Source organism: Carcharhinus amblyrhynchos, chromosome 9 (genome assembly GCF_965287045.1).
Source record: "Carcharhinus amblyrhynchos chromosome 9, sCarAmb.v2.hapA, whole genome shotgun sequence".
NCBI classification, from domain to species: Eukaryota; Metazoa; Chordata; class Chondrichthyes; order Carcharhiniformes; family Carcharhinidae; genus Carcharhinus; species Carcharhinus amblyrhynchos.
This window is the reverse complement of record NC_137332.1, coordinates 60,563,584-60,707,762: the sequence shown is the minus strand read 5'-3', so window position 1 is coordinate 60,707,762 and position 144,179 is coordinate 60,563,584. Positions and strand designations below refer to the sequence as shown.

The 144,179-nt window shown below is 40.7% G+C and overlaps 3 protein-coding genes across 7 annotated transcripts; 2 read left to right on the top strand and 1 right to left on the bottom strand.

Annotated features, from left to right (window-relative positions):
- The first annotated feature begins 5,916 nt into the window (after nt 1–5,916).
- On the top strand, nt 5,917–12,464 carry vcam1b (vascular cell adhesion molecule 1b). The gene is made up of 9 exons (XM_080195805.1): nt 5,917–6,023; nt 6,878–7,156; nt 7,431–7,727; nt 7,826–8,092; nt 8,189–8,452; nt 9,597–9,860; nt 10,503–10,766; nt 11,284–11,538; nt 11,627–12,464. Exons 1-9 carry the CDS (start codon nt 5,966–5,968, stop codon nt 11,773–11,775), a joined length of 2,097 nt encoding a protein of 698 aa, XP_080051931.1. The 5' UTR covers nt 5,917–5,965; the 3' UTR covers nt 11,776–12,464.
- On the bottom strand, nt 11,297–60,934 carry extl2 (exostosin-like glycosyltransferase 2). Of its 4 annotated transcripts, none has more exons than XR_013887864.1 (5): nt 60,881–60,934; nt 53,016–53,428; nt 52,135–52,205; nt 43,535–45,049; nt 11,297–11,380 (listed from the first exon to the last, which is right to left on the bottom strand). XR_013887864.1 is itself a non-coding variant. In XM_080195806.1 (4 exons), the coding sequence occupies exons 1-4, from the start codon at nt 60,883–60,885 to the stop codon at nt 44,558–44,560; spliced, it is 981 nt and encodes a 326-aa protein (XP_080051932.1). In that variant the 5' UTR covers nt 60,886–60,934; the 3' UTR covers nt 40,148–44,557. The 4 variants fall into 4 exon arrangements, 1 of the variants encoding a protein (XP_080051932.1); XR_013887867.1 differs by having other exon boundaries at nt 11,302–11,380; nt 44,291–45,049; XR_013887866.1 differs by lacking the exon at nt 11,297–11,380 and adding an exon at nt 23,142–23,164.
- Nucleotides 60,935–70,376: 9,442 nt separating this feature from the next.
- slc30a7 (solute carrier family 30 member 7) lies at nt 70,377–130,423 on the top strand. Of its 2 annotated transcripts, XM_080195803.1 has the most exons (11): nt 70,377–70,530; nt 70,705–70,806; nt 83,777–83,890; nt 85,695–85,782; nt 87,726–87,852; nt 93,967–94,119; nt 96,694–96,750; nt 96,954–97,089; nt 122,245–122,335; nt 122,442–122,591; nt 127,699–130,423. In XM_080195803.1, exons 1-11 carry the CDS (start codon nt 70,451–70,453, stop codon nt 127,744–127,746), a joined length of 1,146 nt encoding a protein of 381 aa, XP_080051929.1. In that variant the 5' UTR covers nt 70,377–70,450; the 3' UTR covers nt 127,747–130,423. The 2 variants fall into 2 exon arrangements, with proteins under 2 accessions (XP_080051929.1, XP_080051930.1); XM_080195804.1 differs by lacking the exon at nt 70,377–70,530 and having other exon boundaries at nt 70,721–70,806; nt 83,782–83,890.
- The last annotated feature ends 13,756 nt before the right edge of the window (nt 130,424–144,179 follow it).

Genomic DNA, 144,179 nt, shown 5'->3' with positions numbered 1-144,179 from the left:
CCTCCACAATCTTTCCTTCATGAAGATGCAGTCATTGTCACCGGAAACACAGGGGCCACCTTGGAGAAGGAGGAGGAGGAGGATGATGAACAGGAGACAGTAAGAAAGCATCTGTGACTCCTCCTTTCTCTACTGGTTGCCTGGGAGTGCCTACTGCAACTCCAGTTCCCTTTGATTGTGATATCTTCACCACCGTAGCTCCACAATTTCTCACCTTCTCAGCAATCCTCAATGTCCCATCACTTGGGCCAAAATCCTGCAATAAAAACCATGTATGAAAACCTATGCATAAAAACTTATACAACACACCCTGTAATACATGGAAAAATGAACTATTCACCAATGTGCATTCTTTTAATGTCTGTCTTGCAGGTTCCTTTGTCTGGCCTAATGTTTGTATGCGGTGTTATCCCAAAGGCTGCAGTGTGGGTGGTGAATTACACTGGGAAGATTGCAAAAGGCCTTGCATGGTAACTTCAAGCTGCTGTGGGCCCAGAGAGCTTGGCTTCAGACAGTACAACCTCAGCAGGTACAATCACAGTTTGAGCTGGCTGGCTGATGGGCGACAGCAAGGACATTGGTGAAATGACAGTGGTGGAGTACGAAGGCTGTCATCTTGAGAGAGGATAGCAAGTCGGTGCTTCACACTGTCATTGCCACTCTCTCAGGGCAATGTCTCAGCAATCCTAGTGATCTGTTGGAGGATACATTGCTGGACTGTTGTGAGGGTCTGCATTCCCATCTAAGCACTAAGATCCACAGCCACAATAGCAACTATCTGAACTTAGATGGCAGCAAGCATGACCTTCGTCTGAGCTTCCCTTGCAGCACTGTCATAATGAATTGCTTCTATCTGTGATACTGTGAAAGCCAAGACAGTAGCCACCAGATGGTGCATTACCGCAGAGTCCACAGTTTGTGTCATGGAGTTGATTGCTGTTTGGACAATGGGAAAAAAAGGCAGGAATTCAACGGTCACGCAGCCTGCACTTTTCCGAATGAGGGTGTTGTCTTTGAATGAGAACATAAACTGAGCTCCAGTCTGTTCTCTCAAGCAAAAAGAACCCCTGGTACTCTTCCAAAAACAGCAGAGGCATTCTGCCAAATGACCTGGTGAACAATTAGCACACACAGAACAGTATTAAAACCAATTATGCTATCATTATTCAATTGCTATTCAAAGTAAAAATAAAGTTTATTTATTAGTCACAAGTAAGGCTTACATTAACACTGCAATGAAGTTACTGTGAAATTCCCCTAGTTGCCACAGTCTAGCACCTGTTCAGGTCAATGCACTTAACCAGCATATCTTTCAGAATGTGAGAAGAAACTGGAGCACCCGGAGGAAACACATGCATCACGGGGAGAATGTGCAAACTCCACACAGACAGTGACCCAAGCCGGGAATCAAACCCGGGTCCCTGGCGCTGTGAAGCACCAGTGCTAACCACTGTGCTACCATGCCACTGTCCTACTGTGCTGCCATTCATGCACAAATTAACTGCTGCATTTCTATGCATTACAACATTGATGGCATCTCAAAAATACTTAACTGGACCATCTTAAAGTCATGGAAGGTGCTTAAACAATAGAAATTACTTATTTTTCTTTGACTACAAACTATAGAATAGATTGCTAGTTCATTGTGATTGTGATGAGTCATAGGCAACTACGGCCTGTGAATATTTTTAGAGTAAAAGGGGAATACCTCAAGTTTTACTTGTATCAGCCAAGGGTTGTTTTCTATATCTTCCACCTCTTTCAGACAGAAGAGATTGCATTTAAATAATGCCAACAATTATAGAGTGTCACAAAGTGCTTAACAGCCAATTAAATATTTTTGAACTGTAGTTTCTTTTATTTGCTGAAGGGATGTGGGATTCACTGGCTGGGCCATCATTTATTTGTCCATCCATGCCCTCCATTTCAGAGGGCATTTGAGAGTCAACCACATTACTGTGGATCTGCTGTCACAAGTAGGCCAATGTTGTGGTTCAGGTCAGAAACTCTAAAGTGTTCTATGGAGCCCATCTGGATCATACGTTTTGCCTCTCGAATTTGATAAGGATAAGCATGAGATGTTTCAGTGATTGAGATGTATCATTTAAGTGACCCACTAGGGAGCTTTTATCAAACAAAGTTTATTTAGGAATTTAGTTAACACATATAGTGTGAAAATTAACAAAAACTCTTATCAATTACAAACAAGAGACAAACAATAATGATAATGCATAACCCTTAATAAAGATATCTATAATGTTCCAATCAAACCAATCTCATGGACAAAAGACTCTTTTAACAGGTTTAACACAGCACAGACTAATGCTCACATGATACTGGAAATTGAGTCCTTTGGTTGGAGAATTGAAAACTCGCAGTCTTGATTCACTCAGAACAGGTTAAAGTCAGAACAGCTACCCAGAACATCAGGGACTTTAGGCAAACTACTAATAACAAATTCTTTCCTTCAGGAAGGCAAAACCTTGCTTTAAGATCACCAGCAGAATTTCAAAATAAAACAGGAAGAGAGCGACTTTGGTTCAGCTTGCTATCCCTGTTAAAGCCCAACTGCAGCTCAGATCTAAAAATGAAACCTTAAACTCGCTGGGAAAAAATTTGTCCAAAAACATATGACTGTCCTCCTAATAATGCAGGATCGTAAAACTAATCCCAGAAACAACCCCATTTAAACTATTTACATAGCAATAAAAGGACTCATCATAGTCAACCCAGCAACATAATGACATCAGCTAAGACTGTGAGCTGAGAAACACTGACTGTGAGAGCCACAGAGATCACCATTTAAAAAAAAATCTCTTAAAGGTACACTAGGACCAGGTAAGGACAGTAGAATTCTTTCCCTAAATGACATTAGTGAACCAGATGGGTTTTTATGACAATCAGCAATGCTTTCATGGTCATCATTAGACTTTTAATTCCAGATTGTTTTAATTGAATTCAAATTTCACCATCTGCCATGGTGGGATTTGAACTCTGGTGCTCCGATTTTGTGTAAGAAGCATGGCAGCCAGTTTGCACCCATCAGGCTCCCACAGTGACCAGATAATCTGCTTTGTGATATTCATTGAGGCACAAATATTGCTCAGGTCACAGAGAATAAGTGTGCTGCTTGTCTTCAAATAGTGCCATGGGATTTTTTACATCCACACCAGAGGGCTGATGGGACCTCAGCTAACTGAAATTGTATAGCTCTTACAAAAAGCTGACACAGGCATAATGGGTCTCCTTTGGTGCTGTAGAACCCCAAAGACAAAAGCCTTAAATTATTGGATTCAAATCCTGGGAGTAGGACATGAACCCTGAAACTTCTAACTGAAAATGAAGTCTGCTACCAATGGAATCACAGCCAATATTAGCAACATAGCATATAGTATGGTGTAAAGTGTGGTATTGCTTAAGGTAATTGGGTGAATGGATAGGGTGAGTTTGATGGGCCCAATAGCCTTGCTCATCCTCCTTTTTGTAGGCTTGTATTATTGTAACCATCATTTTCGACCTACCAGCTCACAATTTTAGCATGTGACATTACTTATTTGTTTTTGTTATTATTATAAGTTGGAAACTATTGATGTATTTAATTCAGAAATTATAGCAAGCTTGTGTGCTGGGCTTAGAATGTTGTAATTTATAGAGTTATAGAGGTTTACAGCATAGAAACAGGCCCTTCAGTCCAACTTATCCATGCCACCCTTTTTTTTTAAACCCTAAGCTAATCCCAATTGCCTGCATCTGGCCCATATCCCTCTGTACCCATCGTAAGCATGTCACTATCTAAATGCTTTTTAAAAGATAAAATTATACCCGCCTCTACTACTACGTCTGGCACTTGTTCCAGACACTCACCACCCTCTGTGTGAAAAAATTGCCCCTCTGGACACTTTTGTATCTCTCCCCCTCACCTTAAAACTATGCCCTCTAGTTTTAGACTCCTGTACCTTTGGGAAAAGATATTGATTATCTACTTTGTCTATGCCCCCCATTATTTTATAGACCTCTGTAAGGTCACCCCTCAGCCTCCCACGCTCCAGAGAAAAAAGTCCCAGTCTATTCAGCCTCTCCTTATAATTCAATCAATTAAGTCCTGGTAGCATCCTAGTAAATCTTTTCTGCATTCTTTCTAGCTTAATAATACCCTTTCTATAATAGGGTGATCAGAATTGCACACAGTATTCCAAGTGTGGCCTTACCAATATCTTGTACAACTTCAACAAGACGTCCAAACTCCTGTATTCAATGTTCTGACTGATGAAACCAAGCATGCCGAATGCCTTTTTCACCACTCTGTCCACCTGTGACTCCACTTTCAAGGAGCCATCAACATGTACACCAAGATTTCTTTGTTCTGTAACTCTCCCCAATGCCCTACCATTAACTAAGTCTTGCCCTGGTTCAATCTACCAAAATGCATTACCTCGCATTTGTCTAAATTAAACTCCATCTGCCATTCGTCAGTCCACTGGCCCAATTGATCAAGATCCCACTGCAATTGGAGATAACCTTCCTCACTATCCACCACGCCACCAATCTTGGTATCATCTGCAAACTTACTAACCATGTCCCCTATATTCTCATACAAATCATTAATATAAATGACAAATAACAGTGGGCCCAGCACTGATCCCTAAGGCACACCACTGGTCACAGGCCTCCAGTTTGAAAAACAACTCTCTATAACCACCGTCTGGCTTCTGTGAAGAAGCCAATTTTGTATCCATTTAAATACCTCACCCTGGATCCCAATCTATTGCCTGGAAATATGAGTCTAACATCCTACCAAATACTTCGGTAATCAGATTGAACCTACTGTTCATGTGATCTTTTTTCTATATTAAAGTGGAATAAATTTTTACTGAGTATTTATTTCTTACTAAGTAATTAAATAAGCATTACCTAATCATCTCCAAAAACATTGTATTGACGGAAGCCGGGCATTTTGTTCTAAGTTTAAGTACTTGCGTGCGCTTCATTTAAGTCAAACATTCAGCACAATCCATTGTTAGCCAGAAGATACGCAGCAGGAATACATCAATCACCTTCATCACTTTCCTCTCCTCAACTTTGCTGCCAATGGCTTTCCCCTCCTCTTTGGTTGATGCCTTTTAGCTTCTTGCTGGGATAAGGAATGCCAAATAGCCATTATTTGTATGAAACAATTGTGGACGGCAAGAAGTCAGCTATTCACCCACAGCAGGATCACACCCAAACCAAAAATCGTAGAGTATATGAGAAATTCCGATTGAATAGGAAGTCTGCATTATTTTCTCCAGTAAAAAGTCTGACAACACTCATTATTTTCTCCAGCCCAGTGCCCTGAGTCAATTTTAGCACTCTTAACCAAGAACATATTCTCTAAACAAACTGTAAAACACATTGATTAAGCTGATTTATCTGAGGTGGAGGAATAGGCTTCATTTTCTATCTGATGTTTTCTGGGTTGTAGTGACGCAGACGGTGCATTAGCGCAGATTCGAGATAAACGTACACCGCGATCTTTCTGCACTTTAATAACTCGCTTAATTGTGGAATTTAATTACACTTGAATCCTGCTTCCTCAGCAAACTGTACGCTTAAATTACATTCCGAGGCTACTCCACACCAGATAACTGACATTTTAGAGTTTAGGTCACATCAGGTCCCTGGATTGCACGGACTTTTTCCATGTGTTTTTTTCGTGTCTGTTTTTCTTTTGTTTGGTGTTCTTGGCTCCGCTCATTTGAACGGGAAGTTCCCAAAACTTTTCTTCTAGGAAAGAAAAGTGAAGGTACTGAGACACGTGGTTGGGAATTTCTTTTCATTGTGGGAGGCGGGGCGGGGGGGGGATTCCCAAATCAGGCAAACAGCTCTTATAAAAAGGAGAGCACAGCCCAGAGATCCGCTAACGAATAAGCTTCCTCTGCTCAGGGGTGAACTTCACATCAGCTGCTTGTTCTGTGGGCACTGCATTATGGCGAGTGGAAGATATCTGTACCTTGTACTGGCTCTCGTATTCCGGCACACAGACGGTAATATTTGACATCTTCATTTTTTTTAACTGCACTTTTTTTTATCACCTACATGTCATTATAATTAGTTCATAATCAAAAACGAATTTAAAAGATTCATTCTGGCTTTCTGTTCATTTAAAGACGCATTTGCGAAATTAAAACACTAAGAACATAAGAAATAGGAGCAGGAGTAGGCCATTTAGCCCTTCGAGCCTGCCCCGCCATTCAATAAGATCACAGCTGACCTGAAGTGGATCAGGTCCGCTTTGCCCCTTTCTCCCCATAACCCTTAATTCCCCTGAATATCAAAAACCTATCTACCCGTGACTTAAATATATTTAGCGAGGTAGCCTCCACCACTTCAACGGGCAGAGAATTCCAGAGATTCACCACTCTTTGAGTGAAGAAGTTCCTCCTCAACTCTGATCTAACTGCTCCCCCCCCCCACTTATCTTTCTAAGTGGGAAGAATCTCTCTATCTCCACCCTATCCGTCCCCTTCATTATCTTATACGTCTCTATAAGATCCCCCCTCATCCTTCTAAACTCCGACGAGTACAGACCCAGTCTATTTAGTCTCCCTTCATAGTTCAACCCCCTCATCACTACATTTTCAACATCAAACCAAGATCAAAAACTTTTTATACCTTTGTAACCTTTTCTAAAGTCTAAATTGTAGGTTTGTTTTATAAATCCCTACATGTTTTATTACATATTTTAGTGAATTTTCTGTAAATTTTTAAACATTTGTAAACTCTAAAATATATGTTTGTTTTAAACGTTGCGAATGCGATAAATGTTTAAACATTGAGTTATAATTGAATTATATTTCGACACGTTTTTAAAATTAAATTGTCAAATTCCCCTACACAGGATCTACATTTGACTTGAAACTGCTGCCAAAGTCAGAAATATGGGCCCGGATGGGAAAGCCACTGGTGCTGAGTTGCCAAAGCACGGGCTGCTCTCATATTCCTCGCTTCAATTGGGCAACTCTAAACGATCAGCCTCTTGCGGGGAATATCAGCACCCAGGGCTCGGTGTCCAACCTCACCATCTCCTCCTTGCAAAATGAGCAAATGTACCGCTGTGATGCAAAATGCGATAGCCCGGCCGAATTACTGAGAAGATCCTGCATGGTGAACGTTTATTGTGAGTATTAACTCATCACTGACTTTTTTTAAAAATATACTTTCTGGATGATTTGTTTTAAAATAGTAGAAAATGCAAGTATTTCTAATTCTCTCAAAAGTGACTGGTCGGTCTTGGTGTTCACTCGTCAGCGGTTTCAGAACTGTTTTCTGAATCTATTCGTGAATGACTGGAGAACCTGCGTTTGTAGTGGATCTGGAATGAATGGGTTAATGGTCAGGAGAGGTAGTAGCATCACTAAACTCGCTTTCCCTGTTTGATTCTGCGGCTGCAGCTTTCCCAGATGAGCTAGTCCTGGAGACAGTCGGTGCGCTGGAACTGGGCAAGAGTAACTCCTTGATCTGCACAGTTCCTGATGTTGATTCGGTTGCGGTGGAGGTGGAGCTGCTGAAAGGAGGGACGCTTCTAAATAAACACACGTTTCGCCAAGCGCCCGTAACCATCAGCAGTGAACTGGTGCCTGAGCTTGCAGACTCGGGAGAAGAGGTCAGCTGCCGTGCCCGGGTTTTCCACAGGGATAACAATAAACTAATCCAGACTTTAGAGAGCAAGTTAACGTTACAGGTTCTGTGTAAGTATCGACTCAATGATTTGACCTCAGCTGTTCAGTAAAAATTTACAACTCGCTCGCATTGTGCTTACCAAAATCTCTCCCCCCACCCGCGGTAGATGCTCCCAGAATGACCAACATTTCTGTAACGCCATCTCACACTGTGAGGGAAGGACAGGACATCCTGCTGAAGTGTGTTACCAACAGCAACCCTCCTGCCAGGATTGTGTGGAGCAGAGAATCGGCCGATGGCTGGTCGGTGATGCCAGAGGAGAAACCAACTCTTCGTCTGCCAGCAGCCCGGATTGGAGATTCAGGAACCTACCGCTGTGAAGTCAGCAATGAGCTGGGGAGAGAGAGCAGAAAGCTGGAGATTCACATTCAGGGTAAGTGAACCTCTCTCCGGCTCGATTCCGTGGCGATGCTGATTTGAAACAGCTTCTTGTTGCTTACTCATTTCACTCCGCCTCTCTCGTTTACAGGTGGCCCCAGAGACACCCATCTCTCTATCACTCCCTCCATTGTGAAGGAAGAAAGCCCTGTCAATGTTACCTGCACCAGCCATTCGAAACCGTCTGCTCGGATTATACTGAGGAAGAAGTCAGAAAGTGGACAGATGGAGCAGGTCTCAGAAACTGGAACATTTACAATTGATGCAGCTAAATTTGGTGATGCAGGGCTGTATGAATGTGAGGCCATTAATGATCTGGGAGCAGAAAACACAATGGCAGAACTGACTGTTCTAGGTTTGTACCCTATCTTTGAAATACTTTAATTGCTTATTATACAGTTTAAGTGAGAAAAACCTTAGAGGTACTAACTGCCCCTAATAACACTAGTCTGTGAAGGAAAACTGGGTTTCTCCAGGGAGAGCAGCCTCTATAGGAAGGACTGAACCCATGCTAACTATTATCTGTTGACAATTGGATGAGCTCACAGAATGAAGGCTGCTAACACTGCCAGTTAGAACACATTCCTATCTGAATAAGTATCGACTCAGAGATTTGACCTCAGCTATTCAGTAAAAATTTATAACTCGCTTGTATTGTGCTTACCAAAATTTTTCTTGCCCCACCCCCTCCCCCCAGCATCACATCCACATTAGTTACAACCTGGGCTAGGTACAATAATGTCCTGAAAATAATCTACTGATCATCAGTCACTGGAGTGCTCCCTACTTTCACATTTCCTCATGGTCTGTGTAAAAGTCAGGCAAGTCTGTGATATTGTTTGCATCCTTTAGACAAATTCTTACAAGCTCTGATATGAATGAGGGAGGAACTCAGTTCCATCCACTGGCCTCAGGACCTTCTCTCAATTTAACAGCGGGCACATGGCCACCAACACAGGGCTGGATTTTGAGGGTGTTGGAGCCTACAGTAGAGGAAAGGGGTGAACCATTTTCATGCTCTGCAGAACTCGAGGCAGCATCTTGTCAGCGGCAACCAATTAAGTGACAAGTGGTGGCCATTTAGTGGGATGTTGTTTCTGCTGAGTGTCCCTTCCTGGGTCAAGGAGTTCCAAAATAGGAAACTCTTCTGTCCTTATTGCCCATCAGAAAACCCCCTGATGGCCTCCCAATGTGATGAAGGGTCCTCCAACCACTGGTAAAATACCAGCGGAGGTAGGGAGAAGCTATAATTGGCCAATTAAATGGCTCAATTAGGCTCTTGGCCAGTGGGCATGGAGCCAAAATGGGGCATGTTACATGCCATCTTCCTTGCCAGCTTTCTAACCTTCTGGCTTCCCAGTCCATCCCCTGAAATCATGCCCACCATCCTTGGCAATGACATTGCTGATTATTTCAGAATGTAACGAGTGTCGAATTGTTAAAATTGTAACCAAATCTCTCCAGATTTGAATAATAATGGAAAATATCCTTTTCTACAGGTGGCCCCAGAGACACCCATCTCTCTATCACTCCCTCCATTGTGAAGGAAGAAAGCCCTGTCAATGTTACCTGCACCAGCCATTCGAAACCGTCTGCTCAGATTATACTGAGGAAGAAGTCAGAAAGTGGACAGATGGAGCAGGTCTCGGAAACTGGAACATTTACAATTGATGCAGCTAAATTTGGTGATGCAGGGTTGTATGAATGTGAGGCCATTAATGACCTGGGAGCAGAAAACACAACGGCAAAACTGACTGTTCTAGGTTTGTACCCTATCTTTGAAATACTTTAATTGCTTTTTATATAGTTTAACAGCTCAGAGATACTAACCGCCCCTAATAACACTAGTCTGTGAAGGAAGACTGCATTTTTCCAGGGAGGGCAGCCTCTATAGGAAGGACTGAACCCTTGCTAACGATTATACTTTGATAATTGGATGAGCTCAATAGAATGGAGGGTGTTAACACTGCCAGTTAGAACACATCCCTATCATCATTATCCACTATCAGCATCACATCCGACCATATTAGTTACAATCTGGCTAGGTACAAAGTAAGATCTCCCTATTTCTGCTGATCACCAATCACAGAAATGCTTCCTTGGTTCAAGTTTCACTTACGTTAGATCTTTTGTGTCAAAGTCAGCCAGTCTGTGTTATTGTTTGCATTTTTTAGACAAGTATGGAATATTCCAAATCCATGCAGACTCTGGCAGGAATGAGGTAGGAATGCAGTTCTATACTGCTGGCCTCAGGATCTTCTCTTGTTTTAATGGACGTCATGCAGCCAGCAGCTCAAAGCCACAATATGTAACTTCTGAGCCAAACCCATCAGCCATAAACTGTTTGGTGTTGCCAAGTCTAACTGGAGTGTGGGATTGATAATGGGAAATATCTTTATTTACAGGTGCCCCCAGAGACACCCGTCTCATTGTTGCTCCTCCTATTGTGAAGGAAGGAGATCCTGTCAGTATTAGTTGCACTAGCCACTCAAACCCATCTGCACAAATCGTACTGAGAAAGAAGTCAGAAAATGGACTGTTGGAGTCAATCTCGGAAACTGGAACATTAACAATTGATGCAGCTCAGTTCAGTGATGCGGGGCTGTATGAATGTGAGGCCATTAATTATCTGGGAAGGCAAATCCAAAGCACAGAACTCCACATTCAAGGTTTGTAAAGAAATTAATGAATGTATCACAACATATCCTACTTCCTTGGAAAAATAAAAACTATTCCTGCAAACCATCACGCTAACCATCTTCCCATCCATTGACTCTGTCTACACTTCCTGCTGCCTCGGCAAAGCAACCAGCATAATTAAGAACCCCATACACCCACACATTCTCTCTTCCGCCTTCATCCGTCGGGAAAAGACACAAAAGTCTGAATCATGTATCAACTGACTCAAGAACAGCTTCTTCCCTGTTATCATCAGACTTTTGAATGGACCTACCTTGCATCAGATCATAGATCATAGAAAGGTCATTAAGTTGACCTTTCTCTACACCCTAGCTATGACTGTAACACTACATTCTGAACACTCTCGTTTCCTTCCCTATGAATGGTATACTTTGTATAGCTTGCAAGAAACAGTACTTTTCACTGAATGCTAATACATGTGACAATAAACCAAATCAAAATTTTCACACTAGTTTTAATATAAACGTCTTTCTTTTTACCTCATAGTTCTGAATCTTTGGGCACATCCTTCCAAGTTGGTCAATGAAGGTGAGAATGTCACCATAGGCTGCACTGTTCACAATAGTTCCGGAGCCAAGTTCATCTGGAAGAAATTGGTGAAAAACAGTGAAGCCGTTCTGTGTTCTACTAATGATTCTTTTACAATCATTGAAATAACTCAAAGTGATGCTGGATTTTATAAGGTTGAAGTAATCAATGAATTGGGAAATCAATCTGGACTTGTGGAATTAATGGTTATGGGTAAGTAAAATGTACTTTTAGCACTAAAGAGTATTAGTGGTTGGGATTTTACTGAAATTTATTTCTAAACCTGATTCCTTTTCTCTAGAAAAGCCCACTGATGAGAATTCTGCAGGAATCCTAATCCCAGCCTGTACTGGGACACTGACATCTGCAGGAACACTTCTGAGTGCTCTATATTATATCTACCGCAGAAGCAAGGGATCATATCATGTGCCAGGAGAACAGATTGTGTGAACAAAGAAAGGACTGGAGGAATGAACATTTCCATTACTCGTCTTTAAGCTTCAATACTCAACATCTCCTGTCAGGAGGATTGTGGATGGGGAGACAAATGAAGTACAAGACTGTCCCTGTGATATGAATATGATTCAATAACATTACCAACAGCTAGCATCCAGAATGGAAGGTGAGGGACACTTGAACTTAAGGCACTTTACTGTAAATGGTCCTCAGAATCTTGGGTACTGTGAGCGGAGCTGGGCTGAGACATCTTGGACGCTAGAATCGGTATCTGAAGCTGGGATTGGAAATCTTGCCCATGATTGCTTATATACAACATAAATCAAACTCAATTTGCAATACTTTATAATCATAAAGTATTTGTATGTGGAATTTTAATTTGAACTAAGCACCTTAATGAAAAGTGTTTACTTTTGTTCACTGAAAAAAAAATTAAATGGAGAATTCAAACTATCCAAACTTATTAGCAAGATGTGTTTTTACACAACTGCTAAACTTCATGTGAATTTCCTTGTCGGCAAAATACGAAAATAATTAGTTTCCAAAGTGGGAGATAAATGAGGTTTTATCATTTGTACATCTATGAAGGACTCATCAAATGAATTGATATTTTAATTGATTCTCAAGGTGATTGAATATTTAGAATTACTGAGTGTGAACGTTTGACAGATTATACTGACTGACTGACAATTGTGTTTTTAATAAATTGAAAATGTTTTTTTAAAGTGCTCTTACTAGTTATATTTTGTGAATACTGCTGGATGAGAAGTGAAATATAAGCTCAACAAAATTACTTATCTTTACAGGGGATGAGTCTCAGATGTGACATAAGTCTGGCTATACATTATGTGCAATTGTTAAATTTAGTACTCAAAGCAACTCTCACTTTTGAGTTTCAGCTGAAATAAACTATCCTGGTTCCTCAAATATTTCAAACTGAAATCCCAAACAAATTGTGACAGACATTATCTATTAGACAGAAATGACATCCAGGTCAACGGCCTTGGAGTATTGGGTATTACTATAGAATAAAGACTTTTTTTAAAATCAGTGAGGTTCATTGATACTAATTTTATTTTTCAAAATATCAAACTACAGGAGGCAGGCTATTCATGGGTTTAAAAAGTAGCATAAATAATCCATATAAATTTTGACAAGTATGGCTGTAGGCCACAGATGACACAAGGAAGTAAAACACGTGGGAGTTCAAAATTTAATGATTCAACCAATTTGCCTTTACACTACAATCTTTGGAGTGAAGTCTTTCATCCTTCACATCAATTGTAGTGTAAAGAGAACCACCCCCCAGGTGGTCTAGTACTGCTTGCTGAATTCAGGCTGAACTCAGGATAGTGACTTTACTGTATTTAATGTGTCAAAAGAATTCCAGTTAAACACATTTTGCTACATACCATTATTCCAATGTGTCAGGATACATTTTACTGTGAAAATTGAGACAGACACAAAAGAGGAATTTTGCCGTCCAGACATTAATGACAGAGTTCATTTAATCAGATGGATTTCCTTTCAGAGTAGTTCTGCCTCTCCAAATACAGAAAATGCTGTTCATGTTTTATTCAGAGAATTCAGAGCACCTGCAAATCTACAAGCAACAGATCCTTGACTGCACTGAAGAGAGCACTAGGTACTTAGCTGCACAATTCTTAGAGAAATCTGATTTCTGTAAGACTTGTGCAGCTAAGTGCCTAGTTCTTTCTAATCATACATATTTACTAACTAATCAGATGCTCAGAGTCCAGGAGTGAAAGAATGAATTATATTTAACGGTTGTTCTGATATCCAAAGAAATAGGGGAAAGCAAAAGTCTTAAAACACCACACTGGAATTTTACCAGCTCGCCTGCCACAGAATCAGAATGAGCGAGTGGCAGACAACAGAAATATCCATTGACCTTGGGCGGGAACGAGGCCATAAATGTGTCTTGATGGGAACTGGAGACGCAAGAAATTGCTGATGGAAAAGGGTGTCCTTGGTAGAATCTGGAGATCTCTGTAGTAATAAAGAGAGCACAAAGAAGTGTTTGGGAATAAGAGGTAAAGAAAGATGGAGAGTAATGAAAGCACAGGGCAACAGAAAGAAAAGTACAAGGCATTAAAGGAAGCGTATAAGCAAGAAATACCTCTACTTACTTTATGCAAAGTAATATCTGCATGATCAAAAGATGAAATAAGTGGAATTGAAGCTAACACAATGTTAGGTTTTATGGAAGTTGGGCTATTGTGTACAATTTTGGGATCCATGTTACCTGAAGGCAATGCAATAGAGAAGATGCAGCACAAATTCATTAAGGTGCTACCAACTATGAGGAAGGAGGAATTGAAAAGTTGTGTTGATTTTTGTTGGAACATTGGAGTTTGTGGGATAAAATGTTAGGAAACATCTGAAATTATGAAGGGTCAGATAGAATATATAGAAACTGATTGTTTCCGACGATCAAAGAGGTTGGAACAGGCGAACGTAAATATTAGATCAAATGTAAGATTCGTGTCAGAGAACGGAAGTATTTTTACATGAAGGATTTGGAATGCACACCCAGACCTGGCAATTGAAGCAGAAACCATGTCCACATTTAAAATTGAGTTAGATAGATGTGTAAAGGAAAAGGGAATAAAGGGACATGGGAACAGCCAGCACTATTGTTTTTTTTGTTCATGTGGCAGATAACACTGTTACAAAATTGTTGGGTGTGACAGTCTGCTTCTATACTGTAATTTCTAAGTAACACTTATGCAATTGGGAATGTTTGACTTTATTTGGGTTCCTAGAATTAATTAAGTAAACCAACAATGTCGAACATTCCAACACTGTACCTGCTTAGAGTTCTGATTGTAGTTGTGTGTGGGGAACAGGTACGAAAGTCAGATCAACTTCAGTCAAAAAAAATTGGACAAGCCTAATTTTCAGAGAAAAATGTCCTTCATTTGCCTTGCTCTGGAATGTGCAAAGGAGCCCAAAGTTTTCGTTTCTGTTTTGCTCAGTGGATTTTTAGCGGGTTTCAATTCTATCTCTTAGAAAAAGGGGGAATTTTGCTTTTTTTAGATCAAGGAGAAGGAATGATGTTAACATTTAATGGAATTCAAACTGAGAAGCCACAAATCATCAATAGCATGACTGCAGTTACCAGAAACCAAAAGTAAAAACAGAACATGCTGGAAATACCAAGCCAATTGGCTCCTATAAAAAGAAAATACACAATGGCGCTCAGGGCTTCAAACTGTCAAGAGCTATCATACTTCTAGCTGTCATCAGCTGGTCGGGCAGTAGTGGGGAGAGAAGGGGGCTTGGCAGCAGGGAGAAAGGGCTGATTATTGTGTGTTGGGAGATATGAGAGGCTTCATGGAGCCTCCTGTTACCAGGGGAATATGGAGAGTTTTGCTGAAACCCATATAAATACATAAAATATCAACATTTTTTAACAAAGTAATTTGAAAACACTTTCATTTTATATGTTGTATGTTAATCTGCAATACATTGACTTTATTAATAATGTACTGAATGTCAATATATTCATTTTTGCTTTTTGCCTTTGTTGACATCTGGGGCCACAATTTTTGAAGGTTAATATGGAGTCACATTGGAAAATAGTTGGGGAAGTACTGATTTTAGTTATTCACCAACACCAAATGAAAGGTAAACAATCCTACAGTTTCCTGGTTTACTGCTACCTCCTTTTACAAAAAGGGAACTCACTGCAGCACACTCCACTTCTCTGACACATGCAATATCTAAAATCCAGCTGCAACATATTATAAATGAGAAAACCAAAACACACAGGTATTCAACAAACACAGTAAAAATTTGAAAGACAATTTTACCAAGGACAATATTCCATTTAGAACATTGAGGAATCATTTAGCAATAGATCACAGTGGTTAGAACTGCTGCTTAACAGCGCCAGGGACCCAGAATCGATTCCCGGCTTGAGTCATTGTCTGTGTGGTGTTTGCATGTTCTCCCCTTGTCTGCGTGGTTTCCTCCAGGTGCTCCGAATTCCTTCCACAGTCAGAAAGATGTGCTGGTTAGGTGCATTGACCCGAACAGACATCGGAGTGCGGCAAATAGGGAAATTTCACAGTAACTTCATTGCACTGTTAATGTAAGCCTACTTGTAACTAATAAATAAACTTTAACTGTAGACAATGCTAAGAAATAAGTTGTTAACCATGAAGGAAGAGAACAGAACCTGAAGTCATGGCAGTTACAGGACACAGATTTTGGCCATAAAATCAATCAAACCAATTAATCAAGCAAGTACCTTACTTCACTCCAAACAAAAAGGATGTTTTTGGTCTAATCACACTTGCCATTGGTGAATTGTCACATCAGTATTTTCATGTCTGAAAATTCAAGTAAGAATTATTTCCACTGGGTTTTCAGCCCTGAATCGGTATACTTTAGTTTGCTATGCTTAACTAGGCACCCGTGGGATCTGTCTGCATTGTTCCTGTAGAATTATTTAAATAAAAGCCCATGGTACTGGTGTACCAAACTCTGATGTTACACATGTAATGCACCAGGAATAAGTTAGAGTTACTTAAATGATGGATTCCTCTGCAGTAACAGTGAACAGTCTAGCAAAACTAGAGTCAATGGGAATTAGGGGCAAACCACTCCACTGGCTGGAGTCATACCTAGCAGAAAGGAAGATGGTTGTGGTTATTGGAGGTCAATCATTTCAGTTCCAGCACATCAATGCAGGAGTTTCTCAGTGTAATGTCCTAGGCCTAACCATCTTCAGCTACTTCATCAACTGCCTTCCATCATAATAAAGTCAGGAGTGGGGATGTTCACTAATGATTTCAGCACCATTCACAACTCCTCAGACACTGAAGTTGTCCATGTCCAAATGCAGAAAGACCTGAACAATATCCAGGCTTGAACTGACAATTAGCAAGTAACATTTGCACCAAATAAGTGCCAGGCAACAGCCAACTTCCACAAGAGAAAATCAAACCACTGCCCACCGTCACTTAACATTCAGTGGCATTACCATTATTGAATCCCTCACTATCAACACCCTTGGGATTACCATTGACCAGAAACTGGATGAGCCATATGCTGTTGCTTCCAGAGCAGGTCAGGGGCTAGGAATCCTACAATGGTACCCACATCCTGTCTCTCCAAAGCCTGTCCATCAAGGCACAAATTAGGAGTGCAATGGAGTACTCTCCACTTGTCTGGATAAAGCAGCCCTCTTGATTGGCACCCCTTCCACAAACATTTACTCCCTCCACCACCGACATACAGTGGCAGCAGTGTGGGGTCAGAAAGCTGACTACATCAATGATTTCCACAACAATAATAATATTAGCTGTAAGAGCAATTGTGACAATGAGAATCAAGCATGCTTGGATTTTTGGTCAAGTTCTAGTCAAAAACAGATGTAGGTCACAAAGCTGCTGCAAGCTGTGACTTGATTTGTGAACTGTGACCTGATACTTCCTGTGCTGCCCAAATAAGGTTTCCAGGTATACAATTGGCTGAGTTCCAGGGAACTTTCTGAAAGAATGTGAGAAGTTTAGGATAAAGACATGTGTTTCAGCCCTTTGTCTTCAGTGATAGCTAAGACAGCCAGTAGGAGTGCCCTGAAAGAACATCTTCAGTGAAGACAAAGGGGCAGCATGGTGACACAGTGGTTAACACTGCAGCCTCACAGTGCCAAGGACCCAAGTTCGATTCCCAGCTTGGGCCACTGTCTGTGTGGGGTTTGCACGTTCTCTCCACGTCTGTGTGGGTTTCCTCCCATAGTCCAAAGATGTTAGGGTTAGGTGGATTGGCCATGCTAAATTGACCCTTATCATCAGGAAGATTGACTAAAGCAAATGTATGGGGTTATGGGGATAGGGCCTGGGTGGGACTGTGGTCGGTGCAGATTTGGTGGGCCGAATGGCCTCCTTCTGCACTGTAGAATTCTATGATTCTATGAAAAATCTAAATCTGGAACGGACTTGATCACTTCATTCAGGCCGAGTAGTATTCATTTCACTTAAAGAGTTAAAATTCAGTGTAAGAGTTGGAATTTCAGTTAAAGAATTGCAACTGTTGTGAGCTTGAATGGTAAACAAAGAAAACTGTGTTTAAACATTTAAAGTCAATTTAGCGCCTTTACTCACTTTTTAAAACACATAGGTTTATACAACAAGTATATACCAGGTACAAGATGCACAGCAGGAACTCACCAAGGCTCCTTAGGCAGCACTTTCCAAACTCAGGACCACTGCCATCTAAAAATAAAGGGCAGTGTACATCACCAGCAGGAAGTTCCCCTCCAAGCCACTCACCATCCTGTCTTGGAACTATCTCGCCATTCCTTCACCATAGCTGTGTCAAAATCCTGGAACTCTCTTTACCAGCACTGAATTGCCTACATCACATGGGCTGCAGCAGTTCAAGAAGGCAGCTCGTCACCCGCTTCTCAAAGCCAAGTAGGGATGAGCAATAAACGCTGGCCTAGCCAACAACATCTACATTCTATGAATGAAAAAAGGAAACTTTTAGTAGTATTGGACTTGGCAAATGTTCTTGATGTTTTATTTTCATCTAAACAGCAGTGGGCTTGCCTCTGACTGCCTGAACAATGATGGGACCACTGGATTATTTTGCTTTCACTGGCAGAGAGGTTTTGAGGACCACATGTGAATTCCCTCTAGATGTCTGATTAATTGCTATTGTTATTATGGAAGGGCAGCTGAAGAGAATGCAGGAAAGAAAGTGGATCAATTTTTCAAAAGGTTGAGCCTAGTGCACCCCAGTGCATTGATTCCATCGGTTGTACAGATCCTATGGAGACTTATGTGAAGAGCTTCGTAAAGTGGCATTGGACAGAGGCAGCTGCTCTTACAGCCCTGTCTGTAGGTTATGAAGGTGGGATCACATGTATTCCAATCAGCTATGGGTTTTCTGGGCAATCTCAGCCTTGATGCCATCTGAGAACGTATTCATCAGGTGACAGACAAACCACTGAGGAATTTAAAGAATTCATCTGGTTTGTCCTTACAGCAAGGTAACATCAGTTTGTTCAAATCTAGAATATTACTAACACTGCAAAACACAAAGGATAACAAATATAGCATTGTGAGGTCATAGTTAATTTTCTCAACTCTATACAAATATCGAGACTGGAGATGAGACAAGATGCAAAGGATCCTCCACATCAGTGCACAATTTTCTGGAAGTTGGGTGATGCATTGCCCTTTGAAAATTTACTGTCTCTAAATTCTGCAACACATCATCGAGTGAAGAGATAATTTGTGGGTGACAAGACACTGTCGTTCTGATATGGAAACCCCTCCCACTTAGAGCTGCAACAACAGCAGCTGAAATATGTTAAAGAAAGACACATGCTTCTACATCAAAGTGATTACTGGGAGCACCAATATGATCCTGAAGAGACTTCCTTAGGATTTGGATAGATCAGCAGAGACTTTACTATATGCTTCAGATCAGGCGGCAGACATAGAATTTTGTCATTTGAAATGAGCTGAACATGGAGATTCCTGGAGAGTTGATCTTCCCTACTTTGGAAGCAGAACAAATGGGAGTGGAACATCAGGAGGGCAGAGACTCTGAGGAGTCTTCAGTGACACCTACCAGAGTCATCACAACTTAGGTCAACAATGAAGTATTCTCATCATCTTTTATTATTCATTCGTGGGACATGGACATTGCCAGCTGGTCAGCATTTATTGCCCATCCCTAGTTACCCAAGAGCAGTTGGGTCAACCACATTGCTGTGGTTCTGGAGTCACCTGTAAGCCAGACCAGGTAAGGATGGCAGATTTTCTTCCCTAAAGGACGTTAGTGAACCAGATAGGTTTTTCCGACAACCAACAATGGCTTCATGGTCATCAGTAGATCCTTAATTCCAGATATTTTTTACTCAATTCAAATTCCACCATTTGCTATAGCAAGATTTGAACCCAGGTCCTCAGAATATGACCTGAGTTTCTGGATTAATAGTCTGGCAATAATACCACTAGAGAATTGCCTCCCCATTACAAAAAAACGATGAGGAAGTTGATGTTGCAGAAAGCCAACATCAGATTATGCAACTTCCTCTTATGATGCTACGATTCTATGATTCAAAGCTTACTTTAATTATCAGTATAATTACATTTCCTCTCCCACCTTCATAAATGCAACTCTTCTAATCCAGCCTTGCATATCACATCATATTTGGCCACTGCCCTCTCCTCTCCACATTACTGGCTGTTTAGGTTATTATCCAACAGGTGGGGGAGTGTTGGGGTGTGTGGGGGTGTTGGAAGGAAGATCTGAGCAACTGATGGTGCCTGTTTTCATTATAACTGATTTCATACATAAACTTTAGGCTTGTCATTGCCGTCAAGTCCACAACTGCAGAGAAGTGAAGATAGGAACAAGGTTAAAATCTACTTCTCTCATTGTAACTACATTGTTTAGTCTAAGACAGAATGAATAAACTTATTGCACTATCAGTAAAGAGTAAAGCTCTAGTTATTCAGTAGGTTTTGCTTTAAGTTTCTTTCACTCTTTAATGTTGTTGTCATTATCAGTTGTCCCTAATTTGACGATGACATCTATTCAGGTTCATGAGTTTCTGCCATGAGTTTTCATGTATCCGAACAAGTTATTCACTTCTTAGTCTGCATATATTTGGGCACATGGGGCAGGATTTCTCACAGGGTAGTGGGATCCAGAGTGCTTTTTATCCCCTTCGCTCTGCATCATTAAGACGTTGGGACTCAAATCATGATGCAGCTTGATGAACATGTCACCATTTTGAATGATAAGCTCTTCCTGGTTATTGTCAATGCCACCATGTTTAAGGAGAGCTTCAGAGAGCCTTTGAAGCAATTTATTTATCCTCTGGAATGTTGGTCATTTGAGAGCTGAGAGAACAGGGCCTGGCAGAGGTGGTGGTTTTTATCTGTCCAGACACAATTGCCAGCCCATCAAAGTTTGTGTACTGTTTATCCTGAATGCTTGTGGAAGAGGTGGCTTCAATGATACCAGTGTTTGTTCAGTGGTCCTTCCATTGATTAGGAGGATGGGGTGGAGGCATTGCTGATGGAATGTCTTTTGCACTCTTACATTCCCGAGTCAATTTTCACACAGCCCAGGTCTCACTGCAGTACTGGACTGTGATGATAACAACTGCTCTCTACACCAGGACTTTCGTTGATTTGTAAAGGTCTTTGTGGTCAAACACTGCATTGTTTGCAAAAGACTGAAACAGCCTAGCTGATCCAGTGTTGGATCTCCTCTTCAATAGTCACCTTTTGAGAGAAGTGATTTCCAAGGTATGGCAAGTGCCCAATATATCCCAAAGTCATCCCTTCAACATATATGGGAGGTGGAATGTTTAGCTGACAGGTCTGGGTAGATTTGGAGTTTTGCTTTGGCAACATTCAAGGACAGGCCAGGTTTCTTCAATGAAGAATTAAAGCGATCAAGAGCGACTTGCAAATCTGCTTTAGAATGGGCAACAACACTGTAGTTATCTGCAGACTGTAGATCACATATATCAACAGTGATCTGTTTAATTTTGGTACAGAGGTGGTGACCATGGTTAAAGACTTTTCACAGTATAAAGTATGTAACACTGACACCAGAGGGCAGTTGATCTTTGCTGTGATAAATAGCTACTGTCCATATTACAGAATCACTATGATGCAGAAGGAGGGCATTCGGCCCACTGACCCTGCACCAATAACAATCCCACCCAGGCCCTGTCCCTGTAACCCCATGTATTTACCCTGCTGATCATTCTGACACTAAGGGGCAATTTAGCATGGCAAATCAGCCTAACCTGCACATCTTTGGACTGTGGGAGGAAACCAGAGCATCCTGCGGAAACCCACACAGACAAGGGGAGAATGTACAAATTCCACACAGTCACCCGATGCTGGAATTGAACCAGGGTCCCTGATGCCATGAAGCAGCAGTGCTAGCCACTGTACGACCATGCTGCCCAATTTTCCTTGTATGAATTGCACTCATCTATCAGGGAGATGGTAAACAGTGGGAGTATCACACAGCCTTGTTTGATCCCAGTCTAAATTTTGAATGGGACTGTTTCAAATTTCCCACTCAATACCACTATGCCACTATGCAGTGGCATAGTGGTATTGTCACTGGACTAGTAATCCAGAAAACAAGGGTAATGCTCTGGGGACCTGGGTTCAAATCCCACACGGCAAATAGTGGAATTTAAATTCAATAAAACATCTGGAATTAAAATCTAATGGTGACCGTGAAACCATTGTAAAAATCCTGTCCCTTCGGGGAGGAAATCTACCATCCTTACCTGGTCCAGCTCACATGTGACTACGGACCCACAGTAGTGGTTGACTCTTAACTGTCCCCTTACGGGCAATTAGGGATGCCCACATCCAATGAAATAATTCTTTTAAATAATGAAATATTTGCTGTACTGTGATGAAGTTTCTTGGACTTCCAAATCTTTGGAGCACAACCCACAGAGCCTAGTGATTTACTGAGTCAAATGTTTTGATCAGGTCAATGAATTGCTGCTGCTCTCAATATTTTTCTTGGATCAGTTTAGCAACCAAGAGGTTACTCTGAAAGGTCTAAAAATCACACTGTGTCCCTAGGAAGATTTCCTTAGCCACTCAAAGTTGATGAATCAGATAATGCCTGTCAGAAATTTCCCTGCTACCTTGACAGTTTCCCACTATATGATGTAGTATAACAGCAGTATACCCAAAGTTTAACAGTTGCATGTGTACCAGCACTGCATGGACTGCAGTGATTCAAGAAGGTGGCCTAGTACCTGCTTTCTCAAGGCCAATTAGAAATGGACAACAAGAAATGGGCACCAAATGCTCAATTAGCCAACAATATGCACATCTCATGAAACATTATCTCCCTTCTTGTAGCTACAATTCTCACATTTCCAAAATTTGTAAAATGAGTGCATGGAGTCTTGATGTGAACAAAAGCCCATCAGCTTTGTAGACCTCAGCTGGAACTGCAGGTTTTGTTGCTTATCATCCATTTGGTTGCTTGTTGCAGCTCTCTCATTAATTGTAGTTCACCGATGGATTCTATCACAGGGCACTGGGGATAGCCTGGAGAATGTCATCTCTTCACTGCAGATATGCAGTTGAGGAGTTGTTCAAAATGTTCTTTCCAGCTTTGTCAGATGGCAGAGTCATTCTTAAAAAGAATGTAGAAGATTTTGGCCATTTTGCTTGGGTCCATAGACGACCTTGGTCACTTTGAAAAGGCTTTGCATACCATGTTGTTAGGATGGTGCACTGGTGCGTAGACTTAAGGGATAGTATAATGTATTACTATAGCGGAAGATTTTCAATCTTGCTACAAGTTAAACGGGAAACCTCTTTTCTGCAGTTGTTGCCTATGGAAAGAAAATGTTTAGTCAATAGTGCTTTACAGTAATTTGTTACAGCAAGTCAGGAAATGTGAAACTATGATGTACAATTCTTTCAGCTGTTCACTGGAAGTGTTAAATTTCTCTTTAAAAGTTATCTATTTCTATGGAATTCAGAAGAATGAGAGGAGCTCTTATTTGTGAGAAACGCAGCTCACAGTCAAACAATTTAGTCGAGTCAAGTTCCAAAGGAGCAAGGTATTTTATTTAACATTCTTGCAAGACCGGGTGTCCAAAAAATAGGCACACCTTACATCGAGTTTAAGCAAGTGTTTTATACTATTCTTACAAGCATACAAATCAATTACACAATACATTGTTCTCCCCTAATTGGTGGTCCCTATCCCATTTATGTGTTGTCATTCCCCTATTGGCTCAAGGTGCCCCAAGTTTAAGAACATAAGAACATAAGAAATAGGAGCAGGAGTAGGCCATCTAGCCCTTCGAGCCTGCCCCGCCATTCAATAAGATCATGGCTGATCTGTCGTGGCTCAGTTCCACTTTCCCGCCCTCTCCCCATAACCCTTAATCCCTTCTCTTATCAAAAACCCATCAACCCGCTTCTTAAAAATATTTAGCGAGGCAGCCTCCACCACTTCAACGGGCAGAGAATTCCAGAGATTCACCACCCTTTGAGTGAAGAAGTTCCTCCTCAACTCCGTTCTAAACCGCCCCCCCTTTATCTTGAGGCTGTGCCCCCTAGTCCTACTGTCTTTTTTGAGCAGGAAGAGTCTCTCCACCTCTATCCTATCCATCCCATTCATCATCTTATACGTCTCAATGAGATCTCCCCTCATTCTTCTAAACTCTAACGAGTACAAGCCTAGTTTATTCAGCCTCTCCTCATAGCTCAATCCCCTCAACTCCGGTATCAGCCTAGTAAACCTCCTCTGCACTCCCTCCAGGGCCAAAATATCCTTGCGCAAGTGCGGCGCCCAAAACTGCACACAGTACTCCAGCTGCGGCCTCACCAATGCCCTATACAGCTGCAGCAAGACCTCCCTACTTTTATATTCAATCCCCCTCGCTATGAAGGCCAGCATCCCATTCGCCTTCCTGACCACCTGCTGCACCTGCAAGCTGGGTTTTTGCGATTCATGCACAAGGACCCCGAGGTCCCTCTGCACCGTCGCCTGCTGCAGTTTTTCGCCACGTAAGTAATAGTCCTTCCTACCATTCTTCCTACCAAAGTGGACCACCTCACACTTGCCAACATTAAATTCCATTTGCCATTTCCTGGCCCATTCGCCCAGCCTATCTAGATCCTTCTGCAGACTCTCCACACCCTCCGCACAATTTGCCGTTCCCCCAATCTTGGTGTCATCAGCAAATTTCGACACCCTGCACTCGGTTCCCTCCTCCAGATCATCTATATAAATGGTAAATAGCTGAGGCCCCAGCACCGACCCCTGGGGCACCCCACTAGTCACCATCCGCCAATCCGAATAGCACCCATTGACCCCCACTCTCTGCCTCCTATTTGACAACCAATCCTCTATCCACGCTAACACCCTACCCCCAACTCCATGTCCCCTGACCTTCTGCAATAACCTCTTGTGAGGTACCTTGTCAAACGCCTTCTGAAAATCCAGAAAGACCACATCCACCGGCTCTCCTCTATCCACTGCCCTAGACACATCCTCATAGAACTCCAGTAAATTTGTCAGACACGACTTCCCTTTAATGAAACCGTGTTGCGTCCGCCCTATCAAGCAATTCCCTTCAAGATGCCTCGCAATTTCCTGCTTAATGATGGATTCTAACATTTTACCTACCACAGACGTTAAACTAACCGGCCTATAATTCCCCGCCTTTTGCCTGGCACCCTTCTTAAACAACGGCGTAACATTAGCCGTTTTCCAATCTTCCGGCACTTCCCCGGAATCCAGCGACGTCTGGAAAATAACCACCAAGGCATCCACTATCACCTCCGCCATTTCTTTCAGAACCCTCGGATGCATTCCATCCGGTCCTGGGGACTTGTCCACAATCAGCCCCTCCAGTCTGTCGAGCACCACCTCTCTAGTAACAGTAATGTCATTAAGCCCCTCCATTCCTACCACCTTTCCATCCCCTCTACTCCCCTTCTAACCATGTCTCCTGCTATCACAAGAGTGCATGTTTGATTTAATGTCCTTACTTGATTAGTCCTTATGGGTACCCATCCGTCTTATCTAAATCTGTTCACATGTCCAGTTCAGACCAGCTGTAATCAACCTTTTGCCAACTTAATCACTGCTGTCCTGACTATCTCAGTGACCTTTTTCCCCTTTAGGGAGTATGCTCAGTTGTAGAAACAACACATCTTGCATACCATTTGTTTTTACAATCTGGACCTTACACATTCCTACAGGATGTGGTGTACGCCTCACTGCACACTACACATCTGGTGTTATTCTTACACCACAGGTAGTCTCTTTATTGTCCCTGACTATTGCTCTGTTAGCATCAGCGAATTTTATGTCCTGTGTTTGTGACTAAAATCACAGTTGTTCCCATAATGTGGGTTATCAACGTGCCTGGCTATATCCAGTCTACCTGACTTTAGGCTATTTCTCTATGGTGTGCAGATATATGTGTTAACAGCATCTTTACCTGTTGTTCACATATTGAAACATAGGATTCCAGCAAGGCTTATAAAGGATATTTCTTCTTGTGAAGGAATTGTAATATAAACAGGGCCTAGTTTTAAGGCTGATAAAATTGGATATCTTAAATTAAAGAATTGGGCATATTAAAAATCAAATGCAGTCAAACCTCAGGCACGCCAATTGTACAATACACAAACCTGTCTGGGCCTGATTCATCAATCTCCCATCAAAGGTTGTTGCACCCTACTGATACTTAGCAGGAGATCATTGCACCTTATTGAAATGCCTATTGTTAGAAGCCCAGATTGGGCCAGACTTTCTGTCACCACAAGTTCCTGCAGTTGGCTTAATCTGATAGCAGGTTACATGTAAGCAGCAGCATGGAGATGGAACCTGGGGGCGGATTCTGGTGCCCTGTCAGGCAGACATCAAGAAACCCACTGGGTATTGGAACCCCCTCCTGGGACCTCATTGGCCGGAAGCCAGAGAAGTTTCTGGAAAGGCAAGCAGGCAGGGGATAAAGGAACACATTTTCAGACACCAGGAGCAAAGATGTGATGAAGGAGGTGATCCTTGACCATCCAGAAGACAGACCAGAGAAGGAAGGAAAAAGCTGCCATTGAGACTCACCTTCGTGACGATGGACCAGAGGGACTCGAGAATCGAGCCTGCAGTTTTAACCGAATCATCTTTGCGAGTAGTATATTTGAATCTGGGGTATCCTCTTGTTTTATGTGAGTCATTGTGTTATTGTAATTAAACTTGGTGAACCTTTACTTGTGTTTGTCCTTTGTCTATCTTGCAAATAAGGGAACTGAAGTGAAACACTGGAGTAAGCAAACTGGTCGAAAGTATCTGAGATTTAAAATCACAACAGAACATAGAAGGAGTATAAGGCACACTTTAAAGATAAGGGGTTATTTAGTTAGAACTCTCGGATTTTTTCTTCCCTCAAGGTAGACCATTAGATAAACTGAGAAACTCAAGTGAAAATATTAGAACTGGCTAATGCCACTGGGTCCAACAAGTTCACCCTTTTTAAATTGTAAATTCTTTACCCATATTGCCATATCACGCCTTGACAAAGGGTCACCTGGACTTAAAATGTCAGCTCTTTTCTCTCCTTACTGATACTGCCAGACCTGTTTCGAATTTCCAGCATTTTCTCTTTTGGTTTCAGATTTGAGCAAAGTAATTTGCTTTTTTCCCCACATCACCCATCCCTTTTACTCTTCCACAAGTACATCTATTTCCACTTGAGCCTCTAGAGTATTCATCGTTTTAAAAAGAAATCTTAGAGCAATTAGGGGAAGTTTTATTTTTAACTGCCCAGTGAGGAAGCTTTGAAAGTTGTGAAGACGCAAAAAAAGTTTAAATAATGAAAGTAGTCGTTTAACCTTGTATACTTTGCTGGTTTAGGGATTTGCGTGACCCTTGCTAGAGGGGTAATATAATGAGATCATCTGGCTCATAATGGTAACAAGGGACTTTTTGTTTGACAGAAGTTCCTGACCATTCAATTATTTTCTTCTCAATACAATCATGGTCTAGGAATCAGTGCCAACAACGACATCTAAAATAAACACACTTTCATATACTTCAGTACAGACAAAACATGAATATAGTTATAGAGGTAGCTATTGGGACAATTCTCTCTTTTAGTTTTTAAGATGTTTATTAATCTTAACTTCTTGACTCAGTTTTAAATCAATTCGCATGTTGCCTTCTTTGTCAATTGAGGCAGGATCCAATCTACTTTGAGTAGCAATGCAGCCCTGATGTTAACTGAGAGACAAGTTAAGGGTGCGGGAATCACATGTCTCATGGAAACACAGAAGCAATTTCACTGTTTATCTGTGGCATTTTAAGTCTTACATTTGCCTTTGGGTTTGGCATTGAATGCACAGCATCAGACACAATGTAGATTCGCATGACGGGAGCTGAAGCATAGTATTTAAAGGTGCCACATTTTAATGACACCTGCTTGATATAGTGGTGGGATCAGTGAGGAGACCCCTTGTTTTTAAACTATGCCTTCTAGTTCTATATTCCCTCCCAAGGAGAAACATCCTTTCAGCTTTCCTGGAATCTAATGTTTCAATCTCCTGTTGCAATCTCTTTAGAGATAACATTTAAAGAGAAATTCAAACTTCTAGTTAACAGCTGAAAGAATGGCACATCATAGTTTCACATTTCATAACTTTTGCTGTAACAAATTACTGTAGAAAATCCATTGCCTTAACATTACTTTATTTTCATTGGCAACTACTACAGAAAAGAGGTTCCCCATTTAACTTGCAGCAAGATCAAAAATCTTCTGCTGCAATAACACTTTAAAGAAGGGGTTTAAAGGAGTTAGGAAGTAGACACGTCATCCTCTAGGAACCAGTTTAAAATTATTCTCAGCTCCTGATGGCCTGCATTTTTTATGTTATCCAGTGGATAACTTGACTGTGAGGGTTCCACTTCTTCTGGTTCCAAGCTAGGCAAAGTTTCCAGCTTCTTTTAAACTCTCACAAACTCAGTCTTCAAATTGATTATGAGTCTCACCCATATTCTGTGTGGTCATACAGTCAGTATTTGCTCTGCTTAACGTGCAAGACTGACTGTTTCTATGTGTTGCTTCCTAACATTCGGATGGCTGCAGAACACATTAGACCAAATTACAAATTGTCTGTGATATTGATGTTTTTATAGGGAAGTTTGTAACCTGATCTCAAAATGACTTCCTCAATCTTCTTCCCCTTGGCAATGGGTAACTCATTGGCTTTGTATCTAAGTAGTTATCCTTGATCCCAACTTATTTTCATCTAATAAGTAAATGAACAAATGAACATACAAATTAGGAACAGGAATAGGTCACTTAATTCCTCAAGCCTGTTCTGCCATTTAATAAGATCATGGCTGACCTAGCTACCCTTGATAGCCATTTACCCCTTGCTAATCAAAAATCTATCTAGCTTTGCCTTAAAACTATTCAGAAACTCTGCTTCCACTGCTTTTTGAGGAAGAGAATTCCTTATTACTCTGAGAATATTTCTCCTCATCACTGTTTTAAAGAAGCAACCCCTTATTTTTAAACCGTGACCCCTTGGTTTTAGATTCTCTGAGAAAAGGAAACATAATCTCCACATCCACTCTGTCAATACTCCTCAGGATTTTAAGTTTTGATTAAGTCACCTCTTACTCTTCTCAACAGTGGATACAAACCTAACCTCCCCAACCTTTCCTCAAGACAACCTATCCCTTCTTGGCATTAGACCAGTAAAACTTCTCTGAGCTGCTTCTAATATTTCTACATCTTTTGTTCAATAAGGAAATCAATACTGTACACAATATTCCAGGTGTGGTCTCAGCAATGCCTTGTACAACTGAAGCATATATTCCCTACTTCAGTAATTAATTCTCCTCACAATAAATGATAAAATTCTATTAGCATTCATAATTACTTGCTGTACTTGTATGCCAGTGTTAGGAACCTTACTGATGTTCAATGAAAGGGCATCCCAAATCGCAGAAGGGAATGCTGGTTCTTAACTATATATTTTTGGGATTTTGAAAAAATATGAGGAAAGAGATTAAACTCAGAGGAACGGGGTCTTGTTGTAAATTTTTCAACTAACAAAACATTTATTAAACTTTAAAAAACACAGCAAGGCACCAGAACAACACTTAATTAACTACAATAATAGTTACCTAGATGGTATAAATTAACCCCAATCCAAATCTATTTACTTACCTAAACTCCGTGAATACACCTTCCCAAAAACAATATCCCATAGGTAATAATACTATGAACTAAACCCAGCAAACAATTACCACACAGAATCTGTAGATTTGTTTCGGAAAGTCTTTCTTCTAGGGCGGCACGATGGCGTAGTGGTTAACATGCCTGTCTCACAGCACAAAGACCTGGTTCAATTCCAGTCTCAGATCACTGTCTGTGTCAAGTTTTCACGTTCTCCCTGTATCTGCCTGAGTTTCCTCTGGGTGCTCCACTTTCTTCCCACACACCAAAGATGTGCAGGTTAGGTTGACAGGCAATGCTAAATTGCCCCTTAGTGTCAGGAGGAAATAGCAGGGTAAATATGTGGGGTTACAGGGATTGGGCATGGGTGGGACTGTTGTCAGTGCAGGTTCGATGGGCCAAATGGCCTCCTTCTGCACCCTATGGATTCTATGTTTCTAATTTAGAGTAGAACTCATGGGAACTGACACGGACAGACTTCTGCTGTTTACTGCACAACAAGTTGATTCCAAGATATAGCCCCGCTTTGCAATTGGGTGTGGCTATGATCTAGGTCTCTAGACTGCTAGTCTCTACTTTGCTCAACAATGTATCCATTTCACCCTGCTGCTAGGCCAATTAGCATTGCACAATTTCTCAGTGCAGCCAAAACTTTACCATTTTAAAAAATTCAATTCTTTACTTTTCATTTCATTCCAACTTCCAAATAGCTAGCTTTTTGTGATTTGTGCACCAAGACACCGATTTGGACGAGAAGCTTTTTACTCTTACTGCCAAAATGGACAATTTCACATTTGCCCACGTTAAACAGGATTTCCCTTTCGTAAAACCCATTTTGAATCTGCCCAATTGCCTTGAATGTGTGCTAGTGCCCTGACACAACATATTTAATAATAGCTTTAACATATTCCCTATAACAAATGTTAGGCTAACTGGCCTATTACTTCCTACTTTTGGTCTCTCTCCCTTTTTGCTATCTTCCAATCTAATGGAACCTTGCCCAAATCTAGCGAATTTTGGAAAATTAAAACCTATACATCAACTATCTTATTAGCCACTTCTTTCAAGATCTTAGGGTGAAATCCATCTGGACCAAGGGATTTGTCAACCCACAGACCAACAGTTTACTCAATACCAATTTCCTGCTAATTATAATTTTCCTGAGCTTGTCCTTCCATTTCCTGATTTACAGCTATCTCTACAGATAGTTTACAGCATCACTGTTTACAACTTGAAACCTCCAACACTTTCTGGGACTTTGAGAAACTGGAAAAAAGTCTACTGGTGGTATGTGCAGGGACTTCAGTCATTGACTCCAAGCATAAAAATTTTGCACTTTCTTATCTTCTATTTATCTCTAGCAATCAAACTACCCAGGCTTACAGACGGCAGACAGGTCACACATAGCCTTCTTCATTTATTCTACATTTAAAGATGCTATCCTAAAATATAATAATCTTATCAATCCATTAGTTGCAATAATTCTAATGAGTATAGGCCAACCTTCTCAATCTCTCTTCATAAAACAATCTCTTCATCCCAGGAATCAGCCTACTGAAACTTCTCTGAACTGCTTCCAATGCAAGTATATCCTTCCTTAAGTAAGGAGTTCATACTTGAACACATTACGTGCTGTCATGCCAATGTGCTTTACAGTTGCAGCAAAAATGACCTGCTTTTATACTCCATCTCCCTGTAACAAAAGCCAACTTTCCTAATTATCTCCAGTCCCTGCTTGTTTTTGGTCTGTGAATTGTGTATACATTCCATTGAAGAATCGAAACGCAACAAGGACCCATTTGTGTCTCAGGGTGTTAGTTAATTATAGTATTAGATTAAAAGAAGTGACTTACAATGTGCACAGAACACTAGCAAGTCTGAGCATTGGGGATGTTTAAGAAACTAAAGAGCAATCAAACTGATAATGTTGATTAGGAGAGTAAACTATCCAGAAATTTTATACAAGATTGTATGAGCTGTTTTAAGTATATAAAAGGAAGAGAGTAACTAAATTATATATTGGTTCCTTAGAAGCAGAGAAAGGGCAAATTATTATGGGATTAAGAAATGCCAGGGGCATGAGAGTTGATGGGCCTTCTGTACTGTAGAGATTCTACGATTGAACAAATATTGTGTGTCTGTCTTCAAAGTAGAAGACACAAGTTTCACACTAGAAATAGAGTGATCTAGGGGCTTAAAAGTAATTAAGGTAATTAATATGAGCAGAGAAAAAGTATTGGAGAAATTTAACAAACCAAGATCCAACAAATCCCTCTATTGTGATGGCCTAAGTTTCTAAAAGAGCTAGCTGCAGAGATAGTGGATCCGCTAAATGTGATTATCCAAAATTCCTCAGACTCAGGAACAGTCCCATTAGGTTACAAGTTGGCATATGTAACAACACTTTTCAAAAAAAGGAGGGAAAGAGAACTGCAGGCAAGTTAGCTTAACAGCAGAATCTGGGAAAATGCTGGAATGTATTATTACGGAAGTCTTAAATGCATTTAGAAAAGCGTAGTATTATTAGAACAAGTTAACATGATTTTACAAAAGGGAAGTCTTGTTTGTCAAATATATTAGAATTTTGGGGGGTATAACCAGTAGGATAGATAAATGGAAACTGTAGATTTAATAAACCTGAATTTCCAAAAGATATTCAATAAGGTGCCATACAAATTTTAATGGCAAGATCAGGGTAATATGTTAATATGGATTGAACACTTCTAAATGGATAAAAGTCAAAGAACTGGCATGAACAAGGAATTTTCAATTTGGCAGGCTGTGATTAGTGGAGTGTTACAATGATTGGTGCTGGGACTTCATCTATATTGGTGGCTTAGCTGAAGAGACAGAAAGTAATGTATCTAAGTTTGCTAATGATACAAAACTAGATGGAAAATTGAGCTGCGTGGAGGTCACAGAGATACTGCAGAGTTGAAAGAGTTAGGTGAAGTGAGTGGATAACAAAATTGCAGATAGAGTAAAATGTGATGAACTGCAAAATTTTTTTTAAACTCTGGTAATAATATTAGAAAATCATTTTTAAATGGTGAGAAACCTGCTGAGATTCTTGGGTGTGCCTATACAAGGAACACTGAAATTTAGCATGCAGATATAGTCAGCAATTAAGAAGGCAAATGGCATATTGGCCTTTATTGTAAGGGGTTTGGAATACAGAAATAAACAAATCTTGCTACAGTTGTCCAGATGTATTCCACATCTGGGACACTGTGCAGCTTTGGTTTCCACCTTCAGGAAAAAAAGCAATGCATTGGAGGCAATAGAATGAAGATTCATTAAATTGGTCCTTGGGATAAGAGAGCTGTTTTTTGATGAGAAGTTGAGTAAATTGGGCCTATATTTTCCAGAATTTAGACAAGAGGTAATATTTTGAAATATACAGGATTCTGAAGGGGCTTGACAGGATGGACACAGAGATAATTTCTCTGGTTAGGGAATGGCAAACAGTCTCAGGGACGGATCATTTAGGACTCAGGTGAGGAGAAATTACTTCATTCAAAGGATTGCGAATCTTTGGAATCCTCGTTATACTCCATTTGACAAATTATTCCCCATTGACCTAACTAATCAATCTATATATCTATGTAACTTGTTTGTGTCCTCACAATTTGTTTAACATCTTTGTATCGTCAGTAACATCAGTGAGGATTAATTTAGACTTGGTGATCTTTTTTCAGGGGTGGAGTGTATTATGGCAGAAAGGATTGCGTATTCTAACAGATGAGATTCAGCACCAGCAGGATTCATTGGACAGATGAAGCAAGTCAAACTGATGCACTTCCTTGCCACAGGCTCTCATCTAGACACTCTTCTATTTTCAAATCTCAGGAGGATTGGTGGGTTGGGTAGAGTTCTGGGTAGGATGATTTCTTGCAAGGAGCAGCTGTACAAAGGAGAGATTTAAAAGTCTTTACAAAGAATTACATTTTCATGTTTGGGCTTGGTTGCATTAATTTTATTCCTCAATATTTATATTTGATGAGCAGTTAGGAGAAACAACAGGACAATGTTGATTTTTTTTCCTGAAATTGTAGACAGATAGGTAAAGAGAGGATATTCCATGCCAAACATTATCCACACATATTCTCCTGTTACAGCTGTAGATGTGGCCAGTGACTGCGTGAAAATGTTGTGCTTGGATATACAATGGTAAGTTTGAATATGACATCAGATGGAGAGTTTCTATTGAGTACTATAATATTTTAAAAAGTTATAAGAAGAGAAACTATTTGTGGAATAGGAACAAAATTTTTGCTCTACTTTGTAAGTCATTCGAGGGGCGTCTACTCAGTGTGGAATGTGACTGTTCCACCCTGAATGTGAAGGGGATTGTGGAGGTGCTGGTGCGCGGGGTAGGGATTTATGAGGAAGGTCACCAGTTTACCCACAATCCTCAAAGGTATACGCATGAAAATAACACACAAAAAACTGGGCAAACCTGCATTACTCTTGAATAGCATTAGTTGCTCACTGTCTGAATCAAGGATTTCAGAAGAAGCAACCCTACCCAGAATGCAGGCAGTCCTGAATAAAAGCTTCAGAACTTTCATGTTCCCACACTAACTTGGGTATTTCCACAATGAATAGAAATTTAAAATTCATGCTAAGGTCACTTGCAGCTCCAATACAACTTGGAACATTTACAGTTCTGTGAATTGATTTCTCAGGACAGGTAACTATTGCAGGAAGTAAAATCATTTAAGTGGTAGTTTGGAACATGTTTTTGATGTAGTATTCTTAAAATTATTTAATCTGATGCAAGAATCCAAGGAAATAGCCAAATTAGCAAAAACCTGTTTGCAGATTTGGACTACTAATGAAGAATTTTATTTTCCTGGTGTATATAGGATATCTTGTATCAAGGAATCAGGATGTGTGCCTTTTGCTAACAAAATGTGCAGTGCTTTGTTAACCACTGAAAACTCTGACCCTATCTCCTGCACCTTTAAGACCTGATTACCTGTAAAGACTCACATTCCAACCATTATCTTATGAATTGAGTTTGTGTCTGCATATGTCCTGTTTGTGAACACAAGTCCTCACTCACCTGATGAAGGAGCAGCACTCCAAAAGCTTGTGCTGCCAAATAAACTTGTTGGACTTTAACCTGGTGTTGTGAGACTTCTTACTGTGCTTACCCCAGTCCAATGCCGGCATCTCCACATCATGCCCATCTCCATGGACATGTTTTGTGTTGATGAATATTCTGGAGCATTTTTACGGTGTTAATTTTAAAACAAACAACATTCAATGAAGTATGTTCGACATTTTTTTAATAAGGAAACCCTCACTAAAATTCAGACTGAACTGGACAGTACATGACACTGCGAAAGATTGTCCTTGGATTTACCTGTTGGTAATGGGGCTGGAGATGTGATACCCACTTGACTCCCTCACTAACCTATTGGCTTTTCCTGTTGGCATCCTAATTAGATATGTGGAGCTCATTGTCACTGGAACAATAATCCAGAGGCAGAGGCTGTAGGGACACCAGGTTCAGATACCAACATGATAGCTGTTATAGCTAAAGTACAATTAATGAATAATAAAATCTGGAATTGAAAGGTAGTCTCAGTAATGGCACACACAAAACAATCAATTGTTGTTAAAGCCCATCTGGTTCACTAATGTGCTCTAGGGAAGAAAATCTGCAGTCCTTAACTGATCTGGCCTCCATGTGACTCCAGGCTCTTAGTAAGGTGGTTCACTCTCAACTTTTTTTGACATTATTATTCATTCCTGGGATGTGGGTGTCATTAGCTGGCCACCATTTATTTCCCATCCCTAATCACCTCTGGGAAGTTGGTAGTGAGCTGTTTTCTGTACTACTGTTGCCCCTCTGGTATAGGTACACCGCTGTGTTACTTGGAAGAGAATTCTAGGATTTTGACCAAGCAGTAGTGAAGGAACAGCATTATAGTTCCAAGTCAAGATGATGTGTGACCTGGAGGGGAACTTGGAGTTGGTGGTGTTCCCAAACATCTGCTGCCCTTGTCCTTCAAGATTTTAGAGTTTGCAGGTTTGGAAGGTGCTGTTGCAAGAGTCTTGGTAAATTGTTGCAGTACACTTTATACATGGTACACACAGCTGCCATTATGGGTCAGTGATGGAGGGAGTGTCAATCAAGTGGGTTGCTTTGTCTTGGATGATGTCAAGCTTCCTGAGTGTTGCTGGAACTGCCCTCAATCAGCAAATGGAGAGTATTGCATTACTTGTGCCCTACTACTGAAACCATTCTTGTAAATCTTTTGTGAACATGCTTTTAAAGTTTTGCATCCTTTGTAATGTACAGTGCCCAGAATTGCACACAAAATACAGGATGCCATTCAAGTGGGTGCTGTGGAAAAGAATACAAATGTGATAGGAGACAATATTGGAAAAAGATATTGTTCTTTGCAGGCATGAATTAGAGCTCCAAAGGTTGCACTATCTGTCGTGTAAGAAGTCTCACAACACCAGGTTAAAGTCCAACTACTTTATTTGATAGTAAACTCACAAGCTTTCGGGGTTTGCCCCTTTGTCAGGTGAATGGAGAGTTCTGGCCTCAGACAGAGCATATAACAGCGCACACAGTTTACAGATTACTAATTAGAACGCGAGTCTTTACAACTAAGCTGCTATTCTAGACTCGCATTCTAATCAGTAATCTGTAAACCGTGTGTGCTGTTATATGCTCTGAGGCTAGAACTTTCCATTCACCCGACGAAGGGGCAAACCCCGAAAGCTTGTGAGTTTACTATCAAATAAATTGGTTGGGCTTTAACCTGGTGTTGTGAGACTTCTCACTGTGTTTACCCCAGTCCAACGCCAGCATCTTCACATCATAACTATCTGTCCTGTGCCAGGGTTAAGGGCATATTCTTGTGCTTAGAGAAGAACTTGGAGTAGAAGGGAAGTTGTCAAGTTCTACATTGTAATGAATAATTTAGGTAGTATGAGGCATGACATTTTGAGGAGTTAGGACTGAAAATTAATAAACAAAACCTTAAATATTTGGATAACTAACAGAGCAACGCACAATTTGATATGGTGTTAAAAAAATCAAGGCGTGTTATTCATGATTCAAGAGCAATGTTAGAGACAACGGTTTTGACTCATCAGGTATTAGCATCAGTACTAAGAACATAAGAAATAGGAGCAGGAGTAGGCCATCTAGCCCTTCGAGCCCGCCCCGCCATTCAATAAGATCATGGCTGATATGTCGTGGCTCAGTTCCACCTTCCCGCCCTCTCCCCATAACCCTTAATCCCCTCTCTTATCAAAAACCCATCAACCCGCGTCTTAAAAATATTTAGCGAGGCAGCGTCCACCACTTCAACGGGCAGAGAATTCCAGAGATTCACCACCCTTTGAGTGAAGAAGTTCCTCCTCAACTCCGTTCTAAACCGCACCCCCTTTATCTTGAGGCTGTGCCCCCTAGTCCTACTGTCTTTTTTGAGCGGGAAGAGTCTCTTCACCTCTATCCTATCCATCCCACTCATCATCTTATACGTCTCAGTGAGATCTCCCCTCATTCTTCTAAACTCCAACGAGTACAAGCCTAGTTTATTCAGCCTCTCCTCATAGCTCAACCCCCTCAACTCCGGTATCAGCCTAGTAAACCTCCTCTGCACTCCCTCCAAGGCCAAAATATCTTTGCGCAGGTGCGGCGCCCAAAACTGCACACAGTACTCCAGCTGCGGCCTCACCAATGCCCTATACAGCTGCAGCAAGACCTCCCTACTTTTATATTCAATACCCCTCGCTATGAAGGCCAGCATCCCATTCGCCTTCCTGACCACCTGCTGCACCTGCAAGCTGGGGAAAAGTACTGGGGAAAAGGGGAGCTGTGCCTGAGATTAGTCTTGTGGCAAATTGTACAACTAGGGCTTAGATTAGACTTTAAACTAAAAAGTTGGGAGCAAGGGTTCAAATAAGGAGAAATTTATGAATTTAAAGAGAAGCATAAAGCCCTCAGAGCAGTGTAGTGAGTTTGATAAAGTTAAATGTGACTGGGAGGGGGAACGTGTTTAATGAATAAGTCAAATCAGGGAAATTTGGTAAAAGGTAACAATTAAAGATGCTTTATCTGAATGCATGAGCATTCACGACAAGGTAGACAAACTAATGGCACCAACAGGAATAAATGGGTTTGATTCAAAAGCCTTAACACATATCTGTTTGGTGACCAAGATTGGAAACTAAATATTCTTCAAGTTAACTATAAAAAAATTGATGTTAAACTCGATGTCATGAAAAGAAAGACAAGATGGAAAAGGTAGGAGGGTAGGCCTGACAAAACTGGATGACATAAGGACTGTGGTGAGGAAGGATCTTGGCTTGAAAGAAAAGAAAGTAGAATCGGAAAAGAATAAGGTTCAGAAAACATTGGTGGGGGTAATTTATAGATTCCCCAATAGCAGTCATACTGTTAGAATTATCATTAGGAAATAAGAGAAACTTGCAACAAAAGCAATTTTCTTAAAGGCTGAACAAATCAAAATCAGAAAAAATAGTAGAGAGGACAAGTTCATGGGATCCATTCAAAATAGTTTTCTACAATTAATTAACCCTGTGAAGCCAGTCAAGTTTAATTAGTATTCTTACAGTAAGGGATACTCTGGGAAAGAATGATCATAACATGATAAAATCTCACACTGAGTTTGAAACTAGAGTATTTGAATGTTAATAATTACATAATTATGAGAGATGAGATGGCTAAAATAAATTATAAAATTGGATTTAAAGCTATAATGGTAGATGAGCAATGGCAAACATGTCAATAAATATTTCACAATTCTCAGTGAATCTGCATCCCAAAGAGACATAACTTGGAAGCATGATTAAAAGAAGAGGTTTATAATATTGCCAAGAAGAGTAGTAAATCTGAGGATTGGCAGGATTTTAAATACCAGCACAGGATGTTCAGAAAATAGATAAACAGGAAGAAGATAAATGAGAATAAACTGGCAATAAACATAAAGCAGTAAGAGCTTTTACAGTCATGCACAATAGAAGATAGCAATGAAGTAAACTTGGCTTTCCAAGTGGCTGAGACAGGAGAAATTGTAATGAAGAAAATAGAAATGGCAAAGTCAGTAAATGAATAACTTGCGTCTGTCTTCACAGTAGAAGACACAAAAAAGCCCCTGAAATAATGGGAAATGAATGGTCCAATGAGAGTGAAGAACTTAAATCAGTAATGAAAAAGTGCTAAAGAAATTAATGGGACTGAAAGCCAGTAAGTCCCCAGGACCTAATGGTCTGTATCCTAGAGTTATATAAGAGGTGACTATACAGAGATAGTGGATGTATTGGTTGTAAGTTTCCAAAATTATTTAGATTCAGGAATGGGTCGAGTGGATTGAAAGGGAGGGGTAGGAATGAAGGGAGAGCAGAAAGGAGTAGTGTTGAAGAAGAGAAGGGAGAAGTGGTGGTGGCAGTAAAAGAGACAGAGAAAACTGGGAAGGAGAGACAGAACTGACAAAAAGAAATTGATAGAAAGGCCTTTTTACACCCCCGCTCTACAATCTCATAACCTATAACCTGGCTACAAAAAAGTGACCTTCCAGCCCATTGGCCTAAGAACCCAAAAATTAGTAAGAGTTTATTTTATTAGTGTCACAAATAGGCTTACATTAACATTGCAATGAGGTTACTGTGAAAATCCTCTAGTTGCCACATTCTGGAGCTTGTTCGGGTACACTGAGGGAGAATTTAGCATGGCCATTGCACCTTTCAGACTGTGGGAGGAAACCCATGTAGACACAGGGAGAACATAAAATCTCCGTACAGAAAGTGACCCAAGCCAGGAATCAAACCTGGGTCCCTGTGCTGTGAGGCAGCAGTGCTAATCAGAGCAAACAGTTACAGTCTCTTGCATTTGCTTTGCCATTTAATAAGACCACGGTGGAACCGTGACCTCAACTCCACTTTCCTGCATGAACCCAATATCCTTTGATTTCCTCAAGGGTACATAAATCTATACATCTCAACTTCTACTCAACAATTGAACATCTACAACTTTTTGGGATACAGAATTCCAAAGATTTAAAACTTTCATCTTGGATCTAAATGGATCATACTCTCATCCTGGTACTATGCCCTCTGGTTCTAGACTCTCCAGATAAGAGAAATAACCTCCAAGCATCTACTGCGTTAAGCTCTCTCAGAATCTTTTGATTTTCAATGAGATCATCTCATCACCTTCTAAATTCCAGAGAGTATAGGACAACACCCTAATTCCAGGTTTCAAACAACTGAATCAGTGTTGCACCCCATCTAGGGAAAGTACATCCTTCCTTTGGTACCAAAACTACACATAATACTCCAGTTGGGGTCTCACTAAATCTCTGCACCGTTACAGCAAAACTTCCTTATTCTTCTCAATCCTTCTTACAATTAAGGTCAACATAATATTTGCTTTCCTATTGCTTGCTGTACCTAGAATCATCTTTTCTCTTAATAACAAATGCAAAGTACTTATTTAGTACCTTAGGCAAGCCCTCAGATAAATTCAATTGTCTGAGAATCTGAGAGTTGAATATAGTACGTCTTCCATTCTGCTATGATTCAAATGCAGAAGTACCCCAAGATTATATGCGTGGTTTGTGAAAGAAGCAAACTTGATCAGCCAAAAAACTTTTCCTTGTAAATTACAAATCATAGAAAAATCACACCAATTCTGTGAATGAGTAGTCACTTTATTTCATTTACATCATTCCACCCAAAAAAAAGCCAAGCATTGAAATTTAAAAGAAAATGAAACCAGTGCCTACTCCCTGAAAGAATCCTTTTTGTTTTAACTTACGTATTAATTTCCTTTCCAAAAGCTTTATGAAGTCTGTTTCAAACACTGTTTCTGATGGGGATTTCCACAAACAACGTGTAAAAATGTTTCCCCTAATCTCTCCATTTTAAATTTCTCTCTTCCAATTCCTAACTCATCCATTGGTGGAAACAGTACCTTAATCTACTTATCAAAACCCTCCATAATTTCCAATATCTCTGTCATTTTCTTCTTCTAATTAAAAGAGTCCTAATTTCTCCGACTCTGACATTTCAACAAAAACCCCTCAAAACTTTTACCAAAATACTCTCGGGTTTTACCAGGTTCTTTTGCTTACAAAAAGGCCTCAATGTATCCCTAACAATTAACATTTTTGACATATCTGCGTGATTTCGTGTGAAATTCACATCTGTATGAACATATTTTCTCATCTTCCCAAAACTAATTGCTCTTTCAGATTTCAATCTGTTTTAATCTCTGTTATATTTAGATATCCTCCCTAGATTTGTGTACCATTGATAGCTTAACCAGATTCATTACAGCTACAGTAAGATAATTTAAAAATAGACAATATTTCTTTTTGGAACAAGTACAGACAGTTGAGGGGTGGAATCACATTTCTTTCTGCACATAATCTTTAGTAATGTATAGCACTGGTCTTCATGAACTATACTATCTTCCTAATTTTCCTTCCCTCTTCCTGGAAGTGCTCAATCAAACTGCCATTTTGTTTACAGAGTCTCACATCTCTTTGGTATCTTTTCTTCGCAGCAAATCAAATGTTAAAAAAAAGTAATGCAAAAATCCATGGGCCAAGTTATCTTTTCCTGTTCCTTGCTTTCTTAAATTCCTTCAACTGTAAGCATGGGAGAAAGCACACTTCAATTGATTACGTGACTCTAACAATCCACGCTGACATGAATATCCAACTTGGGCTAGCCAAGGACAACAAGAGATAGGCAATAAATGCTGGCCAGCCAGCAACGCCCATGTCCCATGGATTAAAAAAATTTCCAACAAAAATTCCCAGGCGTTTATACTAAGATCCAAAAAGATTGTAGCAAATTTTTCTGTCTCTACAAACAATGAGTCAACAGTCTGTTTGATTTTGATACCTCTCTTACGTCTTATTCTGCCCGAAACCAAAAGCTATAAGTATTGCCAAACCAATATCAAACAGTTCAATTCCACTGTGACTATGGTTCCCAACTGTAAGTACTCGAAAGATGCGAGGCAGAGGGCTAAGGAGCATAGTGGGTGGATAAGGAAAAGAGAAGCAGCACCAGGGTCCATGATTTCTCTCCTTGATCCTGCCCCCAAGATCATTACCATTAACTGAACTTAATCTTTAACCTGTTCTGCCCTGACTTCAGTCCGCATGTTCTCCCACTTCTTTCTTGCCTAACTCCTTCACGATTTGGTCATTTACAGAAATTAATGACCAATTTCTTTAATCATTAACAAAAAAGGCAACGAATCTGTTTTGTGCCCTAATGCTACATCACGGTTCCTACTAAATACCAGATAGACCTCTTGTGACCAATGCTTGTAATACAAGCATGCTAGTCACTGCACAAGTCAAATATCAAAATAATGAATCATTTTCATTTATTCCGCATAGAGCTTCCCTCCTTACCCTGACCACCCGCTGCTTATTTTTGAAAACAGTTTTGTTTCTAACCTCTAGATGCAGTCAGGAATGGATGAAAATCAATAGGAATATATGTTTGTGACATGAAGATTCTTGTAAAATATCTTGCATTATTTTTCAAATGTAATAACCAGAGGACCACTCTGAAATCGTGATGCAACCAATATTTTGATTCTAATTAATTCTGAAATGTGTTTAAAGTAATGCTGTTTAAACTGGCATTAATAACTGCCTCATCTTCTAAACCAAAATTATAAATGGAGTAGGAATCGTCGGATTATGGTGTTTCACCATCTGAACAGTCCCACCAATACCAGCTACCGTGTAGCCATTTAACACTAAGTGGGACGTTAAGCAGCTAAGGGCAAGACTGCTGCTCCCATCTTCCCACTTGAAGAGAGATGCTGGCCATTGAAACATCAGAATTGAATGGTGCCACAGGTGGCACTACAGGCAGTTCCAAAAAACAGGAGCCACAGAGTTCAGGCTAAATTACATCTCAAGTACCAGTAGGGACTGACTGGCAGGCTCCAGTGAGGGGAACAGGGAGCCAAGAAGTAGGAGTTGCATCTGATATCTCCACAGGACATCCCCACAGGAGGTAGCCTACTCCTTACCGGACATGAGTCCCCACAGCTAAAATTGCCAGGCCACCCATATGGCATGGCCCTCCAGAGGAGATGGGTAAAATAGCGGACCTCCTAAGTCTCCACTGTCTCCCACCGAAATGGAAGAAAGATATGGGAGTGGGGATAGGCAGCAGATGTCACGCATTGCATTTTATGAGTCCAACCTCACCTTCAAACACACCTCTGAGTGCCCATAAAATTTCACCTATGGCAACGTTGAAGGCATAGATGCTTAGTAAAGAGTATCAGCTGTGAGGTGAAGTAAATTTGTGCATAGATGAAAATGAGATACACGACATAGTACAGGAGGCATAATGGATTAGTAGAGCTGCGAAAATCACATTCATTATTGGAATGGATATGTCAAACCTCTACCTAGATAACAGATATTAGTTACTAAAGTTCAATCATTTTTATCAGCAATGTCAAACCATCCATATTGAGACTTCAGCATACATGCTTTCCCTTAATTGTTTTGACCATCCACATTATCAATAACACTTCACGGTCATTTAATAGAGTGTCGGGATTGTGCTTTATCAGTTCTAATACAAGCTCATGTTCATGAATAGCATCATCAAGGTTTAAGATTTCTGTTTTATGGGTAATGATACAAAAATGCTTCCAATTTAGTTAAGAACAAATCATTTTGTCAAAGTACAAACAATTTGGGCAGCAAATGCTTCAACCATTCTGTAATTCTTAATTGGATATTGAATAATTCAAAGCGATAGTTTGATTGCAATTAGGGGTACATCATATCCTTTGACAAGTAAATACACCACAGGATTTACTTGCTCTCTTAATACTGTTACAATTAGAGATGGCTAATTAAAATATCAGTAAGGCTTCCAGCTTCTGATTGCTGCATGATATCTGTTACATAAAAGGTCAAAATAGACAAAATTGCAATGCCGAAAAATACTCACAGATGAATTGTCTGGAAACACTCAACATGAAGAGCAGCTATTCGGCCAGGACAGGATGGCTGGCATCAGTGAAACTTTACCCCAATAAGCACTGCTTCCAGACAACAGATGGAGAAGTGAAAATGAAAAATAAATTTTATATCCTGCATGAAGAGAAACATTTTACAAAAATGATTCTAAGCATTTTCAATGTCTCCAAGCCTGAGCAGTATACAAAATATGATAACAGGACAACAGATAAGGGACTTTGGGAATGGTAGTGAAGAAGGGGGAAAAAATTTAACACTGAAACAGCATTTTTCCTCTCCTCTCAAACAGCATGAAGCCAGCAGGAATGGGGAGAGGGACAGACAGAAAGAGACAGAGAGGGAGAGAAGGACAAAGAGAGGGAGAGAGAGAGAAAGCGAATCCTGTGTGAGTTATTTGAGGTTTATTCATTCAGTTTATACACATCATAGTATCCTGGGACGTACAAGGACATCAAATAAACGCCAACAGCAATAATCAAAAATATGAAGGACAGGAGTGAAACAAAGCAGATTTAAAGAAGCAGTGTGGTGCAGGCATAATCTTTTCATAGGACTCTAACAGTTGGCGAGGCATGCCATTTATCACTTGTAGAAGCGAAGAAATTGTAACAGACTCAAGTCTACAAATTGACCACTCCAGCCACTAGTGGCAATAGTTGATTAAGACATGACTGTCTTTTGGAAAAGCAGAAAGAACAGATAATTAAACAAAAGACAGTACACTCACACAAAATCTTCTGCAGAATTACAGATTGCAAAAAAGACTGTAAGAAAGACTTACAGCAGCTGTCAAAATTAAAAATAGCAACACTTGACAATGTCTGCTTCAATAGTGGCACCTGCACAATAAGAGCAGAAGATTAATTCCTATTGCATCACCCTCTGCTGGACACGCAGGGAAACACATCAAAATCAGATCAATCTCTGTTCAATCTCCACCTAGTGTAAAGTCTGTATTAGCAGTTGATACACCAACAATTGCCCAGTGTATTCCTCAGCTTTTTGTTTTGTGATTTGCGTAGTTAGGAAACCCAAATTGCAAGATCATAATGTTGGAATATTTCAGAGGCATGCCACCATAGATAGCAGCCAGCTGATTCAAACACCAAGATCTTTGAAGCAAGTGCTCTGCCCGGTGCCACATCCCATTGAAGCCACTGTTGGAATCTTTTTCCAGATTCCTCATATCCACCGGCTTCACAAACACTCCTGATGGCTTCCCTGTATATTTTGCAACTATAAAATTCATGGCAATGTCGTCACAGTTCTGGGTCTTGTCTATTAAACTGTGTACAGCTGGGAGTTGGACTTTAAACTTCTCGAGGTAACTGGCATGGAAAAATGCAGCTCCAATTAGTACCATGGAGTAATGATCACCACTTCCACCTAGCGTATTCTGGAGTTCAAAACTGCCATAGCTGTAAATTCCTGAGGACGTTGTGACATGCTTCCGTGGGACAAATCCAACTATTTGATCTGGAAATTGCTGAAATACAAAACACAGAATAAGGAAATTCTTTCCAGTATCAGCTTTAGCTTTATTTCATACCGATTAGGACAAAGTTTTCCAATACCACAGGTTGGTCATTTGTCCATTTAATGTACCTTGATGCGGTTTCCTCTTAACTGCCATCTTTCTAAATTCTACAGTTCAGCCTACTGCCAATCATTCCCTTTACAGCAGAAATCAGTTTGTTGTTTTTCTTTGGATTGTCACTATACTAAGACTTTATGATAAAATAGTTAAGAGTCTCAGCATGGATTCAAATCCCTCCAGGACTTTATCTCTTCCTACCTCTGTAAACTCCTCTTGTCCTATAGTCCTTTGAGATCTCAGTGATCTTCTAAGTCTGGCCTCCTGAGCACAACAAATTTTAATTGCTTCTCCAATGGCTGCCATGCCTTGCAATGACAGGGCCCCAAGATCTGAACTTTTTTCACTAAACATCACTGCAATTCCCTTTTCTTTAAGAGCATCCTCTAAGTCCATCTCTTTGGTCAAGTTTTTGGTCACTGTCTCAAAATTTTCTAATGTGACTCTGTGTCAAACACTCCTGTGAAGTGCCTTGGAGGTGTTTTACTATATAAAGGTGCCATATAAATGCAAGTTGCTGTTATAATTTACCAGAGGACATGGCAGTAAGCCAGTCAGATTTGAGAATTTCCAAGTTCAATCCACGAGCTGTGCATCGGGTAATCTTTGACAGTACCCTAGAGTACACGAGTCAGGGTTTGAAGAGAAAAAGAAAGCCAGACTTTGCAATCAAATTGTCCTGCTCATATGTTCACTAGTGTGAAAATCAGAGGAGGACAAGATCTAGTTCAGCTGCAACAACTCCACAAATAAATCACCAGCCAATACTCTTTCTCTATGTTCACCATTTAAAATCATAGAATCCCTACAGTGCAGAACGAGGTTATTTAGCCTATCGAGCCTGCACAAACAACAATGCCCTACCCCCGTAACCCCACATATTTATCCTGCTAATTCCCCTGACACTATCATAAAATCATAGAATGCTACAGTGCAGGAGGCCATTCAGCCCATCAAGTCTGCACTAACCACAATCCTACCCAGGCCCTATTCTCATAACCTCACGTATTTACCCTGCTAATCCCCTTAACAATAAGGGGCAATTCAGCATGGCCAAACCACCTAACCCGCACATCTTTGGACTGTGGGAGGAAACCAGAGCACTTGGAGGAAACCCACTCAGACATGGGGAGAAAGTGCAAACTCCACACAGACAGTTGCCCAAGGCCAGAATTGAATCTGGGTCCCTGGTGCTGTGAGGCAGCAGAGCTAAACACTACTTTGTGAGGATAAGAGGGCGACAGTGGAATTGCACCCATCAGTGTCTTTGGTCGACTGAAAAGGAAAGTTGGGGGGCGGGGGGGAGGTCAAAGTGGAGTGCAAAACAGAAGTGTGTCTTAGTCAATGCACTAGAACATTCTTGTATAGCCTCTACAGTAATGGCTATTTATCCAACTTCTTTTGCATTGATTAGGTGTTGGAAATAATGAGGCTAATATTGTTATATTTACTGGTCTACACTCAATATTTTCATTTTTGAAATAGGACAGCAAAATGTCCAAAACTTCTCACAACATTCCAAATTTGTACTCATTGTTAAGGTAAGATACTCGAGAGTAACTGCATGTACAAGTGCCTCATGCTCTGTCCCAATACATTTTTTTTAATTCCTTCATAGGATGAGGGCATCACCACCAAGGCCAACATTGTTAAAGGCAAGATACTGCAGATGTTGGAATCTAAAACAAAAACAGAAAATGCTAGAAAAACTCAGCAGATCTAATAGCATCTGTGGAGCTAGAATAGAACCAATACAAATTGGTTTCCACTTTGCAGAACACCTTTGGTCCGTCGCAAGCCTTCCTGTCACTTGCCTTTTCAACACACCATTTTGCTCTCCTGTCCACATGTCGGCCTTTTGCAATTTCAAGTGAAGCCCAACGAAAACTGGAGAAACAGCATCTCATCTTCCAACACTGAGTTCAACAGCTTCAGGGCATGAACTCTCTTCTCTACCTTCACTCCAATTCCATTTATTTTATTTCTTCTTATCCTATTCCTATGAGAAGGATTGCAAGATGAATGACCATGACATCATGCTGAAAGACACCATTCAATTGTGGGGGGCAAAGAGGAATGCAGTCATGTTAGGAGATGGCATAGTCAGAGGACGGATATTGGTCTCTTCTGTCAAGAGCTGTGTTGCTTGCATGATGCCAAGGTTCAGGATATCTGCTCAGGGCTGGACAGAGACTTGCAAAAGGAGGGGCAAGATCCAGATCCAGTGGTCATGCTTCATGTATTTGCCAACGACATACGTAAGGCTAGGCAATAGGTTTTGCATAAAGAAAAATGAAGAGCTGGGCACTAAACTGAAAAGCTAAATCTCAAAGGTAATAATCTCTGGATTATTACCTGAGCTCCATGCAAATTGGCATTGGCTAAATAAGATTAGAGAAATGAATGCTTGGCTCAAACTCTGGTATGGGGTAAGTAGATACTGGTTCATGGGCCACTAGCATCTGCACTGGGGCAAGTAGAGGCTATACCATTGCAACAGTCCCAGTAAGCCATGTAACTAGAGAAGTAGAGAGAATTTTAAACTAAACAGCCAGGGCAAGACATCAAATTTAGGGAGATTTGGTAAATCAAAGAGTAAAGACAAAGCAAGAGAGAAAGGTATTAATAGGGGAAATGTTAAACAGACTGTGACAGGAAGGGACAAAAAGAACCAAATCTGAGTATTAAGAAAATAATAGCAGGAGTATGCTATATCAGCAGAAAAAGCTAGGGCTTACAAAAATAATTAAAAGGACCAAACTCAGGGTTCTGTATCTGAATATATATATAGGGCAAATTTTGATCTGATAGCCATTACAGTGAAATGGCTGCAACATAGCATAGTTTTGAATCCTAATATTAAATGATACAATACAGTTAGGAAGGACAGGAAGCTAGGAAAAGTTGGAGAGGTGGTTCTGTAAATTAATGATGATATTAGCACAATAAAGATATGACCCAAGTTCAGGAAATCAGGATGTGGACGTAGTTTGGGTAGAGGTGAGAAATGGCAAAGGCAACAAATCACTTGTGGGAATATGTGCAAGTCCCTTAACAGTAACCAAATGGTAGACAGGGTATAAAGGACACTATGAGTTTGTCAGAAAGATATGGTGATAATCATGGGACTTTTATAGATTGGAAAAAGCAGATGGGCAAAGTAACCTAGATAAGGATTTCATAGAATATTTTAGGGATAGTTTCTGAGAACAGCATGTTCTGGCATCAAACAGAGAGCAGACTATTCCTGGTATTGTGAAATGAAATAGAATTAACTAATTACCTTAGTGCCCCAAGTTAACAGCAATCATTACATGATTAAATTTTACATTCAGTTTGAGGGAGAGAACAGTGTGTCTAAGACCAGTATTTAAACTTAAATAAGGTAATTATGCAGGCATAAAAGCAGAGCTAGTGAAAGTGAACTGGCAAATTAGGTAATGGGATTGGTTTATAGAGATACAGTGGCAGACATTTAAGAGGTTATTTCAGAGTACCACAAAATAGGCACATTTCAATAAGAACAAAAAATTCAAAGTGGAGGACTCACCATATGTGGTTAATTAGAAATATTGCGCAAGAATGGGTGGCCCAGGTTGGAAGATCTGACATAATAATAAAAAATAAATGGCTAAAATATTAATGGGAGGAAAAAATAGTGTTTGAGAGAAAGTTAGCTAGAAATATAGAAACAGTAAAAGTTCTATGAATATTTTTAAAAGAGTTAAAGTGAGCATTGGTCCTATAGAAAGTACATTCGGGGAACTAATGGATAATAAGAAAATGGCAGATGAATTAAACAGGCATTTCGCATTGATTTTCCCTATACAGAATATAAATAACATTCCAGAAATTGCTACAAATTAGGAAAAGGAGGAATGTAAGAAAATTACAATCACCTGAGAAGTAATATTAGAACATAGAACATAGAACATAGAACATTACAGCGCAGAACAGGCCCTTCGGCCCACGATGTTGCGCCGACCAGTTACAAAAACAATGACCCACTAGCCTATACCAATCCCTTTTCGTCCATAAACCTATCCAGAGATCTCTTAAACGCCCCCAAACTAGACGCATTTACAACTGCAGCAGGCAGGGCATTCCAATCCCTCACCACCCGCTGGGTAAAGAACCTACCCCTGACATCCGTCCTGTAGCTACCCCCCCTTAATTTAAAGCCATGCCCCCTCGTGCTAGCTTTCTCCATCCGAGGAAAAAGGCTATCACTATCCACCCTATCTAAACCTCTAATCATCTTATATGTTTCAATAAGATCCCCTCTTAGCCGCCTTCTTTCCAACGAAAACAACCCTAGATCCCTCAGTCTCTCCTCATAGGACCTCCCCACCATACCAGGCAACATCCTAGTAAACCTCCTCTGCACCCTCTCCAACGCCTCCACATCCTTCTTGTAATGCGGGGACCAGAACTGCACACAGTACTCCAAGTGCGGCCGCACTAGAGTAGTGTACAGTTGCAACATTACACTGCGACTCCTAAATTCAATCCCCCTACCAATAAACGCCAAGACACCGTACGCCTTCTTGACAACCTTATCTACTTGATTCCCAACTTTCAGGGATCTATGTACACACACACCTAGATCCCTCTGTTCATCCACACTATTCAAAGTCCTCCCGTTAGCCCTATACTCGACACATCTGTTGCTCCTACCAAAGTGAATTACCTCACACTTCTCCGCATTAAATTCCATCCGCCACCTCTCGGCCCAGCTCTGCAACCTATCTAAGTCTCCCTGCAGACTATGACACCCTTCCTCACAATCTACCACACCTCCAACTTTGGTGTCATCAGCAAATTTACTAATCCACCCAACTATACCCTCATCCAGATCATTAATAAAAATTACAAACAACAGTGGCCCCAAAACAGATCCCTGAGGCACACCACTCGTAACTGCACTCCATGATGAATATTTACCATCCACCACCACCCTCTGTCTCCTATCTGATAGCCAATTCCTGATCCAACTTCCTAGATTACCCACAATCCCATACATCTGCATTTTCTGCAGAAGCCTACCATGGTGAACCTTATCGAACGCCTTACTAAAATCCATGTATACCACGTCAACTGCCTTACCCCCATCCACCTCTTTGGTCACCTTCTCAAAAGTTCTTACATAGCTATCAGGTTATTTAATTCCTCCTTGGGTTTGTGCTGCCATTTATATGATTAAAATAATGCTAGCATTAGTTAGCCTAATCAGGCTAAATCTGTTGATATTAAACAGGAGCAAGATCTGGATTGACGTTGAAGGTTGGAAGTTTGATAACTCATAGTACTCACTTGCTTTACTCAAACACCATTGCCACGTGGGTCTGTGGCAATGGTGTTTGAGTAAAGCAAGTGAGTACTATGAGTTATCAAACTTCCAACCTTCAACGTCAATCCAGATCTTGCTTGAGCAAATAGTTGGAGTTGTGGACAGAAGAGCCCACAGATCCTGATGGACTTCATCCTAGAGTTTTTACAGAAGTTGCTAGTGAGATATTTGATGTGTTAGTTTTAATTTCCTAAAATTCCCTAGATTCGGGAAGGTTCTATTAGACTGGAAAATAGCTAATCTATTCAAAAAGGGAGCAAGACAGAAAGCAAGATAGTATGATTCAGTTGGCTCAACATCTGTCATACATAAAGTTAAAAGCTATTATTAAAGACATTACAACAGGGCACGAAGATAAATTCAAGATAATCAGGCAGAATGGTTTTGAGAGAGGGAAATCATGTTTAATTAATGTATTGGAGCACTTTGGAGTAACGTATGCTGTGGATGAAGGGGAAATGGTGTATGTACTACACTGATATTTCCACAGACATCTGATAAAGTGTCACAGCAAAGGTTATTGCAGAAAACAAAAACTCATGATGGGTAATATACTGGAATAGATGGAAAATTGACTAGTTTACAAAAAAATAGAGTTGACAGAAATGGGTAATTTTCTGGGTGGCAAGATGTAACAAGTGCCACAGGGATCAGTGCTGGGGCCTCATCTTTTTATGTCTGATATAATGAATTGAATGAAGTTTCTGAAGATATTGTCGCTAAATTTGCTGATGACACAACGATATATATGTAGAAAAGTAAGTTCTGTAGAGGACATAAGGGAGCTATAAAGAAATACAAATATGTTAAGCGAGTGAACAAAGATCTGACAAATGGAGTATAATGTGAGAAAATATGAAATGGTCTATATTTTGGCAGGAAGAATTTAAAAGCAGCATATTATCTAAATGATGAGAAATTGCAGAGCTCTGAGATGCAGAGGGATGTGGGTATTCCAACACATAAATCACAAAAGATTAGTATACAGGTACAGCACATAATTAGAAAGGCTAAAGAACGCTATTGTTTTCTGAGGGAGTTGAATACAAAAGTAGGGAGGTTTTGCTTCCATTAAAAAGGGCGTTAATGAGACCACAGTTGAAATATTGGTCTCTGTATTTAAGGACTCACTTGTAGGCCAGACTAAGTTAGTTAATTTGTGGACATTTAATGGCAATCAACAGTAGTTTCATGGTGCCATTGCTGAAACAAGCCTTCAATTCCAAATTTATTAATTAATTGAATTTAAATTCCACCAGCTGCCAGGATGAATTACTAGTCTAGTGACATTACCATCTCTTCTCAAATCTTTACACTAAGCACGATTTGTAGTTAAATATATTAAATCAAGCTGAAAAGATTTAGAAAAAGCCAGCATCAACATAAGAAAGCAACTATCGAGCCACTCAGGAAAATATTTAAAAGCATACCAATGCACTGAGTAGGCATGAATCAGGAATGATGGTTAAAATAGCTAACTCACTGATTTTTAAAACATTATCCATATACTGTCGCTGGATAAATTGACTTATGCTTTTTTACAAGATTTGTTTTATTCCTTGGTGCATTCTGCTGCTTGAAAACTCAATAGCTACCCACCCAGTCAGGAAAACATTGGGTCACATACCTGCCACACTGAGTAGGCAAAATCAAGATCATAGGCGCTAATTAAAACATCATCATCAAGCATCAGGATAGCTGCAAAAAGGGAAAATGTATTAAAATGCTACTTTATAATCAAACAAATAATCATACAACAAACAGATATTAAACAATAATTCTCAAAAATATTCTACAATAGTAGATAAAAACCAAGAAGAAAATGCAAGTATTTTAAATACAGAAGATTATTTTCGACAAAAAAGGTCTATTTTTCAACGATCTCAGTTTTATCTACTCACTACTGCACAACTTATCAATCTTCGCTCTAGAAAGTCATCTATCTTTCAAACCCATTCATACTGTCCATTTAAGGGCATAGTCTGACAACAGCTTTTTTAGTTATGTGTTCACCAAGTGTGGCATCGCTGGCAAGATCAGCATTTATTGCATGTATCTAACCTTTTTAGGTTAAAGATTTCTGCCTCGCTTACTCCTAACTAATCCTCAGCTGTATCTTACACATGAATTTTTCACCATAGTGAAGAGTTTGCTTGAAGTAACTTTCATTAATTATACTCATAATATTGAAAATGCAAGCTTGGTGGTTTTGAACCCACTTCTTCAAATAGAAACATCTCTACTTCACAAATTATTTCTCAGAAATTAAATTTAAAATTTACTGATAACCAGGCCATGGAAACTAGATGTAAACTGTAACTGGGAAGAGAGGAGCAAGGCACAGTTAACAATAAAAGGAGAGGGAGTACAATGCAAAATTTTCATTGAACACAAGTTACAGAAATACACCGAGTTTCAAATAGCTCTGGGAAAGGGTAGAACAAAAAGAACAGGTAAAAAGCAGATGCAGCTAATTCAATCCAACAATAACATTTCACAAAATCTTACCTTTGGTTTCCAGTTCCGGAATTGGCTCCAGTCGGTTCCGCATTCTATTCATAGCCTGTTCCTTAAAAATAACAGGGATGGGATGTGGTCCCAGTGAATCCCATAAGTCTTTTGGCACTTTTATTCCAACACTATTCCAAACCACAATGATTTTGTGTAGATTTGGAATGGCTTGATAATGATTCAGCAGTTTAAGAAGCAAGTCTGTCCTGTTGTAGGACTGCATGATAATGGTGAAGGAATTCTGAGCATTGGTTCTCTGGTCAACCTGCTCCCTACGGGCAACAACAGCTTCACTTTCCACAACTTTGGGCAATAACATGGTTAGAGCAGCACCCACAATAAAGACAATGAGGACAGCGAACACTAAATAAGAGGGAAGCATCCTGCCACCAAACAGTCGCCTTGTAAATCTGTGGACGTCAAAGATATTTTTTAAGTACAATATTCAATATAACAGAATGGTAAACTGCAGGATCCCAACCCACCCATCTGCTGGATCCCAGATAAAATTCCTAGATCTCTTATCATTTTGCTGAAAGACAAAGATAACATAACTAATTAGAAGAAAAAAACACATTCTATACAATAAACTTATACTTTTAAAAATATCTTAACACTATCCAGCCACCATCATCAAAGATCAGGTCTTAGTATTACGTCAGAACAGCAGTTTCCAAACTTTGGATTGTCCCCCACTCCTTCAGGGCAGCAATGGCAATTGTGGAGAGGGAACTCTGACATGACAGCCCTGGACTCACCAAACTGGTGCAGCCAAACAGCAAAGAGGTGGATGGAGAACTCAAATGCCCTTTTTTAACCATAGGAAGAGTCATGGAGTCATACAACACAGAAAAGGCCCTTTGGCTCTTTGAGTCTGCGCCGCCGGTAACTAGCACAAAGGTTGTGCTAATTCTACTTTCAAGCACTTGTCCCATATCCTTGAATGGAATGTTATGATGTTTCAAGTGTTCATCCAAATATTTTTTAAAGGTTGTAAGGATTCTGGCCTCTACTACCCTCCCAGGCATTTAAGATTCCCACCACCCTCCAAGTGAATTTATTTTTCTCAAATCCCCTCTGAATCTCCTGGCCTTTACCCTAAAAATGTGCCCCCCTCCCCACAGTGATTGACCTCTCAACTAAGGGGAACAGCTGCTTCCTATTCATCCTGTTGATACTCTACATAGTCTTATACATTTCAATTGTGTCCCCCCTCAGCCTTTTCTGGTCTAAAGAAAACAATCCAAGCTTATCCAGTCTCTATTGCTCAAATGCTCCATCCCAGGCAACACGCTCATGAATCTCCTCTGTATCCCTACTAATGCAATGACATTCTACCTAATGAGGTGGCCAGAACTGCACACACTATTCCAGCTGTGGCCTAACTGTACAGCTCCAACATTATCTCCTTGCTCTTGTACTCTACGCCATGACTGATAAAAGCAAGTTTCCCATATGCCTTCTTAACTATCCTACTCTCCTGCCTTCAGGGATCTGTGAATAAGTACTCCAGGATCCATCTGTTTCTCTGAGCTTCCTGGTGTCTTGCCATTCATTAGATATTCCCTTGTTACTTTTCCCAAAGTGATTTACCTTGCACTTATCAGGGTTAAATGCAATCTGCCACTGCTCCGCCCATCTATATCTTCCTGTAACCTACAACTTTCTTCTTCACTATTAACCATCCTACCAATCTTGATGCAATCTACAAACGTGCTTTTCATTCCCCCCACATTTTTATCTATATTATTTATGTATATAACAAACAATAAGGATCCCAGCACTGAACCTTGTGGTATGGCACTGGACACCAGTCTCCAGTCACTCTAACAGCCTTCTACCACCACCTGTGGCAGCACAGTGGTTAGTACTGCTGCCTCACAGTGCCAGCGACCCGGGTTTGATTCCCGTCAGTTTGCAGATTCTCCCCATGTCTGTGTGGATTTCCTCCAGTTGCCCTGGTTTTCTCCCACAGTCCAAAGGTGAATGGCCATGCTAAATTGCCCCTTAGTGTCAGGGGGACTAGCTGGGGTAAATGTGTGGAGTTATGGGGATAGGGCCTGAGTGAGATTGTGGTCGAATGCCCTCTTCTACACTGTAGGATTTTATGATTTTGTAAGTTCTGCCTAGGTTTAAGTTTGTGTCCTATTACTAAGCCAGTTTTGATCCATCTCGCTGGGTTTCTCCGAATTCTATGTGCTTCAACTTTCTTAATCAGTCTCCCATGTGGCAGCTTGTCAAAGGCTTTACTAAAATCCATATAAACTATATCAATTGCACTTCCCTCATCCACCAATCATATCTTTTAAAAATTCTATCAAATTTGTTAGGCATGGCCTCCCTCTGACAAAGCCATGTTGACCATCCCTAATTAACCTGTACCTTTCCGAACAAAGATTAATTATATCTTTCAGAAGCACTTTGATTTGTGAGTGCCAAGCAGACATGGGATATTTATGCACTAACCTGGCACAGGCCAAGACAGGCACTCAGCCATTGTGTGGGAAAACCCAGGAAGTGACGCAGCTGAGCCAGGAAGGTGAGTGGAAACTTCAAAAGAATGCAGTTCACCACCAACTTCTCAAAGAGGGGATGGGCAACAGAAAGTCAATCCCAGGAAGAATTTTTTTCAAAAAGCAGTCGGAAGTTCATCTCAAGAGTCAGATATATGACAACAAGATTGTGAACTGTCTGGTTCAACTTCAGACAGTTTCCAAGGAGTGAGATGGGGTCAGTGGTGAGAGAGTTTGTAGTGGGGACCTAAGACAATGGCTTTGGTTTTTGTAATATTTAGAGGAAATTTCTGTATATCTAGTGCAGGATGTGAGAGAAGCAGTCTGATAATTTAAAGACAATGGAAAGGTTGAGCAAGGTGAAGCAGAGCTGGGTGTTGTCACTATATGTGGAAAATGACATGATTGTCAGATGGTGATTTTCATGGGCACTGTGTGGATGAGATATAGTAGGGGGCCAAGGATGGATCCTTGCGGGGACACCAGAGATAACAGTATAGCAGTGAGATCAGAAGCTGTGACAGCTAATTCCAGTTACAATTAGACAGAGAAAAATGGAACCAGCATTTGTTGGCAGGCTGTTTGTAAATATAATTCTGATGAAAGTTTGTGGACCTGAAACATTACCACTGGTTACATAAGAACATAAGAAATAGGAGCAGGAGTAAGCCATCTAGCCCCTCGAGCCTGCCCCGCCATTCAATAAGATCATGGGCTGATCTGTCGTGGCTCAGTTCCACATTCCCGCCCTCTCCCCATAACCCTTAATCCCCTTGCCTATCAAAAACCTATCAACCCGCGTCTTAAAAATATTGAGCGAGGCAGCCTCCACCACTTCAACGGGCAGAGAATTCCAGAGATTCACCACCCTTTGAGTGAAGAAGTTCCTCCTCAACTCCGTTCTAAACCGCGCCCCCCTTTACCCTGAGGCTGTGCCCTCTAGTCCTACTGTCCTTTCTGAGCGGGAAGAGCCTCTCCACCTCTATCCTATCCATCCCATTCAACATCTTATATGTCTCAATGAGATCTCCCCTCATTCTTCTAAACTCTTAACGAGTACAAGCCTAGTTTATTCAGCCTCTCCTCATAGGTCAACCCCCTCAACACCGGAATCAGCCTAGTAAACCTCCTCTGCACTCCCTCCAAGGCCAAAATATCCTTGCGTAAGTGCGGCGACCAAAACTGCACACAGTACTCCAGCTGCGGCCTCACCAGTGAGCGATACAGCTGCAGCAAGACCTCCCTACTTTTATATTCAATCCCCCTCGCTATGAAGGCCAGCATCCCATTTGCCTTCCTGACCACCTGCTGCACCTGCAGGCTGGGTTTTCGCGACTCATGCACAAGGACCCCGAGGTCCCTCTGCACCGTCGCATGCTGCAGTTTTTCGGTTCTTTCTACACAGATACTACCAGAATTGCTGAATTTTCAGTTTATGAAAGATCACTGTCAACCTGTTCTCACTCAACATCCATGCACATTTCAGCAGTTGTTCTGTTGTCCAGTAGAAATCACTGAGTCATAGTTTGGCCACAACGAAGGTTTCATCCATATGCAGACGTTTTTTGAAGTAATTACTTGTCTTGCACGAATAATACAAGGCAAAGCATTCGGAATAAAGTGGATGAGCTGGTGGCGCAGATCAGCACAAATGGATATGATCTGGTGGCCATTACAGAGACGTGGCTGCAAGGTGACAGGGACTGGGAGCTGAATGTCCAGGGGTATCAAGTGTTTAGGAAGGATAGGTGGGAGGAAAAAGGGGGGGGCGTAGCTCTGCTGATTAAGGATAGCATCAGGGTGGTAGCAAGGGATGATATAGGAATCAAAGAGCAGAACGTGGAATCGTTGTGGGTGGAGATTAGGAACAGCAAAGGGAGGAAGACGCTGGTGGGTGTCGTCTATAGGCCCCCGAATAATGATCTGGAGGTGGGGCGGGCTGTTAACGTGCCAATAAGTGCGGCGTGCAGGAATGGAACGGCCATAATTATGGGAGATTTCAATCTACATATTGATTGGTCGACCCATGTTGGACGCGGTGGGCTTGAGGAGGAGTTCTTGGAATGCTGCCAGGATAGTTTCCTTGAACAGTGTGTGTTGGAGCCGACGAGGGAGCGAGCTATCTTGGATCTGGTGTTATGTAATGAGACGGGTAGAATTAGGGACCTTGCGGTGAAGGATCCTCTTGGGGAGAGTGATCATTGTATGGTGGAGTTCCTGGTGCAGATGGAGGAGGAGAGAGTGGGTTCCCGGACACGCGTCCTTTGTTTGAACAGAGGGGAGTACGATAGGATGAGGGAGGAATTGGCGAATGTTGACTGGGGGAGCGCGTTGGAAGGTAGGTCTGCTGAGGAGCAGTGGAGGATCTTTAAGGAGATCTTTCTTGGTGCTCAGCAGAAATTTATTCCGATGGGTAAAAAGGACCGTAGGAGGAGAGGTAATAAGCCGTGGATAACGAAGGAGGTGAAGGAAAGTGTTAAATTAAAAGCGGAGGCGTTTAGAGTAGCTAAGAGCAGTGGGCGAGAAGAGGATTGGGAGAGGTTTAAATGTCAACAAAGATTGACAAAGAAGTTGATAAAGAAGGGTAGGAGAAACTATGAAGCTGGGCTAGCGCTTAATATAAAAAAGGATAGCAAGAGTTTTTATAAATATATAAAAAGGAAGAGGCTGGCTAGGGTGAACATTGGACCCTTAGAGGATGAGAGGGGGGACTTGGTGGTAGGGGATGGGGAAATGGCTGAGGTCTTGAATAACTATTTTGTTTCAGTCTTCACTGAGGAAGACGTGAATAATTTGCCGGGTGTTAGCGATGGAAAGGTGGTAGGACTGGAGGGTCTCAATGACATTATTGTTACTAGAGAGGCGGTGCTCGACAGACTGGAGGGACTGATTGTGGACAAGTCCCCAGGACCGGATGGAATGCATCCGAGGGTTCTGAAAGAAATGGTGGAGGTGATAGTGGATGCCTTGGTGGTTATTTTCCAAACATCGCTGGATTCCGGGGAAGTGCCGGAAGATCGGAAAACGGCTAATGTTACGCCGTTGTTTAAGAAGGGTGGCAGGCAAAAGGCAGGGAATTATAGGCCGGTTAGTTTAATGTCTGTTATAGGTAAAATGTTAGAATCCGTCATCAAGGAGGAAATAGCGAGGCATCTTGAGGGGAATTGCTTGATAGAGCAGACGCAGCACGGTTTCGTTAAGGGGAAGTCGTGTCTGACAAATTTATTGGAGTTCTATGAGGATGTGTCTAGGGCGGTGGATAGAGGAGAGCCGGTGGATGTGGTCTTTCTTGATTTTCAGAAGGCGTTTGACAAGGTACCTCACAAGAGGTTATTGCAGAAGGTCAGGGGGCATAGAGTTGGGGGTAGGGTGTTAGCGTGGATAGAGGATTGGTTGTCAAATAGGAGGCAGAGAGTGGGGGTTAATGGGTGCTATTCGGATTGGCGGTTGGTGACTAGTGGAGTGCCCCAGGGGTCGGTGCTGGAGCCTCAGCTATTTACCATTTATACAGATGATTTGGAGGAGGGAACCGAGTGTATGGTGTCGAAATTTGCTGATGACACCAAGATTGGTGGAACGGCAAATTGCGCGGAGGGTGTGGAGAGTCTGCAGAAGGATCTAGATAGGCTGGGCGAATGGGCCAGGAACTGGCAAATGGAATTTAATGTTGGCAAGTGCGAGGTGGTCCACTTTGGTAGGAATAATGGTAGGAAGGACTATTACTTACATGGCGAAAAACTGCAGCAGGCGACGGTGCAGAGGGACCTCGGGGTCCTTGTGCATGAGTCGCAAAAACCCAGCTTGCAGGTGCAGCAGGTGGTCAGGAAGGCTAATGGGATGCCAACCTTCATAGCAAGGGGGATTGAATATAAAAGTAGGGAGGTCTTGCTGCGGCTGTACAGGGCATTGGTGAGGCCGCAGCTGAAGTACTGTGTGCAGTTTTGGTCGCCGTACTTACGCAAGGATATTTTGGCCTTGGAGTGAGTGCAGAGGAGGTTTACTAGGCTGATACCAGAGTTGAGGGGGTTGAGCTATGAGGAGAGGCTGGATAAACTAGGCTTGTACTCGTTAGAGTTTAGAAGAATGAGGGGAGATCTCATTGAGACGTATAAGATGATGAATGGGATGGATAGGATAGAGGTGGAGAGACTCTTCCCGCTCAGAAAGGACAGTAGGACTAGGGGGCACAGCCTCAAGATAAAGGGGGCGCGGTTTAGAACGGAGTTGAGGAGGAACTTCTTCACTCAAAGGGTGGTGAATCTCTGGAATTCTCTGCCCGTTGAGGTGGTGGAGGCTGCCTCACCAAATATTTTTAAGACGCGGGTTGATGGGTTTTTGATAAGCGAGGGGATTAACGGTTATGGGGAGAGGGCGGGAATGTGGAACTGAGCCACGACAGATCAGCCATGATCTTATTGAATGGCGGGGCAGGCTCGAAGGGCTAGATGGCCTACTCCTGCTCCTATTTCTTATGTTCTTATTTTCTACTGAACCAAGTGCAGATGGCATAAACAATGTAAACCATAGCCACACTTGCAGAAAATGAACAACTTTTATTGGATGGCATTGGTGGAGCTGCACAGAGGCTAAGTAAAGCACTGAAACCAATAAGAGTGTACACTGCACGAAACAAGGTCTTGTTTTCAGTGGCCGAGTACATCAGGCAATGATTTACTTATCAAGTCACCAGAGCTCCTCTGAATTTCTACAGCAGAGCCCAGCAGGTCTGACAGCATTTGTGGCAGAGAATAGAGCCAACGTTGAGTCTGGATGACCCTTTGGCAGCTTGACGAACGCTCATCCTGAACTAAAACATTGGCTCTATTCTCTCTCCACAGATGCTGTCAGATCCGCTGAGATTTTCCAGCATCCGTAGCATTTTGCTTTTTTTCTAAGGTAGCTGTTTGTTTGTAAATAAGCTTTTAAAGCTATATAGCTTGTTGCACTGGGATGCAAGCAATCAAAACCACCCAACACGTGAAAATAGAGGAATAAACGCAGGTTAAGTCCAGGTAGAAACAGAAAAATAAAGAAAAATCTACTGATTGGTTATTTCAAGATCGAAATCCGTGTACAAACGGAGTGGGCCTACATATCGACGAGGAGGCGCCGCAATTAAGTAGAGCCCAGAATCACCGCTCTGCACATTGCCTGGATTTCCTCTTCTCTCCAGCCTCGACCCCAGGCCTCAGCACTGCGTCCCACAAACCCCATCCTCTGATCCTGAGGGACAGCGATAATTTCATCAGTGACAGGCCGCAATGTCGAACAGGAAGGAGGAACGTTATAATAGCTGGAAAACCGTATCCGCACTTTAACCACATAAATCCCGCAGCCACTGGAGCTCACCTCATATCTGCAGAGACCCCGACGGCACCCTCACTGCCAACTCGGTGACCGCCACCTGGCCCGGCAGCGCGCATGCGTCACAGCCAGCTAGCTCGGGGACAGCCACCTGGGCCGGCAGCGCGCATGCGCCAAAGCCAGCCGGCTCGGGGGACGGCCACCTGTGTCGGCAGTGCGCATGCGCTATAGCCAGCCGGCTCCGGGACTGCCACCAAGACCCGCAGGGCATATGCGCCATAGCTGGCAGGCTCCAGAATGTCTCACCTAGGCCCGCTGCCAGCATGCACATTCCATCTCTATTCCACCTTCAAATCCCTCACTGAACTTCATGGAGCAGTAACATTACAGAAGGAGACCAGTAGGCCATTGTCTCGCTCTCTCTCTTTATTACAAAACAATTACAAAAATACAAATGCAAAAATACATTACACTATTCAAGAAAAAAATGCATCTCAATTACAAGTTATGAAGATAACACTTAACAATCCAGTTGTCTCGCTCTCCAAGAGCATTTAATTTGATTTATTATTGTCACATGTATTAACATACAATGAAAAGTATTGTTTCTTGCGTGCTATACAGACAAAGCATACCAGTCATAAAGAAGGAAATGAGAGTGCAGAATGTAGTGTTACAGTCATAGCTAGGGTGCAGAGAAAGATCAACTTAATGCAAGGTAAGTCCATTCAAAAGTCTGACAGCAACAGAAAAGAAGCTGTTCTTGAGTCGACTGATACGTGACCTCAGGCTTTTATATCTTTTATCCAACGGAAGGTGAAAGAGAGAATGTCAACTCATCTTTCAGATAATTATTCAATTCCCTTTTCAAAGCCATAATTGTTTACAGAGCATGGTGGAGGTAGGATCAAAGTTTTTTTTCACATCACTGTTTCTTTTCCCAGTAAATGTACTTTTAAAGGCAAACCCATATCTGGTTTTTAATTAGAAAACTGAAAATGTTTGGAGTGAGTCAAGATGTTTTAGAGGGGGTATACAAAGGGCTGGTAGAGACCATCATAACGTTCACCATGACAGTCTAGAATGGTAACCTAAGTGGGAAGTGCCAAAGTATGCTGGCCAGGTGGCAAATAAAATCATTGGTAATTAGCAGACATCGCTCCATAACCCACTTAACAATGCAGTTAAGAGAAAAGCTCAGGCCATCATTAGTAATCCCTTTCATTCTTTATATCTTCAATTTGAAAGGCTTCCTTTGGGCTGGAGCTTTAAAATGCCTATTGCCACTCAGGTGGCACAGTGGTAAGCATTGCTGCCTCACAGCACCAGGGACCCAGGTTTGATCCCCGGCTTGGGTCACTATCAGTGTGGAGTCTGTACATTCTCCCCCTATCTGGGTGACTTTCCTCCTAAAGTCCGAAAGACATACTGGTTAGGTGCATTGGCCTTGCTAAACTCTCCCTCAGTGTAGCCAAACAGGTGCTGGAGTGTGGCAACTAAGGGATTTTCACAGTAAGTTCATTGCAGGGTTGTGAAAACTTACCCAGTGCCATAAGCTTATTAAATAGCATTCTAGTAGAGTATAATAAACTCAACCTGGTGTTTTTATTTATTTCATTTATTTGACTGCACTAAGTGCTGTAATGGCACATTGAACTTATGTTTGTATGATTTGGATTTGTATATGCACAAATGTATGAATGTAGGTATGCATTAAATATTCACTATTTTTAAACTAATACTATATGATCATATGTTATACTGGAGGTGAAACCAAAGACAAATTTCCACTTTTGTGTGGACAATAAAGGTCTATTCTATTCACCTTAAATCAGTATTCCCTTTCAACTCTTTTGCCAATGGAACTAGTTTCTCTCTCTGTCTACTCTTTTTCAGACTCCCTCATGGTTTTAAACTGCTCAATCAATTCTCCTCTCAACCTTCCAATAAGAACAACCTCAACTACTCCAATAATAAAAGCAGAAAATGTTGGATAAACTCAGCAGGTCGGGCAACATTTTTTAATTCATTGCTGGAACATGGGTGTTGCTAGCTGGCCAGCATATATTGCCCCAGCTATAGTTGCCCTTGAGAAGGTGGTAGTCAGCCGCCTTCTTGATCGCTGCAGTCCATGTGCTGTGGATTGACCCACAATGCCATTAGGAAGGTAATTCCAGGATTTTGACCCAACGACTACAAATGAATGGTGATATATTGCCAAATCAGGATGGTGAGTGGCTTGGAGAGGAACTTGCAGGTTTCGCTGTATCTACTGTCCTTGACCTAGATGGAAGTGGGTCATTGGGTTTGGAAGGTGCTGTCTAAGCATCTTTGGTGAATTGCTACAGTGCATCAGTAGACACTGCTGCTGCTGAACGTCAGTGGTGGAAGGAATGGATGTTTGTAGATGTGGTGCCAATCAAGCAGACTGCTTTGTCCTGGATGGTATCAAGCTTCTTGAGTGTTGTTGGAGCTGCACCCATCCAGGCAAGTGGGGAGTATTCCATCACACTCCTGACTTGTGCCTTGTAGATGGTGGAAAGGCTTTGGGGAGTTGGAAGTGAGTTACTTGCTGCAGTATTCCTAGTCTCTGACCTGCTCTTGTAGTCAGTGTTTATGTGGTGAGTCTTGTTGAATTTCTGGTCAATAGTAACTCCAAGGATGTTGACAGTGGGGGATTCAGTGATGGTTACACCATTAAATGTCAAGCAGCAGTGATTAGAGTGTCTCTTATTGGTGATGGTCATTGCCCGGCATTTGTGTTGTGCAAATGTTATTTGCCACGTGTCAGTCCAGGCCTGGATATTGTCCAGATCGTTGCATTTGAACATGGAACATTACAGCGCAGTACAGGCCATACGGCCCTCGCTGTTGCGCCGACCAGTGGAACCAATCTAATGACCCTCTAACCTAAACTATTCCAATATTATCCATATGTCTATCCAATGACGATTGGAATGCCCTTAAAGTTGGCGAGTCTACAACTGCTGCAGGCAGGGCATTCCACACCCTTACTACCCTCTGAGTAAAGAACCTACCTCTGACATCCGTCCTATAAGTTGCTCTTTTGGAGAGTTGATGTAGATCCAATGGGCCAAATGGCCTCATTCTGCACTGTAGGGATTATATGGTTCTATGAACTTCTCTAAACATCTTAAAGGAAGGGAATGAGGTAGAGAAGTTGAGGGAGGAAATTTTAAAGTTTAAGGTCTAAAAAACTGAAAGCACAGCCACAAGTAATACATAACTAAAATAGGAATGGTCAAGACACCAGAATTCACGGACAATATTGTTTCTACACTGACATGGAATAGTTAGACTGAATCAACAGTTTTCACGTTGTGACTTCAATCTATATAACCCCGCTCCTCTGCTGCCTAAGCTTCCCTGCCAAACCAGTAGCACTAATTTAGTAATAATGTAAAACTGTACATGCAGACTTGCATATACTTGTTTGATCAGAAATTATAAACATTGCATAAATTCACCTGTATAAATGTAAATTTCATTTATCTGTGTTGGCATTGGGATTGGATTTTGAACCTGTAACCGGCAGGGAACTCATCAAGCAGGAAGACCACCCACCCAACCCCGCCGAATTCACCTGTAGCCCAGCAGGCCACCCAATGAAACATAAGATGGCTCCCCCGCCATGCCACACATGAACTGTTTCTGTATCTGAGGAGTCGTGAATGGTGCTGAACATTGTGCAATCATTGGGGAACATCCCCCTTCTGACCTTATGATGGAAGGAGGGTCATTGATGAAACAGCTGAAGACGGTTGGGCCCAGGACACCACCCTAAGGGACTGCTACGGAGAAGTCCTAGAGCTGAGATGACTGACCCGCCACAACTACAACCATCTTCCTACATACCAGAAAAAGACTCCAACCAGAAAAGAGTTTGCCCCCAATATCCATTGATTCCAGTTTTACTAGGGCTCCTTGATGCCACATTCAGTCAAATGTGGCCTTGATGTCAAAGTCTGTCACTCTCACCTCACCTCTGGAATTCAGCTCTTTCTTCCATGTTTGAACCAAAGCTGTAATGAGCTCAGGAGCTGAATTACCCTGGTGAAATCGAGGCTGGGCATCACTGAGCAAGTTATTGCTGAGTGGTTGCTACTTGATAGCATTGTTGACAACCCCTTCCATCACTCTACTGATGCTCAAGAGTAGACTGCCCTCTGGCTAGCAAGCCACTCAGTTGTATCAGTCGCTACAAAGTCTCAACAAAGAAACAAAATTGGATGGACCATCTGGCATCGACCTTGGCACCGGAAAAGACAACGGCAAAACAAACAGCTGTGTTTGCAAAGTTCTCCCTACTAACATCTGGGGGCAAGTGGCAAAACTGGGAGAGCTGTCTCATAGACTAGTCAAGCAACAGCCTGACATAGTCATTCTCACGGAATCACACCTGAGCCAATTAACAACAGTGATTTTCGGAAAGTTGCTTCTTAGCAAATATAAAATGGATGCATTCATTGTTTGGAAGTGTATTAAATTATACTGGCTCATAACATTTTGTTTTCGGGTTTATACTTTGGCTCTCATCATGAAAATATTTAGATTTAATCCTCTGGTTTATTGGCTTTTTTTTGCATTCTGTGTTATAAGTGCCTGCTTCCTCAAGCACGATAAACATCTGTGCTACCTCAGTGACATCCAGAAATTTATTACTAGACAAATAATCCAGGAACGCAAGCGAATAATCCAGAGAAAAGGAACTCAAATTCTATCTTGGTGGTTTGAGAATTAGAATTCACTTTAATGGTTTGGAACCAAAAGCTGGTATCAGTAAAAGTGACCATGAAGCCGTCTGACTGCTTTAACACTTTAACTAATTTACCAGTGCCCTTTAGGGAGGGTAATCTCTTCTCTTTGTAATGCAATGGGCTGCAATTCGTAGGTCTGCCATGGTTGTATCTGCCATTTTGCAAGTAATTTATATTTGACCATGGTTTTCCTGTTAATTCACGTTTAACTTATGTTAATTCTGAATGGAATTTTGTGGCTTTATTCTTTTAGTAAATAACTGGAATTTTGAACTTCATCCACATTTTAAAAAAGACTGGTTTTTACTGAGACCATAACCAAATCCTTCCAAGGTTAAGAGGTGACTTAATAGAGGCATACAAGATGATCAGAGGATTAGTTAGGGTGGACAGTGAGAGCCTTTTTTCTCAGATGGAGATGGCTAGCACGAGGGGACATAGCTTTGAATTGAGGGTGATAGATATAGGACAAATGTCAGAAGTAAGTTCTTTACTCAAAGAGTAATGAGGGCAAGGAATGTCCTGCCTGCAACAGTAATGGAATCGCCAACATTAAGGGTATTTAAATGGTCATTGGATAAACATATGGATGATATTGGAATAGTGTAGGTTAGATGGGCTTTAGATTGGTTTCACAGGTCAGCGCAACAGAGGGCTGAAGGGCCTGTACTGAGCTGTAATGTTCTATGTTCTAATGATGTGGTGCCTCGGTCTTCAAGGAGGAGGACACGAATAGTTTGCAGGATATTAAAGACAGAAGGATGGTAGGAGTTGAGGGCCTGAATACAATTACTATCACTAGAGAGGTAGTGCTTGAGAGACTAACAGGACTGATGGTGGACAAGTCCCCAGGACCGGATGGAATGCATCCCAGGGTTCTGAAGGAAATGGCAGAGGCGATAGTAGATGCCTTAGTGATTATTTACCAAAATTTGCTGGATTCCGGGGAAGTGCCGGAAGATTGGAAAACAGCTAATGTTACGCTGCCGTTTAAAAAAGGTAGCAGACAAAAGGCAGGGAATTATAGGCCAGTTAGTTTAACGTCTGTAGTTGGAAAATGCTTGAATCCGTCATCAAAGAACAAATAACGAAACACCTGGAAAGGAATGGTTTGATAGAGCAGACGCAGCACGGATTCGTTAAGGGGAAGTCGTGTTTGACGAATTTATTGGATTTCTATGAGACTAGTGCAGTAGACAGAGGGGAACCAGTAGATGTGGTGTTTCTCGATTTTCAAAAGGCGTTTGATAAGGTGCCTCACAAAAGGTTGCTTCAGAAGGTTAGGGTGCATGGAGTTGGGGGTAAGGTGTTAGCGTGGATAGAGGATTGCTAGTCTAATAGGAGGCAGAGAGTTGGTATCAATGGCTGCTATTCTGATTGGCGGTTGGTGACTAGTGGAGTGCTGCAGGGATCGGTGCTGGGGCCTCAGCTATTTACCATTTATATAGATGATCTGGAGGAGGGGGCTGAGTGTAGGGTGACAAAATTTGCTGATGACACGAAGATGAATGGAAAAGCAAATTGCGCGGAGAGTGTGAAAAGTCTGCAGAGGGATCTGGATATGCTGAGCGAGTGGGCAAGGACCTGGCAGATGGAGTACAATGTTAGCAAGTGTCAGGTTATCCACTTTGGCAGAAATAATAGTAGGAGGGATTACTATTTAAAGGGCGAAAAGCTGCAGCATGCTACGGTGCAGAGGGACCTGGGGGTCCTTGTGCATGAGTCGCAAAAACCCAGTCTGCAGGTGCAGCAGGTGATCAAGAAGGCGAATGGTATGCTGGCCTTTATAGCGAGGGGGACAGAATATAAAAGCAGGGAGGTCTTGCTGCAACTGTACAGGGCACTGGTGAGGCCACAGCTGGAGTACTGTGTGCAGTTTTGGTCGCTGCATTTGCACAAGGATATTTTGGACTTGGAGGGAGTGCAGAGGAGATTCACGAGGCTGATACCGGATATGAGGGGGTTGGACTATGAAGAGAGACTAAATAGACTGGGTCTGTACTCGTTAGAGTTTAGAAGGATGAGAGGGGATCTTATAGAGACGTATAAGATAATGAAAGGGATGGATAGGGTAGAGGTAGAGAGATTCTTCCTGCTTAGAAAGGATAGCAGGACTAGAGGGCACAGCCTCAAGATAACTGGTGGGGCAGTTTAGATCAGAGTTGAGGAGGAACTTCTTCACTCAAAGGGTGGTGAATCTCTGGAATTCTCTGCCCGTTGAAGTGGTGGAGGCTACCTCGCTAAATATATTTAAGTCACGGGTAGATAGGTTTTTGATAGACAAGGGAATTAAGGGTTATGGGGAGAAAGTGGGAAAGTGGAACTGATCCACTTCAGATCAGTCATGATCTTATTGAATGGCAGGGCAGGCTCGAAGGTCTAGATGGCCTACTCCTGCTCCTATTATGTTCTTACGTGATGCCCAGAACTGGAGCAGTATTCTGAATTGCATCTAATTTGAGCTTAATACAACATTAACATAACATTTATCTCTTTGCTTTTCAATCATCTTGAATTAAAACCCCAATTCCTCTCACCTTTTAAATTAATTTTGTACCTGTCCAATAGCTTTTAAACAAAGAACAAAGAAGAACAAAGAACAACCCAGCACGGGAAACAGGCCCTTCCGCCCAATGAGCCTGCGCCACTGCATCTTCCTACACCTACCCCGCCCTGTGTGTATGTGAGTGGAACCCCTAATGTAGCCAGAGTCTGGGGAGAATAGTGTCAATTTGGTACACCAATCAGCCTAAGGGCACATCTTTGGGGTGTGGGAGGAAACCGGAGTGCCCGGAGGAAACCCACGCAACCACAGGGAGAATGCGCAAACTCCCACAGACACAGACCCAAATCCATGTATCTGCACAGCTAGCAGTGATAGTCACTGAGCTTTTATGGCACCCGGCTGCTGGTCCAGGATTAAGCACACGCAACGACACGAAGTACTAGGCCACTCCCGGAACCTCCAAGAGCAGCCCATGCACGACCCACCGTGTGCATGCCCCTCGTTTGACAACAAGGTGGACCGACCCTGTGGAATAAAAAGACAAAACGTTAACATGTAATACTACATTTCCAGTGTTGTCCCAAGGCTCTGACCCTATTTAATACCCTCTACTATAACCTTCCATCCTTGTTTCGCTCATGTGTCTATCTAAGTAAACCTTAAACAAGTCCAACGTGCCTGCCTCCACCACCCTACTCGGTAGCGCGTTCCATACCCCCACGACCCTCTGCGTGAAAAACCTTCCTCTCGTATCCAAATTATACTTCTCCCCCCTCACCCTTAGATCGTGACCTCTCGTAATTGTCCCCAATCTAGGTAAAAGCCTACCACTGTTTACTCTATCTATTCCCTTCAGTATTTTATATACCTCTATCATATCCCCCCTTAATCTCCGTCTTTCTAAGGAGAAGAGCCCCAGTTTCTCCAACCTTTCCTCGTAACTCAGTTCTTCCATGCCAGGCAACATCCTGGTAAACCTCCTCTGCACCCTCTCCAGGGTCTCCACATCCTTCCGGTAGTAAGGTGACCAGAACTGGACGCAGTACTCCAGATGCGGTCTAACCAACGTTCTGTACAACTGAAGCATTAGACGGCAGCTCTTATACTCTGTACCCCTTCCTATAAAGGCTAGCATTCCATAAACTTACTTCACAACCTTCTCTATTTGTGTCGACACCTTCAGAGACTTGTGCACCTGCACTCCCAGGTCCCTCTGTATTTCTATACTCTTAATCGGTCTACCTTTTATCACGTAACTCCTCCCTGCATTATTCCTTCCAAAATGCATCACCTCGCATTTGTCAGGATTAAATTCCATTTTAGTGATTCAATTTCTTTGAACTACAAATCTCTGCTCCTCTGCAGTTTCAATTAGAAACTACTCTGATCTATCTTTTTAAAATAAAAAGTGGTTGATCTCAAACTTTCCCTTGAGAGCAACTATGGATGGGCAATATATATTGCCTTTTCCAATAATGCTTATGTGGCAGGAATGAATCAAACATTGGAAGGTTGATTTTTTAACCAGTTCCAGTTCCCAACTTGAAAATGTTGGTTCTGTTATTATAAAAAAAGTCCTGATAGATCATTATAATATAAATATTGGTGTTTTATCCTGTGGGTGAACCGTTCTGTTGAGTTGTGGAACTTCCATTCATAACACTTGACTTTTTTGACACAATTCTCCCTAGTAACTCTGCAGGAAACAACAATTTTCTACTGCAAATGTAGGTCTAGCATATTCATTCTTAACAATACAAAATTATAAAGCAGATAATATTTTGCAGTAAGTACTTTGATTTTAATATTTAAGCAGTGCACGCATAACCATTTCAAAATAAAGTATTTTGGCTTTCACTGCTTCATTATTATACATTCCAACAAGGCAGGAAATGAATTTTAAAAATGTCAAAATTATGTATTCTGGGGAGGAACGTCTCAGCTCTTATCCTTAGGAAATAAATGTTGCTGTTTTTCCATTCAAAGATTTTTCAATCCGTAATTGTTAAAATTGGATTTCTATTTTATTTCGCATTATGTAACTGATGAAATATTGTATGTCGCTGCATTTTAAGTTATGTCAAGGTCATGCCTCTATACATACCTATCGCAGTTGCATCTGGATTGAGCAGCAGGCTCCTAGCTTGGAAAGATGAATGGAAAGACAATGGTGATATTGTCTGTTGTACGGCGCCGCACAGCTCCGCCGACCTCTACTGTACGGCATTGCGCCTGCGCCCTATTCGATGTACGGCACTGACCGGAAGTTGCGGCAAGCAGCCAGAGTCAGTGCAGTTGCCGTGGAGCGGCTGCCGCGGCCTCGAGTTTACCATGTTACCCCTCTCCATCAAGGACGATGAGTACAAACCGCCCCGACTCAATCTGCTGCGCAAGGTCTCGGGCTGGTTCAGGTAGGCGGCAGGAGCGGGGCGGGGTAAGGAGGCGTGGGGAGGGCCGTTGGACTCGGTGAAAGCGGCCGGTTCCCACCGGCGGGCCTGGCGCCTAGCCTGGGGTCCGGGGAGTGGGCGCTGGGCCCGGCCGCCTCTATCTCTTCCACTGACTCCTTTTCCCTTCCGTCCTCCCAGGTCCATCCTGTCCGACTCCACATCCCGGAACCTCTTCTTCTTTCTGTTGCTGAACCTCTCCTTCGCTTTTGTCGAGCTGCTGTACGGGATCTGGAGCAACAGGTGAGAGCTGCGGACAGAGTGGGCCCAGCCCCGCCGTTTGCCACGTCGCGTTTCCTAGGAGGAAGTGGGGAAAAAGGCATGGGCCCACTGCACTTCCTCATTGCCAGGAATGAAACAATCCTATCCACACTGGTGGGGATGTGTTACTGGGCCAATAATGACAATGGTTTGATTTTGGTTCTGGTACATACATGTAATTATTCTCATGTGAAAGAAAGAGTTCACATTAATTTAGTGTTTTCTTTAAATATCATTCCAATGTTCCAAGACTCATCATAGCTAATTAAAGGTAAAGTCGCCATAGTCCCAGATGACCATAGGCTGTGACTTGTGGTGACTTAACCTGAGGATCACCACACCTTGAGTGAGGGGCAGGGTTGAGAAGGCGGGCCTCCATGAATCATGGAATCTGCAGTGCAGGAGGAGGCCATTTGGGCCATTGAGTCTGCACTGACAACAATCCCACCCAGGTCTTATCCCTGTAACCTCTGGTGTTTGCCCTTAATCCCCCTAACACCAAGGGGCAATTTATCACAGCCAGTCAACCTAACCTGCACATCTTTGGATTGTGGAAGGAAATCAGAGCACCCGGAGAAAACCCACGCAAACACGAGAAGGATGTTTCCACTAGTAGAAAAAACTAGAACCAGAATGCACAAGCTCAGGTTAAAGGGATAATTCTTTAAAACAGAGATGAGGAGGAATGTCTTCAGCCTGAGAATGGTGAATCTGTGGAACACTTTGCCACAGAAGGCTGTGGAGGCCAGGTCATTGAGCTTCTTTAAGACAGAGATAGATAGGTTCTTGATTAATAAGGAGATTAGGGGTTATGGGGAGAAAGCAGGAGAACGAGGATGAGCAAATTATCAGCCATGATTGAATGGCAGAGCAGACTCAATGGGCCAAATGACCTAATTCTGCTCCTATGTCATATGGTCTTATAGGTTAGGTTGATTGGCCATGCTAAATTGAACCGAGTGTTGGAGGATTAGTGGGGTAAATATGTAGGGGGGGGGGGTTACAGGAATAGGTCAGTACTGACATGATGGGCCAAATGGATTCCTTCTGCATTGTAGGGATTCTATGGTCTGATTAAGTTCCTGGAGTTGGGCTTGAGCCCTCAATCTTCGGGAAAGAGTGTTACCAAATAAACCACAGGGGCTTGCTGATTTCTCTTTGTTTGCCAAACATATGTATTAAAATACAAATGTTACAAAATGGAAACAGACCATTGAAGCCAGCTGGCCTCTGTTGGTACTTACTTTCTCTGGGAGCAGATGGTTCTAATCATATTTACCCCATCTGTTCCTATATCTTTTTGTCAAAGTGATCTTGAATGCTGATCTAGTTTCTGCCTCAGCTGCTAACACTGGAGGTGCATTCCACAATTTCTAAAAGTAATTTTCCCTGTAGATTTGTAAATTTTTTGCATTTATGCTTGTGACTGTACCCCCTTATTCTTGACTGTTCCACTATTGAAAATTGTCTTGTTTTACATACAAACATTAGAATCAAGAGCAGGAGTAGGCCATTCAGCCTGTCGAGCCTGTTCTGCCATTCAACAAGATTATGGTTGATTTGATTGTAACCTCAACTCCACAGTCCCACCGACCCCATATAACCTTTCACCCTTATCAAGGATATACCTCTGTGCAGTAAGTTGAATATTTTTAAGCCAATCTGTCATGTGTTTTGCAGCAGTCTGCCATTGGCTGGCAATGGGATCTTCTAGTTCCAGTGTTGTCAACAGGATTTCCTGTTGGATGCACACCTCGCTGCCAGGAAACCCACAGTGGGAATGTGCCGTTGATGGGACCGGCCGATCCCTTTGCTGTGAATAGCTGGAAAATTCCTGCCAAAGGCTCTGCTTCTGTCACCTTTTGAGAGAGCTTCAAAGATTCTCAATCTTCTGAAAGAAAGAAGTTCTCTGCATCACATCTTAAAATGGTGACCCCTAATTCTGAAACAGTGACTCCTAATTCCAGGTTCTTCTACAAAAGAAAATATGCTCTCTACGTTGACCCTATCAAGACCCTGGCAAATCTTGTATGTTTCAGTCAAGTTGCCTCTTGGCGTGGGTAGGGTGTTAGCGTGGATAGAGGATTGGTTGTCAAGTAGGAGACAGAGTGGGGGTTAATGGGTGCTATTCGGATTGGTGGTTGGTGACTAGTGGAGTGCCCCGGGGTTGGTGCTGGGGCTTCAGCTATTTACCATTTATATAGATGATCTGGAGGAGGGAACCGAGTGTATGGTGTCAAAATTTGCTGATGACACCAAGATTGGTGGAACGGCAAATTGTGCGGAGGGTGTGGAGAGTCTACAGAAGGATCTAGATAGGCTGGGCGAATGGGCCAGGAAATGGCAAATGGAATTTAATGTTGGCAAGTGCGAGGTGGTCCACTTTGGCAGGAATAATGGTAGGAAGGACTATTACTTACGTGGTGAAAAACTGCAGCAGGCGATGGTGCAGAGGGACCTCGGGGTCCTTGTGCATGAGTCGCAAAAACCCAGCCTGCAGGTGCAGCAGGTGGTCAGGAAGGCCAATGGGATGCTGGCCTTCATAGCAAGGGGGATTGAATATAAAAGTAGGGAGGTCTTGCTGCAGCTGTATAGGGCATTGGTGAGGCCGCAGCTGGAGTACTGTGTGCAGTTTTGGTCGCCGTACTTACGCAAGGATATTTTGGCCTTGGAGGGAGTGCAGAGGAGGTTTACTAGGCTGATACCGGAGTTGAGGGGGTTGAGCTATGAGGAGAGGCTGAATAAACTAGGCTTGTACTCGTTAGAGTTTAGAAGAATGAGGGGAGATCTCATTGAGACGTATAAGATGATGAATGGGATGGATAGGATAGAGGTGGAGAGGCTCTTCCCGCTCAGAAAGGACAGTAGGACTAGGGGGCACAGCCTCAAGATAAAGGCGGGGGGCGCGGTTTAGAACGGAGTTGAGGAGGAACTTCTTCACTCAAAGGGTGGTGAATCTCTGGAATTCTCTGCCCGTTGAGGTGGTGGAGGCTGCCTCGCTAAATATTTTTAAGACGCGGGTTGATGGGTTTTTGATAAGCGAGGAGATTAAGGGTTATGGGGAGAGGGCGGGAATGTGGAACTGAGCCACGACAGATCAGCCATGATCTTATTGAATGGCGGGGCAGGCTCGAAGGGCTAGATGGCCTACTCCTGCTCCTATTTCTTATGTTCTTATGTCTTCTAAATTCCAGCAGATTCAAGTCTAGCATGTCCAACCTTTCTTCACAAGACGACCCTCCCATTCCAAGTATTAGTCGACTACACCTTCTCTGAGTTGCTCGCAATACATTTTCATCCTTCCTTTAATAAAGAGACCAGTGCTGTATACGGTACTCTAAATGTGTTCTGATTAATGCCCTGTACAACGCAGGCACAACCTCCCTACCTTTGCGTTCAATTCCCTTTACAATAGACAATAACAATTCTATTCGCTGTTCCAATTATTTGCTGTACCTGCATACTAACCATTTGTGATTCACACACTAGGACACTCATATCCCTCTGTAATCTCACCATTTACATGATGTATTTTTAATCTTCCTGATAAAATGGTCAATTTTGCATTTTTCCATGTTCTCCATTTGCCAGATATTTGTCTACTCACTTCTGATATTTTCCATATTACAGATGTTAAGCTAACTGGCCCATAGTTTCCTACTTTCTGTCTCCCTCTTTTGAATAAAAAGTACTGCTCCTTGAGCCACTCTGTTGATGAAGGAGCAGTGCTCCGAAAGCTCATGATTCCAAATAAACCTGTTGGACTTTAACCTGGTGCTGTGAGACTTTTTACAATGCCAGCATCTCCAAACCTTTATTCAAAAGGAGTTGCATTTGCGTTTTTCCAATCTAATGGAACCTTCCCCAAATCTAAGGAATTTTGGAAAATTAAAACCAACATATGAATTGTCTCATGAGCCACTTCTTTTAAGACCCTAGGTTGAAGTCCATCTGGGCCTAGGGACTTGTCAGCCCACAGCTCCAACAATTTGCTCAGTACTGTTTCTGTGATGATTTCTTGGGTTCCTCTCTCCCTTCCAATTTCTGATTTACAGCTATTTCTGGGATGTTACTTGCATCCTGTATAGTGACGGATGCAGAATACCTATTTGTTGATCTATCATCTCTTTATTTTCCATTATTAATTCCCCAGACACACTCTATAGGACCAACATTCGCTTTAACCTTTCTTTTTTAATATCTACAGAAGCTCTTGCTATCTGCTTTTATACTTCTCGCTAGTTTTCTCTCATATTTTTTCTCTCCTTCATAGTTTTTTAATCATTCTTTGCTGTTTTTATACTCTACAAACTTCTGACTTGCCACTCATCTTTGCACAATGATATGCATTTTTCTTTAAGTTTGATACTATCATTAACTTTTTTATTTAGCCATGGATGGTGGGTCATCCTCTTGGGATTTTCCTTTCTCATTGGAATGTATCTATTTCATGCATTCTGAAATGTCCCCTGAAGTGTTTGCTACTGCATCTCTATTGACCAACCCTTAACCTAATTTGCCAGTTCACTTCAGTCAGCTCTGCTTTTATGTCTTTATAATTGCCCTTATTTAAGTTTAGTCTTGGACCCACTCTTCTCCCTCATACTGAATGTAAAATTCAATCATATTGTGATCACTGCTACCTAAAAGTGCTTTCACTGAGATGATTAATTAATCCTAATTTGTGGCACTATACCAGATCTCTCATAGCCTGCTTTTTGGTTGGTGCCAGAACATGCTGTTCTAAGAAACTAACTCAAAAACATTCTATGAACTCCTCAAAAAGGCTACCTTTGCCCGTCTAATTTTTCCAGTCTCTATGTGGATTAAAATCCCCCATGATTATTGCCATACCTTTTCTGATAACTTCCCATTATTTCCCATCCTACCATTAGGTTACTGTTTGGGGACCTATCATATGGCTGAGGTTATTTATGAAGGCCTACCTTCTTAAACTTGCCCCTTGCCTGAAGTGTGGTTAATCCATTTAACCTGCACACCTTGGGACATGAAGGGGCAATTTAGCAGTCCTATCCACCTAACCTGCACATCTTTGGACTGTGGGGGGAAACTGGAGCACCTAGAGGAAACAAAGGCAGACATGAGGAGAATGTGCAACCTCCAACAATCACTCAAGCCAGAATCAAACCTGGGTCCCTGGTGCTGTGGGCAGCAGTGCTAACCTACTGTGCCACCATGGAGAGAGATAGCTAATGCTTTTAAGTTGATGTGCTTTGGTCAGAACACTTGTTATATTATCCCATAACCCCTGTTCTTGTGACTGAAAGGATCAGTTTACCTAGTTTTCCTTTGCATTTGCAAATCCTCATGCAGATGACATTCTAATAGATCTGTGTTGAGTTTTGTTGAAGCCTTCCTATAGTGTGAAGCCCAGTAGTATACAGGTTACATTTATCTGGTGTCTTATTAATATTTTATTGCATCAGTTTATGGTGAACAAATCTGCAGAGATCATCCCCTCGTCTACTTTGACATTTTTTGAAAAAAGACGTGCTTAACGTTTTGTCCTATTGCATTTGCTACTTGTATCCTTGAGGCAATCCAGGAAGGCAGCTTACCACAGCCTTTTCAAGAACAATTATGAATGGGTGATAAATGTTGGCCTTGCCAATAACACCCAGATCCCATGGATGAGCATAAAGAGAATGCGCTATTTAATTTCATTTAGGGAACCATGGGATCCACTCAGGGCTGCAAGCGTATTATCGCTGCTCCTATATCTTATTTAAATCATCTCAGTTTTTATATTCAGTGAACTGTGAGAATTCAATGATCTTATGGAGCAGAAATCATTAATGTCGATAGACCTGTACCCCTACATTATTCTGTCCTCCCACAGAACTGAACCCATCATTACTAGCTTAAAAATGTTTTTGAAAAAAGTCTGTTTGAAAACTTAATTCTAGATTTAGTCAACTGTTCATAATTTTTACATGTAACCATTATTTTCTTTCCATTTCTTCTCAAACTCCTACTCTACCCGAATCTTGAAGGCATTGATTCCTCCCTGAGATGTGGTTTCGGAGGTGTTGAGTGACTTCTGGTGATCATTATTCATGCATACATTTTGACTGCGTATCTCTGACTTTTTGGCCTTCAAAACACAACCTATTTTTGGCTGATTTAATCTAGCCATTGAAAAAGCTCTATCTACTTCTCTGGGTGAGAATGCGGAACTCAGCACAGATCCATCAGCAAACCTGGACCTGGCTGTTGTAATTATTGGTTATCTGCTGTGATTGGTTGAGCCTTCAGCAATCACTTTTAGGAGCAATGGTGGTAACAGTAATATGCTTGTACTGCGTAGATCCCTTGGCACCTAAACTAAATATAATGGGTTTTCTTTTACTATTAATGCATGGGATCTGGGTGTCACTGGCAAGGCCAGCATTTAATCCCCATCAGTCATTTTCTTTTGAAAAGGTGGTGATAAGGTGCCACCTTGAAATGCCTCAAGGAAAGGAGATGCAGATGAAATATTAAGAAATGTCAACATTTTGAGAGATTTCTTTGCAAAACAGGAAACAAATAATAAACTGATGTAAATCATCCTCTTTTGATACTAAGCTTTGACACTCAATATCTCTAAAGGAATTTTTGTGTTTCTGTGAGTGGCTCTCAAACTGGCTCCATAAATAAGAAACTGAATTGAGTCACCTCTGCATTAAGAACAAATTGCATTTTTATAGCACTGTTTGCAAAGTATTTACAGCATGGATAGGAGTCATTCAGTCCAACAGGTCCATAGCGGTGTTTGTCCTCTACACACCTCCTCCCACCCTTCTTAATCTAACCCATCAATCAATCCTTTTATTCCTGATGCGTTTATCTATATTTCCCTTAAATGCTTGCATCTATTTTATTCACCTCAACTACTCATTGTAGTTCCGCATTCTAGCTACTGTTTAGGGAAAGAAGATTCTCCTGAATTCCCTATTGGATTTATTGCCGACCACCTTTTATTTATGGTCCCTGATTTGAGTCTAGTCTGCAAGTGAAAAAGTCTTCTCTACATTAATCCCATCAAACCCTTCCATAAGGATGGCACGGTAGCACAGTGGTTAGCACTGCTGCTTCACAGCTCCAGGGTCCCGGGTTCGATTCCTGGCTCGGGTCACCATCTGTGTGGTGTTTGCACATTCTCCTCGTGTCTGTGTGGGTTTCCTCTGGGTACTCCAGTTACCTCCCACAGTCCAAAGATGTGCAGGTTAGGTTGATTGGCCGTACTAAGAAATTGCCAGTTAGTGTCCAGGGATGCGCAGGTTATAGGGATTAGTGGGTATAGTATGTAGGGATATGGGGATAGGGCCTGGGTGGGATTGTGTTCGGTGCAGACTCAATGGGCCAAAGGGCCTCTTTCTGCACTGTAGGGTTCAATGATAATCTTAATCCCTGTCAGGCCATTCTCTCCTTTTTGTTTCTAGAAAAAACAGTACCCTGACTTTAAAAACATAAGAAACAGGAGTGACAGTGGACGATTGTAGGGCACATCGAGTCTTCTCCACCATTTAATGCGAACATTGCTGACCTTCAGCCATAACCCCATGGGTGAATGTATCTCCTGATACCCTGCAAAATCAAAAATCTGTGTCACAGCCTTAAATAAATTCAAGAATGGTGCATCTACAACCCTCTGGGGTAGAGAATTTCAAAGATGAATTCCTCTTCTCTGTCCAAAATTGATTGTCCTGTTATCCTGAGAATGTTTTCCCATACACATACACAATACACATCTCTTTAACCTGTGATCAGTGCTCCTTCCACTCACATTGTTGGCCACTTTAGGACTTGAACAGCAGGTTAGGTGTAAAGATTCGCATTCTAATCAGTAATCTGTAAACTGTCCTTTATATGCTCTGTCTGAGGCCAGAACTCTCCATTCACCTGAAGAAGAGGGAAACCTCGAAAGCTAGTGAGTTTACTATCAAATAGATGGGTTGGACTTAAACCTGGTGTTGTCAGACTTTTTACAATGTTTTTCCCAGCCAGGGAAAACTTGTGTTGTCTCTGTCAAGCCTTTCTGATCATTATAATCTTTCTGTTCTGTTATCATTTAGTAAATTTGTTTTGCATCTTCGCCGGTGCCTCTCCTTTTTATGAAATGGAGGCTAGAATTGATCCCAATATACTGTGTGTATAATTTTGGCATAATTTCTCTACTTTTAAATTCTGTCCTTCCAGAAATGAGCCCAGTGTTTTGTTAAAACAAAAGCAAATTACTGCAGGTGCTGGAATCTGAAACAAAAACAGAAAATGCTGGAAAATCTCAGCAGGTTTGACAGTATCTGTGGGGAGATAACAGAGCTATGTTTTAAGTGTGGATGACTCTTCAGAGCTAGAGAGAAGTAGAAATAGAACAAAATTTGTACTGTTGTGGGGGCGGGAGGAGGGGTGGAGCAGTAGGGGATAGAGGGCCAGCATTAGGTAGAAGCTAGGGAAAGATTGACAAGATGTCATGGACAAAAAGATAATGGAAATGTAAATAGTAGTGATCCTGGGTGTGACGAGTACTGATAATGGAAGAGATCAGAATGTGTTAATAGCAAACAAAGGTAAGCAGTGTGACAAAGCACAAACTGGAACGGGTAACAAATTACCTGGGTAGGGGGAGGGGAGACAATGGTAAGGGAAAAAATGAAAACAGGATAAAAAATGGGGATGGAGAAATGAATCAACAAACAAAATGAAAAAAAATTGATAGAAAATAAGAAAAATGGGGTGATGGTGGAGGGGAAGATTCACAGTTCAAAGTTGGTGAAATCAGTGTTGATCTAATTGGAAGATGAGATCTGCTCCTCCAGTTTGTGTTGGGCTTCACTGGAACATTGCAACAGGCTAAGAACAGGCAAGTGGACGTGGGAGCAGGATGGTGTATTGAAATGGCAAGCAACTCAAGTCTGGGTTCTGCTTGCGGACAGACCAAAGGTATTCTGCAAAGCAGCCACCCAGATTGCATTTAGGCCCTCAGTGTTAAGTAGACCACACTGGGAGCAGCGAATGCAATAGACCAGATCAAAGGAGGTGCATGTGAAACGCTGCTTCATCCAAAAAGGATGTTTAGGCCCTTAGATGGTAAACAAGGGGAGGGGGGTATAGAGATTGGTGTTGACCTTTTGTGATTTTAAAAGATGGTGTGGTGGGAAAAGGGTGGGTGGGGCATTTGCAGTGGTGGACCAGGGTATCCTAGAGGGAATGGTCCATGTGGAATGCTGATGGGGAGTGAGGGGAGGATGTGTTTGGTGGTGGCATCATGCTGAAATTGGCGGATCCTTTGAATGCAGAGGCTGGTGGGGTGAAAAGAGGGGACTTGATTCTGGGAGGGAGGGAAAGGGGTGAGGGTAGAGGTGTGTGAGATGGGTTGAAACATGTTTGAGAGCCCTGTCAACCATGGTGGGTGGGAAACCATGATTAAGGAAGACATGTCAAGAGCACTGTTTAGGAAAGTGGCATCATTGGGACAGATGCAATAGCAGCGAAGGATCTGAGAGCATGGGATGGAGTCGTTAGAGGATGTGGGGTGTGAAGAGCTGTAATTGAAGTAGCAGTGGGTCAGTGGACTGATAATGGATATTCAGTTTATCACCAGTAATGGTGACAATTCAGGGAAGGAAAGTGTTGGAAATGGAGCATGTGAAGATGATAGAGGGTTGAAGATTGGAAGCAAAATTTCCATGTTCAGACCAGAATGTGAAGCAGCACTGAAACAGTGTTCGAGGGAGGGTGGAGTCATGATTGGAAGAAGTGAGTTCAGTGGGGCAGGAACAGGCTGACATGATGAGCGTACTGAAATTTGTGGATTTTAGTAAGGAGATAGAAACGGGCTTCTTTGGTTGGGAGAGTGAGGTTGGAAGCGGTGAAGGCAAGATCTCCAGAGAAGACAAGATCAGTGACAGTCCTGAAACCTGTGGCTGAATGTTCAGTGTTGGTTGGCGTCAGGGTCCAGGGAGTTAGGAGGAAGTATCTGAGAGTTGCTGCTCAGCCTCTGCAAAGTAGAGGTCAGTGTGCCAGATAAGGACAGCCCCACTTGACGGTTTGATGACAAAAGTCATTGTTGGATCTGCGGGAGTGAAGTGCAGCAAGTTCAGAAGGAGACAGATTAGAGTGAGTGAGCGGAGCAGAGAAGTTGTGATGGCCAATGTTACGCTGACAATTCTGAATGAAAAGATCAAGAGTAGGTAAGAGGCTGGAAGGTGGGAGAATACTGGAGGCAGATGGAAGTGTAGTCACCATTGGAATGTAGAAAATGCAGCTGCCTACTGTGGCAGTATTAATGACCAAATAATCTGTTTTGGAAGACTGATTGAAGAACACATTAGCTAGGATATGGGGGTCAATTCCTCATCTCATCTTTGAAATAATGCCTTGCGATCTCTTAACTCCCCTTTTGCTGGCCCTCTCTACTGGCTCAATCTGCTCCTTCAGCTCTGCACTGAAGTATCAACCTAGACTTTTGTGCTGATGTCTTGATAGGACTTGAACCAATAATTTTCAGAGGTCAAATTGCTAGGAACTGAATCATGGCTGACACTGGAAGGTTACAGAATGTGGAAGACTTGCAGTGGAGAGTTGGGAGAGCCAAGTATCCAAGGTGGAGAAAGAAAGGAGGCATGATGAAAGTGAGAGGGGCTGAGGATGGGTTAAAAACTGTGTAAAGGGAAATAGAAGTGATCAGCTCTGCTCTAGTGTCAGCTTGAAGTTGTTTTGACGCATTCAAATGTATACAAAATTGGCTTGTTGACAGCAGCTAGAGGGTGGTTGTAGAGGGTTGTTTTTCAAACTGGAGACCTATGACCAGCGTTGTGCCTCAGAGATTGGTGCTGGATCTACTGTTACTTGTCATTTATAATAATGATTTGGATGAGAATACAGGAGGTATGTTAGTAAGTTTGCAGATGACACTAAGGTTGGTGGCATAGCGGATACTGAAGGTTATTTTGGATTGCAAAGGGATCTTGATCAATTGGGCCAATGGGCTGATGAAAGGCAGATGGAGTTTAATTTAGGTAAATGTGAGGTGATGCATTTTGAACCATGGCAGGACTTACTCAGTTAATGGTAGGGCATTGGGGAGAGTTGTAGAACAAAGAGATCTAGGGGTACATGTTCATACCTCCTTGAAAGTGGAGTCGCAAGTGGATAGAGTGGTAAAGAACGCATACCTCATGCTTAATTTCATTGGTCAGAACATTGAATACAGGAGTTGGGATGTCTTGTTGAAGTTGTACAAGACATTGGTAAGGCCACACTTGGAATACTGTGTACAGTTCTGGTCACCCCGTTATAGAAAGGATATTATTAAACTAGAAAGAGTGCAGAAGAGATTCACTAGGATGCTGCTGGGACTTGATGGTTTGAGTTATAAGGAGAGGCTGGATACACTGGGACTTTTTTCTCTGGAGTGTAGAAGGCTGAGGCGTGACCTTATAAAAGTCTACAAAATAATGAGGCACGTAGATCATCTGGATAGTCAATATCTTTTCCCAAAGGTAGGGGAGCCAAAAACTTGAGGGCATAGGTTTAAGGGGAGAGATACAAAAGTGCCCAGAGGGGCAGTTTGTTCACACAGAGGGTGGTATCTGGAACAAGCTGCCAGAGGTGGTGGTAGTAGCGGTGGGTACAATTTTATCTTTTAAAAAGTGTTTAGTTACATGGGTAAGATGGGTATAGAGGGATAAGGGCCGAATGCGGGCAATTAGGACTAGTTTAGGGGTTTTAAAAAAAAGGCAGCGTGGACAGGTTGGGCCGAAGGGCCTGTTTCCATGCTGTAAATCTCTGTGACTTTGGCATTTTCTTGAAACCTGCTGAGTAATTCTGTTGCTATTGATTCCTTTGCAGACAGAGTCTCCACTTTATTCTCCTTGTTGTCCCTAGTTCAGCTTTGTTCTTCTTATGCCTATTTGATAAGTGAATAGTGATATGTCTCTACATTAAAGATTTATCTAGTTCCAGTAGCATGTATGGAGAGAACGCATTTAAACCAAGGGTGTAAGCATGGTTTGTTGAGTGCTTCCAGCATCTGTTTATCTAAGTATTCTCCTTGGGGCTTTGATACTCGGAGATTGTGTAATCCTTTCAGAAGTTGGTGGGAGGGATAAGTTAGATTCATATTTATTTGTGCTGTACCTTTTTTGATTATTCACCTTAATTTGCAAGATTTCATTCTTTCCTGCATTTTCACCCGCGTCCTGAACCTCAGGACTAGCCTGAAGAAGAGGGTTCTCTCAAGGGGAGGAAATAACCCAGGGCCACATCTTGCTTTGGAATGTTAGAGAAGGTTTCAGAAAAGATTTATGAGAGTGGCTGTATGGATGAGGGGCTTCAGTTAGGTGGTTAAATTGGAGAAGCCGGGCTGCTTCTGCTGCTGTTTCGAGAATACCTCGATTGAGGTTTTCACAATCATGCAAAGTAGATGGAAACTGTTCCCATTAGCAGATGGGTCAGGAAGAGGTGGACACTGTTCAACAAAAGAACCAACTTTAATGTGTAGATAAATCTTTTTGTGCACCAAATAATGAGGGTCTGGAATGCACTGCACGAGAGTATGGTGGATGCTGTTTCAATCAGGCTCTTAAAAAGAAATTGGATCATTACCTGAACAGAGGAAATGTGCAGGGCCAAGAGTAAGGGGTAGGGAAAGGATGCTGAGTTGCTCTTGCGAAGAGCCAGCACAGGTGAGTTAGGAGGGACCAATTGGCCTTCTGTACTGTAACCATTCAATGATGTAACAGGACTAGGCCATTCTGCACTTTGTGAACCTGTTTCTTGAGACCCTGGCTGATGTGTACCACTTTCAATCAGTCTTGAATGACGAAAGAAACTCATAGTGCTCTAAAATATGACTGAGTTCCAGTGTAAGACTGAATTTAAACATTATCAAATGAACTCTGAAGTTTTATTGCAAATTAATTGACTTTTAACTGTTGTGCTTTAGTTTAGGTCTCATTTCAGACTCGTTCCACATGTTCTTTGACTGTACTGCCCTTCTGGCTGGACTCGCAGCATCTGTGATCTCCCGATGGAGGTCAAACGATACCTTTTCCTATGGGTAAGTGTTGGAGGGTTTATTAACGTTTAATTGAATAGCGATTCGGCCAAGCCTTCCTCATGTTTTCTCTCCAAATTATTGGCTTTTAGGATGGTCGCTGCACTGCACAAATTAGCTCAAAGTTTGCTTTAATCTTTTGAATAAGTTTTAAGATATTCCCATGCATCTCTGAAAAGGCCAATCTGTTGATTTCTGTTTTTATCTGTCTACTGTAAAACAGGACAAGGTAAATGGTAGGGCATTGAAGAGTGCAGTAGAACAGAGGGATCTAGGAATACAGATACATAATTCCCTAAAAGTGGCATCACAGGTAGATAAGAAATTGGCCGTTATAAATCAAAGTATTGAGTATGAGTTGGAACGTTATGGTGAGTTTGTATAATGATGTGGGTATGCCGGCGTTGGACTGGCGTAAACACAGTAAAAAATCTGACAACACCAGGTTTTAGTCCAACCGATTTATTTGATAATAGACTTACAAGCTTTCGGGGTTAGTCCTTTCGTCACCTGACGAAGGGACTAACCCCGAAAGCTTGTGAGTCTATTATCAAATAAATCGGCTGGACTAAAACCTGGTGTTGTCAGACTTTTTACTGCGTTTGTATAAGACATAGGTGAGGCTGAATTTAGAGTATTATGTGCAGTTTTGGTCACCTAATTACAGGAAGGATATAAATAAAGTTGAAAGAGTGCAGAGAAGGTTTACAAGGATGTTGCAGGAACTTGAGAAACTGAGTTACAGAGAAAGGTTGAATAGGTTACGACTTTATTCCCTGGAGCGTAGAAGGATGAAGGGAGATTTGATAGAGGTGTATAAAATTATGATGGGTATAGATAAGAGTGAATGCAAGCGGGCTTTTTCCACTGAAGCTAGGGGAGAAAGAAACTAGAGGATATGGGTTAAGGGTGAAGAGGAAAAAGTTTAAAGGGAATATTGGGGGGGGAGGGGTGGTTTCTTCACACAGTGGTGGGAGTGTGGAATGAGCTGCCAGATAAAGTGGTGAAAGCAGGCTCACTTTTAACATTTAAGAAAAACTTGGACAGGTACATGGATGAGAGAGGTGTGGAGGGATATGGTCCAGGTGCAGGTCAGTGGGACGAGGCAGAAAAATGGTTCAGCACAGTCAAGAAGGGTCAAAAGGCCTATTTCTGTGCTGTCATGTTCTATGGTTCTAGGAATTTGACATTTTCCTGCTCCTCACGTTTGCCCTCTGGTCCTATCTTCGTAGCCAAATGTTGTTGCTGCCTTGTCTCCTTCTCAAATTATTTTTTATGGTTTTTTTTCCCTCAAACACATACATGAGGTATTCACCACCCAGATGCATGTCCAGAATTGTAGCTACCATTCTGGCAAATCTCCTCTGAGCACTTGAGCTAAACTGTTTTTGATTGAAGGCATTTGGGCTCTTTGGGCATCACAGGTAAGACAATGTGGCAGATTCTTTGCTTTTTAACATTTTGAGGTTTCAGCCTCTTGTGTTGTATCCTTATGCTGGTGTGATGCATATAAGTTTGGGATCAAGACATAGTTAACTTCATTAGATAAACTGGAAATGTGCTTCAAGAAATTAAAACAAAACTTGAGGTCAACATTGCCTTGCTATGATTGTGGCAGTGCAAACTACGTGTAGATAGCATGGAGAAGAATTACAAAATGGAGCGATTGGAGAAAAATGCATTATCACACTCTGATTATTTTTAGCAATGGTGTTTAGCAATTTTGGAGAAAGCAGTTGATGCTCCTGGTCATGTGGGAGCCAAGTGTTATACATTTCTTTCATCTGTATTTCGTTTCCTTTGGCAGGTACGTGCGAGCTGAAGTTTTGGCTGGGTTTGTGAATGGACTGTTTTTGATCTTCACAGCCTTTTTCATCTTCTCAGAAGGAATAGAGGTTAGTTGAAATACACAGCTATACATGAGCTGCAGGATTTTACTTTCAGCAAATTCTTCTCTGTTCTCGAAAGGATTACACTTATAGTCAAGTCTGAATTGTAACTGAAGATCCTGCATGTCTGTTTGATTTAGGTGGTATCTGTAGCAGTTGCTTGATGAATAGATCTTTGTTGGGGCTTTCTAGATTTTAAAAATTAATGATTCAAGGTTTTAAAAATTGGTGGTGACCATGAATATACAACCCCTGTCTTGGGAGTGGAATTTCAGCAATGTCATAGGCCAGTTCATACCTCATTGTACAAATTCAGTTCTACATCTTCAGAAATGATCTCCATTTTTCTTTGCTCCCACCTTTCCTTCTTGCAAACATTATCTCCTATAAGCATTTGATGCTCCCTGTAGTTCGTCCTCAGTTTGTTTTGTGACTTTAGGCAGCATGCGTGCATGAGTTATTTGGATGCAATAGCCATCACAGCCAAGTCTGATTCTGTATACACCAGTATGTTCAAATTATGAGTAGGAGTTGCTGAATAAAAACCCCTGTCCATACCAACCCCCAACAAAGACCCTGAAGAGAATTGAATTCCTAGTCCTACCCATTTGAGAGCAGCTAACTTCACAAATATCCGGAATCAACATGAGACCATTTAATCTATTACGGTCAACTGCTTGTTGCCTTATCCAGTTGAGCATCTATGTAGCCTGTATATTCTTTGTATAAACAAAACAAATGTCCCAAAGATGGGTTATAGCTGTAGTTAGAATGCTTTATGAATTATGGGTGGGTCTACAATCATAATTGGGTCAGTAAGTTATATTTCATTGTACTGTTCATGTGGCAATGCTTTCTCTTCAATTATCTACTATAACCTTACCCTCTGCATTTAGAAATGATTTTATATATTTCCAATTTTTAATGAATATCATCCTTTTTTGTAGTCTGTTCCTCAGTTGCCACTTATGGCAAAGAATGATATTCAGATATTGAATGCTATAAACAATTTCTTTTAGCCACCTGTTTCTAACCTCTAGATCCCTTAAGCTAAGGGCTGATCCGCAGATGAATCATTCTATGGAATATTGTCGCAGTTGCATTTGCGGTTTGCTCTCTTGTGCTGTCTTTTTTGCAGTGTTGGAGGTCAGTTAATTGACCGGATAAAGATCCCTGTAGGATTAAAAAAAAGTAGCCCAGTTTAACTTATTCAACTGCATTTTTATCCTTCCAATATAATTTGTTTTTGGTGAAAATCACTCACTTGTAAACAAGAATAGAGAAACTCTGATAAAAATGTTTGTTTAAAAAATATAAACCAATGAATCTTTGACATAATAAAACATCCCAAGGCACTTTGCAGAAGCATTGTAAAACACGGTCTGACGTTGAGCCACTTAAGGCAATTTTAGGGCAGATGGTATCCATAGCCACTTTTAAGGAAACAGGTTGAGAAGGAGAAGGCCAGCTTGAGGAAATAAAAACAGGATACACTTTCTTTTGGAGCAGTCTGCCTCCTACAGAATGTAGACAGGAAGGAATTGTTTTACTATCGGGAGAGAGATTACAATCAATCTGGACCTGCTTCCAAAGGCATCAGTGATCAGCCCATTCTTTCCCCTGTAACAACGTGGGAGGTGCATACTAGTCATAAGTGGTATTATAATTGATTTGATATATTATTGTCACATGTATTAGTGCACAGAGAAAAGTATTGTTTCTTGCATGCTATACAGACAAAGCATTCTGTTCATAGAGAAGGAAAGAGTGCAGAATGTAATGTTACTAAGGTCATAGCTAAAAATTGCTATGGGAATTGGGAACATGTTAAGAGATCTGACTCTCTTAATACAGGATTGAACTTGTGCCCTCTCTCACTAGTCAGTCTTCTAACTATAAGACTGTATGAAGCTTTTGTCCTCATTCAGCTTGGATTATTTTTCTTTCAGAGAGCCTTGGAACCCCCTGATGTGCATCACGACCGGCTGCTCTCTATTTCTGTGCTTGGGTTTCTTGTGAATTTGGTTGGTATTTTTGTATTTAAGCATGGTGGTCATGGACATTCTCATGATGGTGGTAAGGAATAGTTCTGTTAACCAGCAGACAGCCTGCAAGTAATCAAATTGTCAATTTATTTCAGTAAGTAAAGAAGTTAACATTGGAAAGAACTTTTTTGAGAGACCCTAGTAAATGGAATTACTTTCAGTCAGAAGTATTCAGTTATATTTAATATTTTAGAAACAACAGTTTGTCAGTTCTGACTTGCACAAGTTCTTGTTGTTTCTCTTAATTTTTCCATCCTGTGCTCAGGCCTCCTTCCCTCCCATACCATCTCCAACCAAATGGGAGCCTCCATTAAAAATGTGACTCAAAATCAGCAAATGAGATGTGCTGATCCTTGCTGGCTTATGCTTATATTTCTATCAGTGACCTTCTTTCTTTCATAAGTTCAGAAGTGAGGATGTTCACAAATGATTGCACAAGTGGAGTTGTTCACAAACGATTGCACAAAGTTGAACACCATTCACAACTCCTCTGATGCTGAAGCAGTCTGTGTGTATATGCAGCAAGACCTGGACAGTGTTTCGGCTTGGGCTGATAAGTGACAAGTTACATTTGCATGACTCATGCTAGACGATGACTGTCTCCAACAAGAAAGAATCTAACCATTACTCCTTGACATTCAGTGGCATCACCATAGCTGAATCCTCCTCTGCTCAACATCCTGGTGTTATCATTGACCAGAAACTGATTGGATCAGTCAAAACTTTGTGGGGCTACAAGAGCGGGTCAGAGGCTGGGAATTCTATGATGTGTAACTCACCACATGACTCCCCAAAGCTTATCCACCATTTACAAAGCTCAAATTGGGATCGTTTTGAGATACTGTACATTTGCCTGTTTGAGTGCAGCTTCAACAACAATGCAGAAGCTTGACATCATTTTGGACAGAGCAGTTGCTTGATTGGCATCTCATCCACCACCTTAAACATTCACCCCCTCCAATGCCAAACTATCTTCTCAAAGATAGTCATACATGTTGGTTTGGACAGCGGTGCCCACATCTCATGAACAAATTTTTAAGAAGACAAGCACCAGACCAAGTGTCATTGTGTTATTAATCTCCCTTCACTTTGGCCTTTGTTTCTGGGAAAGTTTCTGAAAACATTTGGCTCTTTTTCCAATGCATTGTGTCATCTCATCAGAGAGTTTTCTATCTTTGTAATGTATATGTGACAACCCAGTTACAATGAGAATTGTAAAGTGGTATCAGATGAATTTTGCTATGTAAATTACTGAATATAATCGGCAAGGGGTATCATCACCCAGAATTGTTAGCCTCCTTGCAAAATGTTAGTATTTCTCACAGAGAACATAATGTTGATAAGGTACCATTGTTTACACTAAGACATTAGGGCATTAATTAGAATGTAATACACTTCGAGCACGAGACAATGCAGAGGGATGGGGATGGTGGGACTAACGTATGAAGAGAGATTGACTAGGTTAGGATTGTTTTTGTTGGAGTTAGACGAAAGAAGGGAAATCTCATAGAAACCTATAAAATTCTAACAGGACTAGACAGGGTTGATGCAGGGAACATGTTCCTTATGGTGGGACAGTTCAGAACCAGGGGGTCACAGTCTGAGGATTCAGGGTAGACCATTTAGGATGGAGGTGAGGAGACATTTCTTTACTCAGAGTGCTGAGCCTGTGGAATTCATTACCACAGGAAGTGGTTGATGCCAAAACATTGAATGTATTCCAGAGGTGGCTGGATATAGCACTTGGGACGAGTGGAATCAAAGCTTATGAGGAAAAAAGCAGTATTAGGCTACTGAGTTGGATAATCAGTCATGATCGTAATAATGACAGAGCAGGCTCAAAGGGCCAAATGGCCTCCTCCTGCTCCTACCTTCTGTGTTTCTATGAATGGGAGAGAGAATCTTTTTAATGCAGCAAGTGCTAATGAGCTGGAACTTATGCCTGTGGTAGGAGTAGTGATGATGTATGACTTTGAGAAGGAAATTGGACGGGCAGTTGAGGAACTTGTTGCCACAGCAATGGAGTGGGGACATGGGGATGGCTGGATTACTTCATAGAGAGCTGGCATGGACTGGGTGGACCAAATTGTCTCTTTCTGTGTTGTAATGATTTTATAATTTTTTTAACGCTTCATGTGCTCGTGGACTGAGTTGTGTGTTTACTCATTGTCCTACTGGAAAGAGCCCTAACTTAAACCTCAATATATATGATGTGCAGGGAGACCCAGATCCCCCTATTTGGCAACATTCTGCAGTTTTTCTCCATTTAAATAATCTGTGTTTTTGTTCTTCTTGCCAGAGTGGACAACCTCACATTTTCCAACATGCTCTTTTTGCCAAATTTTTGACCACACATTTTTGTCCACTGCCTATACCCTTTTGCAGACTTGTTGCATCTTTCTCACAACTTGCTTTCCTACCTATCTTTGTGGTGACAGCAAATTTGGCTACAATAGTTGATCCCTTTATCCAAGCATTCATATAGATCGTAAGTAGGTGAATCCCCAGCACTGATCCCTGTGGCACTTCACGAGTTACAGTTTGCCAACCTGAAAACGACTCATTATCCTACTCTCCTCTTCCTGTTGGCTATCCAATCTGCCATCTATGCTAATAAACCTAATAGAGAGAAACTTTGGAATGCTTTGGTGCAGAAGGATCTGGGTGTTCTCGTGCATCAATCTCAAAGCTAGTATGCAGGTACAGCAGGGAATAAGGAAGACAAATTGAATCTTGGCATTTATTGCAAAAGGAATAGAATATAAAAGTCGTGAAGTATTGCTGCTATTGTACAAAGCATTAGTGAGACTATAGTTAGAATATTGTGTACAGTTTTGTTCCCCTTACCAGAGTAGCGATTAGTTACAATAGTCAAAGGAGGTTCACTAGATTGATTCCAGAAATAATGGTATTATAATGTCTTAAGAGACATTGGGCAGTTTAGGTCTATATTCCCTGGAGTTTGGAAGAATGAGAGACCATCTAATTGAGGTGTACAAAATGGTGAGGGGGATTGACAAAATAGACTTGGAGAGGATGGATATCTCCTCTTGTTAAACAATCTAGATCATAATCTTAGAATAAGGGTAGCAAATTTAAAACAGAGGTGAGAAACTATGGACTGGAATTTTACCATCACATCCGTCTCAGAATCAGAGTAGGTGAGGCTCGCAGAATGGTATTCTCTGTTGGCCTCAGGTGGAATTTTACGAGTGTCACCTGAGCAAGTTGTGAAATCCCGTCCTACTTCTCTCAAAGGATTGCAAGTCAATGGAATTCACCATTCCAGAGTACAGTGATGCCAGGACTTTGATTACATTTAAAGAAGAGTTGGACAGGTTTTTAATTAGTAAGGGTTTCAAGGACTCTGGTGAACAGGCTGGAAAGTGGAGTTGAGGCCAAGATGAGAGCAATCATGATCATATTAAATGGCAGAGCAGGCTCAAGGGGCTAAATTGCTTACTCCTGCTCTTGAGTTCTTATTCTTGTCACTCCAACACCAAGAACTGTTATCTTGTGCAGTAACCTTTTATGTGGCATCTTATTGAATGCCTTTTGGAAATCCAAATTTACTCATCTAAATATACTTTATCCACTCTGTTACATCCTCAAAGAACATGATATCCCTTTCACAAAACCATGTTCGCTCAGGACGACACAGTGGCTCGCACAGCTGCCTCACAGCGCCAGGGACCCAGGTTCAATCCCCACTTGGGCCACTGCCTGTGCAGAGTCTGCATGTTCTCCCCATGTGCTCCAGTTTCCTCCCACATTCCGAAAAACATACTGGTTAGGTGCATTCTCTGTGCTAAATCCTTAGTGTACCCGAATAGGCGCCAGAGTGTGGTGTCTACAGATATTCACAGTAACTTCATTGCAGCATTAATGTAAGCCTATTTGTGACACTAATAAACTTTTAAAAAGATTGTTTTATGATTTTCTAAATATCTTGCTTCTGCCTTCTTAATAATGGGTATTCTAACACCCTAAGTTAATTTGAGTTTGTTTACTTGTTTGTAAAAGAGCACCAATAGTTTCTTGTCAGTCTCTCTCCTCTCTTGAATAGAGATTTTGCAGTTTTCAAATCCACTGGGATCTTTCTAGAATTTTGGAAGATTACAACCAATGCATCTGCTACTTAGCCTTTCAGATGATGGGATACAGGGGACTTGGCAGCTATTAGTCCTATTAATCTTCCCTGTATATTTTCTCTGGTGATAATGAACAAGGTGATACGGTGGCACAGTGGTTAGCACTGCTGCTTCAGTGAACCCGGGTTCAATTCTAGTCTTGGGTGACTGTGTGAAGTTTGCATGTTCCCCCTGTGTCTGCATGGGTTTTCTCTGGGTAGTTTGGCAATTAGGGTAATTGCCCATGCTGAATTGCTCCTTAGTGTCAGGGGGATTAGGGTAAATACATGAGGTTATGGGGATATGGCCTGGGTGGGATTGTTGTTGGTACAGACTCTGAACCAAATGGTCTCCTGCACTGTAGAGATACTATGATTTTAAGTTCCTTATCTCTCTTTTGCCCCTTGATTTCCTGCTATTCTCGGGGTACATTTTGTTTTTAACTGTGAAGACAAATGCAAAATGCTTATTCTATGCCTCTGCTATTTCCTTTTTATAATTCCCCAGTTTCACTCTTACGGTACCAACACTCATTTTAGTTACTCTTCCTATTTATATACATGCCTTTTTTTATACTTCTTGCTACTTTTCTCTTGTACTCCAATTTTTCCTTTTTTAAGTCATCCTTTGCTGGATTCTAAAATTTTCCCAATCTTCTAGCCTACCACTAATCATGTCTTTCTAAATTTGATTCCACCCTTAACTTTTAGTTAGCCATGACTGATGCTTCCTCTTGTATATAGTCTTACGATCTCCTTGTATATCTGTCACTGTTTTTCTACCATCTACCTTTAATTTAGTTTCTTAGTTAGTTCAGCCAATTCTGTCTTTGTATCCTTGTAATTGTCCTTATTTTACTAATTTACTATATAGTTCCACAAACTGAAGTTCTACCATATTTTGATCACTTTTACCCAGAAGATTCTTTACTATGAAGTCATTAATTAATCTTGTCTTGTTACACGTTGCCAGGTCTGTAATAATCTGTTCCAGAATATTTTGTTCTAAGAAACTGTCCCAAATATATTTTTAAAAATTTTTTTAATGAACTTGTCCTCCAGGCAGCTTTTGTCAATTTGATTCATCCAAACTATGTGAAGATTACAATTGCCCACAATTGTTCTAGTACCTTTCTTACAAGCCCTCACTATTTTGTGATTTATACTCTGATCTGCTATGTAGTTACTGTTTTGTAACTGCCTCCTGAAACAAAATGTTTTTCCCTGATCCATTACAGTATCCAAATCTCAGACTTTAGTTCATGAGCTCAGAGCCAGGGTTCCTCAAGCTTTGGCCACATGCTGCAGATGTGATTGGTGTGTATCATACTGGTATCCACAGGTTTCCAAGTACTGCACCCACAACACATTGCCTGCCCTTCCTTCCATTTTTATTGTTAATTTGACTAACTAGATTTCAAGTTTAGAAATATCACTCAACAATTATTTGTATTTATTAAGGGGTTGAACTAGTTAAGCTATAAATACTCAGTACCAGTACTCAGTACCTATTGCCCCTTTTTGGAAGAAAACCTTTAAAACTCAGTCAACCACTTCCTTACCTGATTGATTTCCTCTGAGCTTTGATTCTCGGGTCTAGCTGCCTCTGGCTCCCACTCTTGGACCACTCCTTTTGTTTTGTAAAATAGCTCCTTCTCCCTCACTTACAAAATTCCTAGAATTTAAGCTGTCTGCCTGGCTACAGTCAGTCAAGCTGCACTTTCATGCTGCTTATTTTGTATGTCTGCAAAATCTCTTGTCTTTATACCAGCTGAAATTCCAGAGGTCAGAGTCAGGCCCGTAATGCAGGCATTCAACATACCACTATTATTTAAGCAGATCTGGTAAAGTGACTCCTTGTGCTCTTTTTTTTTTCTAGTTTTGTTGCTGTGTACAATTTCCATGCATAACAGTGTTTACATATCAAATGATGTTCTACGTTTTAATGAAAGTTTGATACCAGATTCAATTGTGTAGTTTTTAACAAGCTTCAGTCTGTTTCGTTTGTTGCACCAGGTCACGGTCATAGTCACTCACTGTTCAACGGAGGAATTCCTGGACTGAATCACGGGCACAGTCATGGAGAGCATGGCCACAGTCATGGACACAGACCTTTACATAGCCATGATCATGGGCATGGGCATTCCCATTCTCAGGAGCACTGCCATGGTGAGTTAGCCGATGCCAGTTTTCTACGCCGCATTCTACTGTTACATTTGGATGGCTGCTTTGCCAATAAAGCAAATGGTGCTTATTTTCTGTTCTTGGATTTATCCCTGGTTATGTATCCCAGTAAGTTCATTGTCATTATTATGCAATGTCTTGAGTCAAAGTGAATTCAATTTTGTTTTGTGTAAAGTATCAAATGATTGGTGTTTATGAAGCACAGTTAAGGAAATAAATGATTTTGTTTACTCTTGTGGGCTCTAACTAATTCTGAACTCCTGACCAGGTCACAGAACAGGAAAACATGACATTTGATCCAACTGTCTACTCAAGCAAATAGTTCCAATCACATTTACCTGACTTGTTCCCATATCCTGAAAACTCTTTTCCTTCCTCCACCTTTTCAGATAATACTGAATGTTGACAATTTCTGTCTCAACTAACACACCTGGAAGTGAAGATCAAAGCCTCTGAACTCCCAGAAGAAATCTTCTGTTCTAAACATATCTCATTTTTGAACTTGTTTCTATGCCCCCTTGATCTTGACCTTTCAACTACTGAGGCCAATGGTCTGTCTCATCCTTTTTAAACATACTTATTACATAACTCCTTAATATGTGTTTTTCAAATGAAAAAGTATATTTTTTAAACTTTTCATTTCCTCATTCGAATCAGTATTCTAGTAAATCTGTCCTGTATTGTATTGTTTAAGCCTTCCTATAATATGGAGCCTATATGGTACACTCCACACTGATCATACAGTTTTACATGGACTTATCATTAGCACTTGGCTTTTATACTACATACCTATTCAGAGTGAACCTAAGATTGAAGTTTCTTTTAACAGTCCTATCAAACAGAAGTGCTGCTTTTAATGACCTGTGAACATGTAGAATCAATTCTCTAAGCTAGAACGAAATTGTGATCTAAAGCAATGCATGATCTTAGTTTAGTAATTGAGGCGGTTTAGAACGGAGTTGAGGAGGAACTTCTTCACTCAAAGGGTGGTGAATCTCTGGAATTCTCTGCCCGTTGAAGTGGTGGAGGCTGCCTCACTAAATATTTTTAAGAAGCGGGTTGATGGGTTCTTGATAAGAGAGGGGATTAAGGGTTATGGGGAGAGGGCGGGAAAGTGGAACTGAGCCACAACAGATCAGCCATGATCTTATTGAATGGCGGGGCAGGCTCGAAGGGCTAGATGGCCTACTCCTGCTCCTATTTCTTATGTTCTTATGTTCTTATTACAATATGAAGACATGTTGTTGAGTGACTTTCTACAAGTGTAATCTTAATGGCCCAGTGGATAAATACTCCACCTCATTATGTGATACTGAGTCTCTCAGATCCTGCAGACTTCTGGGTTGATCCCTGGGAGCTGATTTCATCCAGGGAGGCTGTTTTCAGCTCATAGTGCAATCTGGAGATGGTCAGATTGGCTCAGATTCTTGTTCCTGATTGATGTTTGGTGAATATATGAAATGTGACAGTCGAGGAAGGAGGATAAAATCTAGATAGTTCTCTGATATTGACAGCCTAGCTATACATAAGCAGTACCATTTGCAAGGTTGGTGATCCACTAGTCAAGAACCAGAAGGGGACAAAATTGCATTTTAATTATTATAACAGAAGAGCTACAGCACAGATGGAAGCCATTTGGCCTGTCAAGTCTCTGCTGGGTCTTTGAAGACACAATTCAACTAGTGTCACACTCCTGCCTTTTCCCTACAGCCCTGCAAATACTTCCTTTTGAGATAATGGTCTAATTCCATTTTGAAAGTCTGAATTGACACTGCCTCCTCCACACTCTCAGGCATTGCACTCCAGATCCTAACCACACTGTTTTGGAATATCTTGTATTGGAAAAGTTAAATTTAGTTTGCAGCTAGTTATTTGAAGCATATTTCCAACTATTTTATGATTTTGCAAATGTTTAAAGATTAGATCATTCTCGTCCTTTTATTCTAAGGGAAACATATGTGAATGATATGTAAACATAGGGGAAAAACCTGTCTATATATGTTTGTGAACCACTTTCACAACACAATCTGGTTCTTAATCTTCCTGTTGGTGGCGCTGTGCTTACTTGGAAAGCTGATAGATTGCAGTTTACATAAATCTTTAAATCCTGTTAGCGCTTGCAGTGTTCTGTAAGGTAACAACTAAGCGCAAATGTAGCTCCAGGACCACGTTTAACAATTGCAGCTTAAAGCATGCTTTCCCTTTTCACTACTCTAAGTGTAGTTTTCTTACTCCATCTGTGTGACCAGTATGTGCATATGCTGATACCCATAGTCATTATGGCATAAAAGGAAGCCACTCAACCCTTTGTTTCCTTTATTGATTTCATGTTACCATCTTAGTAATTGTTTCACAAAATAATTATTGAAGAAATCTTAACTGTTCTTAAAAAACTAGTGAGGAAGCTAAAAAAATGGACATCAAGATTTATATGCCACTAAAGCTGTTCTTGGACATCTCCCAGAGCTTTCAGTTATGTAATTGCCCTGAAATTAACTATCTTTTATCAATGCATATATTGTGGTTTTGTAACTATCAGTACTATTTTTTTCTGTGCAGATGACCACCAGTGTGATACACTACAAGCAAAAGGATCCAATAAACAGATTTTAGAAGGTTTGTAACTATATGATGTTGCAATAAAATTGCCACAAACTATTTAAGCTGAATTTCTTTATTTAGAAAAATTTATAAGCAATCTAAGTTTTTATTATAACTTGTTTGTCCCATAAATGTAGGAGGCAGTCAATAATATTTAAAATATCAACAATGGTGTTGCTTGAAAGCATAAATAATTACTTCCCTATCTTTCGTTATAGGAGTTTTTCTGCATATTGTAGCAGACACACTTGGCAGTATAGGAGTAATAATATCTGCCCTTCTGATGCAGAACTATGGCCTTATGATAGCAGATCCTATCTGCTCTATGTTGATTTCTTTCCTTATAGGAATAAGGTGAGTAATTTGGTTTTTCTGTTCTTCTAGCTTGTTGGATGTTCTTATGAGAGTTATTGCAGGACAATGTAAAATCAAGTTGTGAGTAAGAGACTGCAGACAAACTTTTACTTTATGACACGTTCACTCTAATGCTTGAAATCAATGTCTAGGGATCGATGGCTGGTGATGCTATGAGATTACTTCTTTGCTGGCACCATGACCTGCTTTTCAACATTGGATGAAAGATACTTGGATTTTGTTGCCCTTTGCCCTCCAGAATAACACCCAACCTCCCTCTTCCCTCACAAATCTCATCTAGTTACTTGCCCTCCAGAGCTTGCTTTTCAACTTACTCCTGCCGTCCACACCAAACACCTATTCCCATGCACTCATTTGCTCTTTTGACTTTACCCTTCTACCAGTTAGCCTTTTCTTCGTTTATTTATAAAGTTGTACAAAAAAAAACCTTTGAAAAGTAAATTGTTGCTGAAAGTCGGTGAACAACTGGAAGGGCAGAGGTAGCAGTAGGGAGGAGTATTAATTTATTTGTTCCTGTTGCTTCATTGATCTTGTGTGATTTTGCTGTGTGAGTTGTTCTTTTGTTTGTAATTATTTGTTTAATATCACTTACTTTTGTCAGTAACTGGAATTTCTAACAACAAAATATTAAATATCATATATTTCATAATAAGATTTAACTTAGCTATGCTTTTCTTATTTCCTGGAATACCGAATTACCTCTACTTCCACTTCTCAGATTGTCTAGTCATCCATTAATTTACATTTTGTGGTATTTTGTTTTATAATTTCTTCAGTCCTCATTGCTTCTTTCATTGTAAAACCTTGAGCTTTTATTAGATCCACTCTATGTTCAGGCTTTGTACCAATTTTCTTACCATCAGCTTCCATGCCTCTCCCCAATCCAAAATATGTTGATTTGCCAGCCACCAGCTTTGACCTATTTTAAGTAATTTAAAGTATTTTCAGCTTTTACACTATATGTCAACGTTCTGCAAACACAGAAGGCCTTAAAAGTTGTTCTCAGTTCAAGAGAAAAGATAATACAATGAGAATATAGTTAAGGATCTAAAGGAAACCAAATACAGTTAGAGTCAAACTCTATCTTTGCCCTCTTAACTGTAATCCTGCTCTACTCTTTTGTATGATTCTTGTTTCAGTGCTTCCAAATTTAGAGGTTCCCCGGAGCTACTCCAAATATTTGGGACTTCCCTCCAAATGCACACAACATCTCCTTGCAGTACTGCCAAATCTGTAAACTACTTGTCAGGCTTCCCTCCTCCCAGGAGTCTGAAATCCCAGAATTCCTTCCTTATTTCTCCCTTTCTATTCCTGCAACACTTAGATACTCCTCCCAATGCCTGAGACCTACTTCTTGTTCCCAGCTTGTGAGGGTTCTCTTCCAATATTCCAGATTGACCCAGGATTCAGAACTCTCATTCCCACATTTCTTCCAGTATGTGGTATTCTGCTTGCTTGCCTCTAGTTTTTCCCCCCCATAATGGCACACTTTACAATATGTAACTTATTCTGGATCAGATTCTAGTCTCTTGATTTATTTTTAAATATGCAGTTTTCGATGATTTTTTTTGTCACATCATTAGAAACAAAATCGAGTTATTATTTACTTCAGACAACTGCACTCTGTTCCCATATTGAAAACAAGAACATATTAACATGGGAGATGAACTGGTTTTGCTAACGGCAAAAATGGTTGTTACCACTAGGGGATGCTCAAAGCTGAGGTTTGATGGGTTAAAGTAAAAGTAAAGTATTTGAAATACTGGCTCCCTCCATCTGTAAAGAAAAAAGAGGTTGATGATTTAATTCTGAACCATCAAACTTTGAAGACATTTTACTGATTAGGTAGAAATACTTACTCTAGCGATATACTCTAAACTGTTAAATGTTCCTTTGTTGGTCTGTTGTGGCGCTGGTTTTGCTCTGGCAAAAATCTACTGTTTTGTATTATCTTTTGACTCTTGCTATTCCTAATTTCCACCCATACTGATTCTACTTTGATTTGCTGAGACCAGATCTTTTTATACTAATGACTTTGTCATCCTTTACTATCAGAGCTACCCCTCTTTTGCCATTCTGTCTGAATTTACAAAGTATTGTGTCCTCTTGAATATTTATGTCCCAACTTAGATTATCTTGCAACCATGGGTGCTATTCTTCCATCCCACTGTGCTAATTTTTTAGCACAACAGGCCGGGAGAATCTCACAGCAGGTGATGCATGGGTTTCACGCATGCATTCCTGCTGAGCTAGCATCTCAAATATTTCTGGTGGCGTCTGCTCCATGCTGGAAATCAGTGGGGAGATGTGGAAATTATTTAACTAATCATCTCCAAATAATTTAAATGAGATTAGCGGGCCTGGGACTGAAGTCTCCATGCCCACAAGCCTCTCCCACCTTGCCAAATTGTGTCACTCCAGTGCGGATTACGTTAGCTCCCCGTTTTCGGGGAGCTTGTGGCTCGATGCTAACTGGAGTGAAGGGGGTTCAATTGGGGGCCCCCAGGGGGTAGGGCAACTGGTGGGGTGGGGGAATGCCAACCTGTGGTATGGGACAGTGCCAACCTGTGTCCCCAGAACTGCCCAAGTGGAAAACTGCCGGTGCCCAGGGGGCACCTTGGCACTGCCCATCGGCATAGGGTAGTGCCAACAGGCTGGGGCTTATTGGGGGGTCGGGACAGGGCCTAGGGGTGATCGGTGAGGGGAGTCTTGCTGCCACTCTGCATAGGGATTGGTGGGGGAAGGAGGGAGACCAGTGATTGGAGTGGGCTGGTCAGGACTGCAGGGGTGGGGGTGTGTTACTGTCAGGGGGGTGGGCTGGCGATCGTGGCAGGTTGGGGTGTGAGGCGGGGGGGGTCAAGGCTGGGACCGGGAATGGTCGGGGAGCAGCGACTGGCTCATGGAGGGGTGAGAGTTGGTGTTGAGGGATCATGGAGCTGGCCAGCAATCGGTGAGGCTGTCATTGCGGGGCCACTGTGCATGAGTTGATCTCGGCACTGACAGATCGGCGCATGAGCAGTAGCCCACTCTGTGTAATGATTTCAGCCTCTCTAGTGGGAATAGGCCCCTACCCCTGAAATCTAATGATATTCACCCTGGTGGCCTTTGCAGTGCACAGAGTTTGGGAGATACTTGCCTGAACTCTCTCTGAAAAAAAAGCGTGAATTACTTGAATTTTCACACAAAGTCAACACTTAGAATATTTTTGGGAGAATTCCACCCCATGTCTCTAATAGGAACTAAATCTGAACCACTCTATTTCTGCCACTTTACCATTGCTGGAATTTGTTATAAGGGAAGTCTATACATTTAGAAAGCATAATATGACTAGAACAAATCAACATGGTTTTACAAAAGGGAAATCCCACTTAACATTTGAGAATGTAACTGAAAGACAGACAAAGGAGAAAGTGTCAAAATAGTGTACCTGGATTTCCAAAAGGCATTCAATAAGGTGCCTTAAGTGGTTGATAGGCAAGAGTTGGTTGTAATATGTTGGTATGAGTAGACAAGTGATTACAGTGCAAACAGAGTGTGAGCATAAATTAAGCATTTTCAAGTTGGCAGGCTGTGACGAATGGAATGGCATAAGGATCAGTGACCATTTACAACCCATATTAATGACTTAGACGAAGAAGCAGGTAATGCATCTAGTTTTGCTGATGGTACAAGGCTTGATGGAAAGATAAGCTTTGGGAGGACATGAGAAACTGCAAAGAGACATACGGAGAGGTTAAGTGAATGGGCAACAAGATAACAGATGGAGTATAATATGGAGAAATGTGAAGTTCACTTGGTCATAAGGGGAGAAAAGCAATTTTTTAAAAAAGGTGTGAAACTTGTAAATTTGATAATCAAAGACACTGTGCTCGTACAGGGAACGTAGGAAATTTGCATACAGGCACAGCAAGCAATTAGGAAGGCAAATGGCATGTTGGCCTTTATTGCAAGAGTATATACCTGGAGTACAGGGCTAAAGAAGTCTTGCTACAGTTGTATGGGGCTTTGGTGAGACCATGTCTACAATATTCTGTGCAGTTTTGGTCTTGAAATTTAAGTAAAGATATAATTGCATTAGAGATGATCAAGCAAAGTTTGCTAAATTGATCCCTGTGATGAGAGGCTGAGTAAATTGGGTCTGTGGGCCTGGAGCTTAGATCATCTTTCATTCTTCTAATTGAAATGCAACGTTTTGAGGGATTTGATAGGATAAATGCTGAGAGATTATCTCCTTTGGTCTGGGAATGTAAAGCATGGGGACACAGTCTTGGGATAAAGAGCTTATCATTTGGAACGGGGATGAGAAGGAATTGTTTCACTCAAAGACTGGGATAGACAGGATTTTTGGTGTCTGAGAATTAAGGAATACAGAGAGCGGACAGAAAAGTGAGTTGGAGCCCAAGATCAGCTATGATCATATCGAATGGCACTGCAGGCTCGACAGACCATGTGGTCTACTTCTATTTCTTATGTTCCAAAATAAGTTGAACTTGTGTTTTGATTTTGTGTAATGGTAGACAAAGGTAGCACTCTTTCCACTTAGTCCAAAAGATAAATGTTCAAACTCCTTTCCTTGAATTAAACATGTATCTAGGCTACTACGACAATATGGTACCAAATGAGTTCTGCATTCTCCGATGTTGCTTTGAAGAGATGTTAAACAGAGGCCCATTTCCTTATGGAGGTGGCTGTGTAAGAGCACATGAAACAATTTGAAGGGCAAGTAGCCCTTGGTATACTGACCAACATTCATCCATCAATCAAGACTACCCAAAATGGATCTACCATTAACCTCCCTACTGTTTGTGGGATCTTGCTGAACAGAAATTGGTTGCCAGAGTTACTTACAGTAATGACACTTTAATTAGTTGTTGTAAAGCATTTTGAGACTTTTTGGAAGAATTGAAAGGAACCAAATTTAAATACAAGTTTTCTAAAAAAATCAATTAAAAACTCCTTCACTAACAATTACATTTCAAACTCTTTTGAGCTTTATTTTCCAGTAAAAATGGGACTGCCAATTTAAATTTCATTTGAGATGCATTCATTGTATCTGGTATTTCCACCATGTGACTGGAGTTTAGTTGGGGTACCAGACATATTTAGTACTACCATAAATGGCCATTGTGAGAAAGATCACTCAGGTCAAGGCTGTTCAACAAGTGAGATGCTGAAGTCGCCATCAATCCGTTCATAATACTGGTGTTGTATAACTCAAAATCATCTCCAGAAAAAGTAACCTGAATTTAGAATAGCAAAATCTGTTGATTGTACTGCCCTATGATTTTCACTTCAAATAGATGGGTAAAAAAGATACACACTTTTGATTCAATGAAATCTTATAATGCTGATATTTTAGAACGGAAACAGAACTAAAATTGCCTCACTTAAACTTAAGAAATTTATTTTGATGAATGTGTTCCATTACTACAGCTTCTTGACTATAACAATATTCTGTCATGTTCCCTGCTTCCCTGGTTACGTGTTGCATTGTGTTGCTGTATATTTGAGTCATACAGGTGGCAGTCTTGGATAATCTAGAGAAGATTTGCATTTCCCTTTATCTTGCATGTACAGTTCTCGTTTAGTCTTGCGTAGTCTTCCTTTACATTATTTCTATAAAAGCAAATTGGTGAGGATGAAGCAGATTCAGTGGATTTCTCTCCCTGTCCCTGCTGCTTGGTAAAATCAGTTTATTGCACTGTTGGAGGGTGACTTGTGTTCCTGAAAAGAAAGTTTTCTTTTTTTAAAATGAAACAGAAGCTGATTTAAGAAACCAGCATTTAGCTTGAAATAAAATTTACTCTGCTTCCTTAAGAATGAACTCAGTTACTCGTGTCTTAGCCAAATATACCTCCCACCTTCTCACTTCCCCTTTCCCACCATTCCCAACTGCAATTTTTTTCACATGCCCAAAGCCAAACTGGAATCCTTGAGCTGAGTACGGCCACATTCACAAGACAAATGACTTCCAGCTGTTGCTTACTAAACTGGCCTGTATCTTTGCAGCGCTCTCCCACATAGAGATCGACAGTTCCTATCTTGACTGGTCAGACTTATTTTGTAATGTAAGGAATTTTCCTGTAAACTGTGGTGCATTTTTGTAGTAGTGGAACACAATTACTGCACAAAAGTCACAGAATGATGCAGTATGGATCCCATTATTTGTCCATACACACTTGTGAATGCTTCTGACAGTGTTATGGGATGTTGGTACTTTGGAAAACCTGTGTTAGCTTTAAAGAGAATTTCCTTAAGTAGAACAAGACAAAGGGTGGCAGGGTGGTTAGCACTGCTGCCTCAGCACCAGAGACCCAGGTTTGATTCCTAGTTTGGGTCACTGTCTATGTGGAGTGTGCATGTTCTTCCCGTGTCTGCACAGGTTTCCTCTGGATGCTCCAGTTTCCTCCCATAGTCTAGAAGATGTGCTGATTAGGTGCATTGGCCATTATAAATTTTCCCTCTGTATATCTGAACAGGTGCCAGAGTGTGGTGACTAGGGGATTGTCACAGTAACTTCATTGCAGTGTTAATGTAAGTTTATTTGTGACAGTGATAAAATATTTTTTAAAAAATGGAGTTAACATGGGAGTTGACCTATTTTCAGGCCTTTTGGCTGAAGAGTGATTAGCTAGGAATAAGTGAGACAGAAACAGCATTGTGTGTACATGTTGAAATTATAGATACATTAAACAATGCTCATTTGTTATCTGAGATTTATAGGTGACTGTTACATTGTTAGATACTTTAGTGCAGCATCCATTTATCCTTGTGTTGTTTTCAGCATTTTTATACGTTAAAGACAATAAATACAGCTTAGTAACTGGAATAATTGAAGCAATGGTCATTACACATTAGAAATATTTAAATCAACTGTTAAAATGCACATTATAATTTTTATTTCTCTTGTGAAGATTATCCACAATAACCAGCTAACCACCAGGTGAGCTTTAAATTCCAACCTCTTGTGTATTAAGGAAAATAATATTGCACTTAAATTTTATTATTACATACCTTGCATTATTTTAAGCTTTGTTTCATAACCACTTGCAGATGTTCAGAGCCAGTTCCAATTAGTTAATGGCATGATATATATTTGCCTGAACAATAATTCACACTTCAGTAAACTTTTAACTTATTTGTGAACCTTTTCGGTATATTTGAGATGTCAAAAGCATAATATATATATTATGTTTTAACATTTACTGTGCAGCATCGTTGCAAAAACCAATTTACTTTCGTCAGTTCTGAGAAAGCTTGAATGTGATGTATTTTCTCATTTAGATCCACCTTATCTTGTATACAAGCAGCTAACAGCCATGTTAGAACATAAATTTAAGCTATGAGGGAATAAAAAGAAATAGTTTCAACTTATATAAAATACAAATTGAATTGCATCTGTAAAATTGTATCTTGTGTCTGTATACTTTTTTATCACATCTTACAAAGATGCTGTCCCTGACGTGTGAATTAGACAGCTTTAGATCTACAAAGTGTCACATATCCATAGACTAAAATTCACAAATAGTTCGAGTAGCCATTTACCTGTAACCCCCACTTGTCAAAGTAATTATATCATATGTCAAAAGCCCTGTTTTCATTGACCTGCATTGAATGACTTTTGAATGGACTTACTTTATGTCAAGTTGATCTTTCTCTACACCCTAGCTATGACTAACATTACATTCTGCACTGTCTCCTTTCCTTCTCTATGTATGGTATGCTTTGTATAGTGCGCAAGAAGCAATACTTTTCACTGTATACTAATACATGTGGCAATAATAAATCAAATCAAAAATGTTGGCTTCTGGTTCCCAACACCACCTTAAATTAAACATTCTTGCCTTGACCAATATTTACCTCTGTACTCAAATTGGCTGCTGTTTCTCAACATTGCAGCAATGACCACACTTTAAAACTATTCACTTGCTGTAAAGAGTATTGGTTATGAAGTGTTATGGGGGTTGAATTCAAGTTTAAGTCCCATTATGCCCTCCACCCTCTATTTCTGTAACATGTCACAGACTACCCAGCTCTTGGCTTCATTCCTCTGATCTGCATTTCCTTCACTGGTAGCCATGCCTGTCATCTGGGTCCTAGGCTCTGGAATCTCTCCCTTTGTATATCCATCTCCCTTAAAACTCTTAAAATCTTGCTTTCACCAAACTATTAGTCACATTTCTCAACATCACCTTTGGCTCAGCTCTCATTATTTAGATTATGCATCCACTCTTTTGTAATTTCTTTTTTAAAATTGAGAAGAATTGCTGTTTTTTGGTTATGTAATATTAACTCTGGTTGTGATCCCCAGCACCTCTGTGTTTTGATTTTGCCAGTTTTAATAGCCCTCTGATAGCTAATGCATTGTCCGTGTAATTTTATCTTTGATTTGAATAGCTTTCCAATCTTAAAAAAAATTACTTTACAAATCCAAAAGTAAGACATTATAATCATTGATTATAATTCAGAATGCTTGAAGGTTATTTGGAAAAAGTGGACATGTGGTTCCATTTCAACTAACGCTATAAACCTAAGTTCTACATTTTAAGCAGTTTCACATCATACTCTGGTCTTGATTTGGAATGAAACTTGTAGTTCCTCTGCTGCTGTTAAAGTTGATTGCACGTGTATCTGAGGAAGTTAGACCAGCATAAACAATTGAATTGGAATTCCTGGGCACCTGGTGTCTTGGGGGAGGGTGGTGCGTGATGATGGTGGAGAAGCACTGCTCGTGCTTGGCTGGTGACTTTAAGCTGTCTGTCATGTGAAGTAGGTTGGGACAGTGTTATGCTTAAATGTTTCTACAACTTTGCCATTAGAATCAAATCAACTTGACAGAATGGTGCAAGGATTACACACTAATATTCGACTTCAAGGACTTGGCTTTAAATCCACACTGATAGTATGAAAATCTTCTGTGCCAGTAAGACATTAGTTTGGAACAATTCTCCATGCAACTTTATTGACCATGGCATACTAAAGCCTCAGCAATTATGGAGCACTCGCAATGTAGTTCCTACTTGGTGTGGATATCCTGTAGAAAATTGACTTTGATGATCACAAGCCACAAGTAACTTTTGTGAAAAAATGTGAAAGTGTCACATTGATGTAGTGTAGGGCATTTATCTGAAAATGGGTTAAGGCATGTTGTTTGGAAGTGTGGGAGGAATCTTTTATCTATATCTAATATTGTAGCCTTCTCCACAAAAAGGGCTACAGCAGTTTAGAGACATGAGCTTCTCAGTGTAAAGGGACAAAGAATTTTTTTTAAGTTGTTTTGCCAGTTTTACCAATGTTCTGAGAGTAAAATATATTAAGTAAAAAATAACTTTACTATGGATTGGTTAATATTGACACCAGTGTATAAAATGTAACATGCCCAAGTTTACTGCTGATACAAAGCTAGATGGAAATTAAGCTGTGAGGAGGGCACAAGGCTGTAAAATGATTTAGACAAATGAATGGGCCAGACATGGCAGGTGGAATATAATGTGGAGAAATGTGAAGTTATCCTCTATAGGAGGGAAAATAGAAATGCAGAATAGTTCTTAAATGGTGAAACGTGAGTTATTCAGTATTCAGAAAGACCTAGGTATTCTTGTACACAAATCACAAAATTAATACGCAAGTACAACCAGAAATTAGAAGGAAAATGGTATGTTGCCCTTTGTTATAATGTGGTTGGAATATGAGTGAAGAGGTTTCACTACAATTATAAAGGGCCTTTCACAGCTGGAATGTTTGTGTTTTGCTTCCTTGTGTAATGACTGATGTACTTACCTTCAAGGGAGTCGAACAAAGGTTTCCTAGACTGATTCCAGGAATGAGAGAATTGTTCTATGAGGAGGGATTGAATAAACAAGGCCTATATTTTCTTCAAGTTAGAAGAATAAAAGGTAATTCAGTTGAAATATAAAGTTCCTAGAGTTTGACAGAATAGATGCTGGTTGGATCTTTACCTGGCTGGAGAGTCTACCACTCGGTGTCAATAGTCTTGTGGCAAGGGGTCAGTGATTGAGTATTCAAGACAGAAATCAAAAGCTTTTGGTCATTAGGCAATATAGAACTAGTGTGGGAAGGTGAAGTTGAAGGAAAAGAACTACGGGCCAAATACCCAACACTTCTTTTCCATCCACCATCCCTACACCCTCTCCACAATTCTTTACATCTTTACGTTTCCTGGCAATACATCTTTGACCTCAATCATGCACAGAATTCACCCAAAAAAAGGCAAATTACCTTTTGTCCTTTTTAGCCTTCCTGCACTTTCTAGATCATGTGCTCTAATAATTCTGGTGCAAAAGAGAACTGATCTATTTAAATCAATTCATGAATATTTGTTGCTTTTTAATCTGACTATGATTTTATTTTTCCACTCATTGGAGGCCCCATTAATTTTCCATTATAATTTAGATGTATCTTGCATGATATCTTCAATTCAGGCCTTCTGTGCATTCCCCAGCCTCCAATTTTAATTACTCCGCTGCTCTACCATCGATGGCCATGCCTTCAACTGCTTAAAACCCAATCTCGGGAGTTCCCTCCCTAAACCCCTCCACCGCTCTTAAGATGTTCCCTTAAAACTAACATCTGGTCATAACTTTTGGTCTCCTGCCCCAATGTCTCTGTATGCAGCTTTGTCAAAACTCGTTTGATAACACTCCTGAAATGCCTTGAAACAAGCAACATCACAAACTGGGTAGGAGTTAATTAATGATGAGTAGCTGGTAAGTACAAGTTGATAAGCTGGTAAATTAATATCTACAAAGTAAAAGTATAGCAGGCCACCTCAGTCCTGTGGACTGCAAGCAAGTGTCATACAAGAAATCCTGGATGCTTCTCATGGCCAAGCCACTGCAATGCAGGAGATGCCACCAGCTAGATCAGCTTGAACTCTGGCCTTTGAGCTTGAGTGACAGCTGGAATCACTGCCATTCAATTGCAAGGTTCAGAATTTCATGCGTAGCATATTTCTGGATGTGGTCATTGCAGTTGCGCATGCAGAGGGGGAATGGGTGACTGCTGCAGCCAAGGAAGAGCAAGCAGGTAGTGCAGAATTTCCCTGGAGAGTGTCTTGCTCTCCAACTGGAATTCAGTTCTGAAGACTGATGAGAGTAATGGTTCCTCTGAGACTGCAAACAGAACCAAATCCATGGCACTTCGGCTCAACTGCATGGGCAGCTGATGGGGAGTGCATCGTGAAGCAGAAGAGCTGTATAGCAAAATGCGGTTGGGGAGTGTGAGTAGTGAACAACCAGAGGCCTTGTCCATTTTGGCACCAATGCCATAGGCTAAAAGATGGATGAGATCCTAAGGAACTAGGTGAGAGATTGAACAGCAGAATTTCAAAAGTAGCAATCTCCAGATTATTCCTGGTGCTGTGTGAGTACAGAAACAGGGAAGATGGAATTGATGAATATGTGGTTGGAAAGGTGATACGGGTTAGAGAGCTTTAGATTCTTGGCACGGAACTGCTTTTCAAGGAGACAGGACCTGTACAAGCTGGATAAGTTGCTATTCAATAGGGACTTAGGCCAATATCCTCAGGGGCCATAGTGGAGATTGCTAATGTTGTTGGGGAGGGTGTAAACTAGCTCGACAGGGGATGGGAATTTGAGAGTTCATTCAGACGGGTGAAAAGAAAAATTGGAAATGGAAGGTGGAAATGTATTAAGCATATTTGGAAGCAAAAGGTTAAAAAATGGACTGCAAGTGTTTTTGGCAGTGCTGTATGGTATATATTGGTGCGCAAGAAATCTAGAGAATTTTCAGGTGAGCTGAGTGCACAGGTTGACACATGGGAGTATAATATAGATTCTATTGAGCATGGCTGAAAGAAGGACAGCAAATGTCAGCTCCTCATTACAGGATTTTCAGACAACATAGAGGGAGGATAAAAGGGGAAATTGTTTTGATAAATATTACAATCTTTATAGATGCAAGAACTGATCACATGTTAGAAGGATCATCAAACGAGGGCATATGGGTTGCACCAGACAAAAGAACAACGCCAGGAATGTACGATAGACCTCCAAACAGTCAAATATGTCAGCTAACTCGATTTTCAAGGATGTCCTAATATTGATTGGGGTAGAATTAGTATGAAAAACACTAAGGGAGTAGATGTCATGAATGCATTTGTGACAACTTTTTCAACTAGTACATCACAGACCCAACAAGGCAAGGGATGGACATAATAAACTGAAGGCCCTCTTTGCTTGCTTAACTTTCTATGATTTTATAGTATTAAGGATGTTATAAAAATGCAAGATGTTTTATATTTTCTTAAACTACATTCTAGTGTAGTGGAACTCTTGATAGTATCAGGCTGACTGCAATAAATCAATATTTAATTGTAGGAAGGGTTGATTGTGAAAGTTGTGCTACTTATGAGTTTGTACTTGTACATTTTGAAAAATATTTTAATTACTGCGTTCTCACGGCTCACAATATCTTGAATTGCTGGAGTTGATGATGAATGATGAAGGCTAGTTGGCCTACTCCTGCTCCTATTTCTTATTTCTTATGTAATATGTAATAGTGCCAAAAGTAGTAATAATTTCATAGTTTGTATTTGCACTCTGAGGGCAACTTGGTTTGTTTTACAGAATCACATATATTTCATAACTATAAGCTTGCTTGTAACTTCCTAAGCTTTTAACTACAATATAAGAGTCTAAAAACACTTCCGTTTGTGGTTATTTGGTTAGGCAACACCCAGTGTTTCAGATTTGAAGTTTGATGGCAAGGGCTTTCTGAATGCTAGAAAAATACCCATGTACTTGCAGTTTGGAATAAATGACAGTTATATTTATCTTTAGTTGTTGACTAAAGATTAATGTTTCACAAATTGTTAGAAGAATCCTGTAAATAGCAATCACACCTTGTTTTAAAATTTTTTGCTGTTTTTTAAATTTCTCGCATAATTTACATTCCTTCAACAAGGTATTTATATACATGATGATTAATCGGCGTCCAAGTGTGGTGCTTAGGGGATTTTCACAGTAACTTCATTGCAAGAGTACTTGTGACACTAATAAGTAAACTAAACTAATACTAGAACAGCATTGAATACATTAGTTAGTTCACATAAAAGGTAAAGTGAAACTTGTGATTCACTACCTTTATCTCTTTCCCAAAGTTTGTTCAAATTCTTTGTGATCTCCTGCAGTTGCCATAATTGCTTTAATATTTTGTGACATTGAATTGTTTGCAATCCTAAACTTTTGTTAAAAATGTTTTGGATTTCACTTTAATAAAAAAAACTTCAATATGTTGAAGCATTTTTATGCTTATTCAATGGCATGCCATTCTGTGATCCACATTTAATTCTTTATGGACTATGAATGTACCAAAAAGGACAAAATGGCTAGGATGACAAATTAGTAGAAACGCTAAAGCAAGCAAACTGTAGAATTAAAATCAGAGAGATTATCTGAAGGTTTAATAATATATTAGACTGATGGTTGCAGGAACAGGGAAAAAATAAATATGGATGGACTTCTTACGGTTCATGTGGAGGATAGATACCAATACAGATTGAGCAAATTAACCTCTTCTGCTTTGCAGTTTCTGTATAATTCTCTGTAATGATTTTTTACAAATAGCATCAGCGTTTTCTTTTATGGGCAAATCATTGAGCAACCCTATTCCTAGAAAAGGCAAGGCAAGTTTGCTCACAGAATGGACTAGCGAAGATGATTACTAAAGCAGTATTGGCTCTCCTAACTGTTTCAAGAAATTGCACAGCAAAGTGTTTGAATTGGCCACACTAATGACCATTCACACTAAAATAACTGATGTTCAGTATCCTACCAGGTTTCTTATGTTTAGCATCCAGGGAGTATTTTAAATCAGTGGTTTTAGCCAGTTTTGTTTACTTCAGAAAAAACACTGGTTTTAAGAGGCAAAAGAAGCACAGGTCAGAAAACAGCCAACAATGTGATGTGCACTGAGCACATATACCAAAAATAGGTGGAAATGATTTTTTTGTATACATTGATGCCACTAAAGTAACAGACTTGAGCAACTATAGAATGTTTGAGTGGTCAGGGAATTTAAGATCAAAATATTAAGCTAAATACAGTTTCCCATTTCTTCTGAAGAACAGTGCCTTAAAGTAGCAAGTATGGTCTACAAATCCAATCAGCCGTCCTGTGGATTTAGGTGATATGAAGCTTCACACTCATAAGGGAGAGGCACTGACCAAAACAGCATGATTGCAAAAATGGAGGGAATGGGCATAAGGTCATTCGAGACTGAGGTAATTGCCAACATGGACTTCTCACTTAAAGCAGTTGATTTGTAGTGAATTCCAGAGATGAGGGGGTTGGACTATGAAGAGAGACTAAATAGACTGGGTCTGTACTCATTGGAGTTTAGGAGGATGAGGGGGGATCTTATAGAGACGTCTAAGATAATGAAGGGGATGGATAGGGTAGAGGTAGAGAGGTTCTTCCTGCTTAGAAAGGATAGCAGGATTAGAGGGCACAGCCTCAAGATAAGTGCGGGGGGTGGGGGGGGGGGGGTGCAGTTTAGATCAGAGTTGAGGAGAAACTTCTTCACTCAAAGGGTGGTGAATCTCTGGAATTCTCAGCCCGTTGAAGTGGTGGAGGCTACCTCGCTAAATACATTTAAGTCACGGTTAGATAGGTTTTTGATAGACAAGGGAATTAAGGGTTATGGGGAGGATCAGCCATGATCTTATTGAATGGCGGGGCAGGCTCGAAAGGCTAGATGGCCTACTCCTGCTCCTATTTCTTATGTTTATGTTCTTATGAATTTATATATCATGAATTTCAAGTGATGTAACACTGGAGTGCTATTTGTGTGATGACATATGAAACATCCTCTCACTTTTTATTATCAAAGCTATTTATAAAGCTTCTCCAAATACTTATATAGTTCTCTCATCCTGTTATTTTGGCTGTTTCCCTCGCCATCGCTTTGCATGAAGCTTGTTTTTACAAGTGAAGTCACCTCCAAGAAATAAGAACATAAGAACATAAGAAATAGGAGCAGGAGTAGGCCATCTAGCCCTTCGAGCCTGCCCCGCCATTCAATAAGATCATGGCTGATCTGTTGTGGCTCAGTTCCACTTTCCCGCCCTCTCCCCATAACCCTTAATCCCCTCTCTTATCAAGAACCCATCAACCCGCTTCTTAAAAATATTTAGCGAGGCAGCCTCCACCACTTCAACGGGCAGAGAATTCCAGAGATTCACCACCCTTTGAGTGAAGAAGTTCCTCCTCAACTCCGTTCTAAACCGCCTCCCCTTTATGTTGAGGCTGTGCCCCCTAGTCCTACTGTCTTTTTTGAGCGGGAAGAGTCTCTCCACCTCTATCCTATCCATCCCATTCATCATCTTATACGTCTCAATGAGATCTCCCCTCATTCTTCTAAACTCTAACGAGTACAAGCCTAGTTTATTCAGCCTCTCCTCATAGCTCAATCCCCTCAACTCCGGTATCAGCCTAGTAAACCTCCTCTGCACTCCCTCCAGGGCCAAAATATCCTTGCGCAGGTGCGGCGCCCAAAACTGCACACAGTACTCCAGCTGTGGCCTCACCAATGCCCTATACAGCTGCAGCAAGACCTCCCTACTTTTATATTCAATCCCCCTCGCTATGAAGGCCAGCATCCCATTCGCCTTCCTGACCACCTGCTGCACCTGCAAGCTGGGTTTTTGCGACTCATGCACAAGGACCCCGAGGTCCCTCTGCACCGTCGCCTGCTGCAGTTTTTCGCCACGTAAAAATTCTCATCGACTACTGAATGTACTACTTAGTTTTAGCATGTTAAATATCACCCCCCATCTCCAAGTTTTAATTTTTGTTTCCCAGCACTATAATAAACAAACCACAATGAAATAACTAGACTTCCTATGTTTCAACATGTCTCATACACTACATTGTTAGAATCAAATATCAACATTTGGTACAGTGTTTGAGCAGGAGTAAGTACGTACTCAGGTAGGAAGTTCAGAACAATCTCCAATGATTAGAATTTAGAGCAAGATGTCACGGGGAACATTTGGGGTGGAACCAACTAACGAGCAAATTTGTAGTTAGTCTTTATGTGCAATTCTTGATTTATAATCTTTGGCTACACAATGTGAGCCACAACCCAATGACCAATGTGCTGCACTGCAACACATGTTCCCAAGAATCAAAAAAAATGATTCCTGGCTTTTAAAACCCATGGATTGGAGAATAGTTTTTGCACCTTCACACAGATCATGGGACACAAGAAAAGCTTTAAAAATTCCAAAAAGTGGTTTAAAAAAAAGTGGTTCAGAAGACGAGATAGTGAACTTCTTTGTATTCATGGTGGGCTTAGTGTATGTTTATTGCAGAATCTTTTGAGTTAACTCATTTGAATTTGGTTGCTATTTGCCAAAGAATATGAAGTTGGGCAAATGCTTGTCAATTTGTGATAGTGATGCTTAAAATTTGCTTTAGAAATGGTGATAAAAATTGACATCATTGGTGAAGTTGAATTTTTGAAGGCTTTTCACCTTTTCACATATGCCATGCAACCTAGTATGGAAGAGTTACAGTTTATTGCAGTGCACTGGCATGTCAAAAACTCAATAAGAGAGAATACAATAATATGCTTCTTACTAAGTTTACTATTACAACATTTTGTGGTTTAAATGTAGGCAATGCCAGTAAACATGTGGAAGATAAAACACTTGGCCATATGCTGATGCACAAGCTTCATGTGACAATGACTCAGGTTCGGGGAAGATCAGAGGAATTTGTAATTTCTAGATTTGTTTACATAATTTGCCATTCAAAGTAACTTGCTGTTATGAAACTTGAAGTGCTATGTCAAAGCATTCTTCGTTCCAGTTTTTTAAATCAGCTATTTAACAATACTGGATTTAGATTTAAAAATTGCCAACATGTCAGTCACTTCTGATTTGTATTTTTGTATTAATACAAAGTGTGAAGATTATGGTGTACCTCTGTTTGACTTGGCACTGTCATTATAAGTGAATTGTTGAAATTCCAGCAAACCACCATAGAACTTTATCCTCGTCAGCCTATGTGCCATGGATGCATCTGTCCATACCATTATGCCATTCAACAACTTATTAATACTGTAGCAGGATCTTTGCAAAGATTAAATAATGTGATAGAAATTTGGGGGAGATAGTACACTAGAAGAGTAATTCAGAGACGCAAGTGCCTAGGTTTGAATCCCACCAATGTAGGTGGAATTAAAAGACTAATGATGACAATGAAACCATTGTCATTTTTTTTTATTCGTGGGACATGGGCATCACTGGCTGGCCAGCATTTATTGCCCATCCCTAGTTGCCTTTAGAGGGCAGTTGAGTCAACCACATTGCTTTGGCTCTGGAGTCAGATGTACGTCAGACCAGTTAAGGGCGGCAGACTTCCTTACCTAAAGTACATTTGCCCTTTTCTGACAATAGGCAATGGTTTCATGGTCATCAGCCGATTCTTAATTCCAGATTTTTTTTTGAATTCAAATTCCACCATTTGCCATGATGGGATTCAAACCCTGATCTCTAGAACATTAGCTGAGTTTCTGGATTAATAATCTGGTGATAATACCACTAGGCTATTGCCTCCCCACAATTGTTCTAAGAACCCATTTGGTTCACTGAGGAGAGATATTCTCATATCCTTACCTAATCTGGCCTACATGTGACTCCAGACCCAAAGCAATGTGGTTCTGTCTTAAATAGCCTGGTAAACCACTTAGTTTGAAAGTCAATAAGAAATGAAACAGATTAGACCACCAGCAATGGCAAAAGCACCAGAAAGCACAATGGTAAACTCAGCCCTGATGACCCTGCAGAGTGTTCTTTACTAACATTTGGGGCTTGTGGCAAAATTGGGAGAGCTGTCTGAGAGACTAGTTGAGCAAAAACCTAACATAGTTGTACTCACGGGAACATACCTTACAATTAATGTCCCTGACACCATCATCATCAGCCTTGGTTTGTCCTGTCTCTCCAGCATGAAGTCTCATGGCATCACATCATGCTGGGTCTGCAGCAAGTGATGAGCAAATCACCAAGAGGGGAAAAAAAGAAACTTAAGTTTATCCTCACCAACCTGTCTGCCGTAGATGCGTCTGTCCATAACAGTATCTGTATTGAGTGATCACCGCACAGTCCTTGGACATAAAGTGCAGCATCACTGATGCCAGTCTTCAGCCAACTCAATTCATTCCATATGAAGGCACTGGATGCTGCAAACTTTATGGGCCCTGACAATATTCCGGAAACAGTACTGAAGATTTGTGCTCCAGAACATGCTGCATCCTTAACCAGGATGTTCCACTAAAGTTACAACACTGGCATCTACCCAGCAATGTGGAAAATAGTCCAGGTGTGTTCCATATACAAAAAGCACGACAGATTCAACACAGCCAATTGCCATCCCACCAGTCTGCTCTCATTCATCAGTAAAGTATTAAAAGGGGCTCATCAACAGTGCCATCAAGCGACACTTAGCAATAACTTTCTCGCTAAAGTGCAGATTTGGTTCTGCCAGGATCCCTAAACTCCTGACATCATTACAGCCTGGATTTAAAAAGCAATCAAAACAGCTTGATTCCAGAGGTAAAGTGAGAATGACCGCCCTTGACATCAGGACTGACTGGGTATCGTGTTATGGAGTCCTAACAAAACTGGAGTCGTTAGGAATTGGCAGAGGACAATCTGCTGGTTGCAATCATGTACCTAGCACGAGGAAAGGTGGCTGTAGTTGTTGGAGGCTAATCATATCAGTTCCAGGACAACACTGCTAGAGTTTCACAAGGAAGCGTACCAGGCCAAACTATCTTCAGCTGTTTCTTTCCTTCTGTCATAAGGTCAGAAGTAGGATGTTTGCTGGTGATTACACAATGTTCAGTATCATTCATGATGACTCAACACTAAAACAGTCCATGTCCAAAAGAAGTAAGACCTGGACAATATTGAGGCTTGGGGTGACAAACAACAAGTAACATTCACACCACACAAATGCCAGGTAATGACCATATCCACAAGAGACAATCTTGATCATTGTCCCTTGACATTCAATGGCACTACAATCGCTGAATGTCTCTCTATCAACATTCTGGGGGTTACCATTGACCAAAAACTGAACTGTGCTAGCCATGTAAGTACTATGGCTACAAGAGCAGGTCAGAGGTTATGAATCCTGCAGCAAGATAACTCTGCTCCTGACTTCCCAAAACTTGTCCTCAATTTGCAAGGCACAAATCAGAAAAGTAGTGGAGTACTGTCCACTTGCCTGGATGATTGCAGCTCCTATAACACTTGAAGCTTGATACCATCCAGGTCAGAGCAACCCGTTTGATCATCACCCCATCCACAAACATTCAGTGGCAGCCATATGTACTGTCTACGAGATGCAATGCTGCAACTCACCAAGGCTCCTTAACTCCTTTGAAACCTACAACAGCTACCAAGGCAAAGGACAAGCGCAGCAGATACATGGGAACACACCACTTGGAAGCTCTCCTTCACTGTTGCTGGGTCAAAATCTGAGCTCCCTCCTTAATAGTACTTTGGGCTTAACTACACCACATGGAGAGGAGTTCAAGAAGGCAACTCGCCACTAACCACCTTGGGGACATTTAGGAATGGGAAATAATTATTGGCCTAGCCAGTGATGTCCGTATTCCATGAATGAATTTTTAAAAATCAGATCTGCCCACTTTTAAGGGTGTAGGGTATCCTGGGTCTGAATGATAGGCTTGAGGTCCCCCAATATTAGACCTTGCATCAGCTCAGAGTTGCCAGTGAATTATTCTTGGGCCTCTGACAGTGCTACTTCTGCATCAACTGTTAGGTATATGAAAGTAATGTAAGGCACTCCTTCCCAGTGTGGCCTTTATCCTTTCCCTCAAAGGCACTAGTACAATTGCCAACTTTTTCCAACGTGAAATTGTAGATGTAGTTGACATATTACAGCTTTATGGCTGGAACTTTCCGGCTATTCACACCAGTGGGATCTTCCAGTCCCATCAATAGTGCACTCCCGGCATGGGTTTCACGGTGGTGAGGGATGCATTCAACAAGAAACCCCATTGACAAAGGCAGGACCAGAAGATTCCACCGTCAGTTAATGGCGGGCTGCCTCCTGCTTTCTCAATGCTACATCAGGCACAAATTATCCATGATGTCTGCTCCTAAACTGATAGTCTTTGTGTTTATTTTCTGTCAATAGTTTAGTGAAAGAATGAGGTAAGGCTGAATAAACTGGTTTTATATGGCGTGAACAAGTCTACTTTGAAGAGATTTAAATGAGGCATCTGCTACAATATGTAGGGAAAGAGCACTAAGTGAGCTAAAACTTCTGTACAACTTTCCTGACCTTGATGTTTGTAAAAACTGTACACTGACCTAAACAGACCGCATTAGATTGAAGTGAGATCTTAAGATTTGTGTTGGGATCAACAGAAATGTTCATCCATAACAATCATAGTTACTTTCTAGTAGAATATGTTAGATCCATCTTTTAATATAGAGCAAATTCCAAGTATATTCAAAACTGCTTGCATCCAAATCGTTGGAAAGTTTGTCCTCCCAGTAGTTCATATTCCTCGCTATCCTATATGTATATCAGTGTGGACAGAATTGGATTTTAATAGAACAAACAAATTAGTTCCAGGTCTGAATTAAAATAAAAAAACAATTAATCAGTCCAATAGTGATTCAAACCCAGAAAGCTGTCCTTCTATTGCAATACACTTACCTTTACCAGGTCATGCGAGACTACCCTGTAGACCCAGAATACCTTTTGGTTTCAAATGCAAGAAAGGCCTGACTATTAGTCACTCAATCAAATGGTGTCAATCATTTACCCTTAAAGCATTAGTTGAGGAAGTTTATAGAAATACGATTGGAACAAGCACTGATTCAACTGCACTCTCATTTATCTCACTGTGAGATTGGAGTGTGTGTGTCTATAAATTAAGCATTGGCATTACCTCATCCATAGTTATGGAAGTACCAAATACCCAAGAGTGGCATATTTTTATTACTAATATTTTAAGCTCATTGGGAATAGCATGCATGATGTTGTTTTGCAGTGAAACTTAATGGGCGTAGGAGAAAGTCATTTTCATTCTGACCATGACTTAGATAAACATATCTTTATACTTTTCATCTATAGTAATGGACATTCTCTATGGCTCAAATCCAACAAATTTTTTTAAAATTCTGCTGACTGAGCTGCCATAAAGTTCCTGTTTTACAGGATGCAATTCTATTGCAAAATTTAAGTACTTGAGCAATTATTATATAAATAACCATTATATACCTTTATTGGCATGCTTTTAAACATCTAATATATATCGTAAAATGTTTAATTGAATTAAGTACAAATTATCTTTTTAATCAAATGTGAAGCAGTTGGGCTCCTGATCTATATGATTTATGGTGTGTATAGAATGCTGCACAAGAAACCACAATTGTCCTGTTTTTTAGTTTGAAGAATGGGTTGTGATATAATACCTCCTTGTGAATTGGCTGATACTTTTCATTTCATTTAATTGAGGGGATCAGAAGATCACAGTCTACTAGTGAAAAAGAGTCTTGACCTTTAGGTTTGAGATAAAAACTGCATAATTAATATAATTCTAAACTAAAGGAATAGTAGTTTAGGAAGAACATATTAGCTTTACTGAGAGTGCAATGTAGATTTACCAGAATGATAGCCATAGAATCCCTGTGCAGAAGGAGGCCATTCGATCTGCCCAGTCTGCACTGACCCTCTGAAAGAGTACTCTACCTCGATGCACTCCGCCACCCTATTCCTGTAATCCTGCACATTGATCATGGTCGCTCCACGTAACCTGCACATCTTTGAACTTGGGAGCACCCAGAGAAAACCCATGCAGACATGGGAAAATGTACAAATTCCACACAGACAATTACCCAAGGCTAGAATTGCACCTGTGTCCCCGGCACTGTGCCACCATGCCACCCCTGGATACTAATGTTTAATTAAGGGGAAGATTACATGAACCAGGGTTGTCTTCCCTGAAATTGATCAAAGTTTTCACAATATTAAGGGAAGCCAAATAAATTATTTCCGCTGGTTGGCAAGTCTCGGACTAGAAAGCATAGTCTGAACATTAGAGCCAGTACTTTCAAGTTTGAAGTTGAGAAACACTTCTACACATGAAGAGTGTTTTTTCATTTTTCCACAGTTGTTATTGATGCTAGGTCATGAAGGGGTACAGGGAAAGGTGCAGATATGAAGTTAGGTTGGAGATCAACTATGATCTTATTGAATTGCAGAACAGACTCTGGCTAAATGGTCTACTGCTGTTCCTATATTTGTATTGCAATTACTGTGCTTCCCATTTTCTGGATGAACTATCTATATTCAGTAGACTATTCAAATAATCCTACAATGATACACTTTCATAATCTCCTATTTAGTTCTGCCTGCAATTCTAATCACATAATTTTGTTAAATTGTTAACTTTGACTATGTCGTTGTCTTAAATTGTGCCATCAGCAGCTTTTTCTAAATAACAGACCTTGCTTTTATATTGAGCTTTTCACAGCTTCATGACATCCTGAAGGACTTCATCAATTAAGTACTTTTGCACAATAATCAATCTTGGTATGGAACTTGTTGTGAAAATACTGTTGTTTGCATTTAAAGTGGATCTCATGAATGGATGGTCTATGTAGCAGCCCACTTATTTACACTAGTTATAGAATCAGAATCCTAAAGATAAATGGGAATACTATCACTTGCTATAATAAAAGCAAAATACTGTGAATGCTGGAGATCTGGAAAGAAAACTCTATATGGAAATTATATAAAGTCCAAACAACTTTTTAAGAGATTTTTCAATGAAGTTTTCAGTTCCCAAGTTCATAAGATACTGGAAATCTTCACAGGCCGACAATCCAGTTCTGCAGAGAAAGACTCCCACAGCTTGTTCAATCCAAATTGCCATCATGGAAAACCTTACCAAGCATATAGGACAACTATAGCATCAATAAGCCAGTTCCAGGCAGAAATGGGACCAATGTCAATCACTGGAAGGTTACCAACATTGCAGCAAGGGGGGATACCAAATTTGAAACACATCAGGTTGTTTTGTACTAAAATTAGTTAAGTTCTTTATCTTCTGTCATGATAATAGTCAATTAGATGAATCTGAAAGTGTGAAAATCTATAACTGTGTATGAATGTTCAAATACTCAATGGCTTCAACTGAAAGAGGAATTACACAAATACTTTGATAGAACAAAATAAGTGTAGATGATATTCTTCCAAGCACCCAAATTGTTAAGCAAAGTGTTTGTGTTGAAGCAAACATAATGACACATTTTTAGGAAGCGTTAAACATGCGTTACTTGAAGATTACAATTAAAATGTGTTCTTTTTAATTGGGAACGAAGAATATAGTTCTTCAATAATGTAGATTTGAGAGGTATTGTTAACCTTCAGATATTTCAGGAAAACTACTTTGTCAGCGTGGACTGTATTTGTTGTCTTAGTCCATGTGAATTTGTTTGCATTTCTATTTATTTAAAAGATTTTTTAAAGGTTTGTTAAGATTGAGAAAGTATGATGTGTTCATTCTGGATGTTCTGTAAATCAGGAATTTTATCTGATTGAAAATGCAAAGTAGTTTTTAGTAATTTCATCCACAAAATAATACAAAGTTTAAACCAGATATTTTCCATTTACGTTTCCTCTAGTTTGTAGAATGGACTGATACTTACAATTAGACAACTACTGTGCAAGTATGTGGCCGCAGTCCTCACTCCACCTGAAGTGACTTAACAGACTACTGCATTGTATTCGACAAGGAAACTTAGGATGGCACTAAAATAAAAAAAAGGCCAGGGCACTTGAATGATTTTCTGTCTTTTCTCTTGAGCCCATTCTCCCATTGACTTGTCACAATACATTTGAATGCAGGAACTAATTTAAACGACTTAAATTGTTAGACCACAAAACCTTCTGTTTATCTTTCTCCCCACGTATATTCCCATTTTATAATCTTGCACCTGAAGTGTATAACTTAACAGTTCCCTAATACTTCTCTCTTTTTTGCTGTTTCCACCTAAATGCTTTATTTCCTTTTGCTCTATCGTTATTTTATCAGACTTTGTAGCTCAATACAGTCTGAAAAAATGAAACAAATCTCCTGTATACAAGTTGTAGATATTTTTGGTGTATTTTACTTCTAGCTTGTTTTTATTTGACATTTCTGAAGATGGGCTCCCAGCGCTAATCAATAGGAAAACCATTCTCCATATCCACTAATTCAAGAAGGTTCTTTACCCCAAATCTCTACTTCATACCTCACAAACTTATATCTGAACTGCCTCACCAGGTTGGCTCCGTGCCATTGCATCTCAGTTTTATCTAGCAACGTTTTTTTTATGGCACCTCATCAAAGTCAGTATTTGATATTGATTAATCCTCTTCTATCTGTCACCTCAGTGATCGGCATGTTAAATTAATGAGATATGGCCTGTCTTTCAAGACACTTGATTGTCTTAAATCTCACTTCCTGCAGATTGCTTTCAAGCTGCACAGGAACTTAAAAGAAAACAAAATTAGGGGAAAACCACAACACACCAACTTAACTAGTGCATATGTACTATTACAATCTGCAGTGTTGAAACTTTCACCAGTCTCAATAGGATGGCTTTACAAACCGGAAGAAATGTAGACTGCCTCATGAATCCTTATATTCATGGCCAGACTAATGGTGTATCCTTAAAGAGCATTAATTCATCATGAGAAAATAAGTGGTATCCGAGAATAAGTTCAAGGCCTTACATTGATGCCAATGATGTTTCACAAATCTATAATTTACACACATCTGCAATTGACATTCAGTTTCAGTTAAAATAGTAAAAAATAAATCAGTGCTTAGAACAGAATATTTGAATGTTAAACTTCACTCAGTGCATGTTTGTCAATAATCTTGTCCTGTCATTAATATTCTTTATCATGAAATGGGGCAATAATGAGTGTGCTGGTAAAAACAATTTGACATGGAAGCTAAATTGTAACAATTCATTTTTAGCAGTGATGTACCAAACAGAGTTTGGTGGTGTTGTATAAGAAGACCATTCTTCTGATTATGATTTTTTTTCAGTGTTGTTCCACTCTTAAAGCAATCCATTGGGATTTTAATGCAACGCACTCCGCCATCATTGGATCACGTACTGCCCCAGTGCTACCAGCGGGTATGTAGAATGAACATTATATGCAATTTTATGGAAAAACACATCTAGAGTGCAGCTAGTGTTTGACTGAACTAAAACTCCAAATCTTTCTCATTTGTTCTTCCAGGTTCAACACTTGCAAGGAGTTTATAGCCTAATTGATCCCCACTTCTGGACCTTGTGTAGTGAAGTTTACATCGGCACTGTAAAGCTTCTGGTAGCACCTGATGCAGATGCACGATGGATTTTGAGTCAAACACACAGCATTTTCACTCAGGTAAATAAAGGGGAAGCTAATGCAATTCTAACGTGAATGTTTTGCTCTATCAATCTTCAAGGATCAAAAATTTCCAGTTACTTTTATGGTAACTTCAAATTCTAGTGTCTAATGAAATTTTAATTCTTTGACATGTAGGCAATGCTTCTTGCTGATTATTGCAAACAATATTCAGTCATTATTTACAGTTTACATAGATGAAGTTAGGGACCAAGTGTAGTATGTCAAAGTTTGCAGATGACACTAAGATGAATGGTAGAGCAAAGTGTGCAGAGAGCACTGAAAGCCTGCAGAGGGATATAGATAGTTTAAGGAAGTGAGCAAGGGTCTGGCAGATAAAGTACAATGTTGGTAAATAGGAGGTCATCCATTTTGGTAGGAACAACAGCAAAATGGATTATTATTTAAATGGTAAAAAATTGCAGCATGCAGCTGTGCAGAGGGACCTAGGTGTCCTTGTGCGTGAATCACAAAAAGTTGGTTTGCAGGTACAGCAAGCAATTAGAAAGATAAATGGAATTTTGTCCTTCATTGCTAGAGGGTTGGAGTTTAAAAACAAGGTGGTTATGTTGCAGCTGTATAAGGTGCTGACAAGACCACACCTGGAGCACTTTGAACAGGTTTGGTCTCCTTACTTGAGAAAGGACATACTGGCACTGGACAGGGTGCAGAGGAGATTCACCTAGGTTGATTCCGGAGTTGAGAGTGTTAGCTTGCGAGAAGAGACCGAGTAGACTGGGACTATAATCATTGGAATTTAGAAAACTATGGGGAGATCTTATAGAAACATGTAAAATTATGAAAGGAATAGATAAGATAAAAGCAGGGAGGTTGTTTCCACTAGGGGTGAAACCATAATTAGGGGCATAGCCTCAAAATAAGGGGGATCAGATTTAGGACTTCTTTACCCAAAGGGTTGTGTGTCTGTGGAATTCTCTGCCCAGTGAACAGTTGAGGCTACCTCATTGAATGTTTTTAAGGCAAAGATCTTTGAACAGTAAAGGAATGAGGGGGTTATGGTAAGCAGGTGGGTAAGTGGAGCCGAGTCTACAAAGATCAGCCACGATCTTATTGAATGGCGGAGCAGACTCAAGGGGCCTGATGGACTACTCCTGCTCCTAGTTCTTATGTTCTTCATTGTGTGTCTAAAGAAATGTATACTAAACTTGAGAGTTTTGGCTGTAATTTAAGGTCACATGATCCAGTGTTCACAAATTCAACAGAAGCAGTCATTTTATATCCATGATTGGTATGTTATTGGAGAATGAATTTGCTGTTTGAATTTGACACATCTTCAATGAGTTATTTATATAAATCAATAATAACATTGCTGTTACTTCAGCCTTATTAGCCTGGCATATTTTTGGAAACAGAAAAACAGTAATTGTGGTTTGCTTCAGAAAAATGGTTAAAATGTGCGAGTTGATCTTCTATGATATTCACTGGTACTGCAGAGTTTTTAGCGTGAAGACTTGGTCTGTACTTGATGAGCTTGAGGACAGTCACATTCACTGTGTGCACCAAAAGTTAAAAGTAAATATGCCAATTTCCTGTGTTTAGTATACTTTGAGAGTTTGGGCCAGTCTGTTCCTGAGGTCAAGTGAAGAGCAACTGAGTGCTACAATTAGGGGTTTTTGAAAGAATCCATATCAGTAAAATTGGTAGCTGCTTTTTGTTTTTGCAATTTGACTGGTTAAGTACACATGAAAAAGGATAGGACCAGCTTGGACCTTTTCTATCGTATAAATAGTAAAACCAAGCACCCCATCAGTTCACTCTCCTGTTATTATAATGTAGTCATTATTTTAAAAACTCCAGGATATCTCACATAAGTCTATGTTTCCTCCTACGTTTGCCTCATAACTAACTCTTTTAAATAGGATCAATTGATTGTCCCTCCTCTGGACCTTTTTCCAGGACTTTGAAATGTAAAATCTGACCACAGTTTCCTTAAGATGGAACATTATTTTTGAGCCTTCCATGTGGCACTTTACCAGTACATAAAACATTACAGCACAGTACAGGCCCTTCGGCCCTCGATGTTGCGCCGACCAGTGGAACCAATCTAGTGACCCACTAATCTAAGCTATTCCAATATTATCCATATGCCTATCCAATGACCATTTGAATGCCCTTAAAGTTGGCGAGTCCACAACTGCTGCAGGCAGGGCATTCCACGCCCTTACTACCCTCTGAGTAAAGAACCTGCCTCTGACATCCATCCTATAATTATCACCCCTCAATTTAAAGCTATGTCCCCTCATGTTAGCCATCACTATCCAAGGAAAAAGGCTCTCACTGTCCACCCTATTTAATCCTAAATCTAATCTAAATGAAAACAACCTCAGCCTTTCCTCATAAGACCCTCCCACCATACCAGGCAACATCCTGGTAAACCTCTCCTACACCCTTTCCAATGCTTCCACATCTTTCTTACAATACGACGACCAGAACTGTTCGCAGTGCTCCAAGTGTGGCCGCACCAGAGTTTTGTATAATTGCATCATGATCTCACAGCTCCGAAATTCAATCCCTCTACCAATAAAAGCTAACACACTTACGCCGCCTTAACCACCTTATCAACCTGGGTGCCGACTTTCAGGGATCTATGTACGTGTACACTGAGATCTCTCTGCTCATCGACACTACCAAGAGTCCTTCCATTAGCCCTATATTCTGTAATCCTGTTACTCTTTCCAAAGTGAATCACCTCTCACTTTTCCGCATTAAACTCCATTTGCCACCTCTCAGCCCAGCTCTGCAGCTTATCTATGTTCCTCTGCAAACTGTAACATCCATCCTCACTGTCTACAACTCCTCCGACTTTAGTGTCGTCCGCAAATTTACTAACCCATCCTTCTACGCCCTCATCTAGGTCATTTATAAAAATGACAAACAGCAGTGGCCCCAAAACAGATCCCTGCGGTATACCACTTGTAACTGAACTCCAGGTTGAATATTTCCCATCAACCACCTCCCTCTGTCTTCTATCAGCTAGCCAATTCCTGATCCAAACTGCTAAATCACCCTCAATCCCATGCATCCATATTTTCTGCAGTAGTTTACCATGGGGAACCTTATCAAACGCTTTGCTAAAATCTATATACACCACATCAACTGCTTTGCCCATATCCACGTTTTTGGTCACCTTCTCAAAGAACTCAATAAGGTTTGTGAGGCACGACCTACCCTTCACAAAACCGTGTTGACTATCCCTAATCAAATTTTTTCTCTCTAGATGATTATAAATCCTATCTCTTATAATCCTTTCCAAAACTTTGCCCAGAACAGAAGTAAGGCTCACCGGTCTATAATTCCCAGGATGGTCTCTACTCCCCTTCTTGAACAAGGGGACAACATTTGCTATCCTCCAGTTTTCCGGTACTACTATACCTGTGGCCAATGATGACATAAAGATCAAAGCCAAAGGCTCTGCAATCTCCTCCTTAGCCTCCCAGAGAATCCTAGGATAAATCCCATCCGGCCCAGGGGACTTATCTATTTTCATACTTTCAAGAATTGCTAACACCTCCTCCTCCCTATGTACCTCAATCCCGTCTAGTCTAAAAGCCTGTCTCTCAGTATTCTCCTTGACTACATTGACTTTTTCCTGTGTGAATACCGATGAAAAATATTCATTTAGTGCCTCTCCTATCTCTTCAGGCTCCACGCACAACTTCCCACTACTGTCCCTGACTGGCCCTAATCTTGCCCTAATCAATCTTTTATTCCTGATATACCTATAGAAAGCTTTAGGGTTCACCTTGATCCCACTGTATACACAGTGCTTGCCAAACTTTCATCATTCAACAACTTTGTAATCTCTTCAAAAAAAAAATTCTATCACATTACGTTGGTATTATCCATTAACTTCTGCTCTTTCTAAATTATCTTGTGTCAAACAATATCTCCCAGAAACCTAACTATGATTGAAGTTAAACTAATGAGCCTATTCTTTCCAGGTTCTGATTTAGTCCTTTTTTAATATATGAGCACCACACAGGAACCTTAAGTCCATGTAAGTAATTATAGATAGCGATTTAAACTATATAAACTACTGGCTTACAGCACAATCCCCATTTCTTTTAGGATGCTCAAGTGAATATGCTGACTGCTTAGAGTCTGATTTGCTTTAAGAACTGTAATATTCTGGCCAGGATCAATCTGGATGCACATCAATGCATTCATATTGGACAGAAGTAGTGACAACCAATCCAATCTACCCATTTAAAAGTTCAATCACATCTCTAGCCCCACTAAAGCTGCCTTACAACATCCCTCAATCCCTCAAATAATACATATGCATTCTTTGGTGGCGGTCTTATTCTTAACCTAGCAGTCATTGCTATCACTGTCATACTCACACTGATTAAATAATGAGAAGGATGATACAATGCTATACCTACCTCATTATCTTCGGCACAGCTTACTCTAGGCAAACATGATTTTAAAAGTACTAATTTTTTTAACTGTGTTGCAATTATCGCCATCTAATCGCACACCACACAACCTTCTCCAGTCTGGTGCCATGTTTGTAAATGTTGGGCACTCTTCACAAACTGGCACATTTTCAGTAGCATTGATCAGACTGATTAAGTTGAATCATAAGGATCTGATTAGTGACAATCAAATAAAATATGAACTTGATTATGTAGATAGATTTAACCTTATAAAATGATTTGTATGAGGAGTTGAACTTTATTCCATTCTTTGCTTCGTGAATCCTGTGCTTGATTTTTTTAATGAAGTGGGTAGTTTCAGCCTCTTCCGCTGCTCTTTTATTAGCTGGTAGGTAGTGCATAGCTGGTAGGTGTCCCCTTCCCATAGGTATCGTTCTGGGTGCATAGCTGTGACTGTGTGTTTACTGAGTAAAACATTTGCCAGAGCCAGTTGCTGCAAAAATAATACACATAAAGCCACTCATGTAATAGAACATGATGTAGTATTATATTTAGCACAACAATCTACATTCACTAAACTTGGGTTATTAAGCATTTTTATAAATTTCATATTTGTTGAAGTAAAAAGGAAAAATTGAATTATTTACTCATTCTGAGAAATGTTTGTGGGTGAATAAACAAATTTTTCTTATCACTTTCATTTGCAGGCAGGAATAAGACAGCTTTACGTCCAGATTGACTTTGCAGCTCTGTAAAGTTGTCTAAAAACAAATGGATCCAAAACCCTGGTGCTGGGATCAGGGAATAAATTTAACTGCTGTTGGGTCATTGGATTGAAACACCACCACTCTACAGCGTGCTTGAATGTGTACAGAGCACTATTTATTTACATCTTGGAAGGTCCTCCTCAAAGGAGTCAAGGAATAGTGAACTAATTTGCATAGTCACTACCTGCTAGATCTGGAGCCACCTTAATGTCAAGGCCTAAAGTGTCTTATTTCATCTTGACTTTTATCAAGGAATTAAAGCTACGTCGGTGTTCTGTTGTATGATGAGCCAAAATATTGTGGTGGTATAATCCTGCATCCTATTTGGCAGATGTATTCCCACATTTATTCTATTCCTGTTCTTGTAAATATCGTTGTCCTGACTATCATTCTACTATGTGCTAATTATTTTCTAATTGGTTATATGCGATACGGTTGAACGAACTGAACCATTCAGTTTTTGAAGTGCCTTTTTACAGTGGACAAGAATTAATATGTGAAGGATGGAAGGTGGATACTGGACCCGTTGGGAAAAAAATTCTAATCATTGACCAGTGTACATCATGGCGATCAGTATGGTTCTAATGCATTTTAATAGATTTTTTTTAGGGGGGACAGTTGGATGGGTGGGGTGTTAGCAAATTTTCCCTTTTTGTAGTCGTGGGATACCAATCATTAGTGTATTCTCAACCCCACCTTTTGTCATGATGTCGATTATATGTTTTTGGATATAATGAAATTCCGCTTTCATCATGGCAACTTTGCACACAGGTGACTATTGTGTGTTCAGCTGTTGGGCAGGGGTTGAATTCAGACAGTGCAGCAGAGGATCCATGCAAAGGTTGCACATCTAGACATAAATCTCATCACAAAACAAATATTCTGTCAGAATGTTAACAGTTTTTTTTTATTATAGTGTCCTGTCTCCTGGATTTGGTTGTTTGCAGGTGACCTGATCTTGGGTGAAATTCAGTAAAACTACAGAATTAAACACTGAGCTTTATTAGTTGCTTATACAAAGGTGAAACACTGCAGATGCTGGAAATCTGAAATATAAACAGAAATTGCTGGAAATTCTCAGCCAACCAGGCAGCATCTGTGGAGCTAGAAACAGAGTTAATGTTTTATGCCAGTGATCTTTCTCAGAATTGGAAAAGGCTGCTGCCTGGTCTGCTTCAGCTTTTCAGCCTTTTCTGTTTGTTTATAAATTGCTTCGCTAACCTTAGAACGTTCAAAGAGAGACCTTTACAATGTCAGCAGTTTGCCAGAAGAATGGGCTTGTTGTGAGTTGATTTGCTAAGCAAATGGTTTCTCATTAATATTTGTGCTGGTCCAGATTTAACTGGTGTTGTAGATCAACCAAAGTCCAGCCTTTTGCTGTCCAAGTGAGAAACTGGATAAGCTGATTTATTTTTCAATAAATTGTTACATTAATGAGGCCGCAAGAAAACTGGTTCTAATGGAACCTAACATGGAGTTCATTAAGTTGCAAAGTAATAATGAGAAGTCCTAACAAATAATCAGTACACAGCGGCACATCAGGAGTAATTGCCCAGAGTCATTTTGCCTGTGCATGTTGACTTGGAGTAAGACAAAATTTCACTAGTGTGGATGGTAGGGTAGTGTGCAAAGCAAAAGACTGCAGTCTGGTTACATTTTTTAAAAAATAGATGATTTTATTTTGTTTTAGCTGTTTCAACAGTGAACAGAATCTACTTTTGTAAATTATTGGAATTCATCTAGCAGTGAAGTTGTTTGGTTAAATCAGCAATGTAGGGAAATTAATTTGGAATATGATGCAGTATCTTGCAATGGTTGCCAAACTACACCGTCCAGAACAAATGTTTACAGCTTGGAAATCTCAGTATGATTGAAATGTTTACACACACAAGCTATAATCCGATCCCGTGCATCTGTACAGGATTAAATGATGGTAGTGCATAGACATTCCCTTCTCCCACCCCCTCCCCAGATGCTATCTATAAAACAATTACGTGGTTTGCTCAAGTTCACGTCATTCCAGTTCTATATCCCTCAATTCACATGCTACAGTGCATGTTCACTTTCCAAAATGTGAGTAACGCATGTACAGGGCAAGTCTATCTGATAAACTTCAATAAATAAATACTTCTGCATCAAAGCAAAAGTATTTGTATTGCATTGGTTGGGAAGCATAGCTGTTCACTTTAAACAAAATAGAGTCACTCTGTTGGCTGTATAATGTGTTGTTGCTGCTTCTGGGAACTTTTTCAACATTAAATCAAAGGGGTTCTTTGTTCTGTACCAAACCTTTGCCTCTACCCATAAATGAATTGGGCATTTTAGGAGAGAAGAGAGTTGAATTATTTTGTTAAAAAATATGTTTGTCCGACTGTAGAAGTCTTTTTTGGTTTAGCGGTTTTGAACAGGACTTTCTGAAACACCGCTTTCAGGCCTGGAGCTATTCCATTGTCTCTCTAGTTGATTTTAAAAATCAGTCTAGACAAATCTCTTGAGATCCTTAGAAAAGAGATTCAGTACAGTATTTTTAATAATTTGAAGCAGACTTGTAAACGTCACCAAAGTAATTTGAAGTACGCACAACTATGAAGTCTCTACAGTAAATTCTTATCAAACAACTTGTCTGACTTGCAGAAATATGCATAATAAATATTTTGACAACAAATACAGCATTTTTTGTAAGCTTTTAAAATGTTCATTTTGTTTTCCATCACAGGAATAACTAGTATTAACGAGTTCCTTCAGATTTAATGCCAAGTTATGAAACATTGCTCCCTGTTACTTTCTCTTACTGTGTTTAGGTATCGTAAAATCCTGAGATCACTAAGAAAAACTGCAGCAGGTGACGGTGCAGAGGGACCTCGGGGTCCTTGTGCATGAGTCGCAAAAACCCAGCTTGCAGGTGCAGCAGGTGGTCAGGAAGGCGAATGGGATGCTGGCCTTCATAGCGAGGGGGATTGAATATAAAAGTAGGGAGGTCTTGCTGCAGCTGTATAGGGCATTGGTGAGGCCGCAGCTGGAGTACTGTGTGCAGTTTTGGGCGCCGCACCTGCGCAAGGATATTTTGGCCCTGGAGGGAGTGCAGAGGAGGTTTACTAGGCTGATACCGGAGTTGAGGGGATTGAGCTATGAGGAGAGGCTGAATAAACTAGGCTTGTACTCGTTAGAGTTTAGAAGAATGAGGGGAGATCTCATTGAGACGTATAAGATGATGAATGGGATGGATAGGATAGAGGTGGAGAGACTCTTCCCGCTCAAAAAAGACAGTAGGACTAGGGGGCACAGCCTCAAGATAAAGGGGAGGCAGTTTAGAACGGAGTTGAGGAGGAACTTCTTCACTCAAAGGGTGGTGAATCTCTGGAATTCTCTGCCCGTTGAAGTGGTGGAGGCTGCCTCGCTAAATATTTTTAAGAAGCGGGTTGATGGGTTCTTGATAAGAGAGGGGATTAAGGGTTATGGGGAGAGGGCGGGAAAGTGGAACTGAGCCAGGACAGATCAGCCATGATCTTATTGAATGGCGGGGCAGGCTCGAGGGGCTAGATGGCCTGCTCCTGCTCCTATTTCTTATGTTCTTATAACGTTGGAACAACAGTTAGTAAACTCAAGAACTTCAACAAAATGTAACTAAGTTCCATAAGCAAACAACCTCTTTCCAAAAAGAACTATGCACTTCTCTTTTCCTGATCTGTTAAACTGTCCCACCTCAGCTTTAAGAAATTGCTCATTTTAAAGACAAACGTTTTTTTAAGGATCACTTGTGCCTGCACTAAGATAGTAACTCTTAATGGAAAGACGAACAATGAAAAATAAATTGACCCTGCAGTGTTTCAGAGCATCATGGATCAGATATTAAATAGGATGAAAGGAGGAGGATGCTGCCTCTTAAATGAAATTCTAATTAGTAATAAGACAGCAAAAGAGCACATTGTAATATTGAACAAAATCCTAGATGGACTTCAAGATTATGGTATCAAAGCTATGGTATCAAAGCTATGTTGCTTCATAGTGTCAAGTGTAACATGCTTGGGTCACCAAATAGATAGTGAAGTAGCCACCCAATGTGGTAGATGAATGAGGAAATTTTGCAAGTGAAGAGACTAGAGAGCAAAGAATTTGCACAACAATCCCTATGAATGTTCTATTATTCCAAGTTCATTTCAGACTTCACAAATACATTCACTCTAGTTTGAAGATGGAATAGATTGGGAGTATCCTGTGAAGTATCAAAGTATTTGAATAATCAGTGACACTGCTTTAACCTGCCATGATCGCAAGAAACAATTGGTTTTTGTCCCTCGCCACAGGGACTAGGTCTAGTATTAATCGACATAAGGAAGATGATATAGAGAAGCCTATAGAATATGTTTAAAGTTTATAAGTTTACTAGTGTCACAAAATGACTTACATTAACACAGCAATGAAGTTACTGTGAAAGTTCCCTAGTCACCACACTCCGGCACCTGTTCAGGTACACTGAGGGAGAATTTTAGCATGGTCAGAGCACCTAACCAGCATGTCTTTTGGAGTGTGGAAGGAAACCGGAGCACCTGGAAGAAATCTATGCAGACATGGGGAGAATATGCAGAATCCACACAGACAGTGATCCAAGCGGGAATCTGCAAGGCAGCAGTGCTAATCCCGGGTCGCCCCTGCTTCAGATACTTTAAAGACAGCAAAAATACACACAAATTGAGATTGTACGTGATGTTACCAAATTCCAGAGATACTTGTACAATCAGTTTACTTTAATTGACCACCAAAAGCTTACGACCATATTTAATTCAAAGACGAGAGTACCATTCCCATTGGCAGCATGGTTTCAGAGATGGGTGTTAAGGGCCCATCAATACAAAATTAATGCAAATTTAGAAATTATTTCCTGATTACCCGTGAAGATGAATTAATTTTAACCATGGAATTACCTATGAATTACATACATAAATGAGTTGCCAGTGTCTGCCTGATAAATTAGTGAAGAAACTGATGCTCAGTAAAGTGCTCAATTCTGTCATGATGATTGAGCTAAAGAGTGTGATGATGACAAATTACAGGAGTATTTCACTTGTACAAGTGAACTGAGCAGAGATCAAAGCTGTCGCCTAAGCGGTTTAAGAGTCATTGTTCTACCCAGGTTTGGAAAGAGATTGTTGGGGGAACTTCATCAAGTGTATATAGGAATTATCCGTCTAATGGCAAGAAGCTATTGTTGGTGTCCAAGGGTAGATAGAAATATTGAAAAGTTATGACATACATCTCAGTGAAGAACCACCCAACAAATATAATTTTGTTCCATGATCAAAATGATCAAGCACAAGCAAACCAGGGGAATGAGTGCATGTCGATTTCTTTCAAGTGGAAGGGAAAGAGTACTTTACTTTTTCCACTTGCTATGGCTATTGAACAAATGTCCAATGCCACAAGTGCCAAAACTATTGAAGTTTTGAGAAGTTGGTTTGCAATTTATGGATTGCCAGAGATGTTGGTGTCAGATAACAGGCCACAGTTTATCAGTAGAGTTTGAAATATTTGAGTAAATATGGAATCAAACACACTCGTATAACACCACATCATATGGCATCAAATGATGCTGCACAAAGGAGTGTACAGATTGTAAAGAGATTTTGCAGAAGTGTTTGCTGGGTGACATGTTGGGCAGTAATTTCCATGTTTCTATTTGAAATAGAACCATAGAACACTACAGTACAGAAACAGGCCTTTTGGCCCTCCTTGGCTGTGCTGAACCATTTTTCTGCCTAGTCCTACTGACCTGCACCTGGACCATTATCCCTCTACACCCCTCTTATCATTGTACCTGTCCAAGTTTTTCTTAAATGTTAAAAGTGAGCCCGCTTTCACCACTTCATCTGGCAACTCATTCCACACTCCCACCACTCTGTGTGAAGCCTCCCCCACCCCCCAATATTCCCTTTATACTTTTCCACCTTCACCCTTAACCCATGTCCTCTAGTTTTTGTTTCCTCCCCTAGCCTCAGTGGAAAAAGCCTGCTTGCATTCACTCTATCTATACCCATCATAATTTTGTACACCTCTATCAAATCTCCCTTCATCCTTCTACGTTCCAGGGAATAAAGTCCTAATGTATTCAACCTTTCTCTGTAACTCAGTTTCTCAAGTCCCAGCAACATCTTTGTAAACCTTCTCTGCACTCTTTCAACTTTATTAATATCATTCCTGTAATTAGGTGACCAAAACTGCACACAATACGCTAAATTTGGCCTCACCAATATCTTATACAACCTCACCATAACATTCCAACTGTTACACTCAATATTTTGATTTATAAAGGCCAATGTTCCAAAAGCACTCTTTACGACCCTATCTACCTGTGACGCCACTTTCAAGGAATTATATATCTGTATTCCCAGATCCCTCTGTTATATTACATTCTTCAGTGTCCTACCATTCACCATGTATGTTCTACTTTGGTTTGTCCTTCCTAAGTGCAATATCTCACACTTGTCTGCATTAAACGCCATCTGCCATTTTTCAGCCCATTTTTCTAGCTGATCCAAATCCCTCTGCAAGCTTTGAAAACCTTCCTCACGATCCACTACACCTCCAATCTTTGTATCATCAGCAAATTTGCTGATCCAATTTACTACATTATCATCCAGATCATTGATTACAGATGACAAACAACAATGGATCCAGCACTGATCCCTGTGGCACACCACTAGTCACAGACCTCCACTCAGAGAAGCAATCCTCCACTACCTCCTCTCTGGCTTCTTCCATTGAGCCAAAGTCTAATCCAATTTACAACTCTCCATGTATACCTAGCAACTGAACCTTCCTAACTAACCTCCCAAGCAGGACCTGGTCAAAGGCCTTACTGAAGTCCATGCTGACAACATCCACTGCCTTCCCTTCATCCAGGTTTCCTGGTAACCTCCTCAAAAAAGTCTCATAGATTGGTTAAACATGACCTAACACAAAGCCATGTTGACTTTCTCTAATAAGTCCCATTCCATCCAAGTATTTATAGATCCTAACTCTTAGTACTCCTTTCAATAATTTACCTACTACTGATGTCAAATTTACGGGCCTATAATTTCCCAGATTACTTTTTGCACCTTTTTTAAACAACGGAACAACATGAGCTATCTTCCAATCATCTGGCACCTCACCCATGGACACCAACATTTTAAATATATCTGCTAGGGCCCCTGCAACTGCAACACTAGTCTCCTTCAAGGTCTGAGGGAATAATACCCTGTCTGGTCCTGGGGATTTATCTGCTCTGATTTGCCTCAAGACAGCAAGCACCTCCTCCCTTTTAATCTGTACAGGTTCCATAACCTCCCTACTTGTTTGCCTTTTTCCGTAGACTCCATGCCAGTTTCCTTAGTAAATACAGATGCAAAAAAACCATTTAATATCTCCCCCATTTCTTTTGGTTCCATACAAAACCGACCACTCTGATCTTCAGAGGACCAATTTTATCTCTTATTATCCTTTTGCTCTTAATATACCTGTAGAAGCTCTTGGGATTATCCTTTACCTTGACTGCCAAAGCAACCTCATGTCTTTTAGCCCTCCTGATTTCCTTCTAAAGTAGTTTCTTGCACTTTTTATACTCAGCATCTTATTTGTTCCCTGTTGCCTGTACATGTCGTACATATCTCCTCTTCTTTATCAGAGTTGCAATATCCCTTAAGGACCAAGGTTCCTTATTCTTATTCATTTTGCTTTTAATCCTGGCAGGAACATACAAACTCTGCACTCTCAAAATTTTTCCTTTGAAGGCCTCCCACTTACCAATGACATCCTTGCCAGAGAACAGCCTATCCCAATCCACGCTTTTTCGATCCTTATAGGCTAAACAATTTTCTGCGCTATCACAGAATAACCCAGTCCAGAACAAATTGCTCTCCTTACAAGTTAGTGTTCAAATGCACTTTAAGACACAGTTTAGTTTTCTTAAGCCTGACAAATGCAAAGCAAGAGAAAAGCAAGACAAAGTGAGGATGAGTCATAATGCACAAAGCATGAAACTTAGCACTGGTCAGGATGTCATTGTGGAAAAACCACCTAAGTGATGAAGAGAAGTATGTGATTGGAGCTGTTGCAAAGAGACCAGATATATTCACATATCTAGTGGAGATTGGAGCGAGACTGTCAATGTCATGTAGATCATTTCATCGTAAGAGAAAATCTGATGGAGAGAGTATAAGAAACTTCCTTTAGTCCAACTTCCTCCCACAACCCAAAGTGAAAGTTGCAAAGAAACTGAAAGTTTGCTGGCATCTCAGGATCCACCAGTGGAGCAGTGAGTCAGGGACCTCGGAGTCCTTGTGCATGAGTCGCAAAAACCCAGCTTGCAGGTGCAGCAGGTGGTCAGGAAGGCGAATGGGATGCTGGCCTTCATAGCGAGGGGGATTGAATATAAAAGTAGGGAGGTCTTGCTGCAGCTGTATAGGGCATTGGTGAGGCCGCAGCTGGAGTACTGTGTGCAGTTTTGGGCGCCGCACCTGCGCAAGGATATTTTGGCCCTGGAGGGAGTGCAGAGGAGGTTTACTAGGCTGATACCGGAGTTGAGGGGATTGAGCTATGAGGAGAGGCTGAATAAACTAGGCTTGTACTCGTTAGAGTTTAGAAGAATGAGGGGAGATCTCATTGAGACGTATAAGATGATGAATGGGATGGATAGGATAGAGGTGGAGAGACTCTTCCCGCTCAAAAAAGACAGTAGGACTAGGGGGCACAGCCTCAAGATAAAGGGGAGGCGGTTTAGAACGGAGTTGAGGAGGAACTTCTTCACTCAAAGGGTGGTGAATCTCTGGAATTCTCTGCCCGTTGAAGTGGTGGAGGCTGCCTCGCTAAATATTTTTAAGAAGCAGGTTGATGGGTTCTTGATAAGAGAGGGGATTAAGGGTTATGGGGAGAGGGCGGGAAAGTGGAACTGAGCCACGACAGATCAGCCATGATCTTATTGAATGGCGGGGCAGGCTCGAAGGGCTAGATGGCCTACTCCTGCTCCTATTTCTTATGTTCTTATGTTCTTATGTTCTTTGATAAAGACAAATCAATCAATGTCACATCTGAACCATTAAGTGAAGTTTATAGTCAAAGTTCAGTTTTAACAAATTCACAGACGTTGAGAGAGCAGAGTCAAGCTTGTGGAAATGGAAGGAGATAACCCAGATGGAGAGAAAGAAGCCAAACGAGTTAATTCAAGGTATGTGGGAAGGAAAGAAACAAAAAAGGGGTTTTAATTATTTCTTGTTAAGTGATAGTTTCATTAAATACATTGGTGTTGAGGAAAAACATTTTTTTACTTGGAGATTGCTCAATGTTGATCATATATGTTTTGGATGTGATTACATTGGATAAATAAAAGGTATGCAGCCCACCCTGTTAAATTTTCATGTATAACTAATTATGTTGCATTTCTGGAAACTTATGTAAGTGTATCATTTTCCATTTTAATGTACAAGTTTTATTAGGCATTGGGGGAGCGTAATAAATTGCAGGATCTTAGCATTCCGTTCTTTTTCTACCTCTGCTGCCCTCTCTACCTCTGTAGAGAGGTATTTATACCTCTCTATATGTTAGAGAGGTATAAATAAAGTTAGTTTAATAATGCTTTTCTGCAAATAAGCTTGCATTAGTCTTGCGCATTGCAAAATAACATTAGGAGCATGTATGTTCTAAGTCAAAATATGGAACAGCAAGTAGTCTCAACACCAGGTTAAAGTCCACCAGGTTAAAGTCCAACAGGTTTGTTTGGTAGCACGGGCTTTTGGAGTGCTGCTTCTTCATCAGGTGAGTGGAAGTTGGGTTCACAAACAGGGCATATGTAGATGCAAATTCAATTACAAGATACTGGTTGAAATGCGAGTCTTAACAGGTAATCAAGTCTTTACAGGTGCAGACAATGTGAGTGGAGTGGGGGGTCAAGCACAGGTTAAAGAGATGTGACTTATCTCAAGCCAGTGAGATTTTGCAAGCCCAGGCAAGTCATGGGGGTTACAGATATTGTGACATAAATCCAAGATCCCGGTTGTGGCCATCCTTGTGTGCGGAACTTGGCTATCAGTTTCTGCTCAGCAATTCTGTGCTGTTGTGTGTCTTCAAGGCCGCCTTAGAGAACACTTGCCTGACGATCAGAGGCTGAATGCCTGTGACTGCTGAAGTGTTCCCCAACAGGAAGGAAACAGTCTTGCCTGGTGATTGTCGAGCGGTGTTCATTCATCCATTGTCGTAGCGTCTGCATGGTCTCTCCAATGTACCATGCCTTGGGACATCCTTTCCTGCATTGTATCAGGTAGACAACATTAGCTGAGTTGCAAGATTATGTACCATGTATCTGGTATATGGTGTTCTCACATGAGATAATGGCATCCATGTCGATGATCCGGCATGTTTTGCAGAGGTTGCTGTGGCAGGATTCTGTAGTGTCGTGGTCACTGTTCTCCTGAAGGCTGGGTAGTTTGCGTACAATGGTCTGAGGTTGCACGGTTGTTTGAAGGCAAGTAGTAGTGGCGAGGATGGCCTTGGCAAGATGTTCATCATCTTTGACATGTGCTCAATAATCACCAGGCAGGAGTGTTCCGTTTCTGTTGGAGAACAATCCAGCAGTCAAGGGCATTCAGCCTCTGATCTTCAGGTAAGCATTCCCCAAGGCGGCCTTCAAGACACATGACAATGCAGAATTGCCAAGCAGAAACTAATAGCCAAGTTCCGCACACATGAGGATGGCCTCAACCGGGATCTTGGGTTCAAATCACATTATCTGTAATGCTTACGACTTGCCTGGGCTTGCAAAATCTCACTAACTGTCCTAACTTAAAACAATTCAAATCTCTTTAACCTGTGTTTAACCCTCTCCCAGCTCGCATTCTCTGCACCTGTAAAGACTCGATTACGTATTAAGACTCGCATTCCAACCATTATCTTGTAATTGAGTTGTTGTCTACATATGCCCGGTTTGTAAACCTAACTCCCATTCACCTGATGAAGCAGCAGCACTCCAAAAGTTTCTGCTACCAGATAAATCTGTTGGACTTTAACCTGGTGTTGTGAGACTATTTATTGTGCCTACCCCAGTCTAATGCCAGCATCTCCACATCATGAAAATATGGAATGTATTGAAGGTTGGAGTTCCACAGATAAATAGGGAGATTAGGTTAATTTTGAGAGTTTCATTTAAAAGGTACTGCTTACAGGACAGATCATGTAAGATATATATACCAGAACAAAGCAACACAAAAATTAGAAAGGCCAATGGGAAGCCAGATAAGGGTGGAAAAATCTTTTGGTAGGTTCACCAATTTATGGCCAGGGAATTTCTCCAGAGTTATTCCTGCTCTGCTATGTTACTTTCACTGAAGGTGCAGACCAAATAGAGCTTCTGCCACGTATCTGGCTAGTTATGTCAGTAGAATAGAAGTTGCTGTTTCTAGCCTTGGAGAGATAAAGGATGAGAAAATGACAAAGTTTCCCTATTGAGTCAATGATACAACTTCACTCCATTCACACAGCTCAACACAATCTCTTGGGATTGGAAAAAAATATGGATAACTCAACAAAAACTGGAAATGTTTCTTTCTGAATAACTCCGGAGGCCATGATTCATTATAGTGACAAGCTTCCAGCCAATCTTTAACTGAGAATGTCCTGTTTTCAGGAATATATTTCCTTCCAGAAGACAGTAATGAATCCATACTCACCACACTTCTGAATAGTTTGTTCTGAAGGGAGAGATTCTGTGCGCAAAGAAATAACTTATAATCTAACTTGAAATCATTTCCAGTACTACAATCATCACTGTTTCAATAATCTCTCCAAATGGAATGCATCCTCAACATTTTAGAAAAGTGAATTATACCTATGTTTCTCCAAAGTAAATAACTAAACATTGGAACTTATCTTTGTAACTAAGAACTCCAAGATTTGACATGTTAGTCACCATCTCCAGTGTCTCAATATCGTTTGTGTGCGAAGACCAACACTTGTCAAAGTGTGAGCATATTAGGTCCTCGTATACTCTCAAAATCACATCCTTTGTTTTGTACACTGCTCTAATCGCTGCCCATTTATAAAACCTTTGTGAGTAGGTCAGTACATTCCCTTTATTATCTACTTAGTAATTGTCCCAGCATGTTAGAACGATGCCTGGAATTCTGCACCACCAGTGCATGGCACTGTAGCAGTCCACATTGAATTACATCCGGTACACCTTGGTCTATTTAGTTACTAGATTCTTTTAAGTGGGTATGGATTACTACGCTCTGTGCATATATTTAAATCAATTACAGAATGAAGAATTTAAATGTTCTTTTTGATTATTTTCCATTAGTGATACAGTTCTAAAATTGAGACAAGCAGAATTTCACTTGTAACAATGCCCCAATTAAATCCATTCTCATTAATTACATTTCCAAGATTATGTGACTTCAACTGGTTATGTAATAGCTTCGTACGGTTCACATTTATGATGAGTCGTACTACTTGCCGATTGTAAAGAATTCCTAGTATCTCTTGTACGCCTGCAAAGCTTATTGTTTGACTTAACAGCACTGGGGAGAAGAGTCTATCCTGTGTCTCCAAGATGACATATCAGCTGATAGAAATTTGGAAAAGGTCAATCCTCGGAAGCAGGTTAAGTAATTTAACAGCTAAATCTGGATACGCCTAAAGATTGACCAGCCAAGCTGACTGATTCATGGAGCCTAAGGGAGATAGGATGTTTCCCACTTGACTCCAGCTAATCCTTTAAAACAACATTGTCATTGTCACAGGCAATGAGATGTAGCTCCGGTAAAGCTACATCGTTTTAGCTGGTCAAAATCCAGTAGTAGCAGTATGTGAACTTTTGGATTCCTAAAGCCTTCACTCAGCCAATATTCCTGGAATGTGGGGGAGGAGATACAGTGGAGAAGTAGAAACTCTACAGGTGGGGCCAAATTTCTGTGAATTAGGGATTGTTAAGTGTGGTAATAAGTTTCCATACACGACAAAACAAGCCAAGTAATATAAATCCACCCAAGCTAGTCAAGGTCAGGTCAATTTTTCAATTTATTTCCAGCAACAGTTGCTGAAAACATCCATTCCAAATGTTGTAGAAGCTGCAAACTTTTTGTTGAACTTCAACCACACTCCCCTCCCCCTCCAACTACATCCCTCTGCCCTGCCTGTCACTTTCTGATTCTTGTAGGCAATATTCAATCATTTGTTAGGTCCAGGAGTCATAGCATTACTATCATGTTTCTATTTATGGAATTGCCATCAAAACAGATGAGTTATTACTTCCCTTTGTTGTTAATGGTTCATGTTGATCTTACAGTGAAGTCAATCCAAGATCCTATGGAGTTTGGTATGTTCTGAAGTAGAATACTAGCACAGGGGCAGCTGACAATTAGGCACATTCCATTCCGAGGTATTTTATTTGACCTATCCAGATCTGACCTACTGCTAATTCATTCCAGCCAACTAGTCATTCCTCCTTGTTTCTGTGGAAGAAGTCAGTGGATTGGTGAATTCCTTGTCCAAGGAAGTATTATTTAATATCATCCTGTTTGTGTGGGGATAATATAGGACCACCCAGTTTTGAAATAAACTGTCAAAATCACAAAATTGTTACATCACCGAAAGAGGCCATTTGGTCCATCATATCTGTGCCTGCTGTCTGAGATAAGAACACACCTGTACCATTACCTTGCCTTCTCCACGTAACTCCGCACGCTCCTTTCAGATTACAGAATTCCTTTTGAATGCTTCTGTTGAGCCTGCTTCCACCACACACTAAGGCAGTGCATCCCTGACCATAACCATTTGCTGCATAAACATTTTTTCTCTCATATCACTTTTACTTCTTTTACTAATCACTTTAAATCTGAGCCCTCCCACTCTTGATCTTTCATGAGCAGGAACAATTTCCCCCTATCTTTTCTGTCCAAATGTCTTGTGATTTTGAATAACTTTATCATATCTCCTCTCACTTTTCTCTACTGAAACCAGCTCTAACTTCTCCAATCAAATTGCATTTGTTCCCTCACTGGATTCAACAGTCAGATGATTTTGCTTTGGTGTTTAAGTTCATACTGGCTCAAGGGAAGTGCTGACTTGGCTGTGAGGATTTCTTTCTGTTTATATTATCTGAACAATCTTTGTGATGACTGTCAGTGCTATAGAATGGAGCACAATTCAATGCAAAGCATTTGCCACCACTAACTGCAGTTTCACAGCACTCCTGTACACTGAATAAATCACATTCTTAAATAGTTAATGGGACTTATTTAACAATATGTTAATGAACAAAACAACTCTAAACCTGTCCCCACATACTGTTAAGAGCATCAGAAAAATAATTCTGATTGAGATCTCCCTTGCTTATGGATGAACTATAAAAATAATATTGCCAAGTTCCAAAATGAATGAGGATCTGTGGCCCACATCATGGCAGCCGTTATGTGCAGGGATGTGTTTGCCGCCAACTCTACAGCTGTTGGGAAGGGAATCTCCACCATTAAAAATATCCTGCCCATGTACTTTGCTGAGAGCCACCTTAACTCCAGTTCCTCCCGACCTCCAACTGGATCATATTAAGAGATTTACAAATATCATTCTACTCCTGCAAACTCCAACCCATGGGTCATTTTTTGCAAAAAGAAACATGCTTCCACAGAGATAGTGGCTTATATTGTCATTCAATCTAGTATGATGGCTGCAATCCCAAAACGACTGCCTATGCAAATCAAAGCAGCTGCTTTTTTTTCCAGTCTACACAGAATACTGTACTTTTGCCACGAATAAAACTTGTGTCTGGGAAAGAGCAGGTGAACACAGGAGTCTCAAGTTATATCTCAAACCAAGATAGCTTTCCTCAAAAGGATTTGGATTCCTTTGATATTTTCTGAGTACTACAATAATTCTTTGTCACTCATATTTCACACACTAGGAAATTATCCAGAATTAATTGGTTCTGGGGAATCATGTTTATTTGCCCTGATGTTTTGAGAATTGCCCTGTGTAAAGGCCTGGTTTTGAGAATTTTTCACCATTACTGCTATTCAACTTGCGCAGTCAGGCCCTGTAATTTTTGATAAAAACTATTTAGCAGTACAAAGTGTTACATTGTTATTGTTTCCCCTTGTAATCTGTTTATCTTTGAGTTGCCTCATTGTGTGTAAGCTCAGTGGCTGCTAGCCTTTGTGTTACAATGTGGCACAATTACTTGGCGAGTACAAAATCCATTGCTGTCGCCTTTTTTTGAAAGTCTTCAAGTGGCTTTAAAAGCACAAATATCTAAAATTGTCTTATAAATTAATGGTTACACCAATAATCTCTCTTAAATATACCACCTGTCTTAATGTTCATCTAGGGCAGCTCAGTACATCAGAGGTGCAACTGTCCCAGTCTCGCTTTGAAATACAATCATAAAATGGTTATCATTAAGAAGGGGGCCTTTGGCCCATCATGACTGTGCCAGCTCCCTGGAAAAGTAACTCAATTGGTCCCACTCCCTTGCCCTTGCCCTGTCACGCTGCAGTTTTTTTCTCTTCGGCTGCTTATCCGATTGTTTTTTTGAAGACCATAATTGTATCAGTCTCCACCACATTCCAGATCCTAATCACTTGCTGCATAAAAAGACCCATTCATGTGGAAATTGCCTCTTATTTTCCTAAGGATAGATAGAACCATTGGAAGTTCAGAGCACAGGAAGAGGCCACTTGATGCATCATGGTTTGCTGTGTCTTTACTGGATATTTCTATATGTGTTGCTGCGTTTCCATTGATCACCTCAATACTGGAGAAAGTAACCAAAGGTCACAAAATTAATTCTGATCATTCCTTATTGGCTCTACAGAATCTCGACTATATACTGTGTATTCTTTTAACTGAATAGATAGGATCTGCTCAGAGCTGGACTTTTTGGTTAACAGCATGACTATTATACGACAGTGACTTCTAAATAAAGGCCATCCCATGTCAGTGACCAAAACTTTGCTGAGCTGCAGACTCATTTCTTTAAACCAGCTATAGGGTCTCAAGTTTGTGTTGTTGTAAGGTGTGGCATACGATCTACTCTGTCTATACAAAGTGAAATGCGTTACCATTTTCAAATATCTCAATGATTGTTTAAACTAGTTGTAAATGCAGATGCCAGGGATAGGCTGAGATAAGGCACTCAACTTTTACAACAACAAATTGCATTTGTACAACAACTTTAATGTAGAAAAATGTCCCAAGGCATTTCACAGAGGTGTGAGAAAAATGTAGAATAGAGTAGTCCAAATTTAAAATATTTCACTGGGAATACAGGATTGTCTAAATTCCAATGCTATTTATAATACAATTAAAGTTGCACAAATGGGGATGTGACAAGGTATACCAAAATAGTCTCAAATGAACAAGGGAAGTAACATGAAGAGGACCAAAGGATTTAGGAACAGGAA

Coding starts and splice junctions, on each gene's coding strand:
- vcam1b (XM_080195805.1), top strand. CDS start 5,966: ATGGCGAGTGGAAGATATCTGTACCTTGTACTGGCTCTCGTATTCCGG. Junction 6,024..6,877: donor CGTATTCCGGCACACAGACG/GTAATATTTGAC, acceptor TCCCCTACACAG/GATCTACATTTGACTTGAAA. Junction 8,093..8,188: donor GCTGGAGATTCACATTCAGG/GTAAGTGAACCT, acceptor TCTCGTTTACAG/GTGGCCCCAGAGACACCCAT.
- extl2 (XM_080195806.1), bottom strand. Junction 52,206..53,015: donor TCCGGAACTGGAAACCAAAG/GTAAGATTTTGT, acceptor CCCTTTTTGCAG/CTATCCTGATGCTTGATGAT. Junction 45,050..52,134: donor TTGCCTACTCAGTGTGGCAG/GTATGTGACCCA, acceptor TTTGTATTTCAG/CAATTTCCAGATCAAATAGT.
- slc30a7 (XM_080195803.1), top strand. CDS start 70,451: ATGTTACCCCTCTCCATCAAGGACGATGAGTACAAACCGCCCCGACTC. Junction 87,853..93,966: donor TGGACATTCTCATGATGGTG/GTAAGGAATAGT, acceptor TTGTTGCACCAG/GTCACGGTCATAGTCACTCA. Junction 94,120..96,693: donor TTCTCAGGAGCACTGCCATG/GTGAGTTAGCCG, acceptor TTTTCTGTGCAG/ATGACCACCAGTGTGATACA.